The 105,358-nt window shown below is 39.4% G+C and overlaps 1 protein-coding gene across 5 annotated transcripts; it reads left to right on the plus strand.

Moving 5' to 3' along the window:
• Nucleotides 1-7,580: 7,580 nt before the first annotated feature.
• On the plus strand, nucleotides 7,581-95,024 carry ZSWIM8 (zinc finger SWIM-type containing 8). Of its 5 annotated transcripts, XM_014073497.2 has the most exons (27): nucleotides 7,586-8,657; nucleotides 17,205-17,358; nucleotides 18,976-19,070; nucleotides 20,862-21,034; nucleotides 25,368-25,475; nucleotides 44,361-44,442; nucleotides 44,795-44,915; nucleotides 49,569-49,770; nucleotides 50,835-51,010; nucleotides 52,690-53,494; nucleotides 53,588-53,689; nucleotides 54,511-54,642; nucleotides 56,706-56,885; nucleotides 57,770-57,953; nucleotides 58,799-58,897; nucleotides 59,135-59,259; nucleotides 70,633-70,867; nucleotides 71,123-71,275; nucleotides 74,703-74,925; nucleotides 75,136-75,425; nucleotides 77,323-77,546; nucleotides 80,299-80,781; nucleotides 81,650-81,818; nucleotides 86,012-86,185; nucleotides 89,695-89,814; nucleotides 90,318-90,496; nucleotides 93,281-95,024. In XM_014073497.2, the coding sequence occupies exons 1-27, from the start codon at nucleotides 8,480-8,482 to the stop codon at nucleotides 93,482-93,484; spliced, it is 5,370 nt and encodes a 1,789-aa protein (XP_013928972.1). In that variant the 5' UTR covers nucleotides 7,586-8,479; the 3' UTR covers nucleotides 93,485-95,024. The 5 variants fall into 5 exon arrangements, 3 of the variants coding, with proteins under 3 accessions (XP_087558403.1, XP_013928972.1, XP_013928971.1); XM_087702277.1 differs by having other exon boundaries at nucleotides 7,585-8,657; nucleotides 52,690-53,689; nucleotides 86,015-86,185; XM_014073496.2 differs by having other exon boundaries at nucleotides 52,690-53,689.
• The last annotated feature ends 10,334 nt before the right edge of the window (nucleotides 95,025-105,358 follow it).

Consider the following 105,358-nt stretch of genomic DNA (forward strand, 5'->3'; position numbering starts at 1 on the left):
ACAACCACATTGACCTAGCAATGGAAATTCCAGTCCTAATTGCTATCATAACTTAAGGACCACATGTAATTTACTCTAAATATATGGGAAGCCTAAAAGGCAAGGACACCTCTTTCTCCTCGCAGATAATTCAGCAACTACCAAGAAAGTTTCAAAATGTTGTGTACAAAGGTATATTGCTGTATTTAAATCAATGCTAATAATAAAGATGTATGGAAGTAGCTTTCATTATCTTGACTTTTTTGACCTCCCACGCCACACTGAAATGAAAACAAGTGTTATACTGTGTAGCACAGGGATGTCCAAACCTGGGAACTTTAAGACTTGTGGACTTCAACTCCCAGAATTCCCCAGCTGGGAATTCTCCACAAGTCTTAAAGTTCCCAAGTTTGGACACCCCTGGTGTAGCAGAAAGGTCCTTGCTGAAAAAATAGCTCCAAAGGGCTTGAATCTTGATGAGGAAACCCCATGATCAGTGTCCTTATGCAATGGCATTTAGGTATAAATTCCTAAAGGGGATAATCAGATATAAACTTGACCAAACACAAACTCCATTTTCTGATGAAAAAACGTTTGGGGGTTTGATTCTATATTTTCAAATCAATGACTGTTTAGTGTGTGGAAAATGTAGCTGTTGAAATGTGTAGTATTTAAAATACCTTGCAAATAAAGTACTTTTTCTCCTCACACAGTTTAATGATATTAATCCTCACGAGTCTCTGAAACAATATGGCCACAGGTTTTTTTTTGGCAAATTTGTACCTAGTGTAACATAACATAGAGCCATTTGTTTGCATTATCCATAAACTGTCCCCTTTTATAGAATTAAATTCAACATACTGTTTTCTTTCCTCACCTCACACATACAGAGGCTCACAAAAGACAAGGCACTCTAATTATCTAATTGTTTGTTCGGCGTTATTACTGTAAGGTGTAATTACAGCTGCCAATGTTAATTACTACCATTTCCCCCCCTTTTAGCTTACAATGTGCTTTCCAGGCCTCCACATGAAAAAAATAAAAACAAAAACACACCCACATTTCTAAATACTGGAGAAGTATAAAGCTAGTTAGCAAAAGTGTCTCTAGGTACTGAACTACATTTGTGAACTTTTGAAACGAACAGTATTATGGGCCTTTTTCAAACACAGGCACATTGCAATTAATTGGGGGGGGGGAGTATTTTTTTTAAATTAGGAATGAAAAAAATAGCCAAAATAACATGTGTATTCATAAGAATACAGAGATCTTATAAAATGTGAATATTTAGTAAAAATAAAATAATCAATTTCAAAATGTTATTTAAAAAAAAACCCAGTTTTTAAGTAGTCATTTTGCAGTCATACACAAAACAATATAAAAATGAACATATACAAAAAGGGAAAAAATACACAATAAGAACACATTTAAATAAAACAATATAATTACACTTATATCCCAAGTTGATCTGATTTTGTAATGCTTTAAATGAAAATATTAAACTTTCAATGTTTGCCAAGCTCGTTGAAGATTTTTTTTCCCCAAAAGGGAGAGGTTATATGATTTTCCAACTTACCAACAAATTTTCACAAAAAAAATCATTCAATCACATATATTTGAAATCCAAACATTTACATGTGGTATTTTTTCCCTAACGGAGAATAGGTTGACCCCCTCTTCTCTGTGGCAGCCCCTCAAATATTAGAACAGTGCTATTGTCAGGCACCACTCCATTACATAATTAGGAAAGAAGACTAAGAGACTCCATGGATTGGAAATCAAAAGTACTTTTACTAATTATAAATGGTAAGCGAGCAGTAGCAAAGCAAAGTCTGCTTAATTTGGCGCGAAAGCAATTGATATATAGAATAGCCCGTTCCCCCCCCCCTTAGGATCAAAGCTCCAGTCCAATCATAAGTCCTTCAAGTGTCAGGTGTGAGATAACTTCAAAAAGACAGGCCGAAAGATGGAATGTTGAGGCCGTTGATGCAGGCGGGAAACACAGACGCATGCGCAATCCCAACGACTGGTACATCCTAGAACATTCCTCCAGCACATCAATTAACCCCTCCCAAATACCAGCCCCCCCCTTCCCGTTCCATGGCAGCTGAAGCAACAGCAAGGCAGAAGCTGACATCCGGCCGTCCCCCGGAAAAAAGGCTGTCAGGCCTGGAAGAAAAAACAAACAAAACAGACAAACGACAAAACACAAAAAGAAGAGGGAGGGGAGAAAAGTCAAGGCTTGTCGGGATAAGCAGCATAAAATTTCTGTAGCAGGCGGGGAGCACGAACGTGGGATTTATCAACCCATTCCGTGTGGGAGGGGGGAAAGTGCTTCCAAGCCACCAGGTATTGGATGCGGTTACGGTGCCTGCGGGAATCAAGAATTTCACGAACTTCAAAATGATGTTCCCCATCAATCAGCAACGGAGCAGGCGGAGGTTCATCTGGGGGGCGTAAGTGGGAAACCCGAACAGGTTTGATGAGGTTGATGTGGAACACCGGGTGGATTCGGTTGAGGTGTTTAGGCAATTGTAAACGAACAGAAACAGGATTGATGACTTTCACAATAGGGAAAGGGCCAACATACTTGGGTCCTAATTTCTTTGATTTCTGTGTAGTGTGCAAGAATTTTGTGGACAAATACACCAAATCCCCAAGGCGGTATTCATAGGGCTGAGAGCGTTTTTTATCAGCTTGCTTCTTATGGGCCTTATGGGCAGTGTCCAAAGTGGAAAGAGTCAGAGGCCAAATGCGACTGAGACGCTCACTCCAGTCCGCAACCGAAGGAACTTGTGGTTGGTCAGTAGGCAATTCGGGAATAGGAACAAAATCTTGGCCGTAAACGACCCGAAAAGGGGTGAACCCCGTGCTGGAGTGAACCGAGTTGTTGTAGGCCACCTCAGCATGTGGTAACAGGTCGACCCAATCGTCTTGTTGATAATTGATGAAACAACGTAAATATTGCTCAAGGACGGAATTTGTACGTTCACAGCCGCCATTAGTCTGAGGATGGTAGGCGGAGCTAAGGCCCTGGGCGGACCCAATGCGTTTGAGAAATTCCTTCCAAAAAGTAGATGTGAATTGGACCCCACGATCGGAGATAAAACGGTCGGGCACCCCATGCAAACGGTAGATGTGTGAAAGGAACAGTTTAGCCAATGCCTTGGCGGAAGGAATTTTGTGACAAGGCACGAAATGAACTTGCTTGGAAAACAAATCAGTGACCACCCAGATAACGGTATGCCCCTGGCTTCCGGGAAGCTCAACAATAAAGTCCATAGAAATCTCCTTCCAAGGGGCAACCGGGCGAGCGACGGACTGGAGTAGTCCCTGCGGTTTCCCCGGCGGTTTTTTGGCGGTAGCGCAAACTGGGCAACTGGCCACATAAAGTTCAATGTCCTTTTTTAAAGAGGGCCACCAGAATTGTCTCTTCACGAGATGCAAAGTTTTCACGAACCCAAAATGACCCGCCAATCTGGAGTCATGAGCGCGACGAAGGACGACAAGTCGTAGGGATGCGGGGATGTACAATTTAGCACCAATCCATGGTAGATCGTCCCTCATGGTGCACTCGTCCCGATGGTTCAGAAACCAGTCGTCTTGAGGAAGAGCTTTTTTAAGGTCAGAAAGTAGATCTTGAGGCACTTCCCTCTGAGCTTGGGTCTGTTGACGTGTGAGTACCGGAGCTGCCAGGAGCGGTTGGACGATACTCAGTTTAGAGCAATTATATTGAGGTAATCGGGACAAAGCATCCGCCATGAAGTTCTTTCCGCCCGGGATATACTTCAGAGTGAAATTGAAACGGTTGAAATATTGGGCCCATCGCATCTGTTTGGGGGAGAGACGACGAGGCGTTCGCAATGCTTCCAAGTTCTTGTGGTCAGTCCAAACCTCAAATGGGTGTTTAGCGCCTTCTAGGAAATGGCGCCAAGCAGCGAGGGCCCAACGGACTGCGAAAGCCTCCTTCTCCCAAACCGCCCAACGCCGCTCCGTGTCAGTGAGTTTACAGGAGGTGTAAGCGCAAGGCTGCAAGTTACCTTGGTCGTTGGCTTGCAGCAAAATGGCCCCTACGGCGACATCACTGGCATCAGCCTGGACGACGAAAGGCCGGTCGAGATCAGGATGCTTAAGAACTGGTTCAGCGGCAAAAAGGCGTTTAAGTTTCTCGCATTCCATGTTCCAGTCTAAAGGCTTATTAGGTTTAGGCTTTGGGTCGCCTTTTGTCTTGAGCAAATTAGTAATAGGGAGAGCAATCTTAGCAAAAGAGGGAATGAATTGACGGTAGAAATTAGCGAAACCCAAAAATTTTTGCAATTGCTTACGAGTTTTGGGCGCGTCCCATTCAGTGACCGCCTTCACTTTTTCAGGGTCCATTTCAATGCCATCCGGGGAGATGCGGTAGCCCAGATAGTCAATTTTAGTTTGGTGGAACTCACACTTAGACAATTTGGCATAAAGGTCAGCGGCACGGAGTTTTTTCAGAACCGTGCGCACCAGAGTGACGTGGTGGTCATAACTGCGGGTTAAAAGCGATTGAGTGGCTGGAGGGGGGAGGGACTTGGCAGCCCTCTCTTTCCGCTTCCTTCTTTCCTCCTTAGCATAACGGAGACGAGTTAAGTCGAGTTCAGCGTCCGCTGCATGCTCAAACCAAGTGATTAAACGTCTAGGCAGGTTACGATTGACACATTGCTGATAAATGTCCTCATTCAATCCTTCAGCAAATCTGTCCAGTAGGGCGTCCTCCCCCCAGCCTCTCATGTATTGTGAAATATCACCCCTGGTCCTTCATTATTAAAAAAAAAATGTAAGGAAAAGGTGTTTGACTTAACAGTGCCTTCATTTCTTGCAACTCCAAAACAAATAAAAAGTTGATCCTGTAAACTATTGTACACAGATAATGTACAATAGTTATGACACAGTTATCTTGATGAATTAATTTCTATTTTAAATCACGGAAATAAAACTTAAGTGTCCTTGAAAACTTGTGTAGGAAGTCCCCCACCCCATCCCAGAGAATGAAATATGTTGAGGAATGTTAAAAGAGGCAGAATATTATATTTCCCCAAAGGAGAAATGGAAGACATGCTCTCAACAAAGGCAGAAAGCAGGCCCAACAGCCTCTAGCAGTCTTTAGAGATGGATAGTTTGTGCCCATTAGGAAATTCAGGCCAGCCTATTCACATACAAAACACTTTCAGCTCAGTGGTGGGTTTCAAAAAAATTTGGAACCTCTTCTGTAGGTGTGGCCTGCTTTCTGGGTCCACTGATGGAACCTCTTCTAACCGGTTCGGTAGATTTGACGAACCGGTTCTACCCAACTGGTGCGAACCGGTAGGAACCCACCTCTGTTTCAGCTGCAATTGATGGGACTAAAATGTACATCCCCCACCCAAATTCTAAGAACAGGACATGACCTTAAGGTCAATATAGGATTAACCACCAGCATTAGAATAGCAAAAGACACCAGACTCACTACAGGCACAACCTCCTGCAGCATCTCAGAACCCTATAAAAATCCATGTACTCAACAAATCAATTTGTCAGCTGTTCCAGAACTACATGCTGTTGGTGGTTCTACTCATCAATAAATAGAGTCCTTTCCAATCAGCCTCCATTTTATTTCCAGTATCTTACTCCCTTGAAACCAGACAGGATTTTTAATTCCAACACTTGAGTCCATTGGTTGAAAACAATCAGTTTCCAATTCTGATTATAAGCCTTTTATATATTTGTGATACTTTAAACTTAACTTGTGTTAAATGTTGATGGTTGTAGGGTACTATTTGATGGTGTCTCAGGCATGAGGTAGCTAATCTCTGGACTAGAGAACACACTTAGGGAATGGATAGAATGCTGAAGGCTCAACTAAAAAAAAGGCATAGTTTGACAAAGAAAAACAACACCTTGAAATGCAAAATATTACAGCTTACAAAATTATGAATGAGAGTGACTATTAGGGCATTCCCCAACATGTCCACTTCAGACATGTTGGATTTATATTCCCAGAATGCTTGAGGTTGGAGGAGGCTTCGGCCATGTCAACAGAACAGAACAAAATAAGAGTTGGAAGGGATCTTGGAGTCTTCTAGTCCAATCCCCTGCTCAAGCAGGAGACCCTACCCCATTCCACACAAATGGTTGTCCAGTCTTTTTTAAAAGATGACTACTGTCATCACAAAAACTTTCTGCACAGCCTGGAGGATCTGGCCAGGGATGGCAAGGACAGTTAGAGCCAGAGGTGGGTTGCTCCCAGTTCAGCCCAGATCAGGCGAACCGGGCGGCGGGAGGCTCCATCCACCCACCCGGATGCAGAAGCGTCGTAAAGTGAGCACGCCGGAACCTGTAGTAAAAAAAATTGGCAACCTACTACTGGCTGGAACAAATCTGGGCGGTAAAAGGAAAGTAATCCAGTTAAAGTGGGCAGGCTTGAGAGATGGAAGGCCCTTGGGTTTAAAGGCCTTTTGGAACTGAAGAAAACAGGATCCGGGTTGCAACCTGAGGTGCAGCTCGAATCTCAGACAGATAACTGGCTATTCCTCTTGGTCACCTTTATATATTTTATTTATTTAGTTTGTCAAACATGTAAAAATAACAGGTATAAGTGTAAACATAATATGAACACAGTAAATGGGTACGAATAAATGGAGATGGTAAGACAGGGATGGTAAGCACGTGCCCCTTACAGACCTCTTAGGAATGGGGTGAGGTCGACAGTAGACAGTCTAAGGTTAAAGTTTTGGGTGTTTGAGGATGTAACAACAGAGTCAGGTAGAGCATTCCAGGCATTGACCACTCTGTTGCTGAAGTCGTATTTTCTGCAATCGAGTTTGTATCTATTGTGTGCTCGTATGTTGTTGTGATTGAAGCTGAAGAAGTCGTTGACAGGTAGGACGTTGTAGCAGATATTTTTGTGTACTATGCTCAGGTCAGACCTTAGTCGACGTAGTTCAGTGGTGGGATACTGTGCGACGCTCCGCCAAGTGTCGTGGGCAGTAAGTATGCATGCATGTGGTGGATGCCCAGCCCCGTACCGGTTGCAACAGGAACAGAACCCACCACTGGTGTAGTTCCATGTTGTCCAAGCCCAAAATTTCAAGCCTGGTAGCGTAATGGGTTCTATTGTGAGCAGAGGAGTGGAGGACTCTTCTATGGAAATACCTCTGGAGTCTCTCAATTGTGTTAATGTCCTATATGTCCTATATACAGTGCGGGTTCCAGTGCGGATGCATTGTGAAAAAACTTTAAAAATTCCTCAGGGAATCAGGAAAAGTTAGAAAAAGCATCCACTGCTGTTACTACTTTGGCAAAAGGGAGGGACGGACTCAGCAGCAGCTGCAGCCTTAAAATTTTTTTCAGAATCAAGAAACTTAGAAGTGCACGCTTCAGTTGGTCCTCAAAACCAATCTTAACAGCACATCTTCTTTTCTCCTTTCGGTGTGCTTCTAGGTTGCTCTGAAACCACCTCTAGGGCTCTTCTGACGGAAGACGGAAGCTACGCGACGGAAGCGGGCGTCAGCTGGAGGGGGCGGGCTAAGTGCAGCGGGAGGGGGGAGGGAGGCGCTCGCTCCAGCGCGGGGGGCCATTTTAGTGCTTGCGCGGCGGCGGCATCGGTAGCCAAGCGGAGGTCGCGGAGCTTCAAGCCGAGCCCTTTCCGGGGAGGCGGCAGGGACGGTGCCGCCCCCTCCCCGTTTTCCTCTTTGCGGCCGGGGAGCGGCTGTCCCTGGGTGCCCCCGAGGGTCGCTCTGTCGCCTTAGCAGCTGAGCCCCTGGAGTCGCTTCTGCCCAGGGGAGAGTCGCGCCTGACCCGCAGCCCGCTTAGGAGCCGCCGCTGCCGCCCCCCTCCTTCCCTTCCTCTCTGTCACTTTCCCTCGCTTGCTCCATCGCGCGCCCCGGCCGTGCGGTTGCCCCCTCCCCCCCTCAAGTGCGTGTGCACGCGTGTCCGTGTGAATGCGTGACTCTTCGTCCGCTGGGCTCTTTCCTTCCGGGAGGGCCGGAGCTGCCACTGCTGCCGCCGGAGACTTGGCGCCAAGTTCCCCAGAGAGTTTTCCCGGGAAGAAGCGGAGAGGCGGGTCCGGGCGGCTGGGAACCGAAGTGAAGCGAACTCCCCCGGGCTCTTCGCGTGTCTTCGGGTCGGAGGAGGGCCGGGCGCGGAAGAACGGGCCTCTGGGCGAACAATGGCCTTCCAGAGGGGCGCAGGGAACTGCCCGCGCCTGGCCGCTTTCCCCGGGGCTCCTTCAAGCGCACCTCTCTGCCCTAGCGGTCTGGGCGCCGGCTGGTGGTAGCAGCTCTCGGCATCCCGCGAGTTGAGGGGGTGCCCGGGGCTCTTCTCCCGCCAGGCGCCACTGCCGGTCGCCGGGCTTTCCGTGCGGCATCTGTCTGTGTCGAAGGCCGGGGTGGAAGCAGCGACCCTACAGGTTGTCCTGGAGCCGCCTCGCTACTGCGTCTCCCGGGGAAGCCGCGCGGCCCGTCTTTTCCCTCCGCCTGCCTTTCTGGATGTGATGGAACTCATGTTTGCCGAGTGGGAAGACGGGGAGAGGTTCTCCTTCGAGGACTCGGACCGCTTCGAGGAGGACTCGCTTTGCTCATTCATCTCTGAGGCGGAGAGCCTGTGCCAGAACTGGCGAGGATGGCGGAAACAGTCAGCCGGACCCAACTCCCCCACGGTCAAAATGAAAGGTGAAGAGGACTCTTAGCTGGGCAGCTAGGCGGGGCTGGCCGGAGGGTGTACGAAGCTCCTGGCTCTTCTGCTAACCCCAGGACAAGGGTGTCCAAACTTGGGAACTTTTAAGACTTGTGGAGTTCAACTCCCAGAATTTCCTGGCTGGCTGGGGAATTCTGGGAGTTGAAGTCCGCAAGTCTTAACGTTCCCAAGTTTGGCTGGGGAATTCTGGGAGTTGAAGTCAGCAAGTCTTAATGTTCCCAAGTTTGGACACCCCTCCCTTAGGATGGTCAGGAGGAGGGGAGGGGATACGTTTCTCTAAGTAAAATGGAGCCTAACTCCAGTGACTGCATAGCAAGAAATGGGCTATGCACTTGTGAATAGATGTCTACTAGGCAGTTAACTACAACCAGATAAAACATGAGGAGCTCAGGTGCTCCTAAGATACTCTTGGCTTTCATCATCTTTTGCCATGGGTTGCTGGGGTTTAGCATTTTACTACCTGGACTAGCATATTTTACCCATCAAAAGTCTTCCTTTAAAGAAAGTTCTGAATTCCTTGGTTTGGCTTAGTTTTCCTCAGGGGTTTAATTATTTATATTGCCTGGTTCAAATTATTACAGAGAGGGAACACAAATGTGATCATGACTGAGGTAGTTGAACCATTTATCAGTACCTAAAGGTGAAAAAAATGGGATGTTGTAACTTATCACATGATTGAGCCAATGTAGCATCTGTTCATCTTAACAGCAATTTACCATACATTTTATCTGGGTTCAGAAGCTGAGCAGGGTTAGGCCTCCATGGAATACTATTGTTGTAGTATTGGAAAGTTGAAGAAACAGCCTGAATGAAGGAAGTAACAAATTATTTTTGCATTGTTGCTGAGAAAAATACATGGATATGTTTTTGACATCAGCTGGGATTAACCTTGGCTTTATTTTATAGCCAGCTGTTCTTGCTTCTGTTGAAATTAAATGAATAATCTGTAGGTGCTCTATACATAAGTGATACCAATAGTAGAAGCACTCATGGGTTGAAAGAAAAGTGCATCTGTACATTATAAGAATTTGTATGTTCTTTGATCCGTGATCATAACTCTGAAGTATTTCTTTTGGAAAACAGAGTTTGGAAAACCATTCATATTACTTTTGTATTCAGGCTTATTTATTGTAGGCTATTTTAGATTAGCAAACATGCAATCTCATGCAATGTAGTCATAACCTGCCTTTGCTCCCTGATATGCACAATAATTTTGTGCCTTAAGTCAGTCCTGACTCCTGGCAACTGCCTGAACAAGTTCCTGCAGTTTTCTTGGCAACATACTCCAAGGCTTTTTGTGTCCTCCTAGGGCTGAGAGACACAAGTTGGCTCAAAATCACCCACAGAGCTTCATATCTAAACTAAGATTAGAACTACAGCCTCCCTGGCTTTGGTGCCTTTAATCGCACCAAAGAAGTGGTAGAAATATAAAGAAATACTTTTGCAGTGTTACAGGTATGTTTATATGTATGTATTCGTATGCACATATACACACAAGTAGATAATGCCTATAAATATTTTATTAGTGGCAAGTGAAACTGACACTAATATTTTTGAATCTCTGATCTATAGGTCATCAATACCGATAGCTGAGTAAAATGAAAGTTCAGCTGTATGAGATTTATAGCTGTATGATTTAATCCTTAAATCGTGTAAGACTGTATCCTCTTAAAGCTACTCAGCAGCAGATGCTGTTACTCTTGAAAACATTAAAGAAGATTGTGAATATGTCCAATCAGATTATTAAACATGCATTTTTTGCAGGGGGTGCCAATATGAAATGAATTGAAGCCTGGAGAATTAAGTTTGTTTTTAAATAAAATATTTCATTGTAGTTTAGTAATCTATTCCACTTCACATACTTATTTTTTCTAGAAGGTAAATAGTTTTATAGTTGCTTAATTACATGATTTAAATGTGTTGGAATGAAAAACACAAAAATAAAATACAGGATAAAAGTGAGTTTTGAGAAAAGCCAAGATAGCACCAGTGTTCTTCAAGAGGATACAGCTAAATTGCAATATTTAATGAGAAAAAATTAAAAAGTAATCATACTGTTTTCAGTTGACCCAGAGCACCCTAGTATTGGAAATCCCTCTCACTTCAATATATAAATGCTTGCCTAATTTTTTTAAACTGTAAATTTTTATTTCCTAAGTTATATTTAATGTTTTAACATTGGATTTGTTTTTAAATGATGGGCTTTTATGCTAAAAATGTAGAAATGTGTCAAAGTAACTTTTCAAAAATTTAAAGTATAAGGTTTAATTTGTGTTAGTTCTAAATGTAGTTTTTTAATCGGGTTTAATCAGGTTTTGATTATTCTTTTGAGTATAGATATTTGGTGTGAAAAATACATCAAATGCTGACTTTTCCAATTATTTGTTTCAAAGTATTTTTACACTGCCCTAAAATGCCAATGTTTGTATATATGATATAAACATTTTAGGAACATTTAAGAGAAAACACTTTCACTTTAGACAAAAAGGAAACAAAATAAGGTTTTAGGGTATTGGGAGCTGAGCCATAAAGGGAAAGCAACATGACTGAACACATATATTATCTGTGAAAACAAACAAAATTTGAAATTCTGGAATTCATCAAAGATCCTGAAGAATATTGTGCATTTTGAAACTCCCTTGCGAAGTAAGAAGGTAAAAACAAAAGTTTGGAAATATAGTTAGATTGATTGCATGAATATTCAATAAAATTGTCAATACGATGCTTATACTGACATTGATTGCATACTAAAAAATAAATTAACAGAAAATAAGAATTTATCCAAAGCTCTTGGGTAGAAATTCACATTTTTTCTTTTGAAGTTTTGTAGTTCTTACAATGGGTTTTCTTTTATGTTTTTTCCCCTGAGGACTAAAATAGTAATTTTGTTTGTTAACTTGATAGCAATTTGTGCAAGGCACAAATTAACAATTTAATGTATGACTTGACAGTGGTCTTCTCTGTGTCTGTAAACAGACAGCATAAGTACCATTATAAGTAGAATATCACCGTAATTGAAGGCTTGAAATACCATAGTAAGAAGTGGCACATGAGAAATGTTGGGAATGATTTTTTAAAACAACAGACTTAGCTAACTTTAAAATGTATTTTAAAAAAATTATTATGATTTTCTATGTTCAGATATAACATATAAAATAATGAATTAATAGATGGCTTTGGCTAATGAAATCAATTGTTTGATTTTAAAATGTGTTGTTATTGGCATATAGAATCATGAATTTGCATGTGGATATAAATAGTAGTAGGAGCAGAGAAGTTTTGTACGCCAGTATTATTCTATTATTTTATCTGTCTCAAATTTGTTGTGTTATTTTACTCTGGCCACCCTCCAAAAGAAAGCACAATTAAATTGTTCCAATGATAAAACTTGCTGTCAGTGGAACTTTGCCTATATTATTTCTATGATCTTTTTCAATGTAGTATAAGAGTCAACAAGTGCTTAGCTTTGCACCAAATAATAAAGCTCTTTGTATGTTAAGAGGACTGAAGTAGTTGAAAGCCTTATTAGGAATGCATATTTATAGTATCTTGAGTCTAAAATACTCACTTGAGAATCGCAACAAAAATATCTTCCAAAAATGATTTTCAAAAAATTATATGGGGAATGGCAAATATATTGGCCTTCAGGTAAGATGAATGAATATATATATACATATATATACACATATATACATATATATATATACACATATATATACATATATACATATATATACATATATATACATATATATACATATATATACATATATATATATACATATATATACATATATATATACATATATATACATATATACATATATATACATATATATACATAAATAAAAATACATAATTGCTGCCTTAATGATAAGGTTATGACCATAGCAATAATAGCTTAATTTCCCCCAAACTATTTGGGCTAAATGCCTAATGACTATAATGTCTTGACACAATTTATCTGCTTTTTGCCATGATCCTAAGAGTGAAAGTCCCAGAAGTGCCTTTCAAAAAGTAACTGAGATTTCTTTGCTTTTTTTCTTTGAAGTCTTTGCTTCTCATCCAAGAAGCTTCTTCAGCTTATTGAATGAAAAGTGAAGGATCTTCAAACAAAAACAAAGAAAAGAAAAGAAAAGAAAAGAAGCCCAGTTGCCTTTTGAAAAGCACTTTTGGGACAACCATGACCTGGATGGAGATTCTCAGTCATCGAGGTCATGGGTGTCCCAAAAGTGCTTTTCAGCTGAAAAGCTCATCAAGAAGCTTTTTCAGTTTGTGGGGTGCTATTTGCACATAATGCTTTGAGATCAACCAATTGCCTGTTAATGAAATCTGTATTATTGATATATTATGACACTCAAAATATGTTCCTTTTTCCAAGCAAGTATCCCCACTATAATTTCAGAAAGATTAAAAGCAGAAATATCACTTAGAAATAATGCCAGAAATAACAGAGCAGCTGAAGGTGCTGCCATATATTACACATATATTTGAAGCATTGTGCTGAACTGTGAATTCAGCCATAGGCCCCAGAAATACAAGCCTGACATGTTAGAAAAACAGAATAGTATTTTGGGACTGAGTGAAAGGGTATTTGAGTATTTCAATAAATCTTAAAAGCATTCATATGGGGATATTACATCTTTTGTTGATAGAAATTTGCTCTACTGCAAGTTGATGGATTTTGATGGGTAACATTATCAGATGGAGCAATATGGGGAAGCACTTTCTGAGTAAAGTTTTGATATTAATATTGTCTACCACTTAACATATATTGATTTGGTACTATATGGAGATTTTTTCTTAACAGTTTTTAAAACTCTGAAAAAAGCAGTAGTGCATGGAATTGTGCTAATTTTGAAAGCATATGAAAGCTCTGCACAATTCTCTTATTGCACATTGCTAAAAATTCTTCTTTACCCCACAGAAAAAAGAAGAGCTTGCAAGAAATGAAATGGGAGGATAATGATGAGGATAAGGCTAATAGTTCAAAGCACTGGTAGCTATTGCTGAGAGGCCAAACAGTTTTAGAAAGAAGTGCAAGAATAATGAATTGCTGTTTGCAAAGGCATCACTAAGGCTTATGAAACCTTGCAAAATAACCCATCTGGTTTCCTTTCAGGGTAAGCAACATTATGCAGTATGCAAAAAACAAGAAAGAAATAAGCTGAAGATACAAAAAAGAGACAAAGGATGTCCAACTAAAATTAGTTTATACCACTTGCTGTATCTCCATACCCTTCTATGTAGTCATTTTTCTACTATGTCAACACATTGCTTCATACATTGTTTTTCTTTAAACTTCTATTTTTGAGAATTTCAAGAGATTTGCTCAAATACAACTTTCTTGTCTTCTCTTCACCAATTCATTATTTCATGTATTTTACAGTGTGATTCTCATTTGCCTTCTCTATGTGACCCACTTCAAACATTTCATTCTCTTTTTCCCCTTAATCTACATTCATTCATTCATTCATTCATTCATTCTAGTAGGGAAATTCAAAACTGAGAAGAAACAAGCTTACTTATATGAACAATACATAATTAGAAAATATATCAAAGTGATAGATTACAGTTAGATAATTTTTATTGATTATTTATGCTCTTTTTGTAATGTTTTCAGGGGTCCACCAACGAATATAATGGACGCTATGGATTCATTGCAAGGCAGTAATGGCCTACCCAATCAAAGCATTTTCTTGGATGGCATATGCCCTATCTATTCAAGATTCTTTATTTGTAATATCTGCTTTGCATATTGATAGGGAGACAGGCCAAAAATGGAAGTCTGGAATCCAAAAATTGAGAAGAATGGAAAGACTAAAAAAAAATGAGTTCAGGATGGACAAATGGCATAGGTGTATAAATTCTAAGACATAAGATATAGAACAAATTTTGAATCTAGATGTATTATGAAATTTATCATTGGGCTTGCACTGTTCCCTATAGTCTTATTTTACACATCCCTGATACAATAGTAATTTCCTTTTGACAACTCTGGTGTTCAGAGCTATGCTAAGGTGTGATAGTTGTGTTCCAACTTTCCTCACATCTTGGATAGGCTGTGCTCTTTTTTTTAAACTCTTCATAAATCATATCTGTTATAGCTGAGAATTGCTTCAAACACCTCTGCGTATTCTGTTTTTTCCAGAGTGGCTACTTCTTGTCATGTATTTACTGTAGGGGCTCTAAGTGGTGAAATTTATCATCTGCTTTATATAGGATACCTTGGTTTTCCATTTCATTTCTTTGCTTGGAACCTGAATGTTCTATTGCAGCAGGCTCCTATTTCTCTTTCCACTGAAAAAGTAGTTTAGTAGGAGTTGTTTTTGTTTGGCTTTTGGCAAACAGAGTTTTTGTGTGTGGTTCCTTGATAAGTGAGGCATGTATAACAGAGATTGTGGCTACAGTATATCTCCAAACCACTGCTGTGTGTCTTGATTAGTTCCTAGTTATCCATGTTGTCCAAATCATTTTGTAGGCCACTGATAACAGAAAAGCAATTAAATGTGATTTGAAAAACCGCATATACTGACTTCCCCCTCCTTTTAGACATGGTAGATCTTTTCAAAATTGTCCAGGATTCACTGCTCATCCTTCTTGTAGTGTGACAACTTGTTCCTTTCCACAGGAGCTGCTGAGATTGTTGGCTTTTTAAAAAACACATTTTATAATTGATAAGATACCAGTAATCTGACCCTCATCCCTTCCCTTCTGCCTCACCCCAGTTTAAATCTCACATCAGTCTAGCCACTTTATGTGCTTGATAAAGTGAGCTGTAGTTTGTGAGAGGTTATGCTTTTAAATTAAAGTTAGTCAGTAAAAGGGCTATCAGACTTTTTTAAAAATTTATTTACACAATAGATAAACACAACTGTCCTACAGGCCCAACTAACTAGACTGTTGAACTTGAAAGCTAAAAATAAAATTTGCTGTGCATTTCAGTGTGTTTTTTATCTCTGCTAAAAAAAAAGAGAGTCTGCCGTCAATAAGCAAAAAAATATTTGACTGACTTGTTTCACTTGTTCCCATTTATGCCCCTTGAAGCAGCACAGCTTCATCTGTTTCAAACCTCCTCCCCTACAAGTTCATTGAACACCCCCGGCCCTACCTTCTATCCTGGTGTACCTACTTGAGAAGTACTACCCTGTTTCCCCTAAAATAAGATCTCCCCAAAAATAAGCCCTCCCCAAAAATATTGCAACACAGCAGCAGGTGACCACGCTCGCCGCCTCCTGCACCTCGAAAATAACAAGACCTTGAAAATAAGGCCCAGCGCTTATTTTGGGGGTCAGAAAATAAGACCCTGCCTTATTTTCGGGGAAATACAGTACTACCATTGCCAGTCTTTTAGGGGGCTACATCATCTGTCATTCTCCTAATTTGTGTCTGAGAATGGTAGAATTCCTATGTATGTTTCCTTTCCAGGGAATAAAATGCAAAACTGGAAGGGAAGATAAAATCATTTCTACAATGCATGTTCCTAAGGTTGTAGCATAAAGATAAAGTAGATTTTTAGGAGATAAATTGGTTTTACAAAAAATAAAACCAAATACTGGAATTTGATTTGCAGAAATGCATCAGTTTTTTCAGTAACATAGGATTATGCTGACCTACTATAATTAGTGATTTCAGAGAAATGGCTTTCAAGTAAATAACACATCATTAACTCTCGAGAAATTAATAAAGTCAGTTGGAAGGCTAAAATTATACAGAATGTTCTATGTGTACAGAAAAGAAAAAATTAGATAGTATGACTTCTAGCACACACAAAGACTAAATAAATTAAAATTTAGCACAGCATCTGATTAAATTTGTTATCTGTACTTAGAAATAATATTTAGATTTTTTGAAGCACAAAATATTTTTCTTTTAAGGGGAGAGCCTTGCACCTATTCTCTAACTAGATTGAGTTTAGCTTTTTTATGTTACAGCAACAGAATATGTGGATCTTTTGAAAGAAGAACAAGCATTAAATACTTATATAAAATGGCTACTTTTCGGCATTCAAGACTGATTAGTAAATGCTAACTGAAAAAAGAAAAATTAATATTACATTTGGTAATTTGTTTAGTTTAACAGTTGGGGAGTAATTAAAAGTATGATTGATGTAAAAACATTCTATTTTTCATCTTTTCCTTAGTATGTCTTGTGTTGCTTGCTTGATTTATCTTTAATTTGGTAAGAGATTTGAGTAAACAGACTAAAACATTTTTTGTCTCTGTGTAAGACATTTTGTTTTTTTATGCTCCAAACATGATGTTCAAAATCACAGTGATTTTATGACATTATGCTATTGTTGTATTGGTTTTTAGCAAGTGGTTTATTGAAGGCAAAATGGACTATTCAATACTTTCTCTTGACATCTTAATCTTTATGAACACCAGGGATGCTTCTTATAGTTTCTTGGAAAATTATTTTACATTTAGAAAAGCCAGGAAGTTTTTTTCTTTTTCCTTAGTTCTTAATGATAACATTCTGCAGAATTTAGATAATTTGCCCAATACTCTTCTTTCCTTTAGATGGGTTGGTGATCCCCTTGGTGGAACTGTCAGCAAAGCAGGTGGCATTTCACATTCCATTTGAAGTAGTGGAAAAAGTCTACCCACCTGTGCCTGAGCAACTGCAGCTTCGCATTGCCTTTTGGAGCTTTCCAGAGAATGAAGAAGACATCAGGTAGTATCCCTTATTATTTTCTTCAAAATGGACTTTACTTTGACTTCTTGCAAAAAAGGAGTAGGCTTTTTTTTTGGTTTTTCCAAACTCACGTTTAGTGTGGAAAACAAATTGGTAATTAATTAAATGAATTGAGCATAATGGAAAATCTGAAATTTTAATTTAATAAGCTGAAATAAAGGAAATTTTACATGAAATTTAGATGAAAAGCTTTTGATACACAAATTTGTGGTGAGCAGTTATACTGTAAACTGTCTAAAGTTTTTTGAAATGAGATGGGCGGCCAATTTAATAAATAAACAGTGTAAATCTATCTTTTTAAAGGACATACTATTTAATCAGGATTTAGACTTATGTGACTGTTTTAATCTCTGTATTGATGCAGAGGGCCTATTTGGATGACCAGGAATATGCTAAATCCAATGATTTTTTAAAAAGAAATTACAGCTCTATAGCCTTTCCAGTTCAAGGTCTGGTTTATTTGCAATGGTATAATGATCCATGTAGACAAATAGTTAAATCAGCCCAGCCTTCCAGACCCTCCTGGGTCTTCCTTACACCGGCTGCCTGGCATTTTAAAGTTGATGGGGGAGATATAACCTCATTTTTCTCCTTTGTCTATGTTGGTCCCATCTTTTGGAGGGAGTATCACTATTAGGCTTTCTATACTCTATAAACTCCAGGAACTATGAATTTAAGTTGTATGGGTTGGGTCTCTTATAGCTAATTTCTTCCATGTTTGTTTCTCCAGCTGCCAAAGCTTTTCCTTTATTCCCCCCTTCTAGTAGAGGAGTTTTCAGCAATATCATATAGTGTATACATGCACACACATACATAGTTCCTAGTTGCTGATTCTTTTCTCCCATAGCACCCTTGGGTCCCTTTTCCACTCTTATTCTTTTACCTCTTTCCCCATCTCTTAATGTTCTCTTCCGTCTTTCAATATTCTAAAATCAACTCCACCAGAGCTCTCTGCTCTTGAGGTCAACAAGCAAACTTTCCATTTGAAACAGCTGCCTTTTTAAAGAGAAAAGCTTCCTTTTCTTTTCTTATGCCATTAGGGGACAGGAGGCAGGAAGGATTTTGAATTCCACAGCTATTCTCTCACAATATATTAGGTAAATGGAACTTTTGGGGGGAGAAGGCTAGGATATAAATGTCTTAAACTGCCTATTAACATGTCTGCTTTTCATTCCTAGTTAATAACCAATCCATAATACATCCATTCTTTTGTAAAATGAATAGATTTGTATAACTTTGACCTAAAACCCATAGCTTTCAATCTACCATTGTCTTGTGCTTTAATTGTTTTAAAATTAGACCACATGTAACAGTCTTGAGTTGTATATGCTTTTCTACTTTATCTATAAAAGAAATGGTTTTGTAGGTTTAATAGCTGTATAGAAGAAGCAATTTGACATGCAAATTGTGACCTGTGATTAAGAATCTGTACATGATGAAATTCCATCTACGTTTAATGTAGCCTTTTTTCACTATGACATACATAATCTACTCTTTGAAATCTATCCATAATTTCTGCATTGTCTGGAATGGAATGCACTGTTGTCAGTCTCCATTGAAGATCATTCTAATAATAGAATGATTTATTTCTTTTAGGTTATATTCATGCTTGGCAAATGGCAGTGCAGATGAGTTCCAACGAGGCGAGCAACTCTTCCGAATGAGGGCTGTTAAAGATCCATTACAGATAGGTATGATGTTTGTATCTTACAAACTGGAATTGGGACCTTGGAGATCAAAGAGTCTAATTCCCTCACTTAGTGCAGGGTCTGCTCTCCTTTACTTTAACCCTAACAATTACACTGCTGTTGAAAAATCTCACGTCAGATGCAAAAAATATCTAAGGCGGGCTTTGATGAGTATTAAACTTATTATACATATTTGAATCTGCTTTCTCAGCAAACATAAAGCTGTACTCTATCATGACAGCCTTAGAAATGGCTGGGGAGACATTTGTGAATTCTTCCTCTCAGATGTGTCTCAAAATGACAGAAAGGAAGAATTATTTGGATCCTCTTTGGGGTGGACAAGTCTTAATCTATGTAATTGACTTAAAATATTTTTGCTGACACTGTTAAATCACTTTAAATATTTTTGCAATTATTCCAAATAGGGCTACTGCTAGGTCATTTTTTAACTTTATATTTCATCTCCATGTTCATTTTTCTAACTTTATTATGTGTCTTAAACAGTTTTTATTTTTTCATTCTTGCTAAAGATCCTATTTAGAAGTCACTTTGTAGCCTCAAAACTTTGGATCAAGCTTTTTAAAACCATTCCAAGTTTCCCCTGAATTGTATTTGTAATAGTTGAAAAAACAAAAACATGTTAAATACTTGAAAGAAATCATATTGACTATATTGAATAAATTCCATGTAATTGTAGTAGGATATAATTTAAGTAAATCAGATTTAATTTTTGTCAGGCCTCACAATGTTTTGGATTAAATCCCCCCCACCGTAGACTATACTTGCTCCATTTAGAGCCCAGTGGTTTGAGGTATATAAGCAAGCCTCACAGAATGGTTGCTGATCTGCATAAACTGATAATTGCTTTAATTATTACAACAGTGAACTATTATGTTTACTTCTTGTTTTTAGTCTAGGTATTTTTTAAGTTGGGGAACCTGAGAAATTAGGACCCTTTCCTACTGCAGGAATGTAAAGCATTTTCAGCTTTTAAGACAGATATTTGGAAGCTTTAGTTACAGATGAAACATGTCTACTTCTTGAGAATATTAAATGTGTGTGTGTTTTAGACAAGGAACAGTGTGTTCTACCACAAAATAAGGAGATAAAGTTTCATCCATGGATTTATTGGACAGCTTTGAATTAAGTATTCATTTTTCTTATCCTTAAAAACTGAATAGAGCTACTGAGAGAATATTGTGGCCTACATTTAATAGTAAATTTTGGTTTAGTACGACATGAATAGATGTAATAACCCTGAAAAAATATCCTCTGGCTCACAGGCCACATGAATTCTGTCTTGTTACATTCAGATAATGATAATGGGTTAAAACAATTTAATAATATTTTTAACAAGATTCAGATAAACTGGCTGAAGAATTTATTTTCACCTGCAGTCTCTGGTTTATATGTAATGGAAAACTTTCATTAATTGAAAGTAAAACTGCAAAATCTTTTTGGGGGGCTGTGAACATTAGCCCAAAATTGCATTATGTGCAAACATGGGTAACAAATGTGCATTGTGTTTAATATAGCTGATATAATAGTTGCCAATAGGAAGGATTTTAGTGTAAATTTAGATGAACATCTTCCATCCAAATGCAAATTTTTACTATAAAACTATCTTTTGAAAATCGCTGAAATATATTATTTGAATTTTCCACTGAAACTAGGAAGATTGAGTATTGCAGAGAATGGCCATTTGACTGAATAGTATTTCAATTATACATCTGAGCTACATTTTCTCTGTTTCAATAACTGCCAGACCATAACTTTTGTCCTGCTCTCCAACAGGTTTCCACCTGAGTGCCACAGTGGTACCTCCACAGATAGTGCCACCAAAAGGAGCCTACAACGTGGCAGTAATGTTTGACAGATGCAGGATCACCTCATGCAGCTGTACATGTGGAGCTGGGGCCAAATGGTGTGCCCACGTGGTAGCCCTTTGTCTCTTTCGGATACACAATGTAGGCTTTGAAATATGGCTGTTGTTTTATTGCACAGTAAATCATAAAAATCAAGTATTCAATAATGAAAAGCTCTATTGATTTTAGTTTCTGTTTTATTAGTTGACTCAGACTTGCAGAAAGGTGTTTGTTTAATACTGTTTAGCACAGAATTTTGAGACATAGTTAAATTGGAACAGTCAATGCTGCATGTTAGGTGATGTGCCTCAAAAATCAGTAAAGATTCATACTCTTTTATATGTTTTGGTGAAGAAAAAATACCTGCATGATTTTCATATTTATAACTAACCTGGAAATGAGGTTGGGCTTCTTGCCAAAAGGGGTTAACCTAGTTCAGTAACAGAACTACCTGCCCTATTCCACCACCGCCCCCCATGAGCCTCATGAGCTGATTATTACAAATGGGTTCTTAAAATATTTGAGAAATTGTCTGTTAAATTAAAGCAGTATTCTACCACTCTCCCAGTTTTTAATCTGTAATAAATTTTTCTCAGTGTAGCAATTTTAGATTAATGTACTGTAGAACTTGGTTTAACATATACATTTTACTGACTCATAACTTGAGGTGACCCATTTGCTGTCCTATGGAAAGACTTATAATGAATGAAATAGAAATACAATTAAATTTAAGAATAACTAGCAGAACTCTGGCTTACAAATTACTACTGAACATCACTGAAATTTGTGTCTATAAAGCATGATAGAGGTTTTCTGAAGGGATCAACATGTTTCATATGACTTTCCAATGATCTTTAAATCAATTGTTTAGGACAAATCAGAAGTAATATTTTGGAATTAGTGGCAGCCTAACTCCCTGAATATTTATGGCTGAGCTAACATTTTTGTGGGAGACTTTGTTGTATTTACAATTAGATTTTTGACAGTTCTCAAACTGAAGAGTCATCCTCATATTTTGTAGTCAAATTATCTTATAAGTTATGAAAAGCAGAATGTAAACTAAATTGTAGTTGCTCTCATTTTTTGTAGTATCAAGCATATTCACTTTCTGCAAAAGTTAGGTTTGAGGGTGCAGACTGTAGTAGAATGGTTCAATTCTGTTTAGATGGCTGTTTTTAAAAAGTGCTGATGGGGATATTTTCCCATTTTGTAAGATTTGTTGTACTATCCTTAACATGTTTATAAAACTTCTGGGAGAAGCATGAGATTGAAATTGCATATACTACTCCATACTTTTGCTTTCATCAAATATACTGGCTGTAGTTAGACAAAATCAGAAAATAAATGAGTACCAGTGAGATGACATCCAGTACAGAGAAGGCAGAAATGATTTGTGCCTTATTATAATTATAATAATTATAATTATTTAGCTAAGGATTGGGGGTTTGTTCTGGATGGGGGTCCATTCCTTAGGAAGCAGATCATAGTTTGGGGATACGTTTAGACTCATAATTGTTACTAGACATGAAGATACCATCTGTTTCCCCCAAAATAAGACCCGATCTTATTTTCTTTTTGGTCCCAAAATAAGCATCATGTCTTATTTTCGGGGGATGTCTTACCTGCTTACCTTAGAACCGCCAAAGCCAGGCTTCCCACACCCTGACACCTGTCGTGCCGCTGCCCGACTTCTGTGGCCCCTCGTGGCCAGATGCCACCTGGTGCATCACACTGGTGCTGCGACTTGCGGCATGATGCATGATTCGATGTGCTGGTGTTGCTGCTCACGGCAGGAGACCAGGTGGCACATTGCACTGGTGCCATCACTTGCACTAGGAGGCCACATGGCGCATCGTGCAAGCAGCAACACTGGCATGACATGTGGCCTCCTGCCACAAGTGGCAGCATTGGCACAACGTGCCATGCGGCCTCCTGCCATGAGATGCAGCAGTGGCACTGCTGTGACAAGCTATGCGGCCTCTTGCGAGCAGCAGCACCGGCACAATGTGCCATGTGGTGTTTGGCTGCAATCGGTCGCAGAAGAACTCAAGCAATGGTGCAACAGGTGTTAGGGCGTGGGAGGACTGACTGTGGCAGTCCTAAGGTAAGGGGTGCAGGGCATGTGGGGGCAGCTCCACGGAGTGAGTGGGATCTTAACTAGGGTATGGCTTATATTAGGTGCATGTGGAAAATCAAGCTAGGTCTTATTTTTGGGGAAACAGCTTCACTGTTTAATTACTTGTGATGAAAACTTAGTTGGACAGGACAGGCTTATAACAATCGTATTCACACAATATAGTGGGGCTGTCTTCTAAAATGATCTGTAACTTTCAGTTATCTAAGATGGTTAATCTGAATTGTTGAATTAATATTATATTGCTCCTTTCACAAGCTTTCAGTCTGTTTCTAGTTTCATTCCTAAAAGGTTGGTAGGTTCCTCCAAAAAATTTCAGCTAAAACTTTCATCTGATTCAGTTAGCAGATTTTAGGGGAAATATAAAAAGCATTTGAAAGAAACCAATATATATGAAGGAATATTTCCTTCTGTTTGATTCTTTGCCTCTATTTCTGAGAGCTTCCTTCAGGAGATTGTATGAATTGAAGAGAGATAGGTAGTTCCTTACTGAGGATATTTGTTTGTGGAACAGTATTATCACAAAAGTTCACAAGGATTTTTGGGTGCTGGTGGACCTTGAATTATCCCAACTATGTTTAGCTCTCTTGTATCTAGTTAATTTGGATTACTTTGTGATATTTTACTCTGTTGGTTTTAAAGTAATTTTGCACTCTGTATTCTTCATTCATTTGTCTGCTGATCAGAACACTTTGCGGTGGATAGAAATCCAAAAAGATAAAAATACACCAATATAACTTGAATAGAAAATGTTTTTGTATCTGCAGGCAATGGGATAGATAGGTGTTTTTATTTACCTAGTAACAAACTTTGTAAATACTGTGCTAGGTATGATGTGACTATATCTGGGCTGAAGAAGTGAGGAACACTGACTGCATTCATTTGAATTTTTTTTGTATAATTAGTTGTTTAAAAACAGCTCTTGTGTAAAAGTAAATGAAAACTCATTTACAGTTTTTTCTTTACTGGGAAGAAGAATTGGCCAAGATTCAATATACAGATTGCACTTTACATTTACAGTTCTACAAAATCTTTCTTGGATGGTTTAAGAAGCTTAGGAGAATCACATGAGGGATAAGTTGTTGAAAGGACAGATATTAGTTCAACTAGCCATAGTTTTCAAATGAATAACCAGAATAACCAGATCAAGAGCTTCCAAAACATATAGTTGCTTTGTAACAAAATCTAGTTTATTTCATTCTTTTTCCTAGATACTGGATTTATTTGCACATACAACAAATAAAAGATCTTTAAGTGCTCTTGATTTTTAAAAATCCCATGATAAGAAGTCTGGAATCCTCTAAATGTTGATTAGAACATAGATTTTTGTTGCCAACTGGATGGCCAGTGCTAAATTTTGTGGGAAAACTAAATGAAGGAAACTGCTTTCAGCCTATTATATGCTAATGCAGAACTAAATTTTCAGATTGTTTAGGGAAATGTACCATAAAGAAATTCTTTATCTAATAACAAAATGACTACTTGTGTGGAGTAAAATAACCAAAAGGAATTATTCTGATCCTCATCATGATATAACAAATCAACTTAGTGGCTTATGAATTTTCAGTCTGTTTTTGTTAATATGTTAATCAGCAATCATTAATACATTGTTGTCCCTAGAGTACTTCTGAGTTCAATGCATTCAGCTAGTCCTTCCTTAATGACAGGTCTCTTAATGACTGTTGGAAGTTGCAACAGCCTTGGAAAATCAGCTCTACAGACTGTAAAGCATTATAACCGTTGTAAAATAACACACTACCCCCTCCAGTTGAGTGACCGCATTTTGAGTATTTGGCAGCCAGGTTGCATTTATCATCAATTACAGTATCCTGCAGTCACATGATTGCAATTTGTGTAAGGGTTTTTGCCATAGAAAATGTCAAAAAATGCTTAGGTTGAATTTGCCTGATGCCCATGTCTTTTGCTTAACAACTGCAGTAATTCACAAATACAGTTGTAAAAATGAGTCAGGTCACATGGTGACCTACTTAATGACCTCCTGACTTATGACCAGAATTCTAGGCCCAATTGTCATAAATCGAGGTCTACCTATGCTGTTTCCAAGTAAATATGGATTGAACATAAATGTACTCACAGTGAATCATATCAATATAGGTATTTTGGCTGTAGCCAAAATCTTGCTCTGATTCATAGAGGTATCCTTACCAAAGCCTGATTTTAATAAACAACACTATATATGTTCCAGAAAAGGCTGCTTATCCGTCCTTGAGAGAATTATTTAACAATAAACATGACATTCTGTTAAAGAAATAATCTTCATATTTTCTCTTCTATCTCTAGGCATCTGCAGTTTGCTTGCGAGCACCTGTCTCTGAGTCTCTGTCTCGACTACAAAGGGATCAGCTGCAAAAATTTGCACAGTACCTCATCAGTGAACTCCCTCAACAGGTAGATAGCAAAAATATGTAGAGTAAATCCAGATTATACTCTATGGATATGTTTTTATTTAATTCTCTCTTGAAAATGTTGTTCCTTGTATGCTGAAATACAGATGAAAATATTGTATTCTTTCATACTCTTTGAATACTATTTGTATGCTTTAGATTTAAGAATATTAGTGATCTGAATAAATTGCCATGTGCATGTAGTTTAGTAATTTTGATGAGCAACATGTAAAGAGTTTTTAGTTTAATTTTTCAAGTTTAAAATTTTTACTTCATAAAATTGCACAAAATATTTCCATTGCATACTTTTACTAATCTTCTAATGTCAAACTAGATTGTGAACAAAACTACTGGTAAATATAATTTTGGGATGAATACTAGAATAAAAGGCAATTCAGAATGAAATCATGTAACGTAACCAGTGATCAGAAAATGTAGAATATTCCACAACGAATTAAACAGACTAATGAAAGATAGGAACAGCATTAATTGTTAGGTTGGAAGCCACTTTTTATTCCCTCCAGTCATATAGGAGTGATTATTGAAAGCTTCAAGGTTGTTACTGTCTTTCAGTATGATACTTCTAATCTATAGTCAGCTATTTCTTTTTTGTCTTACAGTCTATGGCTTCTGCTCCAAGAATAGTTACGATGAAATGAATACATTGTTTGATTACATAAAAGTAATTACTTACCTGTAAAAGTTTACCTATAAAAAATGTTTCAACAGAAAGTAGGCAGTATAAGCTCAAGGCAATGGCTCAGTTGCATAGCTGCAAATAACTTCAGTGTTTCTGTACCTTTCTTTGCCCCTTTCTGGGTTACCTCTGCATGCTCAATTAAAGGTAACTTGTGCAGGGAGATTAGCATCCCCATGTAGGGTGTGTTTGTTCTGATTCCTAGTTAAAAAAATGTCTTGGGAACATACCAAGCTACCATGATGAGCATTGGATAGAGTAATATTCCAGGCCATCTAGTCGAAATGATGGATGCTCACATTCCTAATTAGACATACAGAAGTAGCCAGATTACTAGTATTCTAGTAATCTGGTATTGGTGGAAACTATTAATCCAAATGCTTGTTATTATTTTGCTTACAAAGTATAGTTGAAAGGAGAACTTGATTAGACAAATAATATCTATTGTATATCAATTAAGGAGTTATGGTGAGGGGCTAGGTGAATGTTATTTTGAATTTTAGGTGGAAAACTCATGTGAAAAGTGATATACCCTGAGAAATGAGATTTTAGACAATTCAAAACTTTAAAATTAAAACCAAATTGAAGACCTATTTAGAGACTAAGAAGCAGCAAATATAATTATTTTAGTATAAAAAGAAGAGCAAGGCTTTCTGTCCCCAGTAGCAGCCAGCTAGGTTTCTGTCAGAAGCCTACTCTCTTGTGCCTGTACCATAGCAACAGCTTTGAGAGGTGAGTTTCTCAGATATTGTCTCAGATACTGAAGCTGATTGTAATATTTATTCCTTATGCATGTATCTAACCTTCTCTGAACACCTTTCAGAGTAAATCTTAGCAAGTGTTCTATCCTCACTTCACTTTACTCAGTGTGCAGCTCATCATGCAGCTAAACCCACCTATCCTCCAATAAAACAGACCATGTGGGTAGATCTGGATGCTTTATTAAAGAACAGGATGGTGAAACTGGGAAAAATAGAAATATATACCCTATTTTCCTGAAAATAAGATCTCCCCAAATAATAAGCCCAATTGGGCTTTTGAGCACATGCACTAAAATAAGCCTTTTCTGAAAATATTGCAACACAGTAGCAGTCATGAGGTGACCATACTCGCTGCCTCCTGCACCTCAAAACAACAAAACCTACCCGAAAATAAGGGCAAGTGCTTATTTTGGGGGTCAAAAGAAAATAAGACCCTATCTTTTTTTCAGGGAAACATGGTACAAAAAGAACCCAGATATTGAGTTGCTGCTGAACATAACAATTAATAGATGCAAGTAATCGAAATCTCACCAACGATGTTGTATGTGTGTGGGCTGTGACTTTGTCCTTGGATGAACATGTGCCGCAGATTAGGCTGGGTTCTCCTTTGTGCTAAAGGAAAATGTTTGGCTTCCCAGCATACATTTGTTTTGGTAGTGAGGACTGATGGGTCCCTTTACCAGCTTCAACAATATATATTTGCTCCTCCGGCCACTAGATGGGGCTAGAGAGCAACAACAATATATACACAAATTATGTGCTAGCGCTTGACACACACTGCTTGGTATCAACCAATTCCACTATTTGAGGTAGTTCCGTATTACCCTCCAAAGACTCATTCATATTTGATTACATTAAACATCATAATGCAAGCAGTAGTATTTGCATTTTAATGTCCATTCAGTTTAAAGACATGTTTTAAGAATTCTTCTCTATTCCCTTCTAGTTTTACCATCCTTAATAATTATAACCTATTAATACCTTAATTTAATGTAATAAACTTGGTTACTCCGCAGTTGACCTCAGCTTTGTATCAATTATAATCAAATTTAAAAAGGAACAGACTTTGCAAGATCTCATTCCTTTCACATAATCCCATCATACTATCTTGAAATAAGGGCACTGAGCCCATCTCCTGTTCAGTGCAGGAATCTAAATTAAAGCATCCTAGTAAATGGTTGTCACCCTTTGCTTCAAGGCATCCAGGGAAGGCAATCACACTGTTTTCGATAATTGATACACAATCAAATTGCTTTTATGATTTCAGTAAGCTTTTTTCTAATATTTAATTGGGATGCTTTCCTGTTATTTAAAATCTATATTAATCCAAATTACTCTATTCTTTACTCTAAAATAATGTAGAACAAGTCTTGAGTTTCTTTTGTGTGACATCCCTTTGTGGGCTATTTTATTGGGGATGTTGTATCCATTGCTGTTTTCAAGTGATCCTTCAATATTTCTTAGAATAGATTAGAATGAGCTGGAAGGGACCTTGGAGATCTTCTAGTCCAGCCCTCTGCTGAAGCAGAATTAATATCATTTCAGATAAGTGACTGTCTAGACCGGTGATGGTGAACCTATGGCACACGTGCCAGAGGTGGCATGGAGAGCCCTCTCTGTGGGCACGTACGCTATTGCCCCAGCTCAGCTAGCTGGTTGTCAGATTTCCGAGCATGCATGCACGCCAGCCAACTGTTTGTCGGGTTTCTGGTGCTCGGGCATGCACATGGACACAGACACACACCTTCCGGTATGGGCACTCTGTGCCTAAAAGGTTCACCATCATTGGTCTAGACTCTTCTTAAAAACATCTAGTGATGGAGTGCTCACAATTTCTGGAGGTAAACTACTGGTTAATTGTCCTCACTGTTACCGAAAATAAGACTTACCCTGAAAATAAGCCTTAGCCCCCATTTTGTAGTTCCTATTTAGTTTTTAGTTTTACTTTCTCATTTAAAATATCCTTGGATGCTACAATTTTTTCCAAATTTACAATGTTTGGGTGTGTCAGTGATTCCATTGTGGAAAGCCAGACTGGAATTTTTATATATTGTATTTTTGGACTATAAGATCCACACACACACACCCAGTGGGTGGAAATGTCTGTGCATCTTATAGACAGAATATTGCCAAATCCCTCCCCACCCCACTGACCTCCCCACCCTTCAGCCTCTGCCTCCCAGCAATTTGCCTCCTTGCAGCAAACAGCAAGCAATCTGGTCAGCTTCAGTAGAGCCTGATTTAGCACAAGCAGCTGATTGGCGGTTGGATCAGCCTCCCAGAATACTGAAGACCAGCTGTTCCAGGCTGCCGGGATCACCGCCACCTATTGCCGCCTCCATACCCCCCATTTTCAGCCTCTGCACCTCCCGTTTTAGGCCTGTTCCAGGCGGTGGGGATCACTGCTGCCTAGCACCACCAAACAGGATGCAGAGAAAATGGGACACATGGAGGTCAAAAAATGGGGCATGTGGAGGCAGCGATAGGTGGCAATGATTCTCGCAGCCTGGAACAGCTGATTATTAGTATTCTGGGACGCCAATCCAACCTCTAATCAGCTGCTCCTGCTAAATCAGGCTGTGCTGAAGCTGACCAGGCTGTTTGCTGCAAGGAGGCAAATTGCTGGGAGGCAGAGGCAGATTTTTTTTCTTGTTTTCCTCTCCAAAAGCTAGGTACCTTTTATAGTCTGAAGCATCTTATAGTCCGAAAAATATGGTAATTTTTTGGTTTAACTTTTTCCCATATTAATAGAGCGTTCCTTAATGTCTTTGGAAGTATTTATATATTTTTTCCATGTCATAAGAAGGCATGCCATCTCTCTTTGGAAGTCATGTCCCTCCAGCAGTAACAATCTTCTATTTCTCAAATTTGAACTTTCCTGAGGCTGGAGGGTGGAGCTACTGGCTGCGAGAGGGCAGTCAAAGAGATCCATAGGACTACAATAGAGTAAAATTGTCTCATTTCATTTGAACTTTCCTGAGGCTGGAGGGTGGAGCTGCTGGCTGCAAGAGGAGAGTCAAAGACATCCGTAGGAGTACAATAGAGTAAAATTGTCTCATTTCATATGAACTTTCCTGAGGCTGGAGGTTGGAGCTACTGGCTGCAAGAGGGGAGTCAAAGAGATCCATAGGACTAAAATAGAGTAAAATTGTCTCATTTCATTTGAACTTTCCTGAGGCTGGAGGGTGGAGCTACTGGCTGCTAGAGGGAAGTCAAAGAGATCCGTAGGACTACGGTAATGGCGGTATGGTAGGATCACTTATCTATAAATCAAAAATAGCAATAATACATTCTGGGTTAGTGTGCTTGAGACTGTGACTTTTTTATTTCAAAATGACTGGCTTAGTTCAATGTAATATTTGTTTTGCACCTTTCTTTCGTAGTACTCTCTTCAAATTTGGATACTGTCCCCTTTGTAAACAAATTACTAGACTACATAGACATATTACCTATCTTGAATCTCTAATCTGTGCTCTCCAAGCAGAAATTAGCTGAAAGCCCTATGAAGCGGTATATAAGTCTAACTGCTATTGCTATTGCTAAATTAGGTGCCCAATTCGGCCATTCTACTCTGTAGAGATGCCATGCTACCAGCCCCCTCTACCGCAAAGATCCCGCAAGAGAAGAGCAGTCTGGGGACAACTGTGGAATCTGGCAGGGTGATAGATGTGAACCATAAACACAAAGCTTTTACTGTGTCCCAGCATAACAGATATAGCTCCCTTGCTGACCTTAGTGGGGACATTAAAGTGACAAGTCAAGGTAGTTGTATTAATGATGACTCAAATAAGCAGGGGATCATGATCCAAAACGAAGAATTTACTTCGGAAAGGCAAAAGGGTGAATCAGGTATCACACATCAGTCGCACAAGTAGAGCAAGGTATCCAAAAAGAGAAGTCACCTTCTGGTTGGTGATTCAATTGTAAGGGATGTAAATTTAGGAAAGGATATGGAGGTTTTGAAACAGATCAGGTGTCTGCCAGGTGCTACTGCCAGCAGACAAGAGGCGTATTCTTAAGATAGTCAAGAATGCAAGTAAGGACACTGATGTTAATGCTATTATACATCTTGGCACAAATGATCTGTCCCAAATGGATGTACTTTCTGTGCAGAATGATTTCCAGAGCTTGGGGTATGAACTTAGTAGTATGTTGTAGGCTTATCTTTTCAGAGGTTATACCAGTATATAAGGAACAAAAAGGGAAGGCCAGCGTGTAGCAGAGTTTAATGTGTGGCTAAAGGAGTGGTGTAAAAGGGAAGACTTTGGTTTTATTAGTCATGATGCCTGCAGCTGGTCCAGTGAAAAACTGTAAAAAAGAGATGGTTTGCACCCATCCAAGAAAGGGACTGAGTTACCTGGCATTAAATTCACAGATTTTCTGGATAAACATTTAAACTGAACAGCGGGGACAGAGAATTAATTGATACAGAACATTTCTGTCCCCAGCAATCTAAAATTCATAAGGTTATCAGTGTATGTAACATAGATAGTGGGGGGGGGGGTTAAGATTATCAGTCCTGCTGTCAAGCAAAACCAAGCATTTAATAGTGAGTGTATGTCCCACAATTGGAAGCTGTATGTCCCACAATTGGAACATACAGCTACAAGGATTTAAATTATTTAAAAGAACTAGACCAAATAAAAGAGGAGGTGGAGTTGCACTATTTACACAAAATAACTACATCTCTACAGAAATAGAGCACAACAATGATGAGAACTATCTTGAATGCATTTGGGTCAATATTAAAGAGGAGGAAAACGACATTGCCATAGGTCTATACTACAGGCCACACAACCAAGCAGAGGAAGTAGATGAACTTTTTGCTAGTCAGCTAACTAAGGTATATAGGAAGCACACTACAATAGTAATGGGGGATTTTAAGTACCCTGACATCAACTGGGAAACAAACTCTACACCAAGTGGAAGATCCAACAGGTTCCTAACAAACCTAGCAGACAACTTTGTTTCCCCAAAAGTAGAGAAGGGAACAAGGGGATCAGCTATACCCATAACTAGGTATGTCTAGTTTAATGAAAAGTAGGACCAAGGGAGACATGATAGCAGTGATCCAATATCTCAGGCGTTGCCACAAAGAAGAGGGAGTCAAACTATTCTCCAAAGCACCTGAGGGTAGAACAAGAAGCAATGGGTGGAAACTAATCAAGGAGAGAAGCAACTTAGAACTGAGGAGAAATTTCCTGACAGTTAGAACAATTAATCAGTGGAACAACTTGCCTCCAGAAGTTGTGAATGCCCCAACACTGGAAGTCTTTAAGAAGATGTTGGATAGCTATTTGTCTGAAACGGTATAGGGTTTCCTGCCTAGGCAGGGGGTTGGACTAGAAGACCTCCCTTCCAACTCTGCTATTGTATTGTATTGTAAATGTATCCATTCTTTCACCCAAGTTAATGCAGAAGCCTGGTAATAAAGCTCCCAATCTGGCAGTTGCTCTTTTTCCTTGCCAAACATATTTCAAAATTATTGCATTTAATTCATCTCAGTATTTTTTTCTCTAGTTTTATAGGAATCATTTGAAACAAAAACAGTAGCTTCGGCAGAATATTCATTTTTATAGTTGCTATTCTTCCTATCATTGCAAATTTTCCCGATTCTCCAAATCAAGTTTAATTTGTTTTGTTCCTTATATAAAGTTTTTTATTTTTTCATTTTCATAACATGTAACCACATGTATACTTTTATATAGCCAACATCGTATTGTATTATTAAATGTTTACATCAATTCATCTTCCCATCAACTCCCACTAACAATTATTGGCTCTTCTGCTCTCCATACACCATATTTGTACCTTATCCATCACTTCCTTCTTCCTCTTTCCTCCCCCTCCCTACCTCCTTTCTTTCCTCTGTCACCCTTCTCTTCTCTACTTCCCCTTCCACTCTCCCCTTTCCATTGCTTCTTTCTCTCCTCCTCTTCTTCCCCGCCCTCTCTCCTACCCCTTTCTTCTTCCCTTACCTCTCCCCTCTATTTCACTCTCTTCATCTCATTTACTTGGTGTATTTCAGCTTCTAAGCAAGTGCCATTTTATATTGATGGTATTTATAATTCCTTTTCAATATACATATTTAATTTTAACATATATCTTCCTCCTTTTTTAAAAAAAGAGAAAAAATGTATACATGTATAGTCATTGTGCTTTTAAACCCCCTCCCCACCCCAGCCTCATTTTGGCCAAGGTTACAATTGGCTGGTTACAATTCCCAGCTATTTTCATCATTATATTTATATAACTATACATCCTTACACATTGCCACCTTGTGGTTCTGTCTTTACATCTCAATAGTTTCCCATTATAAGAATATTTCATGTTCCCTCTCTATTTTTCCACTTCTTGATTTAGGTTACCCTTAATTGTCTATAAATGGCAATCCTTACTGTTCAATGTTCATTACAATTCCCTTAATCTACTATATAGAATAACAAACAGTACACATCTTACTTTGTTCATCATCTTAGAAGTGAAACATGTCCATGTTTCATATATTTTGACTCATGCTTAATTGTCCTTCTATTGTCATATTCAATCAATTAGCAACTCAGTTTAATTATCATGTATAAAAGTGAATCACAAACCTCTACTTCTCCCCGTATTAATTTCATATTTGTCCATATTCCATATATTTCAACCTTTATTTAAATATCTTTCCATTATCATAATCAATCAGTTAGCAACTTAATTTTATTGTCATATTTAGGAGTAAACCCCTTATCTCAGCTTTGTATTTTCCCATATAACAATTTCTAGTTGTCTGATTTTTTCCTAGTAAGTCTTTTGTCCCACTTCTCTATTCCTGCCTTTCGCCTTTTCTTTGTTTTGACACGTCCACCCTCTTCAATTTTTCCCAAACCACCATCAAAGAAATCTTTTATATTTCCCTTTGTTGGGGCGTAACCTCCTCTTTCAATTTTCCTTATGCCACTGTCAACCTCCAAAACATCTTTTGTCTGCTTTTTGTTTCCTTTTGTTGGGACACATCCCCCCTTTTCAATTTTCCCTATACCACCGCCAAACCCAGTGATTTTTTTTCTGCTTTTTATTTCCCACTGTTTCTATCCCTTCATTATTCCTCCCTTCTTCCTTCTTTTCTTCTTTAAATGCCTGCTTCTCTGAATTCAGAATTCTATTTAAGCTTGATTTTAATGATTTATGCATATTTTTTCACATACTTCTTCAAATTCCCACCTTTCCATAATGTCCAGTTCCAAAGTTACAGTTAATTATGCAGTTCTTATTTCAGAGTTCTGGTCCACCTTAAATTTATCTAATTCAGCTGCTGTGGAGAAGAGTGACGAGAGCCATCTTAGTCTTTTGTTCTTCCTTAATGTCCAGTTCCAAAATTGCAGTTATACAGATCTTATTTCAAAGTTCTGGTCCACCTTAAATTTAGGTAATTCAACTAATGTGAAAACGGAAGAGAAGCTGGAGCCATCTTGATCTTTTGCAGAAAAAAAGAAAAAACCTTTGTATTTTCCCAGTCCTTGATTTTGTTATTATTTTTTTCCTTGCTACTTTCCACCTCTCATTGGTTATAGTTGCTCAAAATATATTAATTGGAACACACTTGCATAAAGCCAAACTCGGGTATGTTTCTTTCGTCTCCTGCTCTTCCAAGATCTGATTTATGGCAGTTGGTTAATTAAAACTTCCCGCACAGGCAAGATTAGGTTATCAGTTGTCAGTAAGAAAATAGTGCTTTTTTCTTGATCTTTCTCCCTTGTTGCATTCTACCTCTCAGTAATTGGAGTTGCTTAAGATATATTAGTTGGAAGACATTCAGACGAAGTAATTCCTTTGGAATGTTTGGTTTCTATTTCAAATCCAAAACCAAATTAGATTTTGTATTTGAGTGGGTTTGTCACTTCTCTGCTTTCTCCCTTTCTGTCCAAATTGTTTCAAACAAATGGCTTTTTTTGGGCTAGTGTTTCAACGTTCCATTTTTCTTTCTTCCTTTCCTTTTGCCAAAATGCAGATCTGTCTATTAATATTATTTCTACTCTCAAGATTCTTTGCCTTTTCTAAGTTTTGATTTATGATTGCGGGTTAAATGAATTTTCTTACCAGTCTTTTATCTCGACCTCACACTCCTGTTCAGTTGCTTTGGCTGGAAGCCAGCTTCTTGTGCAGCAATGTTGCCACCCTACTCCGATTCAGAGGGCAAATCTCTGACCTGCGAGGGAACTGTTGCCTCCGCCTGGATCTGATGAGACGCTGCCCCTTCTTCACCCCCTCCCCTCCAGGTGGGTTCTGATCCAAAAAAGAGTCCCCAGAGTTGATTTGTCAGACAGGATTCATATGAGGCTCTTTAGAGCTCACATCCCCCACGTCTGTCCATCTGGAGAACTTCCTGCCTCTCTTAATTTGTTGTGTTAACCTTATATAGTTAACTTCTTTGATAGTTACACATCTAGTTGTTAGATAAATTCCCAAATATTTTGCTTTTTTAACTACTTGAAGGCCTATTTTCTTTGTCAGTTCATTTTTCTGTTTATAAGGTTTTTAGCTAGTATTTAAGTTTTTTCTTTATTTATACTCAGCCCTGCTACTTCTCCATGCTTCCTCAATTTTTTCCATTAACTTAGGGTCAGTTTCCAATGGTTCTTCTAAAATAAATACCAGGTCATCTGCAAGTGCTTGTAGTTTGTATTTTTCTCTTTTTATTTTCAAGCCTTTTATTTCTGGATCCTGTATAATACCTCTATTTAATACTTCTAGTGCTAATATAAATAGTAATGGGGACAGTGGACATCCTTGTCTTTTGCCGTTTTTATGTTAAAGTTTGCCCTCAATTCCCCAATCAAGTTCATAAACTTATCACCATACAGTGTAACTGTTGTAACATGAATTGCCAAGTTCTGTTTCTCTTTTCTGTGATAGTTACTTTAGGTTAATAGATCAGAAGTTGTGGCCTAGCCTTTTAGACTTTCCCCCCCTGCTCAGAACAGATAAGCCCTACACATTGTGCTCTGTTTACATTTTCTTCCTTTTTCATTTTAGGAGTTTTCATATGTCTTTGACTGTCGTCCATCCCCCCTCTTCTTTTTTTTTTTACTTCCATTGTCATTTAAAAAGAATGCTGCTTTTTCCCAACTTATCTCTTAAAACTAAAAGATGAGATCTATGAAACAAGCCTAGATAAGGAAGAAAACACAACAAGCTTAAGTCATTGGATAAAATCGTTGATTGATTAGCATCCTTAGGCCTGGCTACTAAGAGATCACTAACTACTGTCTTGTCAGTACGTGCATGCAACTTAATCAGAGCAATCAGAGCTTGAAGTGCTAATTGCTTTGCAGAAACCTTAAACAGAACAGCTCCTCCATGAATACTGATATTCCTTTCCTTGCGTGAAGGTGACTTTATTTGAGACAGAAAAAAATTCCTATGTTTGAGCTCCATCAGCTACCTGCCAAAGAATATAAGGTGGAATGCCTATTTATTCCATAGAAATAAAAATCATATTTTTTTCTTTTTCAAATAGTAAAGAACAAAGGTTCCAGTTTATCTATAAAAAACCCCACCAAGTAGATCTTTTTATTAATGGAGTATTAAAAAAATATATCCAAAAAAGCATATTTCACAGTCTATTCCCGATTCCCCTTTGAAAATCCTAGCCCCAAAGGAGTTGCATAGGCCTAAGGAATTTTATAAAGCACGGTGGCAGTTTCATGAAGAGGGATAGTAAACATTTAAAATGGTTTCTTTGACACAATGGATTATGTAGCTACTCAGAACCCCTGTGTTATTATAGATTAAAGTTTTCAGGTAGTCAAGATGTGCTTATGTTAACTTGCTCCTATGCTCTTTTTCCAGAGCAGTAGAAGTGCTATGTAAATCATATTGTATATCCATTTTCCTTGCTGTTCAGAATTTCTTCCAAACTAATCTCTCACAATTGTGACCTTTCTTATTTAAAAGGATGATAAAGTTAGGAATGTGGGAATAGGCCTCACCAATATGATGATCTCTTTATGTTATTATTTTATTTGTTGTACCCTGCCCGTATTATTTTTATAAGTAACTCAAGGCAGCAATCATATTCACATCGGCTCTTTGTTATTTTCCCACAACAGTGGTGTGAGGTAAGTTGGACTGAGAGAGAATGACTAGCCAAAAGTCACCCAGATAGCTTTCATGACTAAAGTAGGTCTAGAACTCATGGTCTCTCACTTTCTGGCCTGGTGCCTTAACCACTCAACCAAACTGGCTCTCATAATCCCTACAGTTTGGCTAATACCAAACAAGACAGGTAGTTTTTGACTTACAACAGTTCATTTAGTGACCATTCAAGTTACAACCGAAAAAGTGACTTATGACTGTTTTCACACGACTACTGCCATATTCCCATGATCATGTGACCAAAATTCAGATGCTTGGCAACTAACTCATATTTATGATAGTTGCAATGTCCCATGGTCATGCGATCATCTTTTGTGACGGTCTGACAGGCAAAGTCAATGGGGAAGACAGATTCACTTAGGAACCATATTACTAACTTATCAACTGCAATATTTCATCTAACAACTGTGGCAAGAAAGGTTGTAAAATGGGGCAAAATTCATTTAACTGTGTCTCGCTTAGCAACATAAATTTGGGGCTCAATTGTGGTAGTAAGTCGATAACGTACCTGTACTGAAAAATTGAGGAAGGTATACTTGTGTGCTAAGAATAATTTTTAAGAGTAATTAGCAGAGGATAGCCAATAATTGGGATAATTTGCCATCTTGAGCTATTTATAAAAATAATAAAGGTGGGATACAAATAGATAAATTATCAGATATTTTTTTCCTTCATTGCAAAATTGATATTCCTAGATTCCTAGTGATAAGAGCTTCTGCAATTTCTTGCCCATATGTTGGTAATATTGATTTCATACTGTTCATTGACCCATTAAGACATTTGAGAATATATCTATGATTGGTTCAGATCTTCTTTGCCTTTGATTTTGAAACATCTTTTCAGTAGATCACAACTATCTCCACTAGACCAGCAACGACCTCAACAATTTTGTCAATGAATGTAGAATCCGATTAATTCTGTAGCACATTTAATTGACAATATACAGTACATCTAGTGATCAAATATTGTTGTAGCGATGTTGGTGGAGAGAGTGCCTTAGAATGGATATGTGACTTCCTGCATCATACAGTTAGCCCACTCAAGGTCTTACATAGCTTTGATTTGGCTGTCCTTTCCTCCCTGCCTCAAGCATAATTTAATTATATTGCGTCTCCTAAGCTTTCATACAGTCTAAACCAGGTCTGTCAAACTTCCAGCCCACAGGCTAGATGCATCACACACTGGCCATGGCCACGCCCGTTTTAGCGAAAGGGAAAAAAGTCCCGATATGTCATGTGATGCTGCCATGACGATGTGAGTTTTTCACACATGGTCTAATCCATTTCAACAGATGTAAAGCATAAATATACCATCAGTTGTGGATAAATGAAAAACATTTAGTAATTATAAAAAGGCAATAACACTTCTTTCTCCCTGGAGTAACAGATTTTTTCTGGAAATATAAGGAAAGAGAAAAGTTGCTTTATAGATGTAGTAGTGATATCACATGAGGCAGTCGTTAAATGTGACACATACATTCTTGCATTGAATGGTAATTAACAAATGTTGCTTTATAAGTTTAATCTATGATAAATGGCTTCAAATTAACTAATGAATTTTAGTTCATCTGTTTGTATTCTGGTTGATCTTTGTAGCATCCTGGTCTTTGGGATGCTTCAGGACTATTATAGGTTTTTTAAAAAAATTCTCAGATGTTCAATTTGCAATGTTCTCATAATTATGAATAGTTCTTCTAAACAAATAATTTATTTTCACCGAATAAAAGAATAGGAAAGGATGTGGGAGATGATCTATTTGAGGGCTCCCCAACCTTTGAAAATACATGTGGGATTCTCTTACACTCACTGTCAACATGGAGATGACACAGGAGCCACACCTTGTTCCACTTTCAACACAGGTACACTGAAAAATCTGGTCTTGAGATTCTTTTCCGATTCTCCTCAATTCATCTCTCATATGCACTCAAAACACAAGCATGAGAAGACTCCTTGTCCCTATTGATACCACTTGCACCAATTGGACAAATGGGGAATAATTTCTTGCTGCTTTCCCCCCAGACCAAGAAAGGGTTTCCTGCCGAAGATGGCTGCTTCTTAATTGATATTTTATTTCCCCCTAACCTTATATAAAACAAAGAGACTTTATAACCCAGTGTTCTTTCAGAATTCTCTATTAACATTATTTTCGTGTGGGTTCATTTCTAATGAATGTAAACAGGACAGGCCAAAAGTGAGCAGCATATTGAGTCCATAGCATGAAACTAAGCATTCAGGAACATTATGCTGTTAAATAGATGGCTTCTATCCTTAGCTGGTGGCAATCCTGGGCATGAAATATTAGGAGCTACTTCAGTAGAACCTGACTTTATTACTATCACATTTCAGTTATGCATTCATTAGATGCTGGCTAGCATTTTTCATTTTCCATTCGCAGGAGACCTTTATAATTGTGCCTTCAGGCAGAATCTCACCTCTTTTTTTGCTATTCTGATCTCTTGCTAATTTCTAGTTGTTCAGGTTTTAAAAACCAACTTCCCTAATATCCAAAGATATCTATTTAATTCTGCTAAGTTGTTATAGACCCTACTACCATAAATTCCAAGATGATGTATCAATCGCCTCTTGCATATTTCTACCATTAGTTCTTCAGCTTTGTTCCATTTCAGTCAGGCCAAAGACCAGTATAATGTGTCTTTTTTTCGCCCCCTCAGAAATTAAGATAATTGTGCAATCTGTTTTAAAAATGTATTAATTTTCTTACACTTAGGACACTTACTGCCTAAGTGTGATCTGGCCCCACCTTTTGGTCTTCTGGCTATGCCCCCAGACTTGGGGTTCTGATGTGTGTGGTTGGTGGGTTAATAGGAAAAATGCCACCACTGTACCATCCTTGCCTTCTGTTTCTTAGTTTTGTATCTACTGTTGTTAATATTTTAATATTTATTATTTTTATTGTAAGCCACCCAGAGTTGCTTTGCAGAGTGAGATCGGCGGCATACAAATTTAATAAATAAATAAATACATTTCTTACCTAGTGTTTTGTCAAATTTCTCTATGATAAGAGACCCTGAGTAATTTTCCATGGGAATTGTGTCATTCTAGTCCTACAGCTGTCAGGCTTCTATGAGCAGGATTTGACTAAATCAACCTCCTTACATTTCCCATTTTAGCTCGGCTTTTTTCAGCCTGATTTGGCAGAAGACTGCAGACATAGTTCAGTTAACTTTGAATACCTATTGCAAAATTAAACCATACACAGAATTTACTGCCCACTGCAGTCATGAAGCATTGAAACGCAAGGCTTCCTTCTCCTGCTCTCAATTTAGGGTTAATTGACATGGTACTTGGTGGCCCTGTAGTCAGGGAATTGTGGCATTTTTTACATCCTTAGTCTGGGAACTGCTAGTTGGTTCCTCAACAGCCTCAATCCGTTTAAATGAAGTCTCATATTTCACTAGGTATGTCATATTCTTCTGTTCAACTTCATCTAACCCTTTATTTTCTTCTTTTTCTTTAAAACCTTATTTTTGCTGGTAATCTTTCAGGAGGGCTTTCTGCCTTTCATCTAAAAATTCTCAGTTGACCCTAATGAGAAATAGCACTTCACCAGACCTTATTATAACAAGCAGCAAATTCATGAACAAGATAAACTGCTTAAATAAATAAATAGCTAAATAAGTTGGATATACAAGGACATTCCTCAAGTCCCTTCATCTTCTCTTCCAACAGAGCCGTTTGTTGCACATGTAGTTTATGCTGTCTTCAGGCAGAAAGACAAACATGGCACACATGCTTGCTGCAGGTTACTGGAAGAGCTCCATGGAGGTATGACATCTAGATGAATCCATCATCATCTTCCAATTTCTTTACTAGAGACCTGTGTAGCATTTTCCTACCTGCCCAGAATAATGGTTACTTCATCGTGAGTGCCCACATCTGTAATACAGTAGACATTTCTCCAGACCATGATAAGTCCAAGAGATTAGAGTTTATGGTAGATTCTTTGCTCAGTGTTAATAATGAATGCCCACATATTTACATTTGAAGAAATATATTTTACTAAATAGTGAAAATTTTAAAAAAAGGTTAATACTTTGTTCATGGAAGTAAGGCAGATGTTGCTCTTTGATAGTACATGATTTCCAGGCCTAAAGAAGCACATAAATGCAATATATAAAGACCCAGACTTTTTGCCTCAAACATAGCAAGTAGAATAAGATAAAATAATGTTGAAAGCTATTCAAATAACTTTTATTCCTTTATCTATGATTTTATATTAGACAATACGAATTTATAGTAAATTTGTTTTGGGATGTTTTGATTCTGATGTAGCTATCTTTTAAAATGTTTGTAGAACAAAATAGCTTAACTTAGATAAAAGTGCTTCTTGGTAGTTCATTCCATTTAATCACATATAGTTTCGTCCTGATGCCGTTGCCATTGCTGTCCAGGTTTCACACTTCCTAGAGGTTCTGGAGGAATTAACTGAGGTCCTAGGTGTGTAACCATCTTAATATCAAACAAATAGACTTTGAAATAACATTGTTGCACATTGTATTAACATGAGATTAATACAACATAACATGTTGTGTCTACTTGATGTTTGAAGGTGCAGTTTCAAAGCTGGAATATTACTTCACCCTGTTTAAGTGCTTTTATTATTTCCGTATTTTGAGTTATAGTCTGTAGATTGTTGGTGTAACTAAACAGCATTGCTGGTAAAGTTTGCATTATGTTCTTTTTCAGTGTATCCCAAACATTTCAGGACATAAAAAGCATACTTTTTCATGTATGAGAAATGCCCAAAATAATGATTATACAACATTGGAGTGACATATGATTTATAGTAACCAATTCTTGATATGTGTAGTCTCTCAACATTTGAATTATAATTTGTAATATTATAATTTTATAATTATAATTTATTTATATTTATTAAAATGTATTATTTTACAAAGAAAGAAGGCTGAAAGAGGGCTGAAATTTTTTGGAACTCTGAGGGAGGAGGGGTGCTTTACCTTATGAGATCAATTTCCAGCTGTCACAACAACCCTTGTTTATGTGGGTATTTTTTCTTTTTTAATTGGTTTGATGCAATAAACATATTTCCTTAAAAATGAATACACATACAGGAACATTAATACTTTAAAAAGTATAAGTAAGTATAATCTTTATTGTCATTGTACTTAAATACAAGGAAATTGGTTACAATTTGTATATTTGTATATATACAATTTGGTTGTATATGCATAAACAGAATTAGGTCAGGCCCAAGACATTTACTGGCTGAAGTGGAGCAGCTAATAGATCCCATTCTATATTAGCTGATTATACCATATTATTGTATAAAAGTTCTATATATTTATTTATCTCTTCATTCATTTGTTCATGCACTGTCAGACTCCAGACAAATAAGTATGAATATTAATGGATATCTCCTTTTTTTAACCCTTGCAAACATAATTTGAAAATGTCACCCTCCTTTATCTTCTTTTGTTTACTTTTTGTATGATTATTAGTACAACAGCCTTAAAATGATTTACATTGAAGTACTCCACTAACTTGGGTTTACTCCTCAATCAGCCTTTAAAGGAGGACAGCCTCGTAGCTTCCTGTGTTTATATATTTTAAAAGGAAATTCAGTTGCATTAAATAACAGTCAAGTAAGTGTGAGTAGAACTAAAGACTATTATCATTCTTCCCCCATTTCCTTCTTTCCTTTTTTGAATAATAGTTATATTAAAAAACACAATGAATTCCTGAAAAGCGTCACCAATATATAACCTTGCATACCTATCCATCAGTATGCATATTAATAGATTATATAAAAGCCTTTAAATATTAGTGCACAATGGAGGGATGCATGGGGGTTTTCTTCCTCCATTTAGTATTAGCTGCTGAAAAAAATGATATGTCATAGTTTACATCTATGTGGTCAAAATTTGGTTAAATTGGAATCAGGGTTCTTACAAATCAAAATAGGATTAGGGAATTTCCTTAGGTTAGTGAGTATATTAAAATTTTTAGAGGTTGGCATGAACTGTCTCACTCGATTGTCATGGGGCAGCAGAGTTATTTATTAAAAATAACTTCCACATGACAGGTAGGTAGCTACAAAATGCAGATGCTGTTTGTGCCCTCAAATCCTTCCCTGTGTCATTCTGGGGCAAATGAACATGTCCAAAACAAAACTATGGTCTGTAGTTTTTATTACTATTTCTTGTCTAAGAATGCCTTTAAGCACCCTTGTAGGGCTTGTAGGATTGTTAGGGGAAAAAAATCCTATGTGGAATTTAAAGGTATTTTTGTAATTAAAAAAATGCTGGAACCTGAATGTTTGGTTTGCTTTGCAGAGCACTAATTTTCTAAGTTAAAAGCTGTTTTTTAAAGCCTGATGGTTGGCAGCGAAGAGGCTTTGGGAGCTTTGCTAGTGTCTGGGGCCAAGCAGTTTCTATTTGAGAGCTAGTCTGTCATTTGAACGGTCAACTACAAGTAGCCCTCTACTTATGACAACAGTTGGGAATTTCTCTTGTAAATTGTTGAGGTTATATGCTGAGTTCCTTCTTTTAAGGCAATATTATAGCAGTTGTTAAACGAATAATGTGGTTGTTAAGTGGATCCAGCTTTCCAATGTGTGATTTTGCCATAAATCAGCAAGAAAGGTCACAAATTGTAATCAGTGACTTTAGGATGCTGCAACCAGTCTAATGCTAGGTACAGTAGTTGCCAAGTGCTTGAATTGTGATCATGTGACAGTGATGATGATGTGACAGTTGTAGCACTAGCAATAACACTTATGTACCGCTTCACAGTGCTTTTACAGCCCTCTCTAAGCAGTTTACAGAATCAGCATATTGCCCCCAACAATCTGGGCCCTCATTTTTACTTACCTCAGAAAGATGGAAGGCTGAATCAACCTTGAACCAAGTTGAACTGCTGGCAGTCAGCAGAATTAGCCTGCAGTACTGGATTCTAATCACTGTGCCACCACAGGACAGTCACTTTTTCCAGGACTTGTAATTTTGAGTTGTCATTTACAGTTGTAAGGACTGCCTGTATTCTGCAATATTCTTCCATTCTTACTATTAGCTTACATTTTGAGCAAAGCTTCAGTGCAGTTCCTGAAAGGAGAAAAATATTCAAACTATATAAATGGAACAGAATTAATACTAAGGTTAAATAGGAATAAACATAATTATTTTGAAGACTAATAACCATAGTAATTTTAATCAAAACCAGATGTTATCTTGTTAGTTTAAATAAAGATAGTTGAGTTCTTTATCTCTGGAAGAACATTTAAAATCAGCATCACATGTTTTTCTTATTCTTAGATACTTCCAACTGCTCAGCGTCTACTTGATGAGCTGCTATCCTCTCAGTCCACTGCCATCAACACTGTATGTGGAGCCCCAGGTAATAAATAATGCTGTGGATTTATTATATTAAAAAGTATAATCCCAACAATGGTTTTCAAATATGCAAATAAATTTAGTTTCTAAAATGGTAGCGCTTTAGGCTGCCTATAACTAAAAAGCATAGAGGTGTAGCAGATTAAGTATACTGATCATGGTTCTCTTGAGTTGTTCATATGAAACTTTTCCTCTGTTAAGTAGTACGAAGGTATGTTGTATCAAATTTCAAAGATATGTTTCAGTATTTCTGTAGTAAAATTAAGACTCACTACTTTTTTTTATCTGTAACCTTGAGTAGAGGGGGAAACAAACACTTTGGAACAACTAAAAGACTGTATCTGCTTTTTCCTAAGATCCTACTGCTGGTCCATCTGCCTCTGATCAAAGCACCTGGTACTTGGATGAATCTACATTAAGTGACAACATAAAGAAAACTCTTCACAAATTTTGTGGTCCCTCTCCTGTTGTATTTAGGTAACTTAAATTGTCTTCTTCCTTTACAATTTGTGCGTATTTGCAAAGTCCAATGCAAACATCAGCACCATGCCTCTCCAGACTCTGTTTGTTTTTGTAGGTTTAGAAAGATGGTAAAAGATAATCTTTTTTTAATTGTAGGTGGAGAACTCTATATATATTTGATCAGCTATATTTCAACATGTGAATCATAAGGTGTATACAAATAGTCCTTGATACACACACACACACACACACACAAACACACACATTCATTCAACAACTGTTGGAAGTTATGATGCTGCTGAAAATATAAATCTGTGACTGGTCTCTGAAGTTACAGGATTGCAGCATCTCCGCAATCACAAGATCAGAATTTGGGCACATCCGCATTTATGACCACAGAAACACTTCAACTCCCTCACTTGCATAAATCCCTCCCCCCAATCGCTGCCCTTTAAGAAACCCTGCATTCCGCCACATATTTCTACTGCAGCTTCTAGATATATGGACCGCCACTGCTGTTTTCCACAGCTGACCTTCGCCATCTTGTTCCTCCTGCTGGATCCAGCTGAGGGTGCAGCTCTGGGATGAACAAACCATTACACAAAGCATTCAGGCTGGACAGAAAGAATGTAGAAGCTAGGAATCACAAGGAGATAGCAGCCAAAAAAGGAACCTAAGTTGAGTGATAAATGCGTAGCAGCAAAAACACAAATATTTATAAACATCCTCTGGGTTTTGCTCTATAGCAATTTTATGCAAGACAGCCATAATGCCTAAAAGATTCTTGACTTTTGCATTAAGCACTGTATGTGAGAAGACTACCTAGCCACTGAGAAGCTATATAATATATAGCTCTCCAGCCTCTGAATCATTCTCTCTATTCAATGGTCCAGTTTGAAGATCATCATAAAAGCAAAGGAATCCCCTGTCTCCCTGGAGCACTGGAAAATTCCTCTTTCATATTGATCCTAAAGGAACTCCTGTCATCAAGGCTGTAATTCCTACCTGCTCTCAAAAGATGAGGATTTCTCCTTTAAAAAAAAGGATGTGAGGGCGATCTGGCTGCCACATCTGTCACCCCATTGATCGCCAGGGTTGATTCGGCTGATCTGGCTGGCTAGGTGGGTGTCCCCCCCCTCTCTTCCTGCTCCATGTGCGTCCCTCCCGAAGCTGTGCACTCGGTGGAAGAGGACGACCATCCCAGATAGAAGGAGTGTACCGATCTTCAGTCAAGGGTATACGATAGCTGCGCTCCCTGGCTAGAACCTCCAAACAAGCTCCTTAAAAAAAGAAAAGATTCAAGAGCCAGCCCTATGGTTTTTAAAACAGCTACTGTACTATTTCAAATTTCCTAGTATGTATAACAGATCTGAGCTACCCCTAATCCAAGAAATCCATCAGGTTTCCTATTTTAGATGAAAAAAGTACATTACATTAGATTCATTCAAAGTTGTTCAGTATAGTTGTTACCAGTAATAAATGTTGCTCTTTGTCTTGGCTCATGGGAGAGTGAGTGAACTGCTCAGTAATTTGCTGTGACCAATTTTTGAGGATTTTTTAAAAAAAGTTTTTTTATTGTTTTAATTAAACAAAGAACACGAAAAAAGAAACATCCTTCATTACATCTTGTAGAAAGTGTGTCGATTGGTTACAAATACATTTCATGTGTTTCTTCCACAATCATTACATATACTTCATTCATATTGAATTGTACATTTTAAATCAAAAATCTTTATGTATTTTACTATCAATGTATCGCAATTCTCATTTAACTACAATTATTTAAACGTGCTTTTATCTGAAATCATTTGTATTTAAAGACACAACCACCTACTGGCATTCATTCGCAATTTCAATAAACCTCCAATAACATTACACCTTTATATCATATTCTGAAACAAGATCAATTAATAAGATATCTAAGCATTCCCCCCCCCCGCTTATATCCAATTTGCTTTTACCAATACAACATATGTATATATCATTAAACATTATCCATTAACATTTCCTTGTTATTATTGTAGTTAACTAAAAATTATTTACTATTTATATCACCTCTCCTCTCATTAGGCCCAAAAGAAATTATACCATTATAGCAAGATCTAAACAAGAATTTATTAATAAAATTTATAGGTCTTTTCCCTAGGTCCCAATTTACAATTTTATATCCAAGTTATTTTTACTACTTAAGGTATTCATTTCATTATTATTATCATAGTTAATTATATGTTAACGAATGAACATTTAATAACAATCTAAAACAATCTAGAAAATACTAACATTCCTACTTATTAATCACCAAAAATATCCATTAACATTTTCTTGTTATTGTTGTGGTTAATGAAAAATTGTTTACTATTTATATCACATCTCCTCTCATCAGACCCAAAGAGATTATACCTTTATAACAAGATCTAAACAAAAATTTATTAATACAATTTATAGGTCTTTTCGCCAAGTCCCAATTTACAATTTATAACCAAGTTACTTATACTACTTAAGGTTATCATTTCATTATTGTTGTCGTAGTTAATTATATGTTAACGAATAGACATTTAATAACAATCTAAAACAATCTACAAAATACTGAAATTCCTACTTATTAATCACCAAAAATTAACTAACTTTTTATCATCAACTTTCATTATCAACCTGTATCTTTTCCAGTGACAAAACAGTCTTATCTCTCTTGCCAGTTGTTGTGTCAAGTCTCTTTTCAGCTCCTTTATAAAGTTTTTATAAACTTCTCTCCACACTTTATTGCTTAAAAGATCTCTCAAATAGTCTCATTGCCCTTGAATTGTTATTAAAATTAGCTTGTCTTTGGTTGTCAGGCTTATTTCTGAAAAGGTTTCTCTTCTTAACTCCATCATTATCACTCTTTTTTTTCCTCCTGTATCTTGAAATCTGGGATGGTCAGAAAAAGAAAAAAAGGAGTCTAATAGCCACTGCCACTCTAGCCTTCCAAGCCTCTTGTATATTTATTTTAAGTTGACTTAAGCACAAGTTCTTTTGTACTCTTCAAAAGAGAAAGGTTCTATCTTTTTCTTTCCTTTTCCTTCCTTTGCCAAAATATTTTCCAAAAGCATCTGCAAAAAACAATTTGTGCCCTTGGCTCTTTATCAGATTTTGTAAGCAAGTTGCAAACCCTTCAGTTACAAAGTCAATAAATTGAAGAGGAATGAACAAAGGATACATTATTTCAAAAAAAGAACACCAGGCTCTGAGTTCTGAATGGCAGATTCTACTTTTTCATACTTCTCCCAAGCTTATGGAAAACAAAAATATTTAATTGTCTTTGGTGGAATTTAATAACAAATGGTAGGATGAAATTGTTAAAATAAAAAAGAGTGTTTTAATTCAAGCCAAAAAATAAAGTGACAAAAAATAGAGGGGGAAAAAATCAATCCATTCACTTCAAGCAGAGAAACAGGAAACGTTACGGTCACTTAAATCCACAAAATGTCATTACAAGAAAAAACAAGAACTTTCCAAGGCAGTCCAATAAGAATTAAATTCGCTGCTTTATTCTTTTACTTAAAGGACTAATTTATCTTTTAAAAAAAAAGTTTCTTTGGGCAATCTTTCTCAAAATAGAAAAAAAAAACCTTACCTGATGGACTCACTTTCACTTCCTTCCTTCCGGAGCCGTCTCCGACTTCATCAGCCTGGGGGCTGCCTGTTTGCCGCCGGCTTGAAGCGCTTTCCTTGGGTCAATCAGGGACTTTGCGATGTCCCTGAGACCAGCAAGGCTTTGTCTTCCTGTTCACTGTCTCTACGGGACGGTTTAGGTCCAACTGGACCGTCCAGTGGCAAAAGTGTCAATGGCAGTCTCGGACTATTGAGACTGCGTGTTGTCGCAACGTTGGCTCCTCCTCAGACCCAATTTTTGAGGAATTTTAGAGACTCGCTTCAGTGTAATTTGCCACAATTAGTGAAACTTTCATCCACTAAATGTGCTTTTAGTATTTATTTGTCCAGTTAAATGAACTGTTATTCTACTTTTACAGCATAAGGATGTAGACAGAATTCTTGAAACCAGTTTTAGAAGGGGTCCTGGAAAGACACTGGCTAAATCTCCTGGTCATTGGTCTACTTTATAGCTATGTAAAATATTGGAGGAGTTGTTTTAAATTTTAAGATTTTTGCATCAATAATATGTGGATGACATGCAATTCTGACCATGTGCATATTTTCAAATTAAAGCCTGCATGTAGATCTTATATAGTATTTTGATGCTGCAGTGTGTTGGGGAAAAGTGCAATGAGCAAGGCAGAAAATGGCTGTGTTGAGTTTTTCTTAAATCTCATCCACATTATTTCACAATATTGATGTTCCTTATGCAGCTCAAAGGGAAAACTAATTTTAAAACCACAAAACTTAATTTGGATGAAATGACTACATTAAACAATTGAAGAAGAGGACTGAAGTGACACAAAAAGATTTGGTGGGAGGGAGTTGCTGTACATTTGGTGGCTGACCTCTTGTCCTTTTTTGATATTACTAAACAGTGTTAGATGCTTCCTGATTGCAGAGATGGATTAGGGAGACAAAATCTATAAAGACATCCCCTACATGCAGAGTTTCATAAATGATTAACCTATGTTCAAGCATCAGTTTGAAGTTCTCCCATCTCCTCCCCCCACTCCACTTTTCCCAACTGCACAGTGATGTGAATTCCATGTACCTGTCCTCTACGGAACCCCCAGCTGCTGCTGAGTGGGCCTGTCTGTTACGCCCCCTGAGAGGAAGAGAACCTGAAGGCATATGGAACCTGCTTTCAATTGTACGTGAGATGTTTAAGAGGCGGGATACCAATGCAGCTCCTCTTCTGGAGATCCTGACAGACCAGTGTCTGACATACGAACAGGTATTATTTCCTTAGTTAAATAAATTATCACAAAAACTTGTGTGTGGGATGGAATGGTCATGTCGCTTATGTAGAAATTTTAAGGAAAGTGAAGAATTAGACAAATGCCTAATAGTATAATAATGAAGTGTTAGGAAAGAGATGGCTATCCCACTGTCAATCCCACTGAACACCATCAATTTCCATTTCTAAAATTTAGCCAATTTTGGGTGGTTTGTTTTTTAAATGTGTTTAGCCAAAAAAGAGGCAGTAGTTGAAATACTATCTCTAAGGCTCTATTGCATATATATACAGCATTTTTTTCTGTGATAGTGCTGTTTTTGGCCAAATAAAGCAGGAAATTTGTGTGTTAAGATTCATGGAGGCAAACTACTGATTTTTTGTCTCTAATACCACAAAAGAGAGTGAAAAAATTCAATTCGACCAACTTGGGTTGCAGTATAGCAATGAGATCATAAAAAATAATAGTACTGCTCTGTGTTTTACTAGTCAGATTGCACTTAAACTGTTGTGCCCAGTTCTGGTTCTCTCAGTATGAGAAGGACACATAGAAATTGGAAGGAATGCAGAGAAGATGGAGAAAAATTGTGAGGGGGAGGAGAGCTAAACCCTAGAATAAATGGTAAAATAACTTTGAAGCTAAAGTTGAGATTGCTTAAGAGAGACATGATAGCAGTCGTCTAACGTTTGAAGAACTGTCATGGGAAGAGGGTATGGAATAAAAACTGATGGATGAAAGCTAAACATGGAAATCCATACTTGGGAATTTTTTTTTTATTGTGATAGCTATAAATAATGAAACAGCCTACCTCCTAGAAGAAAGTATGGATGTTCCACTATATGAGATTTCCAAGCATTAGCTGGTTATCCATTTGTCTGGAATGACCTGAGAATTCCTACCATGAGCAGGTGGTTGGACTAGAAGAGATTTCCAACTCTGTGTTTTATAATGTGTCGCACATGTTTCTGACAATAGTTAGAATTGAAGAATCGTGTAGTCCACTGGATTAAGAAAAATAAGTATGAAGTTTGAGCATCTGACATTCTGCTTCATTTGTCTACAGATAACTGGCTGGTGGTATAGTGTAAGGACATCTGCATCCCATAGTAGTGCAAGTGGGCACACTGGCCGGGGCAATGGCCAGTCAGAAGTTGCTGCTCATGCTTGTGCAAGTATGTGTGATGAGATGGTTGTACTTTGGAGACTTGCTGTCTTGGATCCAACCATCAGCCCTCATCGGTAGGTGTAATTCTGAAAGTCCATAATACAGTTGACCTTGACAAAAGTCTGTTAATGGATACTTGCCTATTATTTTTATTGTAATATTCATATCCAGTTTTTTTGCTTGATTGCATCTTACTCCAAACATGGATGGGAGTTACATGGCATTGAAATATTCTAAAAACTTTCATGCCAGATTGCTGCTTTAATCTGTGCTTTCTTTGAATTCATGTTCTAAGTATTTGTCCTTCAAATACATAGTCATAATGAGTAGTACTGTATTTGCTCTCATGTTTTCTATAAAAAGGTTTGCTTTATATTTTTCTCAAGCATGTTTTAAATTTTTAATTAAAAACACTATCTTACGTTTGAAGACCTATAACTTACAACTATCAGATCAGCAGAGTCTGGATATGGTCATAGTCCTGTTATTTTTTTATTTTTTTACTAAAAACAAGTACATGTATGAGGTCCTTGGTGCTCTCTGAGCTTGGTTGCTTTCTTGCAGACATTTCATTTACCAAACTTGATAACATCATTAATGCTAGTGCATCATCAGACTACATGTATTATCTGCATCTTTTGTCAAAAGATACACACCAATGTACAAAAATGTAGGCATCATGTTCAAATTGTATGTTTCAATGAATTCCTAAGTAAACAAGAGCCATTACAATTTTGGTAGATTATAGCATTAAGCATGACATTTTCGTTGAAATTTGAATGCATACTTATTTATGTGCAGTTATTTGCAAATTCAACTTAAGAAACAATGAATATAACAGATGCAAAAGCTTGGACACCATTCCAGTCATTATTTTATAACTCCTCACCTTCTAAATGTTTCCTTTAGGCAGCTAAGGTCTTGTTCGTAGAATTTTTCCCCACTTGTCCTTGCAGAATCCTTCAATGAAATATTTCTAGTTTTCCCAGGATGCATTTCACCACATAGTGAAATGTGTTCCTCTACAGATTTTCCGTAATGTTCATATCAGGGGACAGGGCAAGTAAGACAACAATCTGAAAGATACCACCAAAACAGAGCATGAAGAAATCTTTATAAAAAGATAAGTGTTTTGGAGTGCCTTGAATAATCCTCACTTTTCAATTTTATGAAAATTTGTGGGACAATATCAAACATGGAGCATATTGAATGCGACCGAAGAATATTTCCCTTGAATTTCTTTGCCAAACACAATAGACTAGGGGTCCCCAACTTGTGGGCTGCAGCCCACTAGTGGGCTGTGCGGGGTTTGCAACCGGGCTATGGAAATGGCTGGCAAGTGTGCACACGCACCCTAACTTATGCGAGCAGCAGTCAAGCACACGGGCTCCATTTAAGTGAATGGCAGGTGCACATGCACACCTTTCGCACAAATGGAGCTGCATATGTTCACTCTTGCCTGCAGCTTGCGCGGAACCATCCCCTCTCCTCCTGTCACGTGTCCACAAAGCTGGAAATATTGGAGAATTCTACTAGGATTGGTGTTACGAATGTTCATAGGAGCTTTGATTATTTGAGGTTTTTTTCTGTGACATAAAAATGAAATTAAGTATTAAACATATTAGAATATTAGAATTTTGATAAACGTAAGTGTACCTGATTAACAAGAAATTAAAAATAAATTAAATTTTGACGTTTGCTTTTAATGGGTCACTTTTGCCTCTTACTTGTTTCTTTTCTTCCATACTGCTAGCCGAAGGGACTTGTGCACGCAGCTAAGGCAGTGGCAGTTGAAGGTAATAGACAATGTCAAAAGAGGGCAGCATAAGAAGTCTCTGGAGAAGTTATTCCATGGGTTCAAACCAGCCGTGGAAGCTTGCTACTTCAATTGGGAGGAGGCATATCCTATTCCAGGCATCACCTACAGCAGTGCTGACAAAAAGAACTCCTTTTGTTGGGTGAAGGCCATCCAGCAGAGGAACTGCAGGCCACTGTGTGTAGAAAATTTTTCTGATGGAGGGAGAGGCCATGGAACAGATGCTATGGGGACATGTTTGCAGCTAGGAGACAGGTCACGACTTGTCTCTCAGGAACCAGCTGTGCGCCCCAAAGAACTTATTGGGAAACGGAAAGTTGTGTCTGAAGGCCCCCAGAGGGTTTTGAGAAGACTTTCAGCAGAAGGGGATAAAGCTTCATATAAAACAGCTGCGAACAAGGGCAAGCTTCCGGTGGGAAAGAACTTAGCCAGCAAACATGGCGGGAAGCGTCGTATGAGCAGTGAGGACAGTTCTTTAGAGCCGGACTTGGCTGAATTGACTTTAGATGACAGCAGTTTGGCTCTTGGAGCAGAGGCGAGCAATACATTCAGCTTCACAGACAGCCCGTTGAGCAGAAGCTACAGAGATACTTTTGAGGATGATGGTGGAGTGTATTTCTCTGAGGCAACCGAGCCGACCCTCAGAAGCAGTCCTTCCACCAAGAAACTTTCAAAGGAACCTGTGGAGGAAGTGGGCAGTGGAGATGATGACCTCCATGGCCCTGATGAAAGTAGTGCTGGGGTATGTTCAAAGCCAAAAGAGGTGGAGGAAAATGGCGCTGCTGGAGGAGAAGAAGAAGAAGATGATTACCAAGTTTATTATTTAAATCCCCAGGAGGTGGCTAAGGAAGAAGACGAGAAAGCAGAGGGTGGGATTGAAGAGGAACAAGACATGTTTGCTGGAATAAAACCCTTGGAGCAAGAAAACCGAATGGAGGTAGGCCTGTAAGCTCCTGACTCATGTGCCCCCCCTTTATTTTAGACTCCTACAGTATATGTTTCTACTGGGAAGAATGAAAACATGTATTATGTAACAGTGAAGGACTGTTAAACTAAGATAACAGCTTTATAAATAACATTTGTATCAATATTGATAATTTATTCTTCTGTGTGTCAACATTTATCTGTAGCACTTGGTCAAGGAAAAAGGAATAGAATGTAACTCAGGCATATTTTGCATAATAATAATATGTAGCATGCTGTGTTATATCAGCCATTTTGACAAGACTGCAGGATTATTCATGAATGGTGCAAAATTTGGTAGTAGGATACATATCTAACGCAGAAGTTCTGAATTGCATCCCTTGTATCTGCATTTCCAAATGGATCTTACATCATTGAACTTCTGCTTGAGATTTCAAACTATCAGTCAGACTACAAAGCATTGAACACGTGGATCATATAAGGCAGAATCATGTGTTTATCTTAATCTGTTTCTTGCTTCACATTGAATACCTTTCCTTGTTGGACCTGAAGAGTCACACACTCCAAATGTGGTGCAGGTAGGGGTTGGTAAGGGAGTGCGAGGAACATTTCTCACAAGTGGCTAGATTTTACTGGGGACTTGGAGAAAGTTGAGGGTGATATGCTTATTGGAGGACTTAACAAACACTGTAGTTGTAATCTATTTCTTACATGGGAGTGGCAGTAAGAGTTGCCATGAGTTTCAGCAGGGAAGTTCCTAGGCCCATAAGACTAAGAACTGAGAGCAAAGGAAGCAAGAATTAGACTGGTTTTGCTGCAATTCTCAATTTACAGATCCTGTTTGCCTGCGCAGAGGCTCTTCATGCACATGGCTATAGCAGTGAAGCTTGCCGTCTTACTGTTGAACTTGCAAAAGACTTACTGGCTAACCCTCCTGATCTCAAAGTGGAGCAACCCCCAACCAAGGTATAATGTTGATAGAAACATAGTTTAAATGGGAAGACCGGGGTTGGACAATAGCTAGTAGGAGATTTAGATGTGTGTGTTGCTGTGGATAATAATGCTGTAACAAGTATAAACTCTTACTTTGAGGCACCACTTGATAGTTATGCTGTGATATTTTGAGATAATCGACTGCTCTCCTTTTGATGTGCATTCCCCATTGTATGTCTTCATCCTCTGTAGTAATCCTTTCTGTCCAAATTCTCCATCTGATGGTGGTGGGGAAACAACAGGTCAGCTGCAGAACAATCTGTACTGATTCTAATGATTATCTCCTTCCTTAACCATGAGAGGGGGTGGTGGTTAGGGGGGGTTGGACTAAAAGACCTCTGAGGGTCCTTCCAGCCCTATTAATCTGTTTTCTATGTGAAGGATGGCTAGGGGAAAGGATGCATCTTCTGAAGAGCTTTGACTAATTTTTTTTGCTAACTTAACAGAATGATGTTGTTCAGTATGGGATAATGGGCTTCAAAGAAACAGAAAGTTGGGAGTAAGAATAGCTGTTGCAGGGGAGTAGAGGAATCAACTGGACTCCCTCAAGGATTGTGTGTTGGGATTAAAAATGAGCAAGGAAAGGTGGATGGTGAGGATTATATGATTTTGGATGATAAAAGTACTAAAACATTAAAGGAACTTTTGAATTCTAGTGCAAGGTGAGATTAAAATTTAAAACAAAATAGCTGAATCAGTAAAAGTGCTTTTTGATATAAATAAGAACACCTCCCCCTCATTTTGCCATTTTTTCCTTCTGTTCAATTGCATCCAGTTCTTGGAAACTCCCTTAACAAATTTGTCATGGCCTCTTCCAAGGGCTGAAAGAGGGACTTCCCCAGGGTACCCAATTGGCTTCATCTCAAAATGGGGGCTAAGTTCACAATCTCCTGGTTTCTAGTCTGATGTTTAATGACAACACCAGATAGCCTCTCAAAAAGTAGATTAGAAAATACTGAATACTGAATATATGACTGCAGGTAGTGCAATATATGAAGAATTGAGTGAACCCATATTATAGAGTTACTCCATTCCACATCAAATTGTTGAGCTGTGGTTTTGAGGAGCATATTTTTGTCACCTTGTAGAAAAAAGAAATCTCACATTGCTTATTTATTCATTAAAACATGCTTATGTCCTAGGCAGGCAGGTATATTTGATTCTCATATCTTTTTATTCCTAAAATATCTATTGGTTAAAGTATATGAGGGCGTGAAGGTAAAACATTAATGGATTGTAAATTTTAGAGAGTTTTTTCCTTTAAATGTATGCTTTGTCTAGTAAGTCGCTTTAAAAAAAACCCAATATTTCTTTAATGATGCTAAAGCCAAGTTGCATTTTACTTTCAAAATGTTTATGACATAGTGCAAATAAAAACAAATACTATTACATCAAATGGTGATTAAAATTATATAGCATTTTTGTTGTACTTCATAAAGCTTCTATTGGCTCATTTCATTTTTATGTATGGATTTTTCCTCACATAATCTTGGGATGGATCTAGACTGAATTTGTCCTGATGGGGTACAACTGAAATCAGTAGAATTTCATCTAAGACTAGGAAGTAGGAAATACAAATTTGTATTTTAATATGAATGAAACCAATTACTCAGTTGTAGTTGCTCTGTATTTTAAAATGCACTTTTCTGATTATAAATATCCATGTCAAATATGTATGTTAAAGATGTATAAAAGGGTAGAGATTCCCTTAAGCTAAGCAACATGAGAAAATGCAACTGTGTTTCTTGTTAAATGTTCTTCCAGTTTCCTAGTATTGTCTGTAGCCTGGGATAGATATCCTGATCGTCTCCCATTCATATCTGAGTCTAATCCTGCTCAGCCAAGAGTAGTTAGCTGCTACTATGACTAGGCATATATTAAGGAAAAGGACTGGCAAGAACCCACATTTTTATACATTTGAGATGGCACATAATTGGAATCAGTTCCTAAGCATGCTTGTTATTTGTAAATTGTTTTTTTAATAGAATCAAGCGCAGAAAAAATCACATTCAGCCTTCTAATTCTCCATCCCACAGGGAAAGAAAAACAAAGTCTCTACCAGCAAACAGACTTGGATGGCAACAAACACTTTATCCAAAGCTGCTTTTCTGCTGACTGTCCTGAGTGAGCGGCAGGAATACCACAATCTGGCTTTCCAGATTGGCATGTTTGCTCTGGAATTACAGAGGCCCCCAGCATCTACCAAGGCCCTGGAGGTATGTAGAGGATGGCTTTGGTGCCTTATTTAGCACTTTCATTGGTGTGTGTGTGTGTGTGGGAAATTGCGTACCTAGAGAATCCTAAAGATCATGAAACTGACTGAGGTTTTTGGTTTACACCTCCAGCTCTTGGTTCAAATTGTTTGGCCCTAAATAATTTCCCCTAAACTCTGGATAAAAAATAGTGTCCAATTGTTGTTGTAGTATTACAACAGGGTGACTTTTTTTTACAACCCAGTGATACAGTATAAGTAGTTCTTAATTTATGACCACAACTGGATCTGGAAATTTTATTTGTGAGGAGTGTGGTCATTAAGTGAGACATCACATGACTGTGACCAATGACCTTCTCTGCTACCTTCCCCGTTGACTTTGCTTGTCAGCAAATGGCAATCACATAACAGCAGTTGTCATAAATGCAAGTCAGTCGCCAAGTACCCAGATTGTGATGACATAATTGCAGGGACACTGTGATGGTCGTAAGTGTGAGGACCAGTCATAAGTTACTTTTTACAGTGCTGTAAAATAGTCACTAAATCATAAATCAAGGACTACCTACATTGGTTTTGGTAGAATCTGTTAGCTGGTTATTTTCGAGTTTACTCTCCAAAATGTGCACCTGCAGGTGTATATTCTTCACAGACTTACATAGACTTTTATATGGCTCTGCAGTATCAAGGATTGAGTTTTGTCCCCAAAGTTAGGGAATTTCTTGGAAGCCTTCACTGGATAAAACCAGGCCTCTCAGCCTCAGGCAAGGATTCTTACGCATCACTACAAAGCATTTTTTTCTTAATATTATTATCCAGTCTTTGTGAACAATAATGCGTTTGTTAAAATAAAGGCCTTGTGCATATTTCTCCCTGATCCCTATCACACAGGTCAAGCTGGCATACCAGGAGTCTGAGATTGTGGCCTTGTTGAAGAAGATCCCACTTGGCTCTAGCGAGATGAATACTATTCGGGGGAGGGCTGAAGAGCTGAGGGAAGGAACACTGTGTGATTACCGCCCTGTCCTGCCTCTCATGCTAGCTAGCTTCATATTTGATGTCTTATGTGCTCCAGGTAAAACCCCTGCTTATTTACCCAAAGAGAAAGTCCCTTGAGGAAAGACCTGCTCGTCCCTCTACACTTTCAGTGCAGTTTCCACAGTCCATTCAGTTATGTCTGTTGGTTCAAGTGTCCATGAGAACTTCTGTGTTTTCTGTAAGATTAAAAAAATAAACCCGCCACACACTTGGTTTAGACCAGATGCTCATATGTGCTGTGGAGGTCCTGAGCTTAGCCTTAATCACAAAGCCTAGAATATGCAATAAGCCTATCTGAATAGGGGGTTGTTAGTCAGTCTCTAAAACTGACTATTCATTAACTATGTCCTAATATTACCAACAGAAAGCCCTCTTATAAATTACTCTACAGAAACTTTGGGGTACAAACTAATTTATCCCTGTTGCTGATGGGAGTCAAAGTATTCAGTGGGCACCAGGGTTTCTCTATTTAATAGGGGTTATGCCCAGTTTCTTAAAGCAGATGGTCAGTCTCGGCGACTACTTGCTGAATCTCTACTACAGGTTTTTTTTTCCAGATAAAGCACCAAATCTAAGACCATATTTTACAGCTCTGAGGAAGTCAAAACAGCGCGCTCTTCCTTGTGGTGGCCGCAATCCTCTTTTCATTCTGAATTACCAGCTGTGCCGTGTGTTAAATTACAATTAGAGTTGTACAAAAAATGTCTCCAGGAGGATAAAATGTCTCAATAGGGTACTGAAGAAAATTTGATGATGCTTGATTAACTGTAGCGATATTGTACAAGTTGTTAAAATACAATATTTGCACTGTTTTTTTTATTTACCAGTCCAGGCAATGTTTATTTTCTGTAGAGCTAATTAATATCTCTGTTCCTGTCCTAGTGGTTTCTCCTACAGGGTCGAGACCCCCAAGCCGTAATTGGAACAATGAAATGCCTGGAGATGAAGAACTTGGCTTTGAGGCAGCCGTGGCAGCCCTTGGTAAATGCTTAGTTCCCCCCCCCCCTCCACAATTGCTCCTATAATTTTAGAAGAGATCCTGCCCCTGTCATGTAGTAATTCTGGCATCACCTAAATGGTATTGAAATAATGGAAAGCATGGGCACAAGAAGTAGATAATCTTTTTAAATGAAATTTTAGGAGAAAATGTCTTGCCCTAGCAGGAATCTTTTCGTACTTACATAAAGTAGGATGACATCCTTGGATTCTGCTTTGCAGGCATGAAGACAACAGTGAGTGAAGCAGAGCACCCTCTTCTGTGTGAAGGTACTCGAAGAGAGAAAGGAGATCTAGCTCTAGCCCTGATGATCACTTACAAGGATGATCAGTCTAAACTCAAAAAGGTAAGTTATTTTTAGAAATGTTTAGAAACAGAACACCTTTTGTTCATTTTTAAATAACTAAGCTTTTCAGAGTTTCTTGGAAACCAACTAACTTTCACAAGACTTTTCAAGATTTACAATGTTGTTTGATGTGTACATGTGTGAGAGAGAATCTAATCAGGGTGGATTATGTGTGAGTTGCCCCTGTGTGTTTCCCTATAAGGCACCTGTAGGTTTCTGTGTGCATGTGTGTATTGGGAAGCATGGGATGAGAAATATATACTCTACTTTGATCATGAGACCACGAAAAGGGTGCTTAGAACGGAAGAAATAATAATAATAATAATAATAATAATAATAATAATAATAATAATAATAATAATAATTACTCAGCTGCTGTAAAAAAATCGCGCAGACTGATTATAAATTGCGGCACAATTCAGTAGCACAAATGATCCATTGGAATTTGTGCAAAAATTATAATATTAAAACAGCAACAAACTGGTGGGAACATCAGCCTGAAAAAGTCACAGAAAATCAGATGGTCAAGATCTTATGGGATTTCCGTATACAAACCGACAAAATACTGGCGCATAATACACCAGACATCACACTGGTTGAGAAAAATAAGGTCACAATCATAGACATCGCAATACCAGGTGATAGCAGGGTCGCCGAGAAGGAACATGAAAAAATCGCAAGATACCAGGACTTAAAAATCGAAATTCAACGACTATGGCACAAACCAGCAGTGGTAATTCCAGTGGTAATTGGCACACTGGGTGCTATTCCAAAAGCACTGGAATTACATTTAAAACAGTTAAATATTGACAAAATCACCATCAGTCAAATGCAAAAAGCCGCACTGCTTGGATCTGCACGCATATTACGAAAATACGTTACGACGTCCTAGGCCCCTGGGTGGGGCCCGACTAGTAACCAATGCCAAATCCGGCGAAACAACTGGCCGCTGTGATACAATTGTATAATAATAATAATAATAATAATAATAATTCTGGCTCTACAAAAAACCACCCTACTTGGAAACTTATATCCTCCGACGTTACCTTAACAGTTTCTAGGTCCTTGGTTAGGACTCAAGCTGTTGCGCTACCAACCAGCCCTAAAGGCTGTGAATCTCACCAAAGATTAACCACATATAATAACAACAACAACAACAACGGCTGAATCGTCGCTCGGATTAACAAGGGTTCTGTTGGATGCTATGGCTCCTGGGCATTCTGCGCAAAATGAGCTACAGGGCACAGCTCCCTCTGCTAGGCAACTACAAGTACTTTTTAGATTTTAGAGACTTGTAAGTGCCTTTAACCAGAAGCCATGCAATTCATGCACTCCAGTTCTTCACTTTTCTTGACTGCCTTTGCACCATTTCTTTTGTTATTTTCACATCTTCCATTTTATACATTTAAATAGAATTCTCAATCTATTTGATCCATTTTGCATTTCTGTTATGCTTCTTGTTGTTTTCCCACAAATTCTTCCAAAATTTCAGAACTTCCTCTTTATCAGGCTTTTCATTTGTTGTTACTCCATCTCCACTTTCTAAGTTCTTATAAAACAGTTCCTCTGAACTGTGAGTTTTCCTTGAATTGAGTTACTCGGTTTTCATATCTTTTAATATTTTCAGCAATGGCAACAAACCTCTGCTTCAGCTCTTCAATTACTATCGCAATCTCTTTATTCTCCAAATCTTATCTTGCTTCCAGGCTGCTTTTGACCTGCTTGTTCTTTAGCTGACCTTGCCTTAGGTTCTTCAAGTTGCTCAAGTCTCCACGAAATTTTTTGATCTCCAATTCCAACTGAATTTTCCATTTAGGTTTCCTCTTCTTGCCTCTTTGGTTCTTTTGTATTTTCAAACCCAATTCTTTGGTGGTTATGAAGCCTGCTGCATACATTAGCTGGTTTGTTTCAGCTAATGTAGTGGTTTGAATGGTTTGCACAGCCTCATTGAACTTTTTTAGTACCTTTCTCAATTCTTTTTTTTTTTTATTACACAGACAACAATGGGAAAGGGAGAAGATGGGGAAAAAAGGGGGGGAGGGGAACCCATCTTCACATACAATATGTCGTTTGATCGCAGGTGCATATACATCCCGTATCTCTCTGTTGTATATTTAATAAACACCACAATAAGCTAGGGTTTAAAAAAAATAAAAAATAAAATAAAACAAGAGAAAAAAAGAAAAAAAAAGGGTGGGGGGAGGGGGGGAGGCCAAAAAGGACAAAAAAAAAATCCAAAAAAGGGAAAAAAAAAAGCTATCATCACATGCAGCATGTCATTTGGTTACGGTTGTTTTAACATCTACATCTTCAAATAATATTTACCATCTCAGATATTTCCTCTAATGTAACTAAAGGCCTCATTTTCCTTCTACAACATATATTCAGTTAACATTAGCCTTGTTTTCCCCCAGAGAGTATACTTCTATTCATTGTTAACCTTGCAGTACCTTTCTCAATTCTATCTGGTTAATTTGGTTCAGCTTTGGCAAACATGTTTTTTCAGCATCTTCCATTTGATGCTTTATTTTCTCAGCTAATTGAGCAATATCTGTTGGTGTTTGTTCTTCAGTGCTTCCTTGTTCTTTATCTTCATCCATGTCAGCATCCTCTTCCTCCCTTTCTTCCTCAGTTTGCTTTTGAGTCTGTAAATCATTCTTGATGTTACTCTTCTTTGTTAGTATACTCAGACCATTAGTTGCTTTCTCTTCGATTTCTATTAATTCTGCTGTAGTGAAAAATTTATGGCTTAGAATTCTACGTCGTTGGTCCATTAACCTTTGTTCACTGATATCACAGTCTGTGTGGTTCAGCTTCCAAATCTGATACATTTGTTTTTGAAATCCACGTTTTGCTAGCTCAGACTGATAGTAAGCTTTCATAATAGAGATGTTTTCTTCCCTAGTCCAGATTTTTCGCTTTTTCACTTCAGCAGAGGAAGTTGAGCCCTGTAACTCATTTTGCGCAGAATGCCCAGGAGCCATAGCATCCAATGGAACCCTTGTTAATCCGGGAGATGGTTCAGCCGGCATAAATTTCATTTTTTTCGTATTCACCATATTTGTATGGGTTGTGGAGCAAATTTTGTCTGGCCCTTCACCTAAGACCTGTCTGATATGGTTGCAACTGTTCAGCATAGCCCTTAGGATCACTAGAGCACGCAAGCCCCTCCACCACAACATGGTAAAGCTCCTCGGGGGAATATTATTATTATTATTATTATTATTATTATTAATAATAATAATAATAATAATTTGGCTTTCTTCTTGAATGTGACAAGCAATAGGGAAAAAGCAGAACTATTTAACTCATTTCTTGCATCTGTCTTTACACAAAGGGATAAAACAGTCCAACCTATCAAAAACAGCATCACAAAAATCAGATTAGGAACACAAATTGAAATTGGGAAGAAAATGGTAAGTGAACACCTGTCTACCCTAGACGAGTTCAAATCACCAGGATCGAAGGGATTACACCCCAGGGTTCTGAAGGAACTTGCAGATGAGATCTCAGAACCACTGAACTATATCTTTCAGAGATACTGGAGCACCGGGGAAATGCCAGAGGACTGGAAAAGAGCTGATATGGTTCCCATCTTCAAAAAAGGGGGAAAAAATAGATCCAGGAAACTATAGACCTATCAGCCTGACCTCAGTACCAGGAAAGATTCTGGAAAAGATAATCAAGCAACGAATTAGCGAACATCTAGAAGTAAACAAAGTAATAGCCAAAAGCCAATATGGGTTTGTCAAAAACAGATCATGCAGACTAATCTTATTGCATTCTTTGACAAAGTGACAGAATTAGTGGACCAGAGGAATGCCGTCGATATAGTTTACTTGGACTTCAGTAAGGCATTTGATAAGATAGACCATAACCTACTGCTAGATAAAGTAGAAGAATGTGGGTTGGACAGCATCACCACAGGATGGATTTGTAACTGGCTGATCAACCACACTCAGTGTGTAGTCCTCAATGGAACTGCATCTACATGGAGGGAGGTATGCAGTGGAGTACTCCAAGGCTCTATTTTAGGCCCAGTACTCTTCAACATCTTCATCAAAGATTTGAATGAGGGAATAAATGGGGAACTCATCAAATTTGCAGATGACACCAAGATGGCAGGAATAGCCAACACTCCAGAAGATAAGCTTAAGATACAGAAGGATTTTGACAAACTTGAACATTGGGCACTATCTAATAAAATGAAATTCAATGGTGAAAAGAGTAAGGTTCAACTTTTAGGCAAGAAAAACGAAATGCATAGGTACAGTATAGGTGGTACCTTCCTCAATAGTAGTAACTCTGAGAGGGATCGTGGAGTCCCAGTGGACAACCATTTAAATATGAGCCAGCAGTGTACAGCAAAAAAGCCAAAAAAGCCAACATAGTTCTAGGCTACATAAACAGAGGGATAGAATCAAGATCATGTGAAGTGTTAATACCACTTTATAATGCTTTGGTAAGGCTAGACTTGGAATACTGTATTCGGTTTTGGTTGCCACGATGTAGAAAAGATGTGGAGACTCTAGAAAGAGTGCAAAGAATAGCAACAAAGATGACTAGGGGACTGGAGACTAAAACATATGAAGAACAGTTGCAGGAACTGGGTATGCCTAGTTTAATGAAAAGAACTATGGGAGACATGATAGCAGTGTTCCAATATCTCAGGGGTTGCCACAAAGAAGAGGGAGTCAAACTATTCTCCAAAGTACCTGAGGGCAGAACAAGAAGCAATGGAAGGAGAGAAGCAACTTAGAACTGAGGAGAAATTTCCTGACAGAACAATTAATCAGCGGAAGAGCTTGCCTCCAGAAGTTGTGAATGCCCCAACACTGGAAGTCTTTAAGAAGATGTTGGATAGCCATTTGTCTGAAATGGTATAGGATTTCCTGCCTAGGCAGGAGGTTGGACTAGAAGACCTCCCTTCCAATTCTGCTATTGTATTGTATTGTAAATTTATCCATTCTTTCACCCAAGTTAATGCAGAAGCCTGGTAATAAAGCTCCCAATCTGGCAGTTGCTCTTTTTCCTTGCCAAACATATTTCAAAATTATTGCATTTAATTCATCTTAGTATTTTTTCTCTAGTTTTATAGGAATCGTTTGAAACAAAAACAGTAGCTTTGGCAGAATATTCATTTTTATAATTGCTATTCTTCCTATCATTGCAAATTTTTCCAATTCTCCAAATCAAGTTTAATTTGTTTTGTTCTTTATATAAAGTTTTTTATTTTTTCATTTTCATAACATGTAACCACATGTATACTTTTACATAGTCAACATCATATTGTATTATTAAATGTTTACATCAATTCATCTTCCCATCAACTCCCACTAACAATTATTGGCTCTTCCAACTCTGCTATTGTATTGTATATAATAATAACAACAACAACAACAACATCTTGAATGGAAAAGTCAAAGAGTCAATGCAAAAGGAATACATCAGGAGGGTCCGCAAAATATTAAAATCAAAGCTGAATGCTGGAAACATAATTAAAGCCATTAATACACGGGCAGTTCCAGTGATATGCTACTCAGCTGGAATCATCAACTGGACTCCAGCTGAACTGAAAAACCTGGCCCGGGAAACACGCAAACTTTTGAATACGTATCACGCTTTACATCCACGAAGTGACATCGACAGGTTGTACCTGCCAAGAAAAAAGGGGGCAGGGGGCTATTGCAAATCCAACAAACTGTAGAAGAAGAAAAACGAAGTTTGAATGATTATGTAAACCAAAGTACAGAAAAATTGCTGCAGGCTGTGAAAACGGAGAACAGCATAAAAACAACACAAACAAAGGCAGAATATAAGAAAAACAGCTGGATGAAAGATTAAATATATGAAAAACCACAGCTTTGCATGAACAGCACTTGAAAAACATTGAAAGAAAATGTGATGACAAGTTGACATGGACATGGCTTAAGATGGGAACTATCAAGAAAGAAATGGAAGGTTGCTCAAGAATAAGCACTACAAACTAATGCCATGAATGCGAAAATACAAAAATCCACTGACAACCCAAACTGCCGAGTTTGCAATAATAAAGTCAAAACTGTTTCACATTTAATATGTGAATGCAGCAAAATAACACAAACTGATTACAAAGCTAGATATGACCAAGTTGCTAAATTAATTCACTGGTCATTATGTAAAAAATATGATTTGCCTGTATCCAGAAAGTCATGGGAACATAAAGTGGGAAAAAGTTATCGAAAATGAGAAGGTGAAGATCTTGTGGGACTTTCGAATACAAACGGATCGTCATTTGGAGCACAACATGCCAGATCTCACAGTTGTAGAGGGCCGAAGTGTACAGTTTATTGATATTGCTGTTCCTGGAGATGCCAGAGTCGAAGAAAAAGAACTAGAAAAAATAATGAAATATTACAACATGGCCATCGAAACTACATGGCTATGGATGAAGCATGTAGCAGTGATACCCATTGTCATCAGGGTACTTAACACCATGTCCAAGAATTTTACAAGATACATCAACAAATTGCAGCTTCCTGCAATAACACCAGCGGAACTGCAAAAAACTGTGCTACTCAGAACACCTTAAATTTTAAAAAGGTACTTGGTTGATATCTAGGATGCAGGCAGCAAACCGTATCAACCATTAGCACCAGTCACTGGTATTTGTAATGCATTTTTGAATGTTCAGTTGGCTGAGTTTCATGTTTAATAATAATCTTTATTGTCATTGTATAAAATGAATGCAATGAAAGCAGTTAGCAACTGCTGCTGAACTTGTATCCCAAATAAGGTCTTTGCAGTCTTTTCCAACCATCAGATTGGTTTGGCTTATGTTTCTTTTACTTTTTTCCCACTATGCCCAAAAATTATCCAATAGAATAGAATAGAGAGTGAAATTAGAATAGAATAGAATAGAATACTTCATTGTCACTTTGAATGTACACTAATTGGCATACAATAAAATGAAACTTTGTTGCATACAGCTGTCAGAGGGTCACCACTTCCAATATACACTACATAACCATGAAATAATAAATAAACACAAAATTATGCATATACCCACATATATTATATGACACAGAGAAACAACGCAGTCTAGTTTGGATGTGTACATGTAAATGGCGAGAAAAAAGACTTGCGAGTTTACCAGACGAATGGCCTCGGGAACAAAGCTGTTGCAGAATCTGGTAGTCCTGCTAGATAGAAAGAGTCTGTATTTCCTTTCCATAATTTATTTCCAGTACTCTAGTAATATGGAAAGAAGAAAAAGAACAAAAAAAAAAAAGAAAGAAAAAAGAAAAAGAGGAAGGAGCAATTAGATCAGTCTACCCCAGGCAATTAATGGATCCAATGGGTTTTCACAGAGTATTTGAGGCGTTTGAGAGCTAGTGAGCAATTTGATCAAGATCCATTGGAATAAGAGAAGAACAAGGAAACTTGTGCTGGAGTAACCTCTTCCCTCGCACAGAACTGCTGCAGCTCCTTACCTTCCAGAATAGCTCATGGAAATGAAGAATGATGAAGCTAACCAGATCATGATTGGAGGGGAAGACTCATGCGGAATCACACTGGACAGTGGCAATCAGTGGCAAAAGGGACATATTTTGTTGCTTTTACTATGTTTGCTGAACTTTATTCTAGCAGCCCCTTTTTAAGGTGACATTTCCCCTTTTAAGGAAGAATTCTTGCAGCTGTTGGCAAATATCAATATAAATAAATAAATAAACAAACAAATAAAAATATAACATACAGTTGAATTTTAGTTGGACGGAGTTAGGGTTGGAGATGGCAGGAGCTTTGTTTGAGGTGATCTGGGCACTGAGGAATCAGGGCTATTTGTAATGTCAAGTTTGCCACTACTCAATTCGATCTCTGCCCTTCATGGTTGGTTAAGATTTCTTGCAAGGTGACAGGAGGTTGAATTCAAGCCATAGTATTTTTAGAGGGAGAATGAGGTGCAATTATTTTGGTAATTTTAGACCGGCTGCAATCTTCTCTTTTTAGAAGTAGATAGAGCCGAGGTGGCGCAGTACTGCAGGCCACTTCAGCTGACTGCTATCTGCAGTTCGGCGGTTCAGATCTCACCGGCTGACTCAGCCTTCCATCCTTCCGAGGTGGGTGAAATGAAGACCCAGAATGTGGGGGCAATATGCTGACTCTGTAAACCGTTTAGAGAGGGCTGAAAGCCCTATGAAGCAGTATATAAGTCTAACTGCTATTGCTATTATCTGGGTCTTCGGCTGTTGGATTTCAGGCCAAAATCCTGCTTCAAGCCTGGATGCAAGAATGGTCCTCTACTGCTCCTCTAGGATGTCACACCATTCCCTGCTTTACAGCTGATCTAGTAACTGAAGGCTATCGGGAGAAATAGGCTCAGACTGAATTCACCTGATAGAATGGCTTGAGATTTTGGGTAACTGATTATAAGGAAATTGCCCTGATTTGTAGCTCAATCAGCAGGCTACAGTTTTTATTTTTATACAGTTAAATTGTATGTACAAATTGTGGTCATTCCTGCATTGGAAAGCTCAGATTCACAATCATTTGTGCCTTAGTCACTCCTATTTTGAATATTTTAAAGTGCTTTGGAGGGGTGCACCTGGAAAGAATTCATTCACAAGCCAAAACTTGAGCAAAATGTGATGGCCAGGGCAATGGCAAGTGCATCATGACACATTGTTTTATGACTATAGTGCTTTGGAGATTTCATTGATTGCCTGTTGGCCTCCTGGTGCATCTTAAGATGTTCATTGTCACCATTAAAAGCCTACATGATTCTAGACTAGAATCCCTCAGGACCACTTTCCTTCGTATTTATCTGCCCATCCAACAAGTTCAGATAGAATCAGCTCCATCCAAATCCCTTATTTAACATGTTCCTCTGGTGGACCCTCAAAAGTAAATGGGTTTTCCGTTGTTCTTGTTGTTGTTGGTCCTATATTCTGCAAGTACCTCCCTATGGTGATTCAATCTGTTCCTTCCATTGTGCTTTTAGGGGAAAAAATGTTAAACCTTATTTAGCACATGCTATGTTGTCAGTGGAATCACTTATGTGTATGACTGCCTATCTTTTTGGTTTGTTATTTTAATATTACCATTTTTGTTTGAGTTACGTGTGGGTTTCACAAGCATATGTTGCTGTTGGTATAGCAACACCCCTGAAGAGTTTTATCTTTGTTATAATATATATGACTGTCGTAGACCAAATTGAGCGCACGCGTTGAAACATGGCCAATTTTATAGTTACTGTTCTGATGTGTACCTCCATCAATAGACATAACTGCTACCAAGATAAGTACATTGTTGGACTTGTTCTGTAGCCTGGACAAGGACCGTTATAGGCATATTATCCTGAGTACTTTCAATTTGCATAACTTGGTCTTTTTAAGATTTATACAAAAGCCAATCTTTTTGGCCTCAGTTTCACCAAGCAATGCAATGTCATCCACAAAATCTAAATCTGTTAGATCGGGTGTTGCCTAAGCCCTATGCCAAAGCTAGGGTTATCCATTGCTCTATGCATAATGAAGTCCATGGAAAAGAGAAACAGGAATGGTGATAGTATATACTCATGTCTTACTCCTGTATTGATGTTAAAGAAAGCTGTGTTGCCAGGTTCCGTTTGTACCTAGTAACTAGTGTTATAATACAGACTCTAAAATGTTTACAAAATGTTGAGGAATACCAAAGAACTTTACGATATTCCATAATGATACGATGAATTGAGTCAATCAATTTTTTGAAGTCAATAAAATTGATTACTTTTGGCTTTTGGAATTCTAAGCTCTGTTTGATGGAAGTGCACAGCCCAGATGATTAAACAGTTAAATGTTTTCCAACAATGCTGCTTGAGAAGAATCCTCCATGTCTCATATCATGACCACAACACAAATGAAAAAGTACTACAAAGATTAGATTAAGAACACCTACTGAGAACTATGAATGTCGAATGCGGCTTGTTGGCCATATATTACATATGCCTAAAGACCTGGGGACGTGTCTCAGTGGCTGATGCTTAGCTTGTCGATCAGAAGTTCAGGGAAGAAAGGAGGTAGGGAGGGGAGGAGAGAGGGAGAAGAAAGTGATGGATAAAGTATAAATATGGTGTATGGAGAGCAGAAGAGCCAATTGTTTTTTGGGAGTTGATGGTAAGATGAATTGATGTAAACATTTAATAATACAACACAATATTGGCTATGTAATAGTACACATGTGATTATATGTTATGAAAATGAAAAAATAAAAAACTTTACAAAGGAGAAGTCTGGTGGTTTGAATCCCTAGCGCTGCATAATGGAGTGAGCTCCCATTACTTGTCCCAGCTTCTGCCAACCTAGCAGTTCAAAAGCATGTAAAAATGCAAGTAGAAAAATAGGGAACACCTTTGGTGGGAAGGTAACAGCATTCTGTGCACCTTCGGCATTTACTCATGCTGGTCACATGACCACGGAGATGTCTTTGGACAGTGCTGGCTCTTCGGCTTTGAAACAGAGATGAGCACCGCCCCCTAGCGTCTGGAACGACTAGCACACATGTGTGAGGGGAACCTTTACCTTTACCCAAAGACCTGCGTCCAAAAATTGTACTCCATTGGATGCTTCCTGAAGGAAAGACAAAACGATGCCGGCCTTGGAAAACCTAGCACCAAACAGTTAAGGAAGATCTTAAGATGATTAATATCCCTTGGGATGATGCTGAAGATGCTGCAAATTATTGAAACCACTTGAAAACACTTGCTGCCCAATATGCTCTGTACAGGAATTGATGATGATGATGATGTGTGTGGGTTTATTATTTTTGAGGAAATTGATCTTTATTTTATGATGATCTGAATTGTCATCTGCCCAGAACCTTTGAGAATAGGCTGCATGCAAATATAATAAAAATAAATTATTTTATGTCAAGGAAATATTCTGGGGACAACTAAATTGGAATTTTTACCAAGATAGAAGGGGAGGTTTTTAAATATTCAGATTTACTGTAATGAATTAATGTACTGTAAGATTAAATTGAAGTTTAATTCCATGTACTTTTGCCATCTGTTTCTTTCTTCTGATCCTGCCAGAGTTTGAAGGGCAATCCTTATTCCTAAAAGATTTTGGGAAGGCTTAACTGGGGAAAAATGAATGTGTTCAAGGATACAAAAAGTCTCTGCCTTATGTTATAAATTACATTACTGTAACTAAACAAGCTAATTGCCTGAATTTATACAATAAACTGACTTATTAGCTGCATATGTATCCATGAGAACCTAGCCTCATGCCTGTCCTGTGAACCCACCCCTTTTTGATTTTAGATGAATCTTGATTATGCCACATTATGCCTTCCATTTCCCAAGTATTTAGTTCAAATTGTAACCTCTGCATTCTCCTGTTCCTTGTTTTGTAGATCTTAGATAAGCTGCTGGACAGGGAAAGTCAGACACACAAACCTCAAACTCTGAGTTCTTTCTACTCATCCAGCAAGCCTACAGTACCTAATCAGAAATCTCCTTCCAAACATGCTACCCAATCAACTGCACCCATGCAGCATCTCCCAGGAACATCTGTTGCACAGCAGACAGGGGTACCGCCTGCAGTCCAAAGCAACCCTTCTGAACCCTTTATGGAGAAGACTACCCAAGGTATGGATAGCCGTGTCCCAGGACTCTTCCAACTGCAGTATATATTATACATTAATATACTACACGTTAAGCAGTATTTTTTCTCATTTGGGAATAGGGATGCCGAATCAGCCTGTGAATATCTACCCTGACTTTTAACTTTCAATATTTATGTAGGAAAGGAACTGAGTTTTGGCGATAGCATTAATACGGATCCTTGTTTGCAAATGGTCTTCCTCTTACTGCCTTTCTAAGTGACCCTTTGTGCTTCCCCAGAGAACCCTCAGAGATCCCCTTGCGACCCACCTGTTGAGTCCAGTATCTTAAAGCAAGAAGGGAAAGTCCCTAGCCGAATAGCTCTTGGAAGCAGAGGGGGCTACAATGGAAGATGCTGGGGTTCACCAGTCAGACAGAAAAAGAAGCACACAGGTAACTTGGGGCTGGACGTCACATCTCTGCTACTGGGTGGAGACCTGTGATGGTTCAGAGGTAAAATTTTGCAAGTGGGCACAACATTGAGGCAAAGATTGCCAGCCAGCGGGCAGGTTCTGGCTGACATCAGGTAATATTTTAATGAAAAATGGTTTGTTCATTGATTATTAATGGAAAACCCATATGAACTGTTAATAATATCCTAATTCTCTAGATGGACTTGTTGAAGTTCAAAATTAATTAGTTAGCTTATCTTTTTTGTGACCTCAGGCTTTGTCTCCCTCTTGCCAGTTTTAAGGATGCTAAAATGTCCATGAAGATAAAATATGATGTGATATGTAGAGAGCTATACAAGTACATATTTTAATGAAGCCATATACATAGCAATAGCCCTTTGACTTATAGTGCTTTGTAGTGCTTTACAGTCCTATCTAAGTAGTTTACAGAGTCAGCCTCTTGCCCCAACAATCCGGGTCCTCATTTAACCCACCTTGGAAGGATGGAAGGCTGAGTCAACCTTGAGCCGATAAGGATCAAACCCCCGGCTGTCAGCAGAATTAGCCTGCAATACTGCATTCTAACCACTGCACCACCATGGCTCTGATAAAGTGTTCCTGTTGGAGGTAGACTTGCAAATACAGTTGCAAGAAAAAGTATGTGAACCCCTTGGGATTATGTGGAGTTTTGAATGAATTGGTCATAAAATGTGCTCTGAACTTCATCTAAGTCACAACAATAGAAAAAAACAGTCTGCTGAAAATAATACTACACAAACATTAGATGTTGCCATGGTTTAATTGCACATAACATGTAAACATTCACAGTCCAGGGAGGAAAAAGTATGTGAACCCTTGGACTTAATAACTGGTTGACCCTCCTTTGGCAGCAATAACATCAACCAAACGTTTCTTGTAGTTGCAGATCAGACCTGCACAACGATCTGGAGTAATTGTGGACCACTCCTCTTCACAAAACTTTTTCAGTGTAGCAATATTCTTGGGATGTCTGGTGTGAATCGTTCTCTTAAGGTCATGCCACAGCATTTCAATCAGGTTGAGGTCAGGACTCTGGGCCACTCCAGAGGGCGTATTCTGTGCTGTTGAAGCCATTTTTGTGTTGACTTACTTGTATGCTTTGGGTCATTGTCCTGTTGCATCACCCATCCCCTGCGGAGCTTCAGTTGGCAGACAGATGGTTGTACGTTTTCCTGCAAAATGTCTTGATAAACTCTGGAATTCATTTCCCCATCAATGACAACAATCCGTCCAGGCCCTGAGGCAGCAAAGCAGCCCCAAACCATGATGCTCCCTCCGCCATGTTTTACAGTGGGGATGAGGTTTTGATGTTGGTGTGCTGTGCCTTTTTTCCCCCACACATAGTATTGTTTTTTTTTCCCAAACAACTCAATTTTGGTTTCATCTGTCCACAGTATATTTTGCCAGTAGTGCTGTGGAACATCCAGGTGCTCTTTTGCAAACTTCAAACGTGCTGCAATATTTTTTTTGGACAGCAATGGCTTCCTCCGTGGTGTCCTCCCATGTACTCCATTCTTGTTTAATGCTTTCCTTATTGTAGATGTGTCAACAAAAATGTTAGCATGTGCCAGAGATTTCTATAGGTCTTTAGCTGACACTCTAGGATTCTTCTTTACCTCATGAAGCATTCTGCACTCTGCTCTTGCAGTCATTTTTACAGGATGACCACACCTAGGGAGAGTAGCAAGAGTGCTAAACTTTCTCCATTTGTAGACAGTCTGTCTTACCGTGGACACATGAACATCAAGGCTTTTGGAGATACTTTTCTAACCCTTTCCAGCTTCATGCAAGTCAACAATTCTTGATCGTAGGTCTTCTGAGAGCTCTTTCCTGCTAGGCATGGTTCACATCAGACAGTGCTTCTTGAAACCAGTAAACCCACAACAGGTGTGTGTTTTTAAAGGGCAGAACAGCTGTCGGCAACACATCCAATATCATCACACTGATTGGAGTCAAAGTTGGCTCACTCCTGGCTCCAATTAGCTCTTGGAGACGTCATTAGGCTAGGGGCTCACATATTTTTTCCTCCCTGGACTGTGAATGTTTACATGTTATGTGCAATTAAACCATGGCAACATCTAATGTTTGTCTAGTATTATTTTCAGCAGACTGTGTTTGTCTATTGTTGTGACTTAGATGAAGTTCAGAGCACATTTTATGACCAATTCATGCAAAACTCCATGTAATCCCAAGGGGTTCACATACTTTTTCTTGCAACTGTAGCTAGCTGAAGCATGAATTTCTTATCTGTAACTTTGCAATTATTACATTTGTAAATTAAATAATGATATGAATTATTTTTCTCCAAATTAAGAAAGTGAAGGGACCCAAAGTATAGATTAGTAAGGATTAAACCCATAAAAATCTGCAGCATCTCTCTCCTCTCTTTTCTTTCTTCTGTCTCTCTCCCTTTCCCTCCCCCCCTCCGTCTTTCTCTCTCTCACACACACAGACCCAATGCCATATGAATGTGTTTTTTTCAATCAAAAACAGCTAAACATATTTTGAGTTTTCTACATTAACAAACTTAATAATTTTGCTGCATAAAGAAGTCAGACTATGGTAAGAAATAGATGGAGAATGTTACAAGGGTTTATAGAATTGTGAAACCTGGGGCAGAGTTATCTATTGGAGAGTCAGTTTGGATAGTGGTCAAGTCATTATCCTAGAAACTGGGAAACCATGAGTTCTAGTCCCACCTTAGGCAAAGCAGATGGGTGAACCTGGGCTAGTTCTTTTCTCTCAGCCCTAGGAAGAAGGCAGTGGCAAACTACTTCTAAAAAACTTTGCTAAGAAATCAAGTCTCCAAGAATTGGACATTATTGGATGGAAAGAAAAAGAACATCTATGTTAGCATAAATTTGTATAGTCTGTGAAGTTGATTGTAATTTCTTTTGGTGCTACCAAATTATGTATCATAATTTTATTTATATATTTATAAATAAGGAAGTAAGTATTGCCTCCAATCTTTTGGTGAGCAGGGAATTTTGCCTGTCTATTGCTGTAAATAATGTTCACGATTTGGCAAATAATTAGCTGAAGTGAGTAAGGTGACTCAGTTTGGCATATAGAAAGACACAAGAGTCAAGCTTGTATATTTCCATATGCCGAAGAGAATTCTTTGATAAGCATCAATATTCATACCTCGGTAACTGACATTACACTGTTGCAAATCAGAGCAGTATAATTTCCTGTAATGCTTCCTAACATGACATAATTTAAATTGAGAGGCACCAGAAGCTCTCAAACAAATGGTGTCTATTTTCTAGTTTCTGATTTGAACTTAACTGCAGAATACTCTGTATATTGAAAAAAGGAGATGGATTCCATATTGTGGTCTGATTATGTTGTGCCCTCTAAGCTTGCTTACTATTCTCATTGCCTTGTAGGAATGGCAAGCATTGACAGCAGTGCCCCAGAAACCACCTCTGACAGTTCTCCCACGCTCAGTCGGCGCCCCCTGCGAGGGGGCTGGGCAACTACCTCCTGGGGCCGGGGACAGGACAGTGACAGCATCAGTAGTTCTTCCAGTGATTCCTTGGGTTCCTCTTCTTCCAGCGGAAGCCGGAGGGCCAGCGGAGGGGCACGCGCAAAGACTGTGGAGGTTGGGAGGTGGGTGCTGCTGCTCATCTAGAATTGTGCATTTATGGGACAAACATTTCCTGGCTCTGACCTGCATTTGGTCTAAGAAAGAGTCTCCAAAGCAGCAAGAGACTCAGTCAGAAATTGCAGCCTTGTTATCTTTTGGAGAATATCTCAAGAATATTTTATTTGGGTTCTACTTCAACTTGTTCCATGGCTCTTTTATTTTTCTTTCTTCAGATACAAGGGCAGGCGACCGGAGAGCCATGCCCCCCATGTCCCAAATCAGCCCTCGGAGGCAGCTGCTCACTTCTATTTTGAGTTGGCCAAGACAGTTCTCATTAAGGCTGGGGGAAACAGCAGCACCTCCATTTTCACCCATCCGTCTTCTAGTGGTGGCCATCAAGGGCCTCATCGCAACCTTCACCTCTGCGCCTTTGAGATTGGACTCTATGCATTGGGGCTACACAACTTTGTCTCACCAAACTGGCTCTCTCGGACTTACTCCTCTCATGTCTCTTGGATCACAGGTGGGGATAGTATCTGCATGAGCTTTTCCACATAACGTACCTGTCTCATTTTTAAGACGCCCATAATTGAAAACCCTCCCAAGTGGTTTCCTACTATAACCAGTGGTTCTCTGGAAGTCTTATCAGTACTTTCCTAGCACAATTTGTACAACACAGGAAGGGCTGCAGAGTGGGAAAAGTAACAGCTATTATAATCCACTTTTGATCCTTTTGCTGGAGAATTCTGGGAGTTCAAGTCTTAAAGTTGCCAAGTTTGGGGACCTCTGATCTATTGTGAAAAAGATTAGTGTGAGCGATGGGGATAATGAATTTGCATAGGATCACCATATAAACATGTGGAAGCGTGCACTCCTCCAAAGACAAATAATAACTCTGAATCACCCTGAATCTTGTTGAATATCTGTTCAAAATCTGATTTTTGTTAGTCTTTAGAAACAAGTCCTGTGTAGTCAAATAAAAACAGCTTTGAGTTTGAGCAATCACAGTTTGTAAAGCTTTAGCTCTTTCTGTCCTAATGAAGACATTTGGTCGATAACAATGTTTCTTAACCTTTTTTGCCCATGGTCTCCTTCTGATTTTTTTCTCCTGCGGCCTCCCTCTTTAGCTCCCGTTACTGCATTCAGGATAATAACTGATGTGTTTTTCCAACAAAGCAATAACACTTGTTTTTCTGTAGCCCCCTTAGTGTGTGCAGTGCTCCCCTGTTAGATGCTTTTCATAAGTGGGACCCTTGAGATATCCTAGGGCCACCAGGGCCATAGGCCTCTCCCCCCAGCCTTTGAGAATTGCTCATCTAGAAGATGCTTAGATATTAATATTATCTTGATTCTAACATGAATAATTACAATTTGCTCTTAACAAAACTCAGGCAGCCAGCAAATTCGAAGAAAACACTGCTTCTAGAAAAGGGGAGGGTTTGGGGTTTTTGTTTTGTTTTTGTTTTTTTGCCATTACTGAAGTTGCTAGATTGACTTCCTGACCTGTGGCAAGAGGCAGGATTTACTGGAGTTCCTGTCTCAAATAAGAATAAATACAGTGGCCAAGATTTTCCCTGGGAAAAGGTGGCTGAATGGACAGGCATGAGCCCACTTTCTTTCCTCTTTCCGCATGTGGGTGAATATCATAGCTGAGAGCTGGTTAGATACATAGACAGCCTGGGCAGACTTGAGCTTTCTTCCATATGGAGATGAATGTTGTGAAAACAGGCTTCTAACCTGCTACGCAACTTCTTGTGCAATGTGAGAAGCATTGTGATGTGTATGTTTGGTTAAATTGGAATAGCAAGAACGTACAGATATCACTTGCTATCTGGACACCAGAGAAATCAACTTTTGAAAACTCTCTTTCTTCCTATAATACATTTCTTAAGTCCCTGGGAGAGTTAACACTTTTTGTATCAGCTTTTCGTACTGAAAATCATGGTCTTAATTCAGTGACTGACTATTGCGTTTCAGCAACATACTATAGGAACTCTTTGGTGCATAAGGGGAGAGAAAAAGGTGGGCCTGATCTGCTCTAAATCAGTACGGTAGAAGTGGGCAATATAGCTACAAGTTTTAGGTGGGAGTGGTCAGGTACCTCATGTAGGAGATTGAATGGCAGAATTTGGTCAGGTGCAAGAAGTATATGCATGCATTCAGAGCTGTGGAATTTTGGCAACAGACACTGAGTTTTCCAGAGTCTGTAAAAAGGAAGCATATGGTAGCAGCAGGAAAATGGGCCATACATTGCCTATTTCTGGCCTCTATTCAGTCTGATTTGGTTCTTAATGCTGTCCAAGATGCTTTCCTTTGTAATGATGTAATAATTTAATTACTGGAAAGAATTAAAAGAGATTACTTAATATACAGACCTAATATATGACTATCTCTCTTCTGCTCTTTTCTCTGGGCTCTAGGGCAAGCCATGGAGATTGGCAGTGCAGCCTTGAACATCTTGGTGGAATGCTGGGATGGACACCTAACTCCCCCAGAAGTGGCATCGTTGGCTGACAGAGCTTCAAGAGCTCGGGATTCCAATATGGTGCGATCAGCTGCTGAATTGGCATTGAGTTGCTTGCCACATGCACATGCCTTGAACCCCAATGAGATTCAGAGAGCCCTGGTCCAGTGCAAAGAGCAGGTGAGCAAGTCAGATGTCTTTGATCCACTTCAGCACCTAGCAAATACAGGCATCAGCCTCGCTTTTTTATGGCATTGTGGAATAGGGCTGAAACATGGGCTACTGCGCTTCTTGAATAAACACATCGCTATGTTGTTGAGAGCTGATCTCCCGTTTTTCAGTTCTTTTGAGCTGCATCTCTCAAGAGTGAAATTATGACAGTCTAACAACTTCACTGTTGTGGCAAAATCCTTCCTCTGTTGTTTTATAAACTGAATTAAAACAAATAAGAAACAAGCAAGTTAGCCAAATACATAAAAATACTGAAGATAATAAACTGATTTTATATTAATTTTTCTTCAAAGCTTCTTGTGTAAAAGTAAATTGTTATAAATCCTGCAGAGCCATTTATTAGATCCTGAGACCTTGTTTGTGTGTTTATTTTCCAGAAATGGTATACAAATAGTCCTAGATTTACAGTAATTCAGTTAGTAATTGTTCAGAGTTATAGTGGTACTGAAAAAAGTGACTTAACAATGGTCCTCGTAATTAAAAAGTTTGCAGCATCCCCACAATCAACTGATCACAATTTGGGTGCTTGGCAACCGGCATTTATTTACAATGGTTGCAGCATCTCCAGGTCTTGATTTCCAACAAGCAAACTTAATGGGAGAAGCCAGATCACTTAACAACTGCACGATTCACTCAACAATTGCAATTATTTGCTTAGCAATTGTGGCAACAAATGTTGTAAAATTAAGTATGGTTCACTTAACAACCATCTTTCTTAAATAAACTGCAAATTCTGGTCCCTATTATGGTTGTAAATCAAGGACTACCATTTTGGAGCCATGAGCAGATTAATCATTTCCACCTCTACACTCTGTGCATAATTATTAGGCAAGTGAATATTTTAATCGTACCATCATTTTAAAGCATATTTCCACCTCCAAGCTGTATAAACTTGAATGCTTAGTGGATATAAGCATATCAAGTATGTGTATTTGTGTAATGTGGCCTAAGAAAATCAACAGCCTATATGTGCATAATTATTAGGCAGCTTCTTTTCCTCAGGAAAAATAGGCCAATAAAGAGATTTAACTGACTCTGAGAAGTCAAAAATTGTAAAAAGTCTTTCAGAGGGATGCAGCACTCTTGTTAAGATATTTGGGCGTGAAAACAGAACCATCAAATGTTTTGTTGCGAATAGTCAACAGGGTCACAAGAAACATGTTGAGAAAAAAAAAGATGCACATTAACTGCCAAAGATTTGAGAAGAATCAAATGTGAAGCTACCAGGAACTCATTATCTTCTAGTGCTGTCATATTCCAGAACTGCAACCTACCTGGAGTGCCCAGAGGTACAAGGTTTTCAGTGCTTAGAGACATGACCAAGGTAAGGAAGGCTGAAACCCTACCATCACTGAACAGGACACATAAGTTGAAACGGCAAGAATGAGCGAAGAAATATCTGAAAACAGATTTGTTGAAGGTTTCATGGACTGATGAGATGAGAGTGACTCTTGATGGACCAGATGGATGGGCCTCTGGCTGGATCTGTAACAGGCACAGAGGTCCATTTCAACTCAGATGTCAGCAAAATGGAGGAGGGGTACTGGTATGGGCTGGTATTATTAAAGATGAGCTAGTTGGACATTTTCGGGTTGAAGATGGACTCAAAGTCAACTCCCAAACGTACTCAGTTTTTAAAAGACACTTTCTTCAAGCAGTGGTACAGGAAAAAATCTGCATATTTCAAGAAGACTATGATTTTTATGCAGGACAATGCTCCATCGCAGACACTGAAGTATCCACTGTGTGGCTAGCCAGTAAAGGTCTTAAAGATGAAAGAACAATGACATGGCCTCCTTCTTTACCTGACCTACACCCTATTGAGAACTTGTGGGCCCTTCTTAAATGGGAGATTTACAGTGAAGGAAAATAGTTCACCTCTCTGAAGAGTGTCTGGGAGGCTGTGGTTGCTGCTGCACAAAAAGTTGATTGTCAATAGATCAAGAAACTGAGAGACTCTATGAATCGAAGTCTTATGACTGTTACTGAAAAGAAGGTGGCTATATTGGTCACTAGTTATTTTTGTGAATTGTCAGAAATGTTTATTTGTACATTTTGAGTTGTTTATTATTCTCAATTTAACAGATGAAAATAAACGAGTGATTTTTCATTTAGTTGCATAATACTTCTACACACTAATAGTTGCCCAATAATTGTGCACACATAGATATTCTCCTAAGAAAGCCAAAACCTCACCTTTACTTTCTTAAATATTCAGGTTTGAGGTTTATTAACATTTTGATTTGACCAAGAGCACTGTAGTTGCTCAATAATAAAATTTATCAGCCAAAATACAACTTGTCTAATAATTGTACATACTAATAATTGTCTTTAATAATTTCATGCAGATAACAAAATTGAGCATTCAGTTGTTTTATACTTCCATCCTTTGTTCAGCAGAATATTATACTAAAAATTCTCTTTTTCCTTCAGATTTTCATAATTGCAATATATTTTTAATTTGTAGGGACTAGTTATCATTGATTCATTTTGTTCAGCCAGAGGGCGAGGTAGCTGTTCCCTTTGCAATTCAGGAGCATGAAAGCCACATGCTGGTCTTTTCCATGCCTGCTTGTTTTGTACTGCTAATTTTGCTGCCTTGTAGTCCTTAGTTGTATTTCATTCTAATAGTTATTTCTAAATGGTCATTTCTGAAGGCTCCTATAAAAACCTTGAATCAATGTAGCTTTTGAATTTTCAGGATAATCTAATGTTGGAGAAGGCTTGCTTGGCTGTAGAAGAGGCAGCCAAAGGCGGTGGAGTTTATCCCGAAGTTCTGTTTGAGGTTGCTCACCAGTGGTACTGGTTGTATGAACAAACGGTTGGGGGAACTCTTGCCCAGAGGGAAGGAGCAACAGGCTGCAGTGCAAATGGAGCCCGGGCGTCGTGCGAAACAGTCCGTGGAATACCAGACGCTAGGGTGACATCGGAATCCGCTACAGTAACAGTGGCTGCTGCGGTGACAGCAGCAGCAACAGTAGTGCCTGTGATCTCAGTGGGGTCAACCATATACCAGCAGCACACTGTGGCAGGACCAGCAATGGCACACGCCCACACCCAAGGCCTGCACCCCTACACCACACTCCAGACCCACATTCCTTGCAATCCTCAATACATCGGCCATCCTCTTCAGCACATGCCACGGCCAGCAGTCTTCCCAGTGCCTGGTTCTGCTTATCCACAGGTAAGTTGTTTGTCTAGAATAAGTACTTTGACTGTGGCACATCGACTCATCAGTGCAGATGACAAGAACTAGGCAATGGCTGGGCAGAAATAGCATTTTACTTCTTTTCCAATTTGGGAGCAATTTTTTTGTTGTTCAAGGGAAGAAACGTTCTCCAACCATGTCTTAGGGGTGACCCCCTTAGCAGTAGTAGCAACTACACTGCTGAGAAAGTCTCCTGAGAGGAGTTTCCCTTGGGTGTCTTTGATATAATAAAAGGCTAAGGATCTGCAAGAGAGAGATTATTGTATAGTCATGTTGGTGCCCCATGGACAATCTCTAGAAGTAAACGTCACTTAATCTGTGTTTGGATGGATTGGCTAGGTTCATCTATCAATTGCTATCAGAATCTGCTTTCTTTTAATTGAGATTACGTCTCAAGTGGAACTCATTAATACCCTGATACTTTTTTTTTCTTCACAAGTAATTGGATTTAGCCCTACTTACCTAGAACGGTTATTATGTTTTGTCAGTGTTAACAAAAAGTCTTACATTTCTGAAATTACAACTTTCAAACTGTTGGCAAAGCTATGGTACAAAATTTTTATTTGATATTTTTGTACCGCTATGAAAATATGCTCAGTATGCTTCTTCCTGCAACTATGGATTATTTTCACAGGTAACCTGGTAAAGGTTTCCTAGGTAACACCCTAAAAAGAAACGTTACCTTTCTTTTTAAAATATTTTAGTTTGGATGTTTCCCCTTTCAGAACTCAAACAATATACAGGAGGTGGAATTGTGGGCATGCAAAGGGCTGTTTGCACCTGACAAACACATGGTCTTGCCTCTTTGGGAAGGAGCAGGCAACTCTATCCTGTTTTTCTACAGGGTGTCCACCCAGCGTTCATCGGGGCCCAGTACCCCTACTCAGTAACTACTCCGTCTTTGGCAGCAACTGCAGTGTCCTTCCCAGGTGTCCCTGTCCCTTCCATGACACAGATTGCTATGCACCCCTACCATGCTGAGACGGGGCTGTCACTGTCTTCCAATGTAGCAAGTGAGTATTCCTATGACAGGTAAAAAGACATTTTAGCAGGACTTTCTCTAATTGATTGTTACAATATTGCAATGCTGTAGTATGACATCCAGTGTAGAAACGTCTAATATTCAGTTTTCAATATCTATTCCTGTGACTACAACCAAAGAGAGTGTTCGTTAAATAATAGCAATAGCACTTAGACTTATATACCGCTTCAGAGTGCTTTTGCAGCCCTATCTGAGAGGTTTATAGAGTCAGCCTATTGCCCCCAACAATCTGGGTTCTTATTTTACCTACCTCGGAAGGATGGAAGGCTGAGTCAACCTTGAGCCTGGTGAGATTCAAACTGCCAAACTGCAGCTAGCAGTCAGCTGAAGTAGCTGCAGTGCTGTACTCTAATCACTGCTCCTCCTCAACTCAATAATAACGGTAAACTTTCACTATGTTGATGCCTTTTTCTTGGTGGTTTAGTTACAATTGTCAGATTTTCTCACAATGTCCTGAATCTTTGGGGGACGTATTTAGTTTCAGTTTAGAGTGTTGCAGTCTTAATTACAGAGTAGCTTCCATTGGCACTGTGGCTAATCACAAACTTTATACTTTGAAACTGGTCCATTTTATATTAGACTGCAGGTTGTCCAACATCCTTATAATTAAGTATAAAGTTAGGAAAGGGAGGGGATAAGCATGGTGCTGTGCTTAGGGGTGGGGAAAAAGGAGAGAAGACAAGTAGAATGAGCAGTAGGAGTATTTAAGCAAAGTATTGTGCTTTCATTGCAAAAAGGGAGGGATTTGCAGCTGGAAGCAGTTGTTGGAACCAGATGTTGCCTGGAACATGTCTGGTTCCAGAGACTTTGCACTAAGGCACCAAAGGTGTGAAGTGTAAAACGAGGAAAAAGGACAGTGTGCCTTATTCAGATCCTCAACCAGGCCCTATTCTCAAGAAGCAGTGCAGAATCAGAGGACAAAGTCTCTCACTTAATGATATGAAGGGACTTTGGGACCCACGCAGACAGTCCTCGGTACGTCCATTTGTTTAGCAAGTGTTCAAAGTTATGAGAGTGCTGAAAAACTGGACATACATCTGGTTCTTGAAGTTCTGATCATCAGTCCACATGATTAAAATTTGTTCTGGGCCATCACTTATGGCACCTCTCTGCCTATGGCACTTGCCCTCACCCCCTCACACTCACCCACAGCCCTTACTTACCTGCGACGCCTGCTGCTTCTCATTTAATGATCAGGATGACTCAAAGCAAATCACTTTGTGACAGAAATTCATATCCCAATTGCCATCATAACCCCAAGACTACCCGTGTTTATACCACAACCCAAGTTCGACTTTCCCATCCCATTCGCATTCATGTTTAGGAGATGTTCTAGAGAATTGATCTCTTTCCGTGAATTTCAGTTTCAGAGGTGACATTGAAGTGATGTTCCCATCACATTCCTGCTTTCAATAGCAGGAACAGAAACAATCCTCACAGCAGTTATAATTACCCTGATCCTAGGGATCTTGGACCTCATAGACCTTTTGTGATTAGATGCCTTATTTCTGTATCAGACTCCCCAAAATAGCCAGAAGTCCAAAAATGTTATCTGTCCTTGGCAAGTATCCAAAATGACTTTCGTAGGCTTTGCTGACTACTGATTGCCTATTTCATGTGGAAAGTCTGATTTGTGAAACCTTCAGACAAGAATGCTGCTTCTCTGTAGGCACAATCCCTCCCTTCCTCCCACCCTCTCTCTGACACACACAAATTTGTTTTTCTTGAAGGAGACATGCTCAAAACAAGATGATTTATCCCAAAGACAATACAAGTAACATACTTAAACATTTTTACTGCAATACAGAAAATTATTGCAAAAAATTAAAATATAGTGATTAAAATATAGCATTCCACAAGGGTGACTAATTGAAAGGATGTATAACAAATACCAGATGTCTGTGAACATGAAAGGCAGAACATCAGAGAGAGGCAATGCCAGCAATATATGGGGGAAAACTTTCTCCAAGAAAGGAAGTTATTTATACTTGATGATTTCTGTAGGCTAGATTTTAATTATCTGAAAAGATTGGAAAAATAGAAAGTTGAATAAGAACCCTACAATATGTGTATAAATTATTTTCTTACCTACTAGCATCTCCACTGTTGCACAGATAGATTATAGATAAGGGAACAAAACAAGAAAAAGCAGACTGAATTGCTTTAATTGGATTGATATTAAGTCCCATCAATATACTGGTGTTAATGCCAACTCAGATGTGAACAGAAATGTTTTTAAAGGCTATTAATAGCACATCTTCATTCCTGGGGAAGCAGTAAGCCACTTTCTAAACCTGTTTCAGATTAATGAAATGTTTTCAAAGTTGCTTCCCAGTGAAGACAAAATTCCAAAAAAAGTTGAAAAAGTTGATAATTATCATTTTAAGTTGTAGAAATATTTTAAGGTTTGATAAGAACTTTTGTGTTTATTGGTGAGTTGTAGTAAATAACTTGTCAACATTTATACATTTATAAATATTCTATAAATATGAAAGTAAATTTCACCATATGAGTCAAAAACAGTTTATATCTTGAAACTAAACTTGATCTTGGACATTATTCTTGGCATTGGTTTTGGGCAGAAATCTGCACTGTCACTTCAGCATTCAAAGTCCAGAATTGTGTTTAAATTCATTATTTTAATTTCTGTTTCTATTGTATCACCCTCATTTCCTCTGTGTATGAAGAATTGGTGATTTTTATACAAATTAATGAGTAAATTAGTAAAATTAAGCTACTTAGAAATCTTAGTGTCTTTTGTGTATTATAAGTTTGTTGTAAGCATGCTCAATCTCCTTTGTGTTACACAATAGATCTAATTGCTAAGTTAAAAGTTTGGTCAGGAAGTCTTTTACACCCCTTTCTATTCTGAACCAATTCATCTAGTCCATGAGTAAGTATTGAGTATAGGTTAAAGACCAGGACTGCTTCTTTGGATTTCTAGTTTTCGGTATTTTAGTGATACACAGAGAAATTGTTTGTATCCCAACGTTTACTTACTTAAATTGAACAAAATTCTATTTTGTTCCATAGAACAAAATTTCATTTAAGGCTTATTATCTGTCTTGGTTTGAAATTCCTGCTTTTTTGGTTTTATTTTAAATTACATTATCAACCAGGCACAACAACTGCAATTCTAGAGTTAAGCAGGCAGTTCCAAAAAGACTAATGTATAAAATTCAAAAAATGCAGAAATTGTTGTTATGATTTTATAACAAGGATCATCCTTAAATTCTACGGCAATATGTTCTTCACTGAACCATTAATGTTTCCTCAAACAACCCACAAATCTATAAATATCTCCTCCAAAGAATACATGTTCCATGTGCGTCAACAGAGTAACACATGGACATTGATTACTATAAGAGCTATACAGAAGGTCCTGTACACCTGGAATATCTCCCTTGGTATGTTTTCTCTCTTTTCCTATGGATAACCAAAGTCTTCAGCCTGCCATGGCTTCCTGATCTTTGCCTCTTCCCCTGAGATGTGGGTCTCAGTCTTCCTTTTTCTTGTCCTTCAGTAGTAAGAACTGGGCCTTCTATCTGCATTTGCCTGATGGCCTTACATTACTGAATTCCATGAGTTCCTATTTTCATCTATGTTGCCAGGTTGTCTTTCTTACTTTTTGATGTTGCAAGAATATGTCATGAGATGGTATCTGGAACACTACATAAAAACTGTGAGTGAATTAGCCTCCCCCTCTCATAAATTTCTGTATAATTAAACATGTACTAATAGACATTGTGCCTTGAGGATTTAACTATTCCATTTTTAAATAGAATGACATGTTAGCTATTGCAAATACTTGAAACCTTTTTAGAAGTACTTGTATAGAGAGGTGGAGTTCTATAATCCCCTGTGGGGAGCTGGAACATGGTCTATTTTGGTGTATTTTTTCCCTTTTGCCAATATTATGCAACAGGAGAGAGTACATAGAAAGGCTCAGCTGTTGGGAAACATCCAAAAAATTAGAGAACTAAGGCCACTTTTAGAGTGATCAGCCATACAGTGTTATAACCCGGTTTGTGTATTCTCTGCCACTACGTTTCCACCAGGTTAATTAACACTAATCCCTGACATGTATCCAGGCAGAGTATGACTGAAATCCTGCAGCTGATGTCTTTGATTTCTCCCCTTTATACGGTTGTTTCTTCTCTCCAGTAGGAAGTGTTCACGCAGGGTCTACTTTCCCAGCAATTCAAGGGACTTCCTTAACAAGCTTGTCTTCTCAGCCCAGTTCCCTTGTGACAGGGGGCTTTCCTTCTGAAGATGAACAACACAGCCAACCGGTCAGTCCTCAAGGATTGCACTACCTTCATTCTGCCTACCGAGTTGGTAAGGACAACAAACAGCGACACTTGGGTTGTTTTCGGCTGGCATTGAGAATATGAGTCAAGCGCATCCTATTAACAGCTACCTAGAAACGCTTGCCTGGTCTGCCATTTGTAGATGAAAGTTTAAATTCACTAGTTTAGGTTGGTGAGCAGATTACTGGTGAATAAATAATTCAGAAGAATGAGAAGAGACATAGGATTAATTATAGTTGCAGGAAACTGTATTTGTTAATAATATATTCATTGCAGAGGTGGGTTCCTACCAGTTTGCACCTATTTGGTAGAACCGGTTCGTCAAATCTACTGAACCAGTTAGAAGAGGTTCCACCAGTGGACCCAGAAAGCAGGCCACACCTACAGAAGAGGTTCCAAAATTTTTTGAAAGCACCACTGGTGGGTGTGTAATGTCCCACAGTTATCTACGCATTAATAATGATCTAGTAATATTTCCTTATACATTTTAAGGACCTTTCCTTACATAATTGATGTTTTCTTTCATACTTTTGGATTTCTAATTTCTGTTTCCGTTAGTTGGCAATTGTTAAAACCAATCCCACGTGAAAAAGTATTCAAAGCCTTCTTGATTTTAATTGTCAATTTATTTATTCCTGCACATTGTAATATTTATTCATTTACATATCTCTGTTTTTCCACCGTTGTGCAAACACAATTCCAGCAGCTGCTAACGTGTAAAATTAAATATATATTATACTCCCTTTCAAATAGCCAACAAAATATTTCTGGTTTTAATGCCATATCTTGCTTTACGATTGCTTCTAACCACTAACTTCTGAATAGCTACTTGGACCGATATAAGTACTAATTCATAATTTCATATCTGGTCACGTGGACAGCAAGCCACTCCCATCCAGTCACATGGGTGGCAAGCCACTCCCACAAAGGAGGCCACACCCACAGAGTAGGTTCCAACAATTTTTGAAACCCACCACTGATTCATTGATCCTGTAACTCTGGGAGACCAGAAAGCCAGTCTTAAATTGGGAATCATAGACCAAAGGGATTAGTTAGTGATCAGTGTATGTATTCTGGATTCAGGACATTAAAAATGCATCTTCCTTAGTTCTGAAAATTGTGGCTCTCTTGATTCACTGCTCTGGACATTGGCATTTCTCACTGTAATTGAACAATGATAAATATGGCCAACATCGTCCAGAATGCAGCAGCACAGGCAGGTATGAGGTACACCTCATCAGACTCCTGTAACATCATTGCTTCATGAATCACCACTTGTCTTCCAGGTGCAATTCAAGGTATTGCTTATTGCCTATAAAGCCTTTCATGACATTGGTTGTTTTTCTTCTGGTGATAGTGTATTCTTTTGGGTTCAGCTACACACTGTGTGCACAATTATTACGCAAGTTGTGTTTTGGAGGAAAAATTTTATTATTGAGCAACTACAGTGCTCTCGGTCAATCAAAAACGTTAATAAACCTCAAACCTGAATACTTAAGAAAGTAAAAGTGATGTTTTGGCTTTCTTAAAAGAACATCTATGTGTCAATAATTATTGGGCAACTATAAGTGTGCAGAATTATTATGCAAATGAATGAAAAACAAAAATTTTTCCATCTCACTCGTTTATTTGCATCTATTAAAGTGAGAATAATAAACAAACAATTCAAAACATACAAACAAACAGTTCTGACATTTAAAAAAAAACCAACCCAAAAAATATTGCATTATTTTTTCCTGAAACTTTTTCTTGGTCATATAGTTTTCTGTAGAATTCCTGAATTATTATTTTTTTATTCTCTTTTTGATTTTATAGAGCTCTCTTCTCATCTTGCAATTTGCTTATCAATTTCTTTTCTTTCTCCTTTTTCATCTTATAAGCTAACCACTTTCCTGGTTTATTGGCATTTAAAAAATGTTTTGCTCTTTTTATTTGTTGTGCCAATTCTTCTTTTTCCATTAAATTTAATTTGTGTTTTATTACTTCCATTTGAGTTTTAAAATTTCCTTTTTGCGGTTCTTTTTGTAGGTCAAATTCAAGTCTTTTGTACTCTTGTTCTAAGTGTCTTTTGACATTGTTTTGATAGCTAGCCTCCTAACATGCTTTTGCTGGGTCTATTCACTTTGAAGCAAAATTCCATTTCTTTTTCTATCGTTTTAATATCTTCTTCATCTTTTACTATAGATTGATTCAATATCCTTCTCACCTTTTTCTTTTGTCCCTTCCAACTCACCTTTATTGGGTTTTGAACAGAAATGATTCATTTCTATCTCTATCTCTGGCATGTTTGTGCTCAATTCCAGCGACATCCATATCATATCAACTCTGGATCATGATTAGTGTCTACTGAATAAAATGTATATTGATTTTTCTCTGGGTTTGTTTCTCTCCATGTATCCTGTATGCATGTTTCTTCTGCAAAGTCCTAGGAAGAATTTTCCTTACTTTTTTACCTATTTTGCTACTTTTTAGTGAAGCTTTGTATCAACAAGTGCATTAAAATCTCCTACATAGATATTCTCATAGTCCATTTCAATAATCTTCTTGTGTAATTTTTTGTAAAATTATTCTTGTTTGTTGTTTGGTGCATATATTACTATCAAGAGTATCTGTTTTTTGGTTTATTACAATTCCACCATCAAAATTCTCCCTTCATCTGTATAAATTTGTTTAGCATTAATTGTTTCCTTAATATATAAAACCACCTGTTTTTTGTTTTGTTTTCAAAGGGTTTCAGTATATTCACTATCTGTCTCCAAACAGCGAGGAAAAATAATTTTACAACAGTTGTTGTTTTGTCAGTTGTTGCAGGGAAACAGAAGTTAACAAAAGAAACACCACGGAGATTTGACCTGGGATGATGGTGCGCATGCCAGCAGAGGGTTCTGCATGCCACCTTTGGCACACATGCCATAGGTTCACCTTCAAGGATATAGGGTGTTGATCTCCTTAGGCCACATTTCACAAATACACATCACTTGATATGCTTATATCCACTAAGCATTCAGGTTTATACAGCTTGGAGGTGGAAATATGCTTTAAAATGATGGTACAATTGAAATATTCACTTGCCTAATAATCATGCTCACAGTGTATTGTATGGTTATTATCACTATACGCTGCTATTGATTTGGACCACCTTATAAATTTCTAAAAGGTAATTAATGTGGGAAGAAAGTTCTCATGGCAATCCTTTTAATCACCAGTACTAAAGAAAGCAAAAAGAGACTGGCCCTCATGCCAAATCTTTGTAGAGTCCCAAGGCTCTTCCTGTTTTAAAAGAAACAAACCAAAGCTCTGCTAAGGAGAGTGAAAGATGTAACTATTTAGCATGTGATGGCTTTTCTTTGCTACAAATTGTTCCACAGGTTGCTTCTCTAACCTTTTTCTATGGTGCAGAGAGCTTTAAAATTAATATTTAAATTTTAACAAGGTGAAGACCGCAAAGGTTGTTGGTTCAAACTGCTCTTTCTTGCCTGTGTGGGAAGTGTGAGCGAGGAAGCCCAAATTGAGGGTCCAATTTGCTCTCCCCTTCAGGGATGCTGGCACTGGAGATGCTTGGTCGCAGGGCTCACAATGACCACCCCAATAACTTCTCACGCAGCCCCCCCTACACAGAAGATGTGAAGTGGCTTCTCGGACTAGCGGCCAAATTAGGTAAGATCCACAGACATCCTGATGTAAAGGGGAGGGAACATGGATCTCAAGGTGGGGCTCCTGCCTGCATACAGCTAGAGTGTCTTATTTTATTGCCTAAAATTGCTAGTGCCAGTGATCCCTTGGTGAAAAGAAGCCAGTACAATTTAAGGATGCTCCTGGTATATTTTCCAGCTTGAAAGTTTCAATGTAAACAGTTGGCAATTGTTTATTTAAACATTATTTACGATACAGGTGTCTTAAAGTTAGAAAGAGAATTTAAAGCTTTGGACATCAAGCGCTCTCTATAGATCCTAGCCCATATTATTTTAATTGCCCATGGTTGAAAAATAAATGACAATAGATGTTATCCCTTTTTCTTGGATATAGTCTACCAAGATAGCTGCTGGTTTTGTTCTGCTCCTTACGGAAGAGGAACCCCTCCCTCTCTCACACACAAACACAAGCACGGGGACTTATTTCCTATGCCTTACATTCACAACAAATGCCTTTGCTCTTTGCAGGTGTGAACTACGTACATCAGTTTTGTGTTGGTGCAGCCAAGGGAGTCCTGAGTCCTTTTGTGCTGCAAGAGATCATTATGGAGTCCCTACAGAGACTCAACCCTGCCCATGTCCACAACCACTTGCGCACCCCTGCCTTTCATCAGTTGGTGCAGAGGTGCCAGCAGGCGTATATTCAGGTACACATGGGCTTAATGAAAAAGGTTGCTTGCTTCATGTCTGGAAAGCTTTGTGAACTGAAATGTGACCTCTTTTGGGAGAATGGAGCAATATGGCTGCTGTGAAACTAGTCAGATCCATTTTAAGCTGATTAAAGCATCAGTTTATTCATGTCTGTTTTCCAAACTTCCTATTCCTCTGAAGGACTACCAATTTTATGGGAAAAATTTGGACAGACAGTAAAGGTTATTCGTTGATTCCCTGAAAGACCTTTCATTTGGCTTTTCTTCTTCTTCCCCACAAAGTGGAATATGCAGTATTTTTCAGAGTATGACGCATCTAGCTTTTGGAGAGGAAAACAGGGGGGGGGGAATCTGTTTCTGCCTCCCAGCGATTTGCCTCCTTGCAACAAACAGCAAACAGTATATATAATATACACTGTTTGTAGTGTTACATTTCCGACTATACTTGTACAGATGCTGTTAAAATTGATGTGCTTTCTGGAAGTATAGTTATTCTCTGCTATTTAAAAGAAGATACAATACTGTGTTTCCCTGAAAATACGACAGGGTCTTATTTTCTTTTTACTTACAAAATATGGCCTTGGGCTTATTATAGGGGAGGGCTTATTGTTTTGGGGTTGCCGGGTGGTTGCTCCCTTGCGAACTGGCTCCCGAAGAGCGGGGCATAGCCTCAAGGGCGAAGCAGCCATGAGGTGACCAAGCTCACGAGCAACCGTCCGGCAAACCCCCTCTCCAGCTGGGCAGAGCACCATTCACTGATTGAGGGGGTATCCCTAAGGCGCCAAGCCATGTGGTGCTCTGCCCGCTCCCCAACTCCCGTGGCTTGGCACATTAGGGATACCCCCTAGATCAGTGCATGGAGCTCTGCTGGGCTAGTGAGCGCCTGTTCCGCCCGCAGCAGGCATGCCTCTTAGCCTCAACATGTCCAGGCCCAGCTCTCCCTGCAGCCACCGCTGCGGCGCTCTGAGCATAACGTCTTCTCCAGTTCCAAAGTCCCAAACTTGGCTGCCGAGTCTTCCAGCAGCGGCCGTTCTAAGAGTGCGCTCTATTGTTGTGGGCTGGCTGTTGGAAGACTCTGTTCGGAAGATTCTCTTACAGAGTCTTCCAGCAGCCAGCCCACAACCATAGAGCGCACTCCTAGAGCGGCCGCTGCTGGAAGACTCGGCAGCCAAGTTTGGGAGTTTGGAACCAAAGAAGATGTTATGCTTGGAGCGTGGCTGCTACTGCAAGGAGAGCTGGGCAACTCCCCCCTCCAGCCAGGCCGAATGCCACTCCCCAACCTAGCGGTATCCCGAAGGCAACAAGCAATTGAGCGTCTTTCTCCCCCCCAGCTCCTGCGGCTTGGCCCCTTCAGGATACCGTTATGCCAGTAAGTGATGCTCTGCCTGGCTGGAGGTGGGAGGGTGTCCAGGGGGTTTATTTTCGGGGGTGGGCTTATATTTTTGCCCACACGAAAAATGTGGCAAGGCTTTAGTTTCAGGACAGGATGTGTTTTTGGGGAAACACAGTAGTACTGGGCCTCTTCAGATCAAGCATTTATTTTAAAAAGCTTCATTTTGATAAGCTGTCTAGAACAATAATAAAGCACTTTAAAAAATAAGTCTAATAAAATATGAACATTCTATAGGCATTTATAGTTATTGACTTACCTTCTTGCAGCAAACAGCAAACAGCCTGATTAGCACAAGGAAAAAAAATCTGCTTCTGCCTCCTAGCAATTTGCCTTGTGGAGCAAACAACAAGTTTCACTTTCAGTTTAAGCATGGGACCCTCCCGATCATCAGCTGTTTCAGGCTGCAGGGATTGCTATAGCCTATTATAGCCTTTGCAAGCCCCTGTTTTCCCTGTTTGCTGCAAGGAGGTAAATTGCTGGGGGCAGAGGCCAAAAGGTGGGGATGGTGGGTGGGTGGGGCTACATTCAGTGTATGGCGCACCCAAATTTTCACCCTGTTTTTTTGGGGGGGAAAGGTGCCTTTTATACTCCGAAAAATACATTAAGTCTAAGAGTTATTGCTATTGTCTTAAAGAACAGCAAGGGGGCTGCAGTGGCTCACGTGGCAAGACGCTGGGCCTGCACACCGCTGAGGGCGGCGGCTCAATTCCTGTGAGGGAGTAAACCATGTAGGGACAAGAAAGGAGCTTCCCCTGATTGCCTATCGGCATTCAAGTGTCTCTGGGTAAAGATAGCTCCGCCTGAAAACATTCCTTTCACAGAGGCAGCCAGCCACCTCTGTGATCTCTGGCTAATACGTGCCATATGCTAAAGTAAATAAGTAAATTAAAATAAAAGGGCAGAACTTTTATTTTTCCCTCTCCTAGCTCTGCCTGTAACCCCTGATCTGAGAATCTAAATGGGATCTCCGGGGATACAGAGCTGTCATGGCCAATTCCTAGCTTTAGATTTCTGCTCACCCATTAATACTTTGGGATTTATTCATGATTGCTCACTATTTCTTCTTCTACCCAAGGTAATTATGAAACTAATGGTACAATTAGGAGGGACTGGATCACACTGAGCATTTTGGACAAGGGTGAGAGAAATGTTATGTAAAAGGAAGGTGATCCACTGAACTGTTTTTGGCATTTATCTACACAATAGGGGTAGATAGGTTTACTACAGTAATAAATCCATCTAGATTTGGGTTGGTAACTATGGCCCCCGTAGACAACAATTCCTAGGATTCTTGAGCCAGAGGCCATGGTTAGGGTTAGGTACTATTCAGGCACTATTTTTCCATCAGAAACTGTATTTCATCCCTGCTTTATCTTGGTTTTCCAAAGTACATCCATCATCGTCTGATCCATCTCACTCCAGCGGACTACGATGACTTTGTGAATGCCATTCGCAGCGCCCGAAGCGCCTTCTGCCTGACTCCTATGGGCATGATGCAGTTCAATGACATCCTTCAGAATCTGAAACGCAGCAAACAGACCAAGGATCTGTGGCAACGGGTCTCTCTGGAAATGACTACCTTCTCACCCTGATGCCCCACCTTGCATCCTTCCTTACGGGATCTTTTTAATTTTAGCTATTGGAAACCACTGATTCAATGTATTTCTACCATGACATTCCTCGTCCATGTGGCTGTGGCTGTGTTCTACTTCCCTTTCTCTCTTCCCCAGCAAGTAAAGGCAAGGAAGCCGTGTGCATGTGTGTGTGTGCGCGTGCGTATGTGTGGGTGAGAGAGAGGGGGAGCTGGCTGATCATTGGTCAACAGTTTTAGTCTTTTTCCTGTATAGGGATGTCTTTATAAATGAACATCATTTCTGCCTTTCTCTCTCTCTTACTGGGTGTGTATGCATGCATGTTAGGGGTAGGATCAAGCCTGTTTCTTTATAATATTTATTTTGGCATTTATAAATATGTATACTACTTTCTATATGGTTCTTAAAATTTCAGCCGTTACTGGGCCAGGAGAGGCAGAATTTGTTTCTGCTCATCCAACACTGTTCCTTCTTCCTTCCTGCCCCAGCAGGTCCCTCATCCACTACAGCTTACCTGTTTGGATGGCCAAAGGCACCATTGGAAGCATCTGGGTGCAGCAAGTACAAAACTGGCTGGTACGATTTCTTTGCTCTTAGATAGTGATCTGAGGGCCTCTTCATCAGACGACATAGGATATTCTACCCCAAATGGCTCCCAGTTGTACAGTCATGTTCCTTTGGATGAGATGTTAGCTCTCCTGTAATCAGTTTCTTACTCCTTGTTTCAGTTTCCCGATTAAAACCCTCATTTTCTTAGACTGACTCTTCTCCATATTTCTGTTTATCATGCTGACATCATAAAACAAAGAACTAAGAGTGCCTTAGAGTAGGAAGTTCTAACCTATTTTTGCAAAGGACTGAAAAAGTACCGAAACCTGGTCTTGTCCCAACGACCTTTGAACCACACAACCTCTCACCACAAAGTAATAAGGAAACTTGGTCTTCAAGATAAGGAAGATTCTCATTTGCCGCTAGTCCACAAGCAACTGATATTCAGGCATGTATCGCCCTGAAGATGGAGGTCCCATTCAGCTCTCATGGTTAATGGCTTTTGCTAGACACACATATATTATTAAATGCCCACAACTTCATCTGGTGGTAGTTAATCCAGTAAACTTGGTTATGCATTTTGTGAACACCAAATTTTGCCTGACTTCAATTTTTGCAGATCACTTTCCCTTGGTTCAGCCTAGCTTGGGGAAAGGCAAGATTTATTTACTTCATCCAGCTCATGTGGATTTTGTTAACCTTAAATTTCCTCATAGTTGTGTGTTACCTGATGTGAACTAGTCGATTATTAAATATATGGGGACTAATCATATTAACTATTTAATTAAATAGTTTAAATTTACATTTAAATAAAGTTAAATGAAATTTAATGTGTCTCGGCCTCAGCCACTTTTTAGCCCTCAATCTGAAAAAAGTGGTGTGCTAGTAACGTTGGACTTCCACTGATTAATTCTCAGCATTCTTTATATTACGTGATGCTAGTGTTTCATACTGTTTTTCACTAACTGGGAAATAAACTTTGCATCCTGAAGCTTGTTGGTTTCTTCCTCGGCTGTCATCTCTCTGCCAAATGGTTGGGCATTCTGATTTGTTTGAATCATGCAATTGTCGGCCATTGCTGACTTACTTTAAATGTGACTGTTCTATTGAAACAACAGTGTCTGATCTCAGTTTTTTAGTCCAGTCATTGTATTATTTAATGTCAGCCTGCAAAAAGTTTTTAAAGTTTCAATTTCTTCAAAAATACCTTATTTTTTAAAAAAATCACTGCCAAATCCTGACTCTTCCCTTTTGGGTTTTGAAAAAAATTACATACAATAAATGTCCCTGTAACAATGTTAATTAATTTCTTTGCCCTTGAAGGGGTTGTGGCAGTGAGAGCAGAGGAGTTGCTTGGAAGTTTCTCTATGCAGAGAACAAAGGGAGGAGAAGGAAGCTCTCGGTGACTGGCACAGAAAGAGAAGAATAAAAAAGCCAGGAATAAAGTAGAGGGCGAGAAGGCAGGTGGGCTCTTGTAGCAGAGGAGGAGGCCAGGGGATTGTCAGCAAGGCTGAAGACCAGGGGTTGAATGGTGGGTGATGGGCTGGGTAAATGACTCCATGGGAGTCCCATTTCAGAATTGGTCCTGAAGAATGTTACCTCCTTGATTTCAGTGAGATTCAAAGTCAGGATAGGGATGTTTATATTTTAGAGCAATGATCCCTCTTGAATTGTATGTTAGTGCAGTGTAGCTATCCCACATTCTTTTCTTTCCTATATGGTCCTTATTCAGGCTAATTCTTTGAAAGCTTTATTGTATTAGACATGATTGATGTTAATTGTGAATCTTGTGCACATGGCAGAAAAGAGTTACTGAGGCATCCCCACCTCGAGGCCTTTCCTGTCCAAGGAATGGTGCAAAAGCTGCCATCTTAATAAAGTTCATATTTACAGTTACTGGCTGGAGTTCTGCAAGTTGACAGAATACAGTCATTTCTATTTCAAATAGACCCTGTAAAATTAAAATTAGATAATGGTCCATATTAAATTTTACAGACAGTAAAAAGGTACCCACATTCAAGGATATAATTATTATACTAGTCCAATAAAAGTAACCATATGGAATAAATCAGAATTGCTGGATATTTTGCCAGATAGGGAGTCACAAAGCAGATCCTGTGTCTTTATAGAAAGCTCAAAGTAACAGGACTTGAGTAGCAACTTCTCCACAAAAGTCATTTAATTTCTACTGGCAGCTATTATTTTTTGTATTTGCCATTGAGAACAGCTATAAGCCATGTTGGTGCAGTGGTTAGAATGCAATATTGCAGGCTAATTCTGCTGACTGCCAGCTGTTTGAGTCTCACCAGCTCAAGATTGACTCAGCCTTCTATCCTTCTGAGGTTGGTAAAATGAGGACCCAGATTGTTGGGGGGCAGTATGCTGACTCTGTAAATCACTTAAGAGAGGGCTGTGAAGCACTGTGAAGCAGCATTAAGTGTTATTGCTATTGGGAGGATGTGGCTATTCTAATGTTATTGCTGTTTGGAATTTAAGGACAGTTATTTAATTTAAATACCTTGCCAGCCTAACAAAAGGGCTTGAATAAACACATTTAGCCAAATAAAGCTTTAATGCTGGGATGTGCACAATCCCTGGCAAGGTGGAAGGGTTATATAATTGAAACGAATGTTTGTGCATTTTGGATTGTGCTTCATTTGAGCTATGAAAAGGCATAGGGAGGTGTTTGAAGATTTTGAATCACTCTATTGTCTACCATTTGGTTGCCAGGTAAGCACTTTAGACCACTTTGCTAACCAAGGTCTTAATTTTAATGTGGTTTATCTCAAGTGCTTCCTTTGAGTAGTAAGTGGCTGGAGTGCTTAGAGCTCATTTTGGTCTGATTGATGTTTATGACAGAAGCAATAGCTCCTTGATTGCAATTTTCCTACTGGCTACTATTCAGGATGATGAGCTAAGGAACTTTCTTCAGCCACAAGAGGATTGCTGTTCCAACTGAGCAACAGGGAACTAAAATATTGCTGTCACTAGGAACTTGTTCCAGTGGCCTTGCATACTACAACATATCTTATTCTTGTTAAGTTTGCATTAACACAAACTGTAGTTGTCTCTTGTGTTTTTAATTCCATTGTTTTGGAAATGAGATCAAATATGAACTTGAAGTTAAGAAAAATTATATAGAGTTTGGTTAAATAAGTAAACCCCAAAGTATCATAGATCTTGCCTTGAAGCAATACTTTTTTTTGGCCAGGAACTGCAGTGGAATATCCAGCTTTAACCACTCTGTTCATTTGATAGAATATGCTCTAAATTAACCCAATTACAGTTGACAATTTCTTATGTACATGCTTGACATAAAATGTATTAGGCTGAAGAAGCTTATGGGACAGTAGGCAGAACTTGGTTGCTCTTTTTGTTGCCTTAAATTCCAGTATTTAGTATTTGTATATCATGATTGCTGAAGATAAACAGGTACTATGATTCTGTCACAGCCTTCCAGTTTTTCCAGGCTTAAATTATATAAAACCCATTACATTAGGAACCCAACAACACCCGTATCATTCTCCTCCATAATGACTACCTTGATATCTGTCCAAAAGACTATGTTCTACCAAGTTTCCTTACAATGAAATGGTATAATCATTATTAAACCATTATTTTAGTTGCAATATTGTAATACTTCTATTATGATTCTTGAAGGCAGTTTCTTCTGATTCTTTAATATATTTGGCTGCTGTATTCGGCATTTATGTTCCAGTATTTGCTTCCTAATTTTATTGCACCGAATGATTAATAGATCTACGCAGGCATCTATCAGAGGGGTTGATAAGGGCAGTATCAAATTGGCACTTTTCTCAAACATGAAGTTTGTGCTGGCACTAGAAGGAATGGGGAAGAATGCCATGTACTTGTCAAGTTGAAGAAACCAGGAAAAAAAAAAAGGGAATCATAATTTTATTGCACTCAATGTTTAATAGATCTATGCAGGCATTTGCAATTTGTTTCGTTGTGTTCCTTCCAAAACCCTCAGATAGCCTTTTAGAAGTTTTAACAAAAAAATTATTCAAAGCTTTTCAAGTTGAAGGCAAGTTTGCCTTCTGAAATGTCTCAGAAAGAGGCATTCCTAATAGCGGTGATTTCAGTATCTTGGCCAACTAGGCAGATGGTCCTTATAAATGGATCTTTATCTAATTTTGTATAGGTAAAATTGTGCCAGTGAAGAATAATATGTCAATTGAATTATGGAGTCCTTGCTGCTCTCAGAGCTTGGTTGTTTGCTTGCAGATATTTCATTAACTGACCAGGCAGTTAATCAGTGCTAGTGAGCATGGAGTTTACATACAGTAAGATAAAGCTGATGTTAAAGAAGGAAATGAACGGACCATCCTTTCCAGCAGCCAATACCCAGATAAGCAGGAATTAACACCAGGCAAACAATCAAGCAGAAAACAATAATTAAGGAACTAAGGATAAAACCACACTCCCACCAACACCGGCAGGGCAAGCCGGTAAGGACCAAACCTTACACTCTCTAGCACTGATTATGTCTAGTTGGGTAATGAAACATCTGTAAGCCACACTGCAAGCAAGCTCAGGGAGCAAGGACTCCATAAAATTGTTCACTATACAGATGTCTCTTTCATCCTATAAATTGTGCAGATGTTTGTTTGCCACAAAACCTCAGTCTTAGATCCAGTACTGAATTAAGTTTCTGCCACATACTGCCTGACCTGGTAAAGCCTATCCTTTTCCATAGATAGGCCCAATCCTTTCCATTAAAGCCTTGAAACTCTTCGTCTTGTCCTATATAGGGAAAATAAGATTTCTCAGGCTGTCCTCGTTACTTGTCTAAATAGATAGTAAGTGGTATCTGCTTTTTTTTTTTACACTCACAAGTTTGCATTGCAATTTGGCTCTGCCAAATTTCCAAGGAACATTCTTCTCCAGAATATCTGCAAAATGTCCCTCATCCAAATTAACCACTTTAATAATAATAAAGTGTGACTGCATAGATGTCAAGTCCAGAGCAGAGCTGTGGTTCTAGAGGTTCTAGATATAAACCTGACTAGTAGGCTCCTACAGGTAAACTTTTATTTGTCATTAGTCTGAGGCCCAAAGATCACAAATACCTTGCCTGTAACAGTAACTATTCAAGCAGTTATTCTGTTTAAATCCCATTACAAAAATCCTGTTCTCAGAACTAGAATTTGTATATGTCTGAATGCAGCTGCTTTTTCTGTGAAAGACCGTTGTACTTACCTGAACGGTCGTTCTTGGTGCGCTACATGAGAATCCAAAAATGGGTTAATTTTGGTCTGCTTGCCTCGAGACTGAATTGAATGAAACTCGGCCACACCTCCTTTTGCACTTGGCCGATCAGTTTTTTCAATGAAAGGAATGGCTGTTTTGAGAAGAAGCACTTGAATGTCCACTAACCTCGAAACCTCCCAGCCACAACAACCCTCGACCGAATTGCATAGGGCAGGGTTGGATTCTCACGCAGCACACCGAGAACGACCGTTCAGGTAAGTACAACAGTCTTTCTCCAGTGCGCTGCTTAGAGAATCCAAGGAATGGGATATGCCTAATACTACCTTAAGGGTGGGTAGAAGTCCAGTCCAGGGAACCCGAGTCTGAGTGAATCGCTTGCAGCACCCGACATCCGAAGGCTGCTTCAGCCAAAGCATAGACGTCTAATTTGTAATGCTTAATGAAGGGCAATGGAGATGACCATGCCACTGCCCTACAAATTTTTTCAACCGATGCTTGCATGGCCCAGGCCATAGTTATGGCCATACTGCGTGTTGATGGGCCGCGACCTGACACGGTGACGGATGCCCCTGTACCTCATAAGCCTTGGTGATATAGGATTTCAGCCATCTTCCAATGGTGGTGGATGATACCCTCCGACCCATAGGTCCGGGAAGAAAGGTGACAAATAGGGCTTCCGACTGCCGGAACGACACAGTACGTTTGATGTATCATTGCAGGGCTCGTCACACGTCGAGATGCCACTTCCATTCTCGAGAATGTTGTGGTTGAGGACAGAAGTCAGGTAACACAAGTTCTTGGGCTTTGTGGAACCAGGAGTTGACCTTCGTAAGGTCAAGCTGGAGGACCACTCTGTTAGAGTGGAATATGCAGAGGTCGCTCCGAACTGACAGGGCCGCCAACTCTGAAATCCTGCGAGCTGAAGTAATGGCCACGAGAAAGACCACCTTCAGGGTCAACAAATGAAGACTGATGGATCGGATGAGCTCAAAGGGCGCAGACGTCAAGGCCTCGAGTACAATGGGAAGTTTCCATGACGGATAACGATGTACTGTCGGGGGCCTAAGGTTGGAAGCACCCCTGAGAAAGGCACGAACCCTGGGATGGACCGCCAGAGAACGGCCAGTGTGTCTGTGTAAAACCATGGAAAGCGCCACAGTCTGTCTCCGCAAGGGGTTAGGGGCCAGCCCCCTGTCCAAACCGTCCTGGAGGAAATCCAGGACGAGGAAGAGAAGCTGACCTTGGAGTAACTCCCAGGGGACGGCACTACCTGCAGAAGGCCGACCAGGTCGCATTGTCATCTGTGTAGTGGATGGGCGTCTGGCCGGTTGGATGGTACAAATAGCTCGCGCTGAGAAATGGTCCCATCTCAAAATGTCCCCCTCAATGGTCAGACGGCTAACTGGAGCCACTGAGGGTCTGGGTGTATCAGTGCCCCCTGGGTGAGGATTATCCTGTTGTCCAGGATCCTCCGTTGGGAGGGACTTCCAGGCTGGTCAGGTCGACGAACCAGGACCTGCGGGGCCAGTGGAGAGCGACCATCAACACTCTGCCTGTTCCGAAAGAATCTTGTGAATCACCCTCGGAATTAGCAGTAGAGGCAGAAACCCATACAGAAGGTCGCGGGGCCATGGACAACGGAGGGCGCCAGCCTCCTCTGCCCCGGGAGTCCAGAACCTGCTGAAGAATCGAGGCAGGTGGGTGTTGGTCGGAGATGCAAATAGGTCCATCATCGGCATGCTGAATCTGCTGGTCAGTTCCTGGAATAAGTCCGGGTGGAGCCACCACTCCACCTGCAAAGTCTCACGACTCAGCCAATTGAGATGCCAAATATGTGATCCGCCCTAACAGATAGGTGTGACTCCGCCCACAGGCAAAGTGCTTCCAGCATCAGCCTCTTGCAATGTGTGTCCCCCTGGCGGTTGATGTGTGCCTTGGCGGCCACGTCCGTGAGAATCAACACATGCCACCCCACCACTAGGTCACTGAATTATCGAAGGGCTAGATGGACGGCCCTAAGTTCTAACCAATTTATATTGTTTATCAGGTCCTGGGGGCTCCAGCGTCCCTGGGCAACTCGAGAATAGCTGTGAGTGCCCCAACCATACAAGCTGGCGTCAATTGTGATCGTGAGTCGATCCAGTTCTCTGAACAGACAGCCTTTCCGCAAGGCGGTGGAGGTCCATCAATAAACCACTTTGGAGGACAGCCTCGCCGTAAAGTCCGGAACACCCCTGGGCCTCCGTTGATAGCAATAGCAATAGCAGTTAGACTTATATACCACTTCATAGGGCTTTCAGCCCTCTCTAAGCCGTTTACAGAGTCAGCATATCGCCCCCACAGTCTGGGTCCTCATTTCACCCACCTCGGAAGGATGGAAGGCTGAGTCAACCTTGAGCCGGTGAGATTTGAACCGCCGAAGTGCAGATAGCAGTCAGCTGAAGTGGCCTGCAGTACTGCACTCTAACCACTGCGCCACCTCAGCTCTGTAGGAGGAGGAACCATTGGAGGTGATGTGTGTGAAGTCGGGCCCAGGGAACGAGTCCTATGCAAAGTATCAGCTTCCCGAGTAATGTGTAGAGGACGGAGAGGTGAACGGTTCTTTGAGACAGTACCTGATTCACCAGAGTTCAAATGCTGGCGCAACGGTCAGGTGACAAGAACACCTGACATTGAACAGTATCTATTACCAGGTGAGTCAAGGACATGGCTGGTAACAACTGACTTTTGTCCATATTTACCATGAAGCCGTGGAGTTGCAGCAATTGGATTGTCGTGTGAAGGTCCCGGCGGGCCTGCTCCAGAGAAGATGATTGTATCAGGGCATGGTCTAGATAGGCTTGAAGTCTGATGGGTGTGTGTGTGACCTGAGATGGGCCATCACTGCGGCTAGAATCTTCGTAAATGTTCGTGGGGCTGAGGAAAGGCCAAATGGCAGCACCCGGTATTGTGGCGCCCTGCATATGAGAAGCGGAAAAACCTCCGGTGTGAATGTCGAGTCGGCATGTAAAGGTATGCCTCCTTGATATCTACTGATGTCAGGTAGTCTCCCTGGCGAATGCAGCCCAAAATGGTTTGCAGCGACTGCATTTTGAAACGCTTGTATGCCAGGTACACATTCAGCCTCTTGAGATCTAGGATCGCCCTCCACCCCCTGGAATTTTTGGCACTAAAAACAGGATGGAGTAAACCCCCACCCCCCCGTTCCTGGCCTACTGGAACTGGTTCGATGGCCTGAATTTCTAGAAGGTGCTGAATCTCGGCGTCCATGAGGGCCCTCATGGTCGCGCACCTCGGGGTGGAACACCTGACGAACCTTCTTGGGGGAATGGGGAGAAATTCTAGGGTGAGGCCGATCTGCACAGTCTGGAGAACCCAAGCATCGGAGGTTGATTGTTCCCAGTGGTGGACGAAGTTTTTGAGTCGACCACCAATGGGAATACCAACCTGGGAGTCGGTGGTATCAACGGAAGGGTTGATATTCGGCACCGTGATTTTCCCAGCAGGACTGGGACTGCTGAGGCTGTTGCTGCTGTCTAGACCTGTCTCTAAACCCTGATGTGTCCTGGACTCTATCGGAGGCCTGGTAGTAGGGTCTGTGGTATTGGGGTCCGACTGACCCCAAGTCTCCACCGAAGGGCTGTCTGCGATAGTAAGGCTGGACCCTGAGATCTGCCTGATGTTGCACCGAGGGCAGGACCTTTTTCTTATCCCTATTCTCAGTGAGAATGGGATCCAGGGCTTCGCCAAAGAGCTTCCCCCCTTTAAAGGGTGAGAATGCATGTCGGCTTGCCAATGGTGCAGCCAAAGCAAATGGCGGGAAGTGACGGTAGTAGCCAGAGCCCTGGAAGCAAACTTGGCTGCCACCAGGGTGGCATCCACCAAATATTTCAATGCCACCACCAGTTTATTCACATCCTGATGAAGATGCATGTCTTCAGGTGCCAACCTAGCTTGCAATTGTCTGAGCCAAACTAGCAACGTCCTATTGAAAAAGGATGCGGCTGTGGCCAGACAGCCACCTGATGCGATTTGCGGAACGTCTGGTCCGCCTTATGGTCTTAAGCCTTCAACTCTTCAGAGGCATCTGAAGGTACAATGGTGGGAGTGGTCAAGGCTGCGACAGGGGCATCCACAGTAGGCAATTGGAGGATCTCCTCCAGATCTAGACCTGGTCCGAACAACTGTTTGTCATTATTACTAGGAGGAGGAACAGCGGCTGGCTGAGCCCACTGCCTCTGGATAACATCTAAGAATAGCTTGGGTGAGGGAATAACCTCCTGTTCCTGAACCGATTCAGAAAACAGCCTCTCAGTGGAGTCAAACCCCAAGGAAGGTTCTATTGGGATACCCTTATCTCCCATTTTAACAGTTGTCCTGGCTTTAAAAAGTAAGGACTTCAATAAGGCCGGTCTGAAAAGACCTCCAAGAAGAGTGGTGTCCACCCTCATCATCCGACAATTCCTGATCCCCTTGTTTCTCATCACCCAACAGGGAATCCTTGCTGTGAGTGTAGTGGGGAGGGGGGATCCCTAGTAGGTGCTGAAGAAGGCCTAGAAGAGGACCTTGGGCCTCTGGATCTCTTATGCAGTTCTGAATCCACCCCCTGGGAAATAGCTGCAGAAATAAGATCTCTAAACTTCCTGGGCAGGCTCATGATCTGTCCATCCTCCCCACGGAAGCCAGCAGCCGTGGGGGTGAAAGTGCCTCAGGTGATGCACGCCTGGCTTCTGGGGTGGCTTGCCTGGCTTGGGGACTGATGACCCCGCTCAAATCTGAAGCACTAGGTGTGGAGCCTAGGCCTAGGCCCACCTCTTCGGCTGAAAGACCCTGCACTTGAATGCTTTTAGAAGCCTGCTTATCTGAAGCTCAAGGCTTGTCTTTTGTGCCCCTATTGGCAGCCGCCGATTAGGATTTAGCCCTAGACTTGTTAGTCACGGCCCTGGTGGAAGCCCTCCCTGCTCCATGTGATGGAGGGGCGGCCAAGGGGGAACTTCCTGGGGAGATGTCTTCCCAGAGGCAGGGCGGGTGGATCATTCAGCCATAGGAAGTCTTATAACACCTTGGGAATTAACCAGCAAACCTGACTGGGACCCCTGCGATCCTGGACTCAAGAGGAGAGAACGCTGATCGAAGTACAGACTTTTAGCCACAAATGATTAATAATCCGAGAGCTCAAAGCCAGATCGCAATCACACTGCTGATTAGCTTGCTGACTCACTCGCAATGCTGTGTACAAGCTACCAAAACTGCCGATGCAATGGAGCGGCTCGTTTGGCGCTAGGGGAAAAACAGCCGGAATTCAAACAAGCAGCCAAAAGGTTCCCAGGAAAAACGCGGCAGCCAATAGGGAGACTTGCTGAGCCTCCTCTCAGCCCCCACCCACATAATTCAAATGCAAAAGGCAAGAGGATGGCGGACCAAGCCTCCTAGCACACCAACGAGGGAACCCGAGAATGGCGCACCGATCTCACAGCCCTTACACCAGATATTCAGAATGGCTAGCCCGGAAAAAGGGCGATTGGGCCAATATTAATAGCGCCTTCCGGTAGGACGGGAAACAAGCGGTTCTAACTGGTGGACCGGGGAAACCAGCGCGCTAGGAATAACCTGTGAAATAAAAAATACAAACAAATTAATTCATATTACCTGCAATGAGAATCAAGGAATAGGTTTTCATGATAGAAAAATCGAAGAGAGGTGGTGATTATGTCTTGTTAGGCAGACTGAATTGAAAAAACTGATCGGCTGAGTGCAAAAGGAGGTGTGGCCAAGTTTCATTCAATTCAGTCTCGAGGCAAGCAGACCGAAATTAACCGATTCCTTGGATTCTCTAAGCAGCACACTGGAGAATGATAGAAGGCGAACATTGGAAGAATGCTCAGCACTTTCTCCAGGCATTTGAAGTCATGTGTACAGAAAGGAGAAGCAATCCAGGTCACTGTAAAGTGCAAGTCAAGTGTTCCAAGTGAGTTCTGGTTGAGCGATGGAGAGATCGTCCTAAAAGCAGCACAATGGTGGAATCTAGAAATTAAATGGGCTTGACCTCTTCCAACTCTGAAATCTATGTTTGTTTGCATAGAGGTTATGATT

The sequence above is a fragment of the Thamnophis sirtalis genome, unplaced genomic scaffold (genome assembly GCF_051295495.1).
Source record: "Thamnophis sirtalis isolate CommonGarterSnake01/CBP01778 unplaced genomic scaffold, rThaSir2_p1.2 scaffold_15, whole genome shotgun sequence".
Lineage (NCBI taxonomy): Eukaryota > Metazoa > Chordata > Lepidosauria > Squamata > Natricidae > Thamnophis > Thamnophis sirtalis.

Bases quoted from the DNA above. Each gene is read 5' to 3' on its own strand.
- ZSWIM8 (XM_014073496.2), top strand. From the start codon at position 8,480: ATGGAACTCATGTTTGCCGAGTGGGAAGACGGGGAGAGGTTCTCCTTC. The intron at 8,658-17,204 runs GTGAAGAGGACT...TCTTTCCTTTAG, and splicing joins CCCCACGGTCAAAATGAAAG to ATGGGTTGGTGATCCCCTTG. The intron at 58,898-59,134 runs GTAAATGCTTAG...TCTGCTTTGCAG, and splicing joins GGCAGCCGTGGCAGCCCTTG to GCATGAAGACAACAGTGAGT.